Below are 121,896 nucleotides of genomic sequence, written 5' to 3'. Positions count from 1 at the left end.
GACTTTTGCAAGAGAATAGAGGGAATCGGCTATTCGGCTATTCGGAATTTAGCAGGAGGCCGGTTAGAAGCACCGTAGTTGTAATTTTGATGTTTGTAGATTTCTGGTGCAAAAAAAGAAAGAAAAAAGGTGACACTGGAAAGGAGAAAGAGAATGCGTGCCTTTTTCAAAATGCTTAAAATAGTTAGAAGTTACATCAGGGTACCAATGACACCGTAAAACAGTAAACGCTGGGCAAATTGAGGAAAGGTTTTAGGTAGCATTTTAAACCTCTCGGAATCGGAGAGGGAATCTCTTCAGCTCCAAAAACAGAGAACTTTAGAGAAAATTCCTGCTCTTTTAGCAAGCTCCCAGTTTGCACCTCACACCTTGGGAGAGAAAAAAAAAATGCAGGGAAAAAAGAACCCCACAGAGATGATAGGGGGAAGACTTTAATCCAATTGAGAGGAAAAAAAAAAGGAAAAAAAAGCATCCTTTGCAGGTCACCTTTAACTGAGTTCTCTGGTATATCAGGTACCATCGGATTAATACATTAGGGTGGGTTATGAAGCCTGCATTTTATTTATTGCCCAAGTTTGCAGCTTACAGAAAATGTTTCATAGCACAGGCACAGTGGCAAAAACAGTATAACAGCCGATGGTCAACTCCATTTGGTGAGTATACAGTAGCAGCAATTAAAAGAAAAAAGTACTCAAAACAGCTCAATACAGATCCAGCTTACCCAGATGGGTCTTTTTTTTCGTAAGAAAAGAATTTTAAACTAATAAATAGCTCTCCTACCCATTCTCCCAAATAACCATTTTCCAAGTAATGATATGGCATGGCAGTTGTGCGTAAGCAGAGACAACAGAACTTCATCTGTCTAGAAGAAAAAGGTGCTTTAGATCTACTCACCACCCTTTTTTTCAATTCCATCATTCCTGAATACTCAAGCAACTGCAGATATGTCCAAAATCAGATCAGTGAAACAAACACGTAACGCAGATCACCCCTCCCACAGACTCTTAACCTTCTGAGCATGACAAAATGTAACACAACTCAATGTCAATGTGGAGACAAGAACCCAGCATCTTTGTTTCAACTTTTTCCTTTGTTATATATTACAGTGCTCTATAAAATTTTTCCTTTTTCCTTTTAAAGCATTTAGACAATACAAGACTAAAAGATGTCTGGAAATACGTCTTATACAAAAATGAATTTTTATCTTAAAATAACATTCAAAAAGGCACTTCATTCTGTAAGAAAAAATTCAGAGTCAGGTCAACTGCTCTAAGCAGGGGGGTGGGTAAAATTGTCTGCATAGTGGGAGGGGAAGAAAGGGAGAGAAATTAACTGCTGAAATACAAGCTTCTTTTTTGGCATGTTTTAAGAAAAGCTGATCCAGTAAAAGGTGTCCATTTATGAAATTCATTAAAAGAGTTCCATTTAAAATAGCTTCTTTTTTTTTTTCCTTAAAAAAAGTAGTCTGAACACGTGACCTTAGGAGTCAGGCTTCTGAAGGCTTAATAGCATCCTCATGATTGTCCTTCGTGTACAATGTAACAGGAAGATCAGGAGTAGCACTTCTGATAGGAGGGACCTCCCCAAAGCTTACGCTGGAAAGAGCTGAAAAAGTTGGAGCCAGCCTCTAGCAACTGCAACCTAGTAGCAGAAGTCAGTCTGAGTTAAGGGCTACCTGTTGCAGAGTTTATGAAGCATACTGTAAACTTCTTCCTCTTTGCTTAGTCCTTCAAAGAAAGGAATAAGGTCTAGCAGCTCCGTGTCTGTCATGTCATCAAACCAGGACTGCACAGGCACCTGAAATGAAGCAAGCAACAAATATTAAGATGACTTTGTGGTGTCAAGGAAGCCCAGGAGAGCTTGGCCCGTGTGGACGTCCCGTAGCTCACTGCTAACAGGGTAAAGCAAGTTGTTAGGCGCGAGGATTGCAGGGGAACCCCAGGCTCAGGCTCACGTCCTCTCGCACGCAGTTACGCACAGCGCATTAAATCCAGATGCAGAAGCAGCAAGAGACAGAGCTGACCTTTTTCTACATAGAATATGCCAGGTAATCTACAGGAGATGACACCAGGCAGCTCAATTTGTTCCACCCCCTTGGTATTTGGAATACAGTGGAAGATACGTTTTATGAAGCTGTCCTGACATTCCGCTTGGAAAGAATTATTTACGGGCAAGTCACTTTTTCCTTTAAGTATTATCAGAGTGAGTCACTAAACATAGGCATGTGGCAGCAAATCCCTCTGACAAATGAGACTGAGGAGGAAATATTTAAACAGTTAGTACAGAGGATTAAAATCTAAGACCTTGAGAGCAGGTTCAGAGAAAAATGTGTATAAAAGCCCTCCTTAAACACGCAGGCTGGATTTGGGGAAGCAGTTCTGTATATCTTCCCTACATAAATAGGCTGAGGTCTTTGCAAAACTACTTGGGATCTAGTTATGGGTTCTGGTTTCTGCAGAGACTCGAATATCATTTAGCTAGCAGCATTTTTCCTGTACATGACTAAACTATTCAGATGAGGCCCTTGATTTCATCTCCCGACTTTCTACAGCTCATTATTTTCTTGGCACTGAATTCTGAGACAGTGAATTACGATCTGCATCGGGTCTTTAATTTTAACCATGAAGATAACAGCTCTTGGTTATTTTAAATAGCAACTTTAAACCACGTGTGGCACCAACCAGAAGCAGGTTCGTTTAGGGCAGAGTATTACAATCTGGATTTAAAAGATGATTGCTGTAAGACAAAAAAGCTCACTTAAAATGCAATTTATGTAAGAAGCTGAACCATGCAAACAGTGTCCCTAACAAAAACTTCATATGTTAATTTTAACAGTTCACACACACTCATATAAAAGAGTAGAAACACAAAAGAAAACATTACTGTGTTTTGGGAAGTCAATAGATCTAAGGAAGTTCCATCCAGCTTGTTATCCTGGCAGCTCCAAACAGATGGGAGCATCTGTTCTGATTAGCAGCAACTGATGGAACAAGTGCCAGGCCATTCCACTACAGGAACTGATACGAAACACATAATGGAGCAGTGGGCACTGCTCCTAATTATTTTCTCTTTAGGTGCTGTTGCTTGCATTTTATCCTTCTGAAACCCAGTGAACTTGACTAATACTTGTAATCATGAAGTAAGCTGTCAAAAATACTCAAAAGGAGAAGCAAAAAAAAAGTGCAGCAGGATCTTTTTTTTTTTTCCCCACTAAGCCATGAATAGAGTACAGATAGTAACCAGTAACACTAATTATCCTGACTAAAAAGAGGAAAAAGAAAACATTCACCCAATGAAGGAGATGTAGTACCAAAAGCAGTTCAAACAAGCTGTCCTTACTGTAAGCACCACTCTGAGGAACAAAAACTGTGCTGGAGGGCAACTTCGCTATTTAGAGCTCGGCTAGTTATGCAGGTTCTACACTGCTTGGTATTTTTCAAGAACTGATAGACTTTTCATGCCAAAAGCTAAAATTGGAAACAGATGAGCAGTCATGATTATGACACACTGCCAAGATGAGTTTGCTCTAGTCCCTTCACCGTTTGACAGGGAACACTGGAACTTACCTGCAGCCTCAATGCAGAAACTAATACAATTAACATTTTGAAAGTGTATTTTCTGAATCAGAAAGTCAGGCCAAAGACCAAAAAGAGAGAGTTTCACACGAGTATCTTAAATATTAAGAACACTTACTGCATTTTCGGGATGGAAGATATAAGATGCAGGAGAATTATCTACGATAATAACTTTACTCAGCTCACGTCCCAGTCGACTCAGATCCTTCACGTAATTTCCTCGGTGGAAAACACAGGATTCTCTGAAGAGTCTTGCCCTGAACACACCCCAGCGATCCAGTAAGTCTGCTACTGGGTCTGCATACTTAAAAACAGAAGCCAGAAACCTGAAGTTACAATCTGCAAATACGACCAGTTCACAGCACCAAAAGAAGAAGGGATACAAGGTAATTTTGTACGTTTTCTGATTGTTTTCTTCCTTCCTAACAGCAAAGTACTAACAAAGCAGAACTGTTTGGCACAATGATAACACAGAAGTGGAACAGTTCTCTAAAGAATGCAATGTGCACCCTAACGTCTTCTGTGCATTATTAATTTGCTTTTATTTATAGGGTCATCCTATAATTGTCCTTTCATACCTAAAAACTGATGGATCCAGAGACTTCCCCTAATGTTACCATAAAACCCATAAAGCCAGTTCACAGCTGATTCATTTCCATGTGCATCTGAAGACAAAATGCAACAAAGGCATCTGACCTTGACGAAGCTTTCTCAAATGATGCCCACAGAATGACTGGGACGGTAAGAATCTTATCAAACTGCATAACGGGGTCATAAAAGATCAAATAAAGATGGTATTAGAAAGAACCGCCATGTACAAATGATATTTTAAATGAGGCATGACTTTGGATCCAAAATGAGATAAAAACTGTTCAAGCAAAAGCAACTAAATGAGAAACTGGAACATGAGTGACTATATGCTTCAAAACTGTAGTTAGCATTTATTTTTGCAGGAAAGGAGCTTTGCCAATCTTTTAAACTGAAAAAAAAATTAGTGAGGTCAATCATCTGCTGCCTATGAAAGCTGCTACATAGATAACTGCAGTAAGAAGTTGTTCCATTTTTTAGGATTTTCACTGTGTGATTGAACAGACAGATTGAATAAATAGGCTGCAGGGAAGAATCCTCTAATAGTGAGGCAATCTTGTAGATCAAACAGGGCCCTGTCCCCTCCCACAGATCTCTACAGGCTTAAGGACTTGCAAAGACTGATATATTATAAACTTACACTGCTAGAATGGTATTTTAGAATGATCCATATAGTTTTAGAACAAGACACCACAAATACATTACACCAAAAGCATTTAAGATGTCTACTGCCATAACATCTACCACAAAACTACCTACAAGGTACTACAGCTAGCAAGGATCAGAGGGCACAAAATATTGGTGTTGACATTTCAGGCTTTACAGTGCCTAATTTTCTAACCCCAAATTATAATTGTACCTCGACAGCACAAAAGCATGTTGCGTATTTCCATACCCAAGTAATTTCTGAATCATTGGCTGATTATGCAGATAGTGTTAAGCACAGTGCATTTTATTCCATGCCCAGCTTTAATACATCGCTTTAATCGCACGCTATTTGTGCTAATTTCCCACGATAACCATGGCAACTTGTAAGCCCTTCATATTGGCATCATGAGCAACACATGGAGGCTACATTATGAGACGAGCCCATATGTGATATTGTTACCATGGTAGCACTTACCCACACACTAGCAGACAGAGCACACACTGCCAGACAAAGAAGCAGAAAAGAAGGGGAAAAATTAAGATAGAACCAACTATGGAAATAGTTATCCATAGAAAACCCACTCTAATGTCCCCTAACCAGCAACGTTAAGTGCTACTGAGAGGCAGAGACCAACAAACCTTGGCTAGACTGGCTGTGAAGAGTACACATTCAAAGAGTTCTCCCATCCTCTGCAGAAACTCATCCACGTGTGGTCGTTTCAATACATAAACCTGGAAGGACATGGAATATTTAGGCCACGTGATGCTTAGGATAAAGGGAGTGAAAGCAAACAGGCAAATAACCTCCCCTGCACTGCTGTGATGCTAACACTGGGAGAGACAAAGTCAGCGCACAAGCAGTTCATATACAAAAAGCTGAAAGAAAAAATAAGGCATACAAGATAAAAGGAGAGGTATAAAAAATGGGAGATTTGAATGCACGGGCTGCAGAGACCCGTGCTGATTATGCAATAGCAAACACTGTGCAGCTTCTGCAGTGATGCGTTCTGAAAAGCTCATTAAAGGCAAGAGGGACAGCGGGGCTGCTCCAGGAACCAGGATTCGGATCTCTGAGCTGAAATGATTTTGGTGATGCTGTTTCCTTCCATCCCGAGCCGCACACAAAAAGTACATCTGCAGAAACTGTTATGATAATAGGAATTGCACAACGGGGAACTGTTTTCTTCCTGTGGCTAATTCTTTCATTTTCTACATTCCAGGCGCCGAGCACCGTTTCGCACCACAGATAACTATCAGTCACCTTGAGCTATTCAGCCAAAATTTCCATAGCACCACTCAACGTGCACAAATGTGGCTTTTAAAATTTAGTGGCAAAGCCTACGTCTTCATCTACTGTAGTCTTACCATAGATATTCATGGCATGTCTCATCTTAAATAAATATTCTCAATTTTACTCCCTTTAACAAGGGAGTGATTCTGCCTGTTTGCACTGACAACCACAGGTAGCTTGGTTAATATCATTGATTAATATTAAACTGCCCCTCTGAAAATGCTTTGCATTCAGAGATAACTCCTGTCCAGAAAGTTTAACATTAGTTCAAAATAAGCTTAGACATTGCAGAGGGGAATCTGTTTGGAAAAAAAAAAAGTATTTATCTTGTTTGCAGTTAGATTAAAAGTTTGAGAAAACACTAGCAATATTTTCTCAGTTTAGCAAGTAATCTATAATAATGGAAATATCAACAGAAAAGCAATATATAATTAGAGTCAAGAAGCACAAACACGATTTAACTTCTGAAATTTCATTCTTCAAAACGTAGTAGATTAATTGTATGCCTTTTCCTAGATTCATAGTAATTAAAAGGCAAAGAGCAAAAGGCACCCAGAGAAAAAGCCTGGAGGAGAAATATAGGGCAATGATAGCTTGAAGTGTAACAATTAAAGCCTTTAGTAAAACTTCGCATAACAGGGAATAGAAATGGAAAACCAAAATGTAAAGTTTTATCAAAAAAAGCATATGAGAGCTGTACATTAATGACTACTGCAAAAATGTTAATTACTTTTTCACTTGATGCAGCCCACAGCTCAAAGCATGCGGATTTGTTTTATAAGCTTTTCTATTAAGTTTAGTTAAACTAAATCTGCCATCTAAAGACATGCAAGCAATACATTCAAGCAATGCATTCGAACTTCGATATGAAAAACAATTTATAACCTATTTAAAGAAAATATTTCTAAACAACCTCAGCAGGCACCTGACGAATACATTAAGTGTGACATTGTATGAATTAAAGACAGTTAACAGATGTACTTCAGCATTACTCTCTTCCCAGATAATTGCAATGAAGTTTCCTGTATTTCACTGGGCATAAACCAAGTAATTTCCTCTCCTCCAACAGTGCAATTAATTTTTCACTTAAAAGCAGCCGAACAGCCTTTTTTTTTTTTTTTGGGTAGTAGTGGTATTTCCTTTCCAAAAGGTTTCTTCATTTTTAAAGGGACAGTACACTCACAGTCTCCATTTGAGGACTGTATTTGGTTTGCTACTTAAGAGACAAGACGGTACGACGTGAACTACTAATTAATGCTAAAAATTCATTATGAAGCCTTTAGTTCTTCAACCTTAAGCTCTATTCCTACACTTATTTTCAAGAGCACGGAAAGCTAGAGAATGAATTTCCATCCCAAAGTATTAAAATCATTCTCGGGGAGAAAGTTCTAGAATCTGGCATTACTTTAACTTAATAAATAAATAAAGCCAGTGTTTTCAGTCCCCGCACCAGAGACCCTCCTTTTCCTCTTCATCCCTATCTCTGCATGTGTCAGTGAAGCATTTCCCCTTGGAATGGGAGTACGGGCTGCAGGCCAAGCATTTAGGTGCTTGCAACACAACCTGTCTCCTCCACAGTAAATCAACCCAGCAGCAAAGACACCAAGAGCTTGCTAGCCACAGATCTGTGGACAGAGGTGGATTTCAAAATGAAATATTTGGAATATGCTCTTTTAGTGGTTCGTAGGCCTTCTCTAGCACCTAGCCCATGACAGCTCCAAGGATGGGATTTTTGAAGTACATCCTTGCCCTTTTGCAGTTGTGGCCTCCTGCTCCACCAGCTTCCCTCTGCTTCCCCATTCCGCATCTCTTGCTGTTTTTCCTTACCTACTTACCTATCCTACCTACTGGGTCCTGGCCAACAGATTTTCTCCTTAAAGTGCCTCTCTAAGAATCTATTAGGATGATGTCTCACCAGATTTTCACTACTTATTCCAGGACAGTAATTGCTAGGACTCTGGATGGATTTTCCCCTCAGCGTTGCTTTCAGAAGCCACACTTGGACCCTGGAAGCAACTGCAAGTTCACGGGTACCCTGGACAACAACATCTCTTTGGTTTACTTCCCATAAAAAGCTCTTTCTTGAACTGATTGTGCAGCTTTTTTTCCTCTCCTCTTCCTCAGCTGGGTTTTCTTCCCCTCGCTTTGCTCGCTGCTGGCCTTGCCTCTCAGTGCTGCATGGTTATTTGTGGCTTGGCTTTTCCTCGGTGCATGACGTCTCCGGTGCAAGGCTCTAGACTAACTGGCTCCTGGCATTTTTTTTTTCCCTGAGATTTATACACCATCCTCAGGGCATTAAAAAAATGCTCCTATTTTTTTTTTTTTTCTTTTCTGTGCTATATGTGCTCACTAAACGATTCCTTATCGCAGTAAGGATTCAGAGAAATGCAGTCTTTTTTTTCTGTGAACCTTACTCTGACAGTTTTGCAACATGAAAAAGGCACTAGGCGTGTTTTCACAGGACTATATATTTATAACTGTTAATGGCAGAACACAAGTAATTATCTTTAATTGTTTTCAAGCATAGAGTATTTCCACGTATGCTTTACATACCTTAAAGCAGTTTCAGTAACCTGAAAAGACTTAGCATTTGCAAACCAAAAGAGATACCCAGGTTAATTTTAAGCCATTAAAAAGAGGACACAGAGAACAGCCTTTAAAAATCAGCTTTTAAAGAGTGCAGTGTTCAAGTAATGACAGAGATCTCTGCCCATGACAAACCTCTGCAATCTCCTATTCCCTGGGATAGCTGGATCTTCAGAAGAGCAGGTGGGAGATGAGTCTTGTCTTCTGGCTCCCAGTGTTGTGGTTGCCTCCCAGTGCAAGTAACCAAGAATAGGCCAGTTAGAATGGATACAGCCTATCCTGGATTACTTGAACCAGGTCACAGCCTTGTCACAGAATTAAGGAATTTTGTTCTTTAGGGGAAGAAAGCTTATTATTCAAACTGCTTGTTTTTTTTTTTTCTTTTTTTTCCACCAAAGAGAAACATTTGTACATTATATTCAAAGTATATATGCTAAATAGTTCTATGATCTGGGGAACAGCAACAAAAAAGAACAATTATTAATTGTTAGGAAAAAGAAAAAAACACTTAAAACCTAGTTTTACTCAAGTTATAAATGAATCACATTAAAGGATGGAATTCCAAATAATTCGAAACAAATTCTTCCTGGCTGCACTCTACTCCTGACAGCACGAGGCACAAACTCATTGCAGGCTAATTTAAATAATAGAAAGGACTGATGTATCCTAGCACTCTCCAGCCACCATGGATTAAAGCTATTTTAATGTATGGCTTCTAAAGCCGGGGTTGTGACCACTCTGCACTTGTTAAATGGAAATCACGTTCCAAAAGAGAAGACAAGACTCTGCAGAAATTGAGGTACAGAACAGACTTATCTGTCACCTGCAATAGGCTTCCTCTGAGGAGCACTCTCAGTTGCAATACATTTCACTGAACTTCCCACAATTTCTCATGTATAATTTGGTAGAAGAGGAGAATGACTTTGACTCCTTTAATCAAAGGACCAGAGGAAAATTAGAGAACTGGTCAGAAGATTCAGTTTGCATTAGAGGCACCTCTATTCCAACTGCTATAATTTCTGACACGAAGTTTGAAATTAATCCGTATCTTTAACTGTCTCGTAGATGAACACAGTCTCTGCAAGCATGAAAACATCTATATCAAGAGGAAAGAGAAGCATCTCTACATTCTGTTCTATTTCCTTGTAAAATGAAGTGACCTGGACAAATCCATTCTAACAGACAGGTACGTTAGACTGGAGATGGAAAGATGGGAAAGGGCCAAATGTTGTTGAAAAGCTGATTTTTTATCTAGGGAAGCTGGTTTATACAAGCACCCTTTAGGATGATTTGAACTTCTCTCTAGAAGAACAAGAGCCTCCCTCACTTTTGGATTATGAAACACATAAGCACGAATCAACTCCTCAAACTACAGACAGACTTCCTGAAGGGCTGCAGTGTTTGCCATGGACACAACCGTGTAGATAAGCCTGTCTCCCATCCCCTGCAATGTGCAGCAACACAGGTTCCTTTGTAAGTGAAGGCACTTCAATCCATCATGCCATAGTAACTGGTATTTCTGTTAGGTGACATTTTAAGAAAACGCAAGTCAAATTTCTTTCTGAATGTCCACTTTCAGAAGAGCATTCTCCAGGTGTGTTCTATGGAGTTGGGTCTAAGGCAGAGCATGGGCACAAAAACACTCTTTCAGAAAACTTCTTGTTTGACAAGACGCCATGTAACTGCTAAAACATGTAGGGGTCAATTCATGCCAGATTGAGCTAGAAACACCAATTTTCACTCTTCAGATTATCACACTCAAACAAAAAGATACAGGCAACAGCTGTAGATTTGGCTGCAGAGTTGGGTATAAGTACAGGATTCAAAGACTTTGTTCTGCATAACCTACAAACTTACTTCAAGGATCTCAAATTCCCTTACCATCACCTTCACTTTAACAGCTCAGATGGGACTGAGATATTTTACCTATTAAAGAGATTAAGAATTTAAAATACAAAGGGATTAAGCAAGTTCCTAAAAGTTGCACAGGAAATCTCCTGCAGAGCACATTCAGGGTCAGCTTCACTTGATCTCCTCTACCAAGGGCATCCTTCCTCCCCTTCACCTTTATGTATGCACAAAGCCACTCTCCTGGATCGGGGTTTTATAACTGCATATTTAAATTGAAACATGGGTATTTTTCACATGTGGTTGCCTAATTGCATTAAGTTTGTTGAAGAAATTGAAAATTTATACTGAAGCAGAGTAGAAAAGCATGGGAAAGTATTACCCCTATCTCCAGCTTTAAGTGCTTCATTGTAAACTCTTAGATCTTCCTATTTTTTTCCCCCAATATGTAAATATATAATATTGACAAACTAAGTGGTGACTATACTGGGTATTTCAAAACTATTACACAAATTATCTCCTTTCAGAAAGATTCAAAAAAGTTATGGAAGAGAAAGAGGCTGCCTCATAGCACAAAACAGTTAAAGCCCACATCGAATGAGGACAGACACTGTCACAACAGGTAATCCTCAAAATGTCACCTTTATGTTTTAAACATTCATTACTGGCAAACTTAACAGCTTAACAGCTCTATTTTTCTCTCCTAAGTAAAACAGGCACAGTATAGAAACTGCCAGCACAACTATCATTTTAAAACATGTTTCAGTCCACTGGTTGATATTTATTTTCACAAAGTAACAATTACATTGATGGCTTTTATAACATGACATCAAATAAAAACTATGAATTAACTTTATGGCTTCTGCACTTTGCCAAGATAAAAATACTAACATGCTTGTCCAAAAAATAATGTATTTACTTAAGGCATCATTTTAAAACCCAAGGTATTGCAGAACTTCTTTTAATCACATCCAGAGAAGATTTGCAGCTCAAGGAAAGCTTACAATAACCAACACAAGCTATTTCAAGCAATTTGCAAGCTTCACATATCAGAAAGCTCAACTTTACATCATAAATATAATGTAATAACCTGTCTTCAGCATGAATTTTGGAAGTTTTGAAAGAGTAAGGCATACACGATTAGTCTTTTTTAACTTTGTCTGAACCACTTAAAGATGTTCAAGTACATGAAAAGTCCTAAGCAGAAGAGCCTAAGTTGTCCTTACAGGACAAAAAGGAATGGAAATTTGAACACAGATAGGCACAAATGCTGAAGAAATGTCTTTATGCTTCTCCAAAGCTGGGCTCATATGAACTACCAACACATATCAAAGCTTATTTCCATCTGTGCAGGGAATACAAAATGCAGTTTTCAGGCAGTGTTTCTGGGACTAGTGATTTTGAGAAGCAACAAGTCTCTGTATTTCCTGCTTGAAAATAGTTTGCAATAGACAAGGAGACAGGTACTGAAGACCCAAGAGAAGTGGAGCAGTTAAAATGGAGACCAGGAAACGGTTAGAAACGACAGACCTGATCAAGCATGAGGGCCTTTCTAGGAGATGCATTCCCCAGCACAGCTTTTATGTCTTGCAAAGAGACAAGTTATCGAGTAAAATACAGCAAATGGAGGGAAAGGTAACAACGCCCTGGGATCCTGAGGACAGCTCAAGCACCGAGGCAGCGCTGAGCCAAGGCAATGCTCACCTGATGTATGGTTCCATCGATCTCAACTGGAACAATGAAATCCGCGTTGCTAATCGGCTGGAAAAGCAACAAGAAAATAAATTGATGTTAAAATAAGGGCATTAGAGGTGAGATTTCAGAGGCACACAAAACAAAAAGAAAAGGAAAAAAGCAGCAGCAAGCACCCAGGAACGAGTTTGGAAGCATTTTTGGTTACACAGATACACTTTGTGCACTAGAGTCCTTTGTGCATAAAGGTTTATCTATTATTATTATTTTTAAGTCTCATGCAGCTGTATTCGCTGGATGGAGTGTTTCCCACCTTGCCTCGTATTTGTTGAGTTGATTTAATCTAGAGCACTTAAGTGCTTGAGTAACCCCTGCTACTGCTGAGCACAGTCTGAGCCTGCTTGTCGGTGTAGATGTCTAGTCAGGTAACTTAGCAGCTCCGGGTGGATGGCAACAAAGAAATTCTGCTCTTTGCTTCAGCTACCTATAGGCACAGATTCCACTTTATGTAATCAATTGCTAATTAACTAAAAATAAACAAGGTCATGAATGTCGCATCTATTTGAACCAAGAGCTGCAACAAGGGAGGATGAGTAATAGTGACATGATTCCCAGAAACCTCAAAAACTCGTTATGCCAATCAAACCAACCATGCAAAATTGAATTTTAATCCAAAAGAGAAGAAGAAGAAAACACTACCCAAGATCTCAAATCCCTTTTTGCCTAAGCAGTTTGAGACAGCCTACTGCTCATAGGCTTATCATGAAGAATTGTCCGTCTAGGAAAATAATTACTTGGGAAATAATAAGCTAAAACACGTGCTCTAGGTGTCCCTGATGGAGCAGGGGGTTGGACTAGATGATCTCTACAGGTCCCTTCCAACCTTAACTATTCTGTGATTCTACGAAAAGTAGAAAAATGTCCTTGCAAAAAGAAGACTTGAAGAGAACGCAGCTCAATCTTGGCTGCACAGTAGTGGTAGCTGGTGAACTCCGAGATAAGGATGTTTAGTAGTTTATGTGGGTATCAAATCTGGGCAGAAGCCTTTGGCGTGGTCACACTTTGGCTCTGTGATGAGAAGATCCCATAAACACGTCTGGGTGAAGTCCGTAACCCATGATCCACAGCTTGGAAAGAGAGAGGTCACAGAGCTGCCAGATCCCGTTTTACAGCACTGATGAACAGCCAAGGTGCTTCACAGGCAGCAGCGCGCACCGAAGGCTGGAAATACTTTGGTCGATGACTGGGGTGACACTAACAACGTTACAATGGGGAACATCTTTACTCATCTCTAAGATTTATGCAGGCTGCATGTGATTTTCTGGTTCAGCCAAAAGACTGACTTTAAGCACCAATGAGAGTGAGACCCTGAAGAGTCTGAGCCTGGAAAGAGAAATCAAACTGCTTCCAAGATAAATCCCTCCTTCTGCCTCTGCAAAGACAGAGGGGACTGCTCAAATCCGCATGGAGACACCCTGCAGCATCTCTAGGTGCCAGAGAACAGCTCCATTCTGCAGTTTCACCTTAAAAGAAACCCACATGAACTTGCAATAAGATGTAGCCACCTAAGTTTTTAAGAGGGTGCCAGCTCTGCACACACTTCGGAGAGACGTGCACTCACTTGCAATATTTATATATGCACGACTTCCTTAAGCAAGATAAATGTTCTGTACTGCCACGGAAAGCAGAGCAGTTCCCTGCAAAGGGATTTGGAGCCCACTGATGAAAACTCAGCTATGACTGAGCTTTGCTACCAATGCTGGAAGAGCAAAGAGAGGCCAGAGAACACATTCTGTTTAGACAACCACATTTTTGTTAGCAAAGACAACCTACCCTCACACTGCGCAACACTAGCCAAGCTGCTCAACTGTATCTTTGCTTCCCTCACTTGTATTTTGGATACTACACAGCTATCTCGCTGGGACAAGAGATAAGGAAGAAAGAATGGACTGGGCTTCTGCGTTTCATCATGATGGGAAGACAGCAGAAAAGCCCATGGCTCGTGGGGCTGCACGTGTGTAGCTGGACAAAGCTCAGCCGAGAGCCACAGACAAACCATGAAATAACTTATTTCTACTGAAAAGATTTTCTTCACTTTTTTTTTTTTATTTAATAAAAAAGCCTCAAGGTTTTAAATGTCGTTTAAAAGTGTTTCAGGGACAGTTCTGAGTGTGACTACATTCCAGACTTGCATGTGGTTTAATTTACTTGCTAGAGAACAATGTTTATATCTCCTTGATTTAAGAATTTCTGCGTTTTGCTTCTATTATTGTTTTTATGATGGGAGCCATATCTATAATGTCTATCTATTCCTTTATACTCTTGCCAAAGCACCCCATACTTTATTCCCTTAGTACGCGTTTAACATAAAAGACTAATACCTCTTAAAACTTCACAGATATGCAGGAGCACAAAAAGATGAGAATTACCCTCCTTCAGATGTTGCTGCTTTCATAAAGAAGCACTTTAAAAACCTGCAACTCTGGTTGTGTTAAAAAAAAAATACACATGCATTTGAAATATGAAGCTTATTTCATAACCAAATTATGCATTCCCCAAACATATATGTGTTTTAAAACATTTTGCACTGAAAAAAACACACAAATTTAGGGCTTTAAAGTTGAACCTACTTAAGAAAAGGTTTTACATGAGGGGGGGAAAAAATAAATAAAAACAGTAATGAAACTGCAAAAGGAGCATAATTATTCAGGCAGAGTAGTGTAAATATGGGTATTAAAACTCCTGGTCTTCTGGAAATCATCAGGAGATTTTTAATGACCACGATGGCCTTATTTCAGCTGACGTATCCCCTTCTCTATGTCACAAAATCCAAACAGTACCACTAAGTACACTGAACAGAGGGCCAAATACTAAATAACTAAAGCCATTACTCCAAACCCTGTTTTTCAGTTATGTACTACCATCCCCGAGCTTCAAATTATTTGCCTGTGATGGCACTGCCTTAATTTATACTGCGCTATTACTCCATGAGTCATTATATCTTTGGCCTAGCACATTATATTTCTAGGAAGAGAAAGTTAGAAAGGAAAAAAAGGATAAGAAAATAGTGTTCAGCATAAAAAGGACAAGAAAATACTGTCCAGCATTGAAGACCAAGTAGAATCATCTTTGACTTTTCTTAGTTATCACTTAATAACCATAAATATCATTTACATCCTCACTAAATATCAGTTGAATAAATGGGATAATTAAAAATAAGCTGATCGAGCAAGTACTCTTGGCAATAAATGTAAACCTCCATCTTACAAGAAAGGATGTACACTATATCAGTTATTAAACATGTATTTCCTTAAAATGTTTAAAAACAGGCACACTTCATGGAAGGCATTTTATTTTCTTTCAGGAACCATAAAAGACACAGCAAGGTTATCCACAGCATTTTCAATACACTCATTTTTACATTCCAGAGAGTCTAATACTTTATGCACATTTAGAGCAGCACGTTCAGCTTTCCCTTCCTCTTTTTTTTTTTTTTTTTTTTTTGGCTCCTTTATTAGGAAGTCATACTACCTCCCTTCCCAATGCAGCTGTGTTTCTAATTTCCCTGACAATTTCTGAAGGGCACTTCGTCCTGGCTGCAGAAGACAACGATCTGGAGCTGAGGTTAAGAGATTCCTGCACATCACCACAAACCAGCACCTACCACCAGGCACAATGAAAAGAGAGAAGAATCTTAGTTTCTGCTCAACTTGGAGGCACAGGAATATTCGTTCTAGTATCTCCATATACGGTCATCTTTAAGTCAACAAAGACAGACTGTTGCCAAATTCTAACCACAGAATGAATTATGGTTTACATATTTAAATGCTGGCAACTAAGTACTTGCCAGATTAGACTGCTGGATTTGTGCTTACAGTGAAAAATAGAGAGCAGCCAAAATTAGAGGACAATAAAATTAATGGTGACTCTGCCCTGCTATCAGCAAGGGAACATACTATTGATTCTTAGAAGTTCTTCACAGCCCGTGTATAAAACTAGAAGATGCTTTATAATGTCTGACGTTTGCTGATCAGGGAGACTAGCAGTACTCTGAAGCAATTCACGTTATTTGTATTACTGAGTTCCTGCAAAAACAATAGACAAATACTGCTACACCCACCACATGCAGATTATGGAGAGGTTATAAAGCTGCTTCTGCAACACGACTGACTCATCAGCAACAGCTAAAACACTCTATGATTTCCTGTTGTGAAAGTTCAGTACTTAAAAACAGAGTTAGGAACCACATTTGGGATGTCAGATTGACATTTGCTTCCTTATGATACTGAGAACACTCTTCTCTGGCATGGAGCACAGCAATCACTGGGGCTCGAGACCTACTGGTTTAAGGAGCATCTACCTAGAGTAAAACTGTGCTGAATTTCAACCCTCCTAGACTAACTGCAGCCCCATGCAATGGGGAATCAAAACAAGCCACCAGGCAACCCATGAGACTCGATAACGTGCAAGTGCCAAGAGGTTTAAGAGTTTGTGCAGTGCTCACTAAAAGAACCCGAGTTGCAAGAGACCACCTATAAATTTACATACCTTAAATGAACTGTGCACTAAAGTTTCATCTAGATCAATGACCACACACTTCTTCCCATAGTCTGATGCTGTCAGTTCCGGGAGGAGGTATTTAGCTGGTGGCTAAAGAAAGAAATAAAAAGACAAGAAAAAAAAAAATGTAAAATCTATTCAAATGTCTCTTTCCCACTAACATTGCTATTCTGGTAATACTCACTGGGGATTGAAATACATGAATCAAATTCGGATGTTTTTCTGGGCTCATTGCAAGTACACATATGGAAATCAACAGCTCATGCAATCAGTACCCATACAGGCTGTTTTTTAAAAGTGAAAGATTTATGTGGAATACTACCCAAAGCATTGGAAATGAAGAGGACAAACCAGCACTGTTAGCAAAACAACAACACTGAAAAATGGAACACCTTTTCCTCACGACATCTTTGCTAAACACCTCATTTTTTTTGTTGCCATTGGCATCCTAACTCAAGGTGAATACTAGTACTAGAAGCAAGCACACATTTTTGCCCGTTTTAACACAGCAGGACATTTCTGCAAATTGTTATTTCTTCTGCTTGCTATGATACATGCTAAGATGGAGAAAACAACTCAGAGAGGACAACTAATTAAATAGCTAATTTTATCTCGCAGAACATGTCTCCCTGTAACCTTTGCCACTCGCTGGGGTACTGACTAAGAGCTTTGCAAAAACGCTACCATTTATACAACGTGAAGGAGGAGCTCCACAAAATACATTTCTGAATGTAATGAAGACTTTGGCACTGTATAGTTTCTGAAAGAACAAAAATCAGTGATAACTATCATTTGGAGCTGAAGCACTGCTACACTGTCAACGGCTTGAAGAGATTTTTTGGTGAATGAAAAGGATCTTTTTCATAGAAAAGCATGAGTAAGGAGAAGCTCAGAACTGACAGGAAATTAAACATACAAAGAAGGTAAAAACAGAACACAGAAGTCAGCTCCATTCTTTTGCTCTTGTTTTACCTGTTCTATTGAGATGACGTTGATAAGGCTGCATCTATCCTGCTCCTTGTTCTTTCCTGATACAAAAGCCTTTTATAGAAGTATATTCAGAGATCTGTGAGGTCACCACTTCTGCAGAGTGGTGTGAGGAACAGATGAGTAGATACCCACCAAGCACAATCCAGCAACAAGAACAGATTTTTTTAAATTTATTTATTAATCACTGAACTTATTTCAGGTGAGTATTGGTCAATTATGTCTTGTAAGTCGTTATTTAAATGGAATAGCTTGTCCTAAAATGAGTAAGATTTTGGATTTAAAGAAAAGAACAATCACAGGCCAAAGTACAAGTTCTTGGGAGATTTTTTTAGAGTATTCACTGAAATTGGTTGAGTTTCTTTACAATTAACAAGCTTCTGGAGCTTACAAAATGGAAGCTGCTCTGCTTCCGAGCCACTTCATACCTTCTCTCTCTGCACACATCTATCAAGGAAAAACTACTGCTGCTCAATGTCTGTAGAGCATGCATCCCTCACAACAACCTGACTGGACCAGAAACCTCAGCAATAACCATACTGAAGCATTTAATAAATACAAAAACACCAGAGAAGTTACTCTGCTACAGCCTCTGTAGGTGATGGAGGGTCCCATGTGTATGTGACTCTCACAAGCAGTGAGTGCTACCTACGCCTGTTTGCTAGAGAGCCAATTTGCAAGGTAGGATAGGAACAAATTTAAAGAGTTTAGGTGTTTCACCCTCACTTTAAAATCTAAAATGCATTTAGGTACATCACCTAATCACTCCATAATAGAGAAGGATGCAGACTTATAAGCTACACAGGCAACAGGTTTATTAGCATCCTGCACTTAAAGGATAATATTCTGCAGCATCTGTGCTTTGACAGAGATTTTTTTTCCACCAACACACTCTCCTCTGCTGCACAAATTCTTTTTCAATATATATTCAGCAAATTTAACATGGATACAATTTTTTCCTTTACGAATATGCACATGAAAAATATGACTACTGCCATGTCACAGTTTTGTTTGACTTTTATCTGCAAATTAGTAAGGCTGTCCTTAGGAAAAGAAAAAGGAGAATGACCATAGGGAGGACTGTGCAGACGTGCGAATCCGGATGCAAGGAACCAGGATTCCTCTGCCTTCACGGTGACAGTTTATTCCCTTTTTTTTTTTTTTTTTTTTTTTTTTTTTTGTATCTACCTGTAGCTCTGCTGTCTCAAAAACAGCACAAGTCTACCTGTAACATCAGACTTTCTACAAGCTGGACCTTACTGAATCCTGATCCCACATTCCAAGCGCGATGCTGAGATACCTGCTCGACTGTTTGCACACTTGAGGATCAGAGGTTAAGTTTTACCACCCCAAAAACTTCCCCCGTTTTTGCCTTCCCCTTGAAAACACTTTTGCTCCCTGACAATATACCAGGGACAAGAAAGCTGAAGTTTCTGCATTCTGCAGCTGAAGCTCCTACAGGCTGTGGGAATGTTAAATATCTGAGGTTGGAATTTAGTGCAAGGATGAAACTAGGGGGACTTGAAGGATTTGTATATGTGATATCAGCTCATGTGTTTTGTCATTTGAGCTTTCTGATTCTAGAGCAATTTCCACCTATTCGGACTAGCAAAGACTTTATGTAAAAAAAAAAAAAACCAATGTTACTGAATATTGCTTTTGAATTCCCTCACTAAGCTGAGAAAAGTGGAAGGCCTGCTAGTCACAACTCCTGTAGATGTTTCCCATCATGGCTAATTGTGAATAGTCATGGCCTTTAATGACATTTTAAACATACTAGCTTGAAGGATAACATTAAGCTTTTTTAAAAGTATTCAGCTGTAGCTAACAGCAACTCACATTTGCTACGTAATACTCTCCAAAATACTGCAAGATTTTCCATAAAACTTGGTTGAAAAATACCAAGCGGTATCTTAGAACTGCAAGACCCAGTTTGGTCTTCAGTTCCACTAAGATATAAATTGTATACAAGTTCAAGCTTTTAAGCTAGGCACTGTTTGGGGTTTCGGCATTCCAGGCAGGTCTATTAAGCTGATCGGCTTGCCAGCACTTCCAGGGAAAGGGCTGCTTCGCTCCAGGGGAAATGGGATATTCCCTGACAACACACAAAGGACAAAACAGCACGAAGAGCAGCCTTGCACGTGAAGCCTGAACAGCAGGACACAGCCCTTTGGGAAGGTGACTGTATGAAGGCATCGTTCTCACCTCCAGGGCTGCATTTCCCACCAAAGGGAGCAGCAGAACCAAGCCCTTTGCCTGCTGAAAATGCTCCCCAGGGCAGCAGTTATTGGGGTGAAATCCTCCCTTCAGCTCCCGCTTTCTGCTGTGCACGGCACAGCTCGTGGGTGCTCCCAGCAGCCCTGCACAGGAGTGCTCTTAGGGATGATAAACTATTACAACTGAAAACATACACATAGCTGCTGCTACGAAGCAGGCAGCGCACAGGCTTCCTTCTGAAGAAACAGGTAAAACCAAGAAATTGATAGAAGTAGGTAGAGATGCTGTATTTTAACTTCCACAGGGATCCTGCAGGCTCTTTTCAGGGCCACTCCTGCAATACTGAGATTTTCAATGGCCCCCTCAAAGATACTGCAACTTGATCAAACAATCAGGTGCATGATCACTGCTAGGTGTTTTCATGCACCTTTTAATTCAAAGAATAAAAAGAGAGACTAAAAGTGTTAAAATATGGCTCTGCTGTGATTCTCTATTGTATCTTTTTCTAGGCAGAAGTCATACCGTGTCCACTATCCAAAGAGCTTAACTTGAAGCTGCAATGCTCCCTGAAGAGAAGATCTCCCTATCAAAAATCACATTAAATACACTCTGAAGTTTTAAAATGAAGTGTTATCAATAGAGACAATCTCTCATTTAGCAGAAAAATGTACTTTTCTGCTATTGCACATATATACAGGGAAGAACAGAAGTTTCCCACCAGGTCATCTGAGCAGACAGGCCCATTTCACACGTGCAGCGAACCCCATGTTCTGACTGGAGACTTCAACTTGAGAAGTTTATGGAAGACAGAATGGTTAACCCGTGAAGTGGCCACATTTGCCATGAATCATATAAAGAAATAAATGCCTGATTAGTGCAACCCATCTTGCTCTGTCCATTGAGGAGATTTTCTCCTGATACATAAGGTACATGCAATTCAGAGAGTGGTTTAGAGTGTCTGAGTGAGCCTCTACATTTCAATGCTCAGGACAAAAAGCATCACTTAAATTTTGGCATTTTCCAAATGCAATGGTGGGTTTGCATCTTTGTTCCTAGCACTTGCCATGTAGGCAGCGCATTTCTCTTTTATTTGGAGGTTTATGAATAAAGCATAAGAATTTATACTAATTCTTTCTTGCCTGTTCGACACAGAGAAGCAATTTGATTTTCTGATAGTAAATGTCACAGAATTGCCTGTTAGCAGTAATTCCCTGACAACACTTGCATGGCCTGCTGAGAAGGCAGCAGATGACACCTGCGAAGAGGAATGAGGATATTTAACATCACCTACTCACTGAGAACCATATGTCAAGAATGCCAAGATAAAATAAATTTACTACTTTAGCAAAATGCTGGGAATAGAGTTAAGTAAAGTTATAACATATCTCCAAAAATTCTTGAAACTAGTAAAAACAATCTTGAAACATCACTATTCCTACCACTGCCCAAAGCTCACAGAGCACTGCTTTAAAAGTTGTCCTAGAAAAGCATCTAATTTCAGGCTTCAAGATGTTTGTATTTGAGAAAGTGGGACTGACCTGTAGCTGAGCTACATTTCAAAATGTTTTGTTTCAACGTTTCTTTCCTTAATATCTATATTTATTCTTGAAGTTTTATTCTAGCTGACAGAACAGCCAGAACACGTGTTTCAAATGACTGCCAATGTAGCAGCTATAAAGACAAACTCGAACTTGGCAGTAAGTAAAAGCAAAAGCAATTCAACAATTGATATTTTCACAGATTTGAAGTTTAGTATTCACAGAAATGCATATATACGAATTATATGCATGTGAATACAAATACATTTTAATACACGCTTATTTTTAGACCCAAGATTTGAGAGCAGTTGAGACTCCAAACCCTCACTACTGCAACATAATTCCAACGAGTGGGCACTGATTCAATACAACCATATTAGAATTAATACCATGGAATAATAAAAAAATAGAGAGCAGTTCTGAAAACTCGGTGAAGGAGGGAAGCTATCTGCATACTTGTAGTGATGTCCTGAAACCATCATGCTGCAGCACTAACAGGATTCTTACAGGAGGCCTTGTAATGTTAGGCTATAAAAAAGGGAAGGAAAAAAGGTGTCTCAGGGAGCATCCAGGTATTTGGAGCTACCAAGTATCTCCAGAAAGAGGACTACATCAGTAACCCACCCACAAGCTCTGCTGCTTCCCAGAGAAGTCTGCAATGAAGTATTATAAATGGTCAAGGAGCTTGGAAAGGAAAAGCATTTGCTGTTTTTAAGAAGTCTAAGCCTTTGTCCTTAATAAGAGAAAGTAGAAGGTGATCTGCTTTTTGATAAAATATGGTTAGTGGTAACTAAGCAAACAACTTCGGCCAAACAACTTCCCTTTTATTGAGTTTTGAAAAATAATTCAGATGCCAAACTGCATGGCAAGTTTAATGCAGGTAAGATGAGCAGAAACACTGAGGGCCATAAAACAACAGCTGATAATGACAGCACCTCCTTGAACAAGGGCAGTAATGCAGCCAGAGTCACTGTATTCCTTCACTTGCCTAAAATGCGTTGCCTCAAGATAAATTTAGTTCCTAACCCTTTTTGAATTGAAATACGTGGAAAGAGAAGGAGAAAAGCTTTTTCATTACTCTATCCTGGTAGAACTGATGAATCACTTTTTGTCTCTATTTAAATAAGTTGAACTTTCAGACTTCAGACATTTTGAAAATGATTAAAATTCAGAAACTTGAACTGTGACAAAAGATGAGAATTGTATAAAACCCAATTTCTTCTTTTATTTTCTGTATATCACCTGCAGTTCAATTCATTGCCAAGTATAGCATCTTGCATTAGAATATAAAATCCTGTAACATGCAACATAAAACAGACCTGTTAGACTGCAACATAGGATGAATCAAAGCAAAAGCTATGAAAATTATTAAAAGAAAAAGGGATAAAAATACATACACTTGGTATAGGCATGACCTGCATCTGGTCACCCTGGGGAAAAAGAAAAAAAAATACTGTAAGGGTAATGGCTTTCAAAGGGTAAAACAAAGGCTTGAAGTAGTAAATGTAGCACTCAAACATTTTAAACCAAAAATTCAAAGTATTCAAGAAACCAGGATAAAAAAATAAAATGAAACAAAGAAACAAAAAAAAACAGTATTTGGCATTTTTAGTTGCTAAAATGATTGGTTAGTATATTGGTATTTGTGACTTTTAGAGACAGAACTGGTAAAACTCATGCTATGATTAATAAGAGATGATAATAAAAAAGCATCTGCATTAACTGCAACTTACTTCTGCTTTGAGTTAGAAGATCTCCTAATGGATAAATATGTGTATACATATATAAATGAATATATATATATATTTAATTTTTCAACCGCAGCAATAAGAAGCTCAACCAGCCCCTGGTGGCAGGGCAAAAGCCCAGTTCTCCAAGCGAACTTCCCTTGAGACAACTGCTCAGCAAGGACCACAACAGCAGAGACACCCCAAGATGCTGAACTGACCCAAGGAGTCCTACCTGCCTTGGCCAGCAAGCTGCAAGGGTATCCGTGCCCTTCCAGCAGTCTCACCTTCACTGGAAACACCAAAAACAGGGCAGGAGGACAGGACCTTGCCCAACATGAGCTTCCATCCGGCTAGGCCATGGATTTGCGGCTGTGGAAATTCCTTAGCATCCATCTCCCCCAAAACAAGTGTTTGTGCGTCGGTGGATATGAGAGGAAGGCTGCCCTTCCTAGCACAGACGTTGCTTAGGCAGAAAGTATTTTATTATTTCTAATTACTTTGAAAACACAGGTTCTGGTTACCAGCAAACTGATTTATCCGTGGATGGAACTGTTTTGAAGATGAGCTCTTCCAGCTGATAAGGTCTCGTGCTCACTTGTTTTGGAATCTAACAGTGTTGACATATAATGGCCAACAAAAATATCGCATATTTTAAAGCACTTAGATATTTTTTATTGCTGCAACAGCAAAAGCTTTTACTGAAACTGGACCCAAATGGAAAGAAGTTGATGAAGAATCGAAAGAACAGAAAATACCATAAACTACCATTTACTTTAGTATAAAAGTACCTGTAAAAGGAGAAGTGGAATTTTCTCAAGAACATGGCAAAAGAGAAAAAAAAAAGAAAGAAAAAAAAAAACAACAGAAAGACTATCAGCATGTTGACATCCACTTAGTGGAACGTTATCTTAAGTTTCTGCATGCCATTTGACAAAGGAGCAAATTTGACTAGGTGCCAGTTGTTGTCCTTGTTATCAAGGATATGGTTACGTAGGCAGAAGAACAGATTGGGAACCTGTCTTGCCTCCTCCCCCGTTAGACTTTTTCTTTTTTTTTTTTTCTTTTTTTTTTTTTTTTTTTTTTGCATTCATTGCTAGAGAGAATAAAATACAGGAGCTTCTTTTCTGTCAGCTGATGCAAACAGCATATTCACACTTACAGTGCAAGATATCTTAACCGTGGAACAAAATCATACCACATTTCTCCATAAACTCCAACAAGCCATGTTTGCAGGGTTGCAACGGCTGCTTTCTTTTATGCCATTTTTTTTTTTGCAACAAGAGCTGCACCCAGCAGTATTACTGACTTCTATGAGACTGCAGAATTTTAAAACTGATAAAGCAGCAGTATCATTGTCAACTCTACTTTTCTTGCAGAATTTTCTAAATCAAAAATTTCTTGAGGAAAACAGGTGTATTTTCTTGGTGGAACCCTAAAGGACATATGCAAAAAATCAAATGGTAATGACCATTGGAGGAAAAAAAAAAAAAAGATAAATCCACAGGTATTCTGGAAAAATGTAGGTGCCCATGAGCAGAAAAATGTCCTTTAAAAAAAAAGAAAAAAAACCCACTCTGCTGTGGGAACCAGTTTTAAAAAGTGCCCTGCCTTATTTCCTGATGCCTTGGAACAGGAAGGGAAGTAGGTCGTAATGTTGCACTTGGAAATAAATGGCACATGACAGCATTTGTTGAAGTCTTTCCATGAGCTCCAGCGGCTGCCGATAGGACAAAGTAGCTCTGAGAACGCCACAATTTCCCCATTGTGCAACCGAGATACCCAGGAGCTGGTTTTTCTGGCCATCGCAATCAGTTTTTCGCGGTACATGAAATAATGATCTTTTCCTTAGCTGCTCAATTTTGGGGGAGCTACAGGAAACGTTTTCAGCACTGCATGCAGACATTAACCCTGTCCATGGCAGCCCACAGGACCAGCAAGCGCCAAGTGCCAGACCCTGTTTGAGGGGCTCAGGTGCCACTTACTCAGAATTGTCCCCTACCAGGTGGGCCTAGGCCAACAATTTAGCATCGTTTAACAAAATAATCTATTTAGAGAAGATGATCAAAAGAACAGCCTTACCATATACAATTCTTTAATATAAGTTTATATTAAACTATATATATAGCATATACACGAAGGGAGGAGATTTTATATATATATGAGTGTATATATATGTGTGTGTGTGCATGTGTGTGTGTGTGTCTATATGTGCATATATATAAAAGAACCTATTTCCTCCACCATGCGATTACTCCATTGATTGGATTATCAAGGTTTGTCTCTTCATGTGGAAAACTTTGTGGGGAAAGAGGCAAAAAAGAGGTTAGAATGAGAAGGCCAAGACTGTGGAAGGAGAAAATGTATCTCCATAGAGGATTTTTGTTTTGTAAACAGACCTGCCACACCAATGAGGGTTAAGCAGGAGGAGAAAGTGCCCTTGGTTATATTCACCTCACATAGCAAACTGGGTGCCACATCTGTTCCAAAAACATGGCAATAGTTTCCCCAGGAAAGAGTCTGTGCTCGGGTTGCATCTTCGGGTCTCCTGGAGGAGGGAGATGCTAACGGAGAGCCCTAGTGTCCTCCCTAGAGCCCTGCTCATCTCCTGAGAAATTGTATTCACATGGGATAAAGATCATTTCCATGGTAATTTTAGGTCCTTACAAAGAGAGCTCCCTGGAGCAAACAGCGTTAGAGGCAAAAGGTTAGAAAACGCTGGGCCAACAAAACAGTTTTCACTCTGGAGCTGGCAGCACCCTGCAGCAGCAAACAAACAAAAAAAAAACCCCAAAAACACCCAACCAAAAAGCACCCACACAACGTGAGGGAGGGGATCTAACTTTTGGAGTTGATGGGATGGGCGAGGTGGAAATCCAAGGATTCTGCCCTTCCAGCTTCATTCCGCTCACAGGGAAAGCAGCGGGGGCATCGGGGAGCCCCAGAATCACCTCTTCTCTCTTCTTCCCTGTGGAGGATGGATCAAGACCTTCTCTCCCAGTCCAACAAACACAAAACCCTTTTCCTACTTCATGGCCATCTGCTTGGTTTGTATCCAAGCACAAATCAAAAGCAGAAGTTATTCTGGTGGGACCAGGTTGTAAAAGAAACTGGAAATGAGCTGATAGACTTGTCAGCTCCCTCACTGACCACGACTAAAAGTGATGTGGAAAGGCTGGATACAATAGGGCTCCTCTTCCCACTTTTTCTCTCTCCACCAAGTCTGCAAATGAATTAAGGAACTGCAAAGGCTTCAGAACCCAGGTGACAAACTCCCCCAGCAGCAAACGGAGACACATACCCAGGAATCACCCACACGGAGCCCAACTGCTACATTAAAAACAGGAACCGAGGTTTGGATTTATTCATAGAAAAAGGAAAACACTCCCCCTGCCTCTCCCAACACTCCTTCCCCAAAAAGCTGGCTGGAAGGTCTTGGTGAGCTGCCTGCTGCTGAGAAAGCAGGAAAGAAACAGCAGGAATTCCAGAGGGCTGAACGCCGTGTTCTCCCCTTGGCACGGCTGCCTCTGCATCCGAGCTGCCGACGGGCCGATAGCGCCACTGCAATAGCTGCCACATCCCAGAATGTATCTTTGTGCCGGATTAAAAAAAAGGAGCATTTTGAGAAAAACAAGTGTACAATAATGTCACTAAATGCAAGTTACTACTCAAAAAATGTCATATTGGAGCTTTGGGGGTAGAACAGAGCATTCATTATCTGTATAAGGAGTGGACAGGCAGCTCCTCAACAAGGACACGTTCTAAAAATGAACTATGGGCTTGAAAGAATTTTATTTTTCTCCTTTTTTTGGAATAAAAATCACTGCTGTTTTGTTTTCTAACTTTCTGCTTCTTCAAAGTCACCCCCAGTTGGTGTTTGTTTCAACCTTATGAAAAAGGACATGACACTTAAGCATCATCTGGCAAAGAAAAAAAAATTCTAATAGTGGAAAAAAAAAATCACATGAAATTACCTTGGGGGGGGGGGGGAATATGGCTGTGTTTTAAACTGGTTTATAAATAAAATTCTCTGCTTTCCCTCTGTAGCAGGTTAATATTGAAAGAACTAGGACAAGAAGCAAGCAAGCTCGTTGCATCGATTTTAAGAAAATGCCAGGACCAACACAGAGCAAACACTGAGTTTCAATGAAACCTGCAGAAGCTTCCCCAGTTTCTCCTCTTTCTGTAAAAAGGTCTTTATCCCCCATGCCAGGAGGCCACTGAACAGCAAAGGGGGAGGGAAGTTCACCCAATCCGTTTTACACTCGCGTGTCCAACAGCGACTGCATTTTAACTTATTTTAACACTATTGTGCAATTTTCTTCTTCCATTTTTGAAAGAAAGGGGCACACCACACGGACAGACTCTGGCCAACGTCAGAGATCATCCGTGATGTGATGAATACTAAGAGGCCAAAGCAGGGGTGAGAGCAGCCAGGAGCAGAGCGACCGGGTGAACGGGGCTCAAGGAATTAAAACCAGTGCACGGGCACCCTAGTGCAACGAGCACTGACAGCCAACAACAACACAAGCCTTCAAGCAGCAAGCTGCAAGGTTGTCTCTTCTTTTCTACAGTCACCTCACCTTTCACCCGTTGAGAACTTGAACTCAATAAATAAAAACAAAAGCAGGATATAAAAAAAACATACAAAGCTTACTAGCCTTCAGTGTTGCATTTCAAATACAATGTTATAAACTTACTTGCACTCATTTAAGAATTACCCAAAAGCTTAGCCATATTTGACTTCTTTTACAAAAAGCTGTACATATTTGAGTGCATTTAATTCTAATTGTATTCAGAGGAAATGTTCTCTGCAATAATTCTTTTAAGGATACTCAATAGGCTTTCCTACTCAAATTGTACTTTGGTAATTCTATGAATTCTGTGATTTTTGTCTTAGGCTTTTGCACAAGTATTGCCCAACTTCAAAACTGCTCACTAAGGTAGCTCTGCATGAGGATGAAAACGTGGGTAAACATTGCAGGTCATCATTCCTGCACGGTATAAAATATATTCAGAAAGTCATTGGCTGTTTTACAAAATACACATGCATACTTCCTACTCTAGACCATTTTAATTCATTTTCTCTATAAAAAAATAACAACAATTCTCCTTTCCCTAGGTCTTCCGTTCAAATAAACTCTCATTTTCCCTTTATTTGTAATTTTGCTGTTAATAAGACCTCTCTTTTCCATTCCTTACCAGAATGGAAGGCAAATAGTTCTAGTTCCCTGTTCATTTTCTTTTTCATAGGACTGTGTGCTTGCACACTACCATCTCCCCTGCTTTCCCTTCAGTAAATCAAGGCTAGATTTTTCCTTATTTCAGGGTGTCTTGACTAGCAGAAGCAGCCTCAGAATTCAAGTACAATCCTCCTCTTGACACCTGTTTTTTTCAGGGCACTTTATTTCTGTATGAGCAATGGACCAACATCAGCACGAACTGTTGCAGCTCGGCCTTTGCTTGCCCACGTAGTGCTGGCGTCTGGCACTAACTTAACTGTCCCAAACAGTTCCTGGGTTCCTGAGTTTTACAGAATTTGAACGCAAACAGCAGAATTTGCAACAAAATAAAATATAGCAGACAAGATAAGAAACAGCTGCACCAAATACAGAAAAATTATAGTGTGAAGAGCAGAAGGGTGAAGACAGGGAGGGTCCTTTATCTCTACCATTATTCCCCACCATGGCTACATCTATACTTGCAATTCCTTGATGATACATCACGCCAGTGAGCAGAACTCGAAGAAAGTAACGCTCTGCTTTCGTACACAATGCTTCAAAGTACTGAGAGTTCATTTAAATTAGACTTTTAACAACAACTTCAAGCCGAAAATTAAGTAAACTATTAATAAGCTGACAAAATAATGAAAAGTTGGTATGTCCAGACTTAAGCTGAACTAAATAAGGGAATACTGGGTCTCCCCCATTTTGAAAGTTTTATGTCAGTGAAAACTCTTAAAAGCTCAAGGTATTCAAAAGTTCAAGAAAAGATATTCAAAGCAGCTCTGCTATGCTCCAGTGAGAGCCACTTTAAGCTTCCTGTATTTGGGAAAGAGAGTCAAAGCAGGGAAGTAAGTCAGAAACTAAAATATATAAAAAATCTCTATTTTGAGATGCCTTATTTAAATATTTAAATTTAAATATTATCTGCATATGAAACGTACAGTGCCAGTATCTTTCATAGAAAAGTTTTGTTTTAAACCACAGTTGAATAGATATCAGCAACTCACAACCAAAATAATCAGTTCTTTAGTAACACCTAAAAACACGTAGTTTCCCCCAAGAGGGAAATCTGTTGAGAAAAAAATATTAGAAGCACAGGGTTATATTATAGAAGGTCTATATGAGAGCAAAACCAGACAAAAGCCTGACCTTCTGAAGTCCTCCATTTTCCTCCACCAGCGGAGGAAGAGCACTGGTGCTGTTGGTAGATGGTGGATCGACATTGTAGTCACGAAAGCAGCAGAATAAGGTGCTAAAGATACTTCGACTCCTCTGCTTCTTCAAGCTGATATTACATTGGGACACTAGGGAAAAAAAAGAAACGAATAAATAAGTAAACAGCAGAGAAGTCAACTCAAGTATTACAGACTCAGATACATAACAACTTATTTTAACACGCACGGTTTGGTTCCAAATACCTTCTTGGATCTCCATATAATCTCACAGTAATTTTCCATCGTCCTGAGGTCTCCTCTTCTACTTCAGCACATTCTTTGCTCAGACTTTTATGAGGACACTAGTAAAACCAGCCTGTATCTCTGGATTATCAAACCTCTTGCCATAACCTTCTAAGAAATTATTTTGAGACTTCTCCTAAAAACATCCAAAGTAGATACTATAAACTGCATGGACAAACTTGCTGCTAAAACGTATCTTGGACTGAAGGTGTAAACAGGACAGAAAACAGAAGAAACTGCACAGATGCCTGCTGGTGCCTGGGCATATTTTCTCAGCATGTGGCACATTTAAATGTCAGCTACAGTGATGAAAAGATCCGAGATGTTCCTGCTTTTCTCGGTTGCTCCCTGTTTGACAGAGTTGCCGGAGGACAGAGAAAACACTGTGCAGGCAGCGCTGGGAGCTGCAAAGTTTGTTTGTGGACCAAGTTTGAATTGGATGCTGTGAAGGGAAGGGAAGGCTACTGCTCAGGTCTAACTTGCTTTTTGGTTTAGCAGTTTAAAACAGGTCAAAATTACAAAGTTTAACATTTTTGAGGATAAAAATGAACGCAGACAGAAGCTGTAGTTTGCAGAACAGAAGTATGCAAAGGACAAGTGACTGCCCCTAAGTTTCAACCTCCCCATGGACCTTAAACACCTATCAAAAAGGAGTTAGAAAAAGGTGAGAGTGAACAAGGTTTTCGAATGTTTTAAATAAGCACCCTCGTGGCCAAGAAGGCCAACAGGATCCTGGGGTGCATTAAGAAGAGCGTCTCCAGCAGATCGAGGGAGGGGATCCTGCCCCTCTACTCGCCCTGGTGAGGCCACATCTGGAGTATTGTGTCCAGTTCTGGGCTCCACAGTACAAGAGGGATGTGGAGCTGCTGGAGAGAGTCCAGCGCAGGGCTACAAGGATGGTCAGGGGCCTGGAACATCTGCCCTATGAGGAGAGGCTGAGGGAGCTGGGCCTGTTCAGCCTGGAGAAGAGAAGGCTGAGAGTGTCTAGAAGTACCTCAAGGGAGGCAGTGAGGAGGATGGTGCTGGTCTCTTTTCACTGGCGGCCACCAACAGAACTAGAGGAAATGGCCACAAACTGAAGCACCAAAAGTTCCATAGGAACTGAAGGAAAAATTTCTTAACAGTGAGGGTGACAGAGCCCTGGAACAGGCTGCCCAGAGAGGTTGTGGAGTCTCCTTCTCTGGAGATCTTCCAAACCCGCTTGGACACAGTCCTGTGCCATGTGCTCTAGGTGACCCTGCGTGTGCAGGGGGTTGGACTAGATGATCTCTAGAGGTCCCTTCCGACCTTGGGCATTCTATGATTCTATGAACACTCTCCAGCTGATCCCAAGTGTTTCCAGGGGCTCCCGTGAGGCAGCAGTGCTGCTTGCTGCTCTTCCATCGGCCGACCCGTCCCGCGCTCCCGCCAGCTCCAAGCAGGGAGCCGCTCCGTCCTGGCCTCCCACGGAGCCGTGTTTCTTTCACGTTTATCTGCATGGCTGCAAGGCACCGCGCTGCACGTTATCACCACCAGCACCCTCAGAGATAAGCACGGCCCTACCGCAACTACTGCTGCTCGCGGCTGGGATTTTAGTTCCATACTTTAAGTCCCCTTACACTTGTAAGACTTCTGAAGTCGGTATGTGAATAACAACACATCCAGGGTAGAAATATCATATTCAAAAATTCAAGACAACAAAACATCACGTTCTGTTTGTGCCAAGCTTGCAGAAATGCATGTTTAGAGCTTCCCAAAGAACATCTGCAGAGCTGCACAGGACTTCTACAAACCAGCCCTCAAGAAAGTTTGCAGCACAAGCATGAAGAACAGCAACTAAACCTTGCTAATCATTTTTATTTTGTTTACACCTCCCTCCTTTATACCAATAGATTTAACTTTGTGGGTCATGCACTGATCTTATAGGAAGAACTTGGATTTTCCACACTCGTGAGCTCTTTCCAGCCACTCACTTTCATTTAATTTTATTATCAGCTTCTCTAGGTAGTTCAACCTCTACTTAAAAATGTGACAGCAAATAATCTGAATGCTTAAAATAGAAATGCTCTTATATGAAATATTATTCTGAAAGCAGTTTTTATGCATAAGGTAGCCCTCCTGAAGCCAAAACCACAGGTTGTGATGAAGTCTTGCATACAGTCTAGGGCTGGGACTGAAGCAGGTCTTTGGTGGCAGATCCACTTGTAGGCAGTGCAGTAACATGTGAGTGTTCAGCAAGAGAAACCAATTACCAAACATCTGCTCTACCAAACGCCTCCACTGAAGCACATCTTGTTAGTCCCCAGGGCTCCCTGTTAGAGACCAGCCAAGGGATGGCCTGGATGCAAATTGTGCAAAACTAAGAAGCTACAGGACAGAGCCCGGGTTTGCGAGAGCAATTCTGCCCAAAAAAACAGGGCAGCCGAACGAGAAGGCTGAAGCCCTGACTGCAAGTGGCCAAGCTCATCTGGGGCTCCTCATCCTTTACGGCCAACTCAATGACCTTGAGGGTCTTTTCCTTTCTATGCAATTCCATGATCTCGGGGATGCTCTCGGGCCGTTAGCACCTTGCAGCTTTCAGGGCTTCCAGCTGGAGCTTTTCAATGCAATCCGAATTGCAGTCCTACCCTGAGGGTGTCACCAGCAGCCTCACTTCAACAGATCAGCAGAAACCTGCATAACCCCTTCATAACCCTTATTTCTCTCTTTTCTATGTAGAGCACGGGAATAATGTAATAATCAGAGAGAATATTATATATATTCTGAATATTAAAAAATCTGAAGACAAAACCTACTGCTTTGTCTGAACAATTTAAGCATATTTTCTTGATTTCCTTGTACATTTTAGCATTTTCTACCTTTAAAGCAAACAAGCAAAAAAAAAAAAAACCCACACCCACAAAATTTCAACATCTATAAAGACAAGATTTACGGAATTACAGATCGAAGCCTAAAGGCATGTATTCTAACAAGTCACTCCACACCAAGTTTGCTTATTCAAAATACATGTTTGAAACTAAATATCGCCATTGTCATGCATTAAAAAGCCGTATGAGCTGACAAAATGAGAACAGCTTGAAATTAACAACCATTAAAGAAAATTTGCCTCATTTTTCTAGACTTCCCAAAGACTTCCCATAATCATTATTTTTTTTTTCCCCACTGAGACAAACTCTAAATATGAGCTAACATTTCACAAAGGATATTCATTGTAGGAAGTAACAAATCAACCCACTATCACAAAACCCACAAAAGTTAACAGCACCCAAGAAGCTTAGGCAATTTTAAAAAGTGAAATATTTTACTAAGAATTTTTGTTAATGTTTCTTTGAATTATGTTTTTCATTTTGAAAATGTTGCAATTCATAGTACAAGGGTGCTTCAAATAGGTGTTTACGCTAATTTATATATGTATATATTTTTAAAGATATCTATTTTTATAACATGCTGTAGAGGCTCTTCTGTGACTTAATAAAATTTTAATTCTCTTGCCATATGGAACAGAGATGCTCAAATGGCTTTGTGTGACATGCAGCTTAGCATATACAGCTATTACATGTGCAAAAAGAGATAAACTTCAGCAGCCAAAAGCTGGCATTCTTTAAGAGTCTGCAGGTAACACCAATCATAGAGAGATTTTTTTTTAATTGCAAGTTTGTTGTAACCAGCATATGAAGTTATATATATATATATGTATGTATGTATATACACACCCCCTCCCCATGTTTCTCCATTTTTTAGGAGTTATAACCATGACTTCTGGAAGTGATTTCCTATGGCACCCATTGAAATATTATACTCATTACCACTATTGCCACTAATTGCCAAAGATGATTTGAAGCGACCTTTCACAACCCTAAATATTGTGTTGTCACACCCAAAAAAATCCCCAATGAAGTGACTTCAAAACAGGACAGTGTGTTATCAGTTAAAGCAGAGGCAAGAGTAACCAGAAGATACCTCTGTAAGACTGGAAGAATAAAGCAAAGCAAGACTAGGGCAATGCTTGCCCCAAAACCACAGGTCCTGGTGCTAAATATCTGCAGTTTAAGGATCTCCTTAGCTAAAGGCAGCAACATTGCCAACAGCAGTCCACAGATTTCTTTTCATGAATTTGCCCCATCACTTCTTGACCATTCATCAGCTCCTGGCACATGGCAAGGAACTCCACAGCTCAGCCAACAACCTGGTTATTTCCTACTCATCTATACAATTAATCTCATCTGCCAGTTCCCCTAAACTGGGATAGTCAATCGGGTTCACAAATTCATCCAACAACTCTTCACAGCATCTAGCTTTAATTCTGTATGTACAACGTTTATATATTTGCAGACATGCATACACACCCATACACTTCCCTCAAACTTTGCTAAGTCATTTCCTTATTCCCTTCGTTTAAGCACAACAGACTGCACAGGTCATTGGTGATAATCCATTAAAAAAAAAAACAGGACATATTACATGTTTAAAATATATATGTATATCCATACACGTGTGTAAATATATGTGCATGTGTGAATCTCGCCCCACTGATCTCACTGATCTGCCTGTTTCTGGCAACCACAGGTGGTTCTCAGGAGCTTAGCAAGGGCTTGTGGCAAGTTCTGATGCATCCACAGCACTGCTGAACACGGGAAGTGGGTACAAGTTAAAATAAAGGCAAGTTTTAGAATAAGCTATAATAAGTTTTTGTGATTATTCAAGTTTAATTAGAACCATCCACACTGCGTGGTTACACAAAGGGAAAGAGGAAAAAAAAAAAGTAAAAGAAACAGGGGCAAACATCAAAATACAGATTACTATACCAGCCTGCCTAGAAAAGCTAGCGACAGAAACTCCCTGAATTTCCCACAACTCAAACTATCTTTTAAATGCAGAAAACTTACACCTTTCTTCTCTGAAGAACATAGCTGCAGCAGTGACATAAACAATAAATAAAAAACAATTAAAGTCTTTTCCATCATTCACTGTATTCTGCAAAGTTTAGTCCTGGGTTGCTCTAATCAAATTTTACTGTCAGTGTGAAACACAGCCAATTCATGCTTTGCCAGCTGAAATCAGAATACAATAACACATAAAAATAGATGGTTGCGCAGCAGGGACACAAGAAACCCCTCAGTGTTAAAGCCCACCCTGCTGCAGCATACGAGGGATTTAATTACTGCTGCATTTTTCCTAATGAAATGAAAGCAATAGCCAGTCCTCTGGATTAATACAGGCTTCCAGTGCGTTGAGATGAACTTGTTAAATGCAATAAAATGAACCTCTGTGCATGAGCTCTCCATTTACAGGCTTGTTTAAGTTTGTGCATTTTGTATGGGAAGCTCAAATAATGAAAATGTAGAGTCAAGCCCTCAAAACTGAGAAGCTACAATCTCTAATAATGTCTAAATTAATCTAAGGAGGCTTTACCTGAGTAAATATGGGAGTAAAAGACAATAAAATAAAATTTTAAATACTACAGGACTTAAGACAGAAGCAGTTACCTTGGCAGAAGAGCATCTCCTTCACACCCTTGTGCCAATTCTCCTTTTTTGAGTTATTGACCAGGTACAGAAATTATTTTATAATACTTCATGTCAAACCTGCACAAGACGCCCAGGTTCCTTTGGTTTCAAAGGCCACTTATAGCTTATAGTTGAAAGATTTAATTTTCCATGTAAGCCTTGCAGAAAATTTAGCAGTAACAGCAAATAGTTTCACACACCCGAAACAACTGCCCACAACTGTTCAACCTTCAAACGGGTAAAACCCAAAGAAATTGCCCTGTTAACCTCCAGCATGACATGCTCCAGAATGATTTTCACTTCAGACAAAGCCAGCAACATTTTTCCCCCCTCAAATATAATTAAACTTAAGGTTTTTCAGTTGAAGATATTTCTTTGAAGGGAGGTATCAGACTAGTAGAAGAAAAAGGCAGTTTAAATACCTAAAACAGGTGAGGAGATGGTGGAAGAACAATCAATTCACCTCTTTTTGTTAAGACAATCTCTTATCTATTCAGCAGTAATCTATTTAAGCTAGGTCAGTGACATTTTTGAGTGACTAAGCGTGATGACAAACTACAAAAAGGCTCAAAAAGGGTAAATTCCAATAGGAAACGAAAGAGGTTGTTGGCTCCTCTAATCATCCAGTGCTTGGAGTTAACTTGTTAACAGCAGGTTCACAGCACTACACCAGGACCAGCTCCAGCTCCAAGGAGCAGGAACCACCTGGGTCTCTAGAGGATGGAAACCCGGAGGTACCGACACGGATCCTCCTTGCCAGAGCTGTGTCCTGACGTACAGCACCAAGGGCCCACAACCGGATTCCCTGAATTCAGAGGTGAACCTTGTTAAGGCTCGGAGTGTCTTTTTCAACTTTGCTATCACAAAACAAAATGCTTCACTTTTGAGCACGATTCATGCAGTGCAAGGGCGATGCTTGAAAACAGGTAAGGGCAACAGAGAAGGAGGGTGGAGAAGGCAAAAATAACAGGCAGCAAAAAAATTCCACCATTTTCAGCTGGACGGAAAACAGAGCTATTCACAAATGACACAGGAAACGCTATGGGGCAGGTTATACCATAAAATAAACAACTTTTTGCGCTGCTGTTACCGAGTCATCTCTCAGCAGGGATAGCGCTTCAGTAACAGCTCAATAGTTTGTCCCAGCTGAAACCTATGAATAGTGCAAAATGCAGCGGATCTGACACATTTAAAACGAGAGCACGCCAACGATCCGCTCTTGAAGATGCCTTTTCCATAAAAACTGGGGTATTTCAGAAGACGCCTCGTGGTTTTCAGAGCCGGGACTGCAGCCGCCCGTGCTGGAGCTGGTCCCGGGCAGAGGTTTGGAATGGCAGCGGAGCAGGAAATACTGCGCGGGCTCCGCGTGCACGACATTCCTGCGCCGCCCCGCGCCAACAAACAGAGCTTTCTTCTAGGAAAAGGGGGGGAGAGCAGGGGGAAAGGCAACCGGCACAAAGTTCAGCAGCAGATGTGGCCCGTGGAGGCCGGCGGCTCTTGACGGCGGTAACGGTTTGGTGCTTTTGCAGCCAGGAGAGTTAAAAGTGCAAAATCTCCAAGTATCCTCCCCTTTGCAGTGCTAAAAACTGGGCAGCCACACAGGTCAGAGGATCACTTCTTTTAAGGAGGCTTTGTCATATACTCGGAGCAAAGAAAACTCCACAGTTCCAAAAGACCCACTTGCCAAAGGGGATTTTTTGCTTTTACCCCGAATATAACGCGTGCAGTACTAAAGCAGCACTGCTCAGTGCTTAATTGGGTTTTTAAGCATCAAGTAATGAACGGAATAACTAACTGGAACATATGCTCATGTAGCCAGACTCATTCCGACTGCTCCCAAGTTGGCCTCTTCACTTCTGGAAGATATTTTATAATCATTTTGTTAAGTACTCCAGAGGGAAGGCAAAGGAGAAACAAACACATGGAAATATGAGCAGCACACGGGGTCAAACTGCCACCACCTCCGAGTTTGTTACTTGTCACTGCTGATACCCCCTGGCACCAGACTAGGATTACAGTCAAAACGGCAGCGAAACGAATGTAAACAAGCATGTGTTTAGAGGCCAGAAATATGTGCAGCATCCAACGGGCTCTGCTTGGGATTAGACTTGAATGCAACGTTGTGGGGAAGGCAGTAAACAAGTCGCTGAGCGCTGCAGTAACTTAAGTACAGGAAAAACAGACACAGACAAGCAGCAGGCAGGCAACTGAAGGATCATATTGTCAGGCCTGTCCCCATTCCCTCCTCCCACCCCCAGAAAAAAACACTTAATAAAAAACAAAGCCTGAAAACAGCACTAAGTGAAACAAAAGTATTTTTATTACAAAAATTGTGCAGATGTTACAAACAGATACTTGCATATGTAATAATTTTCATCTCTCCCCTCTGTAAGATAAGGCCCCCCCAGTCTCTACCCTTGTCCCTAAGTCCCTGCAGGGCTGCACAAGCCCCTTCCCATGTCCCACAGCCCTTGCATAGGGCTTAATATCCAGCTAGCCACCGGTAGCACCTTTTATTCAACCACTGGATTTTTCAAGCCAAAACATGATCCTATCCTAAACCAGACCGCAGCAAACATATTGCTGAGCACTGGGCTCAGGACCCGCTTACGTCCTTGTCAAATTTGTTCAGCCTAGTAAATGCATTTGATTTTATTTTCTCTTTTCTTCAGGCACCAAATGCGAAGCCTGAGGTTTGGCTCCAAGTTAAATAAAGGTTTTTCCATTCCACACGGCAAACAAGCCGACTCCATCACAGGCTACAGACGTTGGTGCCTTCCTGCCTCTTCTCCCTCAAAAGCAATGCCCTCCACCCAAACCCTCACCAAAACCTTGCTGAGGAGAAGCAGCTTCACTCGCTTTCCCGAAATAGGGTAGTAACACATGTTCCCATAGAGACACTTCCCTCCCAACTGTACCTTTTAGAGCAAATATCTGAAGAACTAAAAGTATCAGGCTATTTTGATAGCCTTCCCATCCCTTCCCCAGGAAGGCCTCTTTTTCAAGGGATTTATCTAACAAAATTGCAGTTAGAGGATTCTCTCTTGCACAGAAACGCTCTGTTTCTCCATTTAGCCTTAAAATTCCTGTTGTTCCCTGGGGGTATTTCGGAACAAGCTACATCTCCTTCCTTCCAGTGAAACCGCTCGTTGGAGTTTGCTCTTCTAAAGAAAGATGCATTTCTGACAGAAAAACCTCAAACTAGGGCATCCTTCTTAGCATGGGATGCCTCGTTCAAAAAAATCACTATTTGTTTCTCTTAATCTACCTGTCTTTTAGGAATATTGCATGTAGTTTTCGGAAAAAGTCCCTTTGCAAGAAAGTGCTCATTCCCAAAGATGCTGCTGGCAATGTGCGTCAAAGAATGAAGGCCATCGTAACCATGTAATTTCTGGAAGATGCTCCATCATAATAGAGGAAGAAATACATGTGACTTCATTAAAGTTCACATAGAAAGAATGAACTGCAATCATTTCAAAGCAGGAACTTTCTGTAAATCGTTGTAGCACTTGGGCCTTTCCTATTAATACAATCTAAAAGTATTAATTGCTCTCAACAACCGAAAACATCCTCAGAAGTTACAGCCAGCACGCAGCTAGGGAGCACGTTATCAGGGAGCAACAATCTGGGAGCAAAATTAAACCATTAGGTTTGGAATATAAACTTCTATTATTATATATTTACTTGCAATCTTGAAAAGGGATTGTTGAGAGGCATCTCCGCTGGCTTCTGCTTCAGGGGAGTGTTTTACCAAGCCTTAGAGTACAAATTATTTTTCAAAATACCTTCATTATTTATCGATATACAATAAGAGCACATTTTATACATAAGAAAAAAAAAAACACTTCAAAGTTTGGGGGTTTTTTTTGCCTTTCCTTCAAGCTGTTACATTTGCAGACTCCAGTTCAGCAAGAAGTCACTTTTATACATGCACATCTTACTAAAAACTTGTATTCAGGAACAATACTAAATCTAAAGGAATTATAACTTCAACCACTGCAGATTTTCATTTCAGTGCAGATGCCACCTGCAGAAGAACAGCGTTATCTGGTACCTGCAGGACAAATTTTTGAAGTTGCAGCCTGTCTCTAATAAAGCATCTACTGTTGTGCTCTTAAATAGAGAGTTAAGCCACAAAGCCACGTTAGAGCATGGTCCTCGCCTCCAAAAGCTGCTGAATCCATAGCACTGCACAAGCACCAGGCCTCTGTCCTTGGCTTTCAAGCCCCACGTCCTTGGGGTGCATTTTAAAAGGCCAGCAGGACACAGGCCGTCATTTGAGAGAGATGTGGTCAGCTAAAACATCTGAATGCCCATCCGAATCCCTATCAGCTACAGAAAAAAAACAGCCGTAGATAAACAGCCAAAACCGAGACATATCTGACACTGTTAAAGGAGTTTGATGTAGAGATCTTCATTTGCTCACTAGCTGCTTGGATATGTTGCATCAAGGGGCTAAACTTAACAAAATAACCAAACCACCTCTAAGATGATATTCTGATGACCCACCTCACTCGGTGAGTCCACAGTCGGTACAAAAACCTCATGTGCAGTGTTTCCCACCAGGAACTAAAGAGCCTTATCAACAACCTACACGGAAATTCAATCGACAACAGCAGTTATTTAAACAGATTGAAACACGGAGGCTGCTTAATAGTAATGGTATTTTCTGCTGATCACAAGAAGTAATTTCCAAATTAAACTTTTTTAGCTCCTCTGTTTACTTTGTATTGAATACTGTCATAGCCATTTCATCATCCCTGGACCTTTAAAAACAACACCTTTCCACTTGGAAATGTGATATTCACAGAGCTAAAACGAGATCAGGACTGAAACAATAGATACGGGAAGCTACATGCTTTGTATGATAAAGTTACAATTTTGACCAAAAAAGTAACAAAAATTGCTTAATGTCCAGCAATCCCTCTCTAGAACAAAGCTGTGTTTCATTACTAGAAAATCTGACTTAAAAAAATGAAAATAGTTGGTTTTTTTCCCCCATAAGGCTTAAAAGGACATATTAAAAAAAGCAAAACAAAAATAAAAAACAAACCCCGCACATTTTTACACCTAAAACAAGTATTTAGATGCCTCTATCAAGCTGACAGTTCAGCTGCAGGTTAGAACAACTACAGACATGTTTTAATTGCTTCTCCAAACACCCAGAACATCAAGTACTTTTGACCTATTCAAAATATCCTCATCTTTGTGCTAAAAGGAATGCATGCAATTTAATACCAATGTTTTAACTTCTAATTCCAAGAAACAGGAGGCCATCCACTTGCTGTTTTACATATGTAAGTGAGGAGAAAATATGAAAAGTTAGTAGCTGTATAATAACCAAAATGTTAACTGGTGTCATCAGTACTACAACGTTGGAGTTGTTAATAACCCTTCTCCTTAATTCTACCAGGAGGAAGGGGGGAAAAGTGCAAGTTTTTGTTATTTAATGGAGCAAAAATTACTAAATCTGTGACTCTCAGGGGAGAGAGAAGCTGTTGAGCTCACTCAGCAGCTCAAAACCAGATGACTGAAGCAGGACACGTCCCATACTGGCTTACAGGGAAAATCCCAGGTGTGAGGAGCCACGAGAGGCAAATCATTAAGTGTGATAGCAGCCAAGCACTCAGGTGGCCATCGGTGGGATCTGCCCCTTCTCCTACTCCATCCTGAAATAAAACAAGTCCTGACCCTACAGACCACCACCAGCAGTGACGTTTGGGCTCGTTGCTCTTCATTTATCTCCCGCTTTCCGCCCTTTGAGGACAGCCTCAGCGTTTGCCCCTCTGCAGCTGGGCTCCGCAGCGCGGCCTGCCAGGCAGGTGTTCACACACCAGCCCCTGTGAGACAACCCCAGCCCGAGGGGACACCGGGAGGGCAACAGCAGCTTCCAACCGACAAGAGCGCGGTTGTTGTGGCGGGGACAGCAAAACCCTGGGAAAGCGGCACCCGGACCGGTCGCACGTGCCACAGCCGGGCACACTGCTCACCCTGACAACTTCAGGCCCCTTCTGGCCACCTCAAGGGATTTTCACTAGTAAATAGAGTGTTCTCTACTAGAAAGATGGCACGTGCAATTGAAAAAGCTTTTTTCCAGCTACCGGCTGAACGCTATCACACAGGCAGATCATCTCCCTCCCCACAGCGCTCTCCTTGCCCCATCCCACGCTCAATGAGCTTTCCCAACACGCAGTTCGACACGGATCAATAGCAGATATCCGCAGCGAGGCCTTGGGGACTTCCTTCCTCCTTCCCAGCAAAGCGCTCGCTGCAGCGACCCGTGTGTGCACAAGGGGTGGCGCGGGACAGGAATTCCAGCCCTGCTGAGCAAACAGGGCAGGGCCCAGCGGGCGCCCGATACGCGCCCTCAGAAACCTCCTCCTGCCAAGGTCCACGTAGCTAAACTCCTCACGGTGGTTTCTGGTGGCCCTCGAGTCTCCACACGGAAAGGAGCTTCTAATTCTGAGGAGATCTGATCAATGTGTTCGTACCGGAGGGGTGATTGTAGAGAGGATGGGGCCAGGCTCTTCTCCGTAATGGCCGGTGACAGGACAAGGAGTAACAGGTGCAAGTTGAAACACAGGCAGTTCCATCTCCATGTGAGGAAGAACTTCTTTCCTGTGAGGGTGCCAGAGCCCTGGCGCAGGCTGCCCAGAGAGGCTGTGGAGTCTCCTGCTCTGGAGATCTTCAAACCCGCCTGGATGCCACTGTGTGCCCCGTGCTCTGGGTGTCCCTGCTGGAGCAGGGGGTCGGACTAGGTGATCTCTAGAGATGCCTTCCAGCCTCAACCATTCTGGGATTCACCCGATCTGCGTGTATGTTAGAACCCCGCTGTGAAATGCCAGTTTTTCCCCCATTGAGAGCCCTCAGGAACCACTTAGCTCAACCCTTCTCTTCTACCCATGCACCTATTTCCTGATCATCCCAAACTATGGACCTGGGGAGCCAAACCGCAACCAGGAAAGAAAAAGTAAGCACGGAAAGCAAAACAGCAATGACAGATAGAAAGATCTAGGAGACGGTCCGAGGTTTTTCAGGAACCTGAATGGGGAATCCCTGCCAGCTCAGCGCAGACATCGAATGTAGCCACAAGGAGCTCTTGGCTTCACCTCACTTTAGAAACCCTGGGGAACCCCAGGAGCAACCCAGGACAAGCTTCAAGCAAAAACCCACAGTGTGCGAGACCTGACGACGGGATGTTTCAGGGTAGACCTGCCTGCTCAGACTGACGCACAGAAATAAAAAATGCACGAGCTCAAAGAGCACAGGATATTCACAAGGGAGACAGTTTGCATGAACAGGGCAAAGCTTCTGGATGGTCTTTTAGGGCAGCATTTTCTTCACTTTCCTGCCTTTCTGTTGCCAAGAGGTGAAAGTGGAAAGATTTCTCATATACAGGATGCCTTGGACACTCTCAGTTATAAAACACTCAAATTAGCACATTAGAAACCCATGTCAAGGGGCTTTCTCAGTTGAGCAAAATCAACTGTTGAAAGGACTTTTAGTAAGCTATTAATAGGACAGCACAAGTATTGAAAAGCCGTTTTGTCCTTTATAATGAAGGATAAGCAGAATTTCCAAATACCTTTGACAAGGTTCATGTGAAAACATGATTTAGCATCAACCAGTAACCACAAAAATTGGAGGAAAATTCAAGATGGCCGGAAGTGAATAAAGAGAAAAGAGCTGGAAATAGGACGTTTCTATTGCAACTGTCAGTTTTGGATACTTCTACTCCAATGAAAAATCTAGATAATACCAAGATGCTTTGTGTCTTGGTTTCTTATCTGTAAAACAACATTTAAACCCAGCATAAGCAATGGCTATGAAATACATCTTGCTTCACTTTTAATTTGGGTAGGTTATACACAGCCTTAGACTTGACTCAGCTTAAGGCTGGATACGTATTAAACTGAGAGGTGCTCATAGGATTTGACAGTGAAGTCCACAGGAATATCAGTGTTTTAACACCCTAACTTTATTCTCCCACCAAGGCTTCCACAAAATATGATTGTGCTATTCAGCATTTGGATAGTACTAATTGCAGACATTTTTCCTATTAATAAATTTTAATTATTGTATCAGGTTTGAGTAAAGCAACAGAAAAATGTATCTTGAGATCCTCCTGTCTGAACTTGCAGCCTGTTTTTTTTTGGGTTTTTTTCCTCCCCTTGAGTCACTTCAGAGAACTAAACCCCGCATGATCTAGGACGAGAAAGTACATTAAATAAGATCACCAACTATGATGTCACTTGGCTTAGACCCCCTGTTTACAGCAATAGTACAGCAGAAAATATAATTACTAACACAAGTTTCATAAACACGGGTTAAATATATTTCATATTAAGAGAATTTATTGTACTACATAAGGCTAAATAGCTTTAAATCTTTGCCCAAGTTTTCATTTAATAAACAAACTAAATACAAATTTAGGTATATGCTGCCTGTACATACCCACATTTGCGGAAGCTGCCACAAGTGTGGTACAAAGCACAAAAATATGTACCCCAACCCTGATCCCAGACCAGAGAGAGGATCCTTGTTTGACAAGTGAAAAGCAATTTCAGTAAACAGTAACTTACTCATTTTAAAAAGCATATTCTAACTTGACCTACCCTGACTTTTTTGGCAAGAATTAAGTTCTAATAGTTTTGTATGAATTATTCAATCAACACATATCATATCAGAATTTCAACAAAATCCCATTTCTTCTACTCTGAGAAAATTCCGATAGTACCTGCAAGCACCAGTCAAGTATCCACATGAGAAAGTTATAAATGATTATTTCAATATTTTTTTCTATACAGATAATATATTCAAGTTCATTTCTACTGAGGAAGGTGAAAAAAAAAAAAGTCTTTCAGCTTTACTTTCCTCATTACTACTATTTTTTAATGTACTATTCAGGAAGGAATTTTATTTTTAAGCCTCCAGGAACAGTATTACATTTGCCCCATTACTTTGAAAAGATTTATGCAGACCTTTAAATAAGGGTAAACTACAAACCAGCATTTTCAAAAATTATGCCATAACAAAATATTTTTACCAATACTAAAACAAACAAAAATGTACAAGTATTAGAATACTGTGCAAGCTTTACAAGTGTCATTCGAAAGGACAACTACGTGCACTTACCACGTCCACGCTAAGGGAGTTTTATAGTTCTGCTCCATAGCTCAAATGTTGTGATTCCAAGCGAAACCCTTTCTCAGCCGCTCACGAGAACTGGTTTGTTTACATGGAGACAGGAGAATCCTGATTTCTAAGTAGGCATCTACAGCCCACGTTGCTAACACCTGCGAATAAGCGATTATCACAAAGCCATTTACAGCAAGGAGAACTATTAAACGGAGCAGCTGGAACAAACCGGCCGTTGGGAGGACCAAGGGTTCCAGGAAGACGAGAGTCCTTCTAAGAACGGCAGCTGCGGCGGTCTCGCGCCGTGGCCACGCTGCAGCCTCCTGCCTTCTGCTGCTCCTCACGGAGGAGTAAAAATAAACAAACTGGGGAACGCGAATCCAGGAGCCCCAGGAAACAGCAAGAATCCAAACACGCCGCTGCCATAAAAGTGTTTTTAAGCGGCTGTATCTGGCAACACTGCGTCAGCCTCCAGCATTGTCGAGTTCAATCCCCAGGAGCCTTCAAGGAGTTTTTCCAAGAAGTCACCGGAAAGTTAGGAGCACTGAAAGAACTGGACAAGGTGTCCTCGAAAAGGCAGCACACGTACGACAAGCTGAATACCACGCAAAGTTAACACACGAGGAAGTCTGGTACATTTGTCTATATTCCTACTCCTGCTGTTCAAGCTACAATGATTAGTAAAAGAGATGATACAAAAAAACAGAATATTTTTTGTTAAGGTGCTAAGACGTTACAGATCTGCCTGCAATGGTTACAGGCAGAGGACTAAGCTACCCTTCACCCCAGCCACCCATTAAAGAGATTTTCCAGATGTCTTTTCATGTCTCTTCTTAAAATTATCACCTTCCAGAGAGATGTGTTATTATTACTCTATTATAGCAAAAGAGTAGGGAAGAAAAAAGAAAAAAAAAAAAAAAAAGCTTTATCATTTACCTAATTTACTAAAATGCATTTAAAACCAAGTAAAATGCTGGCATAGAAAATTATCCTTCTAGACTACCATTTCTGATGGCTCTTCCATTCCATAAGATAAATAAAAAGTACAGGACATCTGAAGATGGAGATTAGAGGGCCTGGCAGGTAATAACGCAATTTGTAAACATGTTTTGATCACCAGTTTCCCACGCCGAGACCACGGAAGCTGCTGTCAATCCAATCAAACCCAAATCGTCCATTCCTCACAGAAGCAGAGCTGTCACCAAGAAGCAGGGAATTTCTGGAAATTCCCTCCTACATTGCTTGGTGTTGGCTGTGCTCTTTCTACCAACCTGTGGATCTTAAACTAAAAAGCTCTCAATTCGTGTCCCTTTTTTTCCAGGAACTCCCACTTTTTCAACAATACTTTTCCAACCATATTACCATCCTTTTCCAAATTCGCTTCGGGTTTAAATAGCAACCTTCACGTGTTACCTCAACCACCACAGAAATAAAAACCTACTGCTTTTCGAACCACAAAGTGCTGCCAGTCTTATTAGCCGGCCTCATCCACCTCCTGTTTTCAGGACAGTTTAAAGGGCAACTTTGCCCAGACAGTGACTGCTCCAAATGTCACTCCTGTCCCACAGCAGGAACCCGCACGGCAGTAGCCGGCCAACGCAGCACTCGGTCCGTGTTTGTCCATTACCCTTTTCCTTTCGGTGGGCGTTTAGTGCTCACAAACGCTCTTCTTCCCTCATACAGGAAGTCGGGGCCTCTAACTTAATCCTGCACATTCAGTTCTGTTCCAGCCGCCGCTGCAAACGCCTTCTCTCAGCAAAAAAGCGCCCAAAGCTCTTGCGATCAAAGCTTAAAAAGCTCCTGATTTGGGAAACGAATTTCAGAGCAACGGCGTGAGCTCGTGCACATCCGATGGTGTTACCGAATCCCAGTCGTATGGCCAGGTGAATTCAACACAGATTAACACAGGGATCGGGGTTGTGCAAGTTCTGCTGAGCTTCTCCACAGAAAAATTATTTCTCCTTTGCTTTCTGCTTTTCCATTTTATTTCCAGAAAGAAGCAAAGAAAGCTTAAAAGTCCCTAGCGTTTAGCAAAAGCTGCACATTTACTCATCATGGTGGAAAGCTGATAATCCAAATGCCAGATACAAAGTGCAATACCACAAAACCAGGTAAGTCAGCAGTCCTAGCACATGTGCTTCAGCATACACACGTTGAACCTACAGGCGTGTTTCAACACTTCGACCACTGGAGCTTCTTCCCCGAACTTTTTTTGAAGGCTGGGAAGGGGTCATAGTAGCAAACCTGGGCTACTCCAGCATCTTCTGGGGGAAAAACAGACCCTTCAGGTTTCTCCACCTTGTGCGGTCACAGTTTGTAATGAAACGTATCTTCAAGACTGAGGGAGCTGGGCCTGTTCAGCCTGGAGAAGACAAGGCTGAGAGGAGACCTGAGCAGTGTCTGTAAGTACCTCAAGGGAGGCAGTGCAGAGGACGGCGCTGGTCTCTTTTCACTGGTGGCCACCAACAGAACTAGAGGCAATGGCCACAAACTGAAGCATCAAAAGTTCCACAGAAACTTAAGGAAAAATTTCTTGACAGTGAGGGTGACAGAGCACTGGAACAGGCTGCCCAGAGAGGTTGTGGAGTCTCCTTCTCTGGAGATCTTCAAACCCGCTTGGACGCAGCCCTGTGCCACGTGCTCTAGGTGACCCTGCGTGTGCAGGGGGTTGGACTAGATGACCTCGAGAGGTCCCTTCCAACCTTGGGCGTTCTATGATTCTATGATTCCCACTCTCTTGGTAACTTCCTCAGTGAACTCTGAGGTTCTCCCTGAACCTCACAGCCTAAACTGAGGAAGGAGGAGAATCTTCATCCTGAGTTCAATTATTTGGGCACTTCCTCAATTACTAGATCTAATTCAAGGTAAAACTGTAAGTAAAGACAGCAATAATTTGCTTAATTGTACACATGGCCTTTTTAAGAAGGACAAGACTACCTGGTTCCAAGACTCACCCTTGGTTCACCCACCCCACTCATTCCTTCAGTGGCTGACTAAGGTCGGTGACCTAAGCAGGGACCTTCACCACAATCTTCACTTGTTACTCAAACTGTTCTATTGCACTTAGCATGTAGACAAACCAGCACAAAATCCCTGCTTACTTAAGCACCTACTGCTGTGTCGAGAGCCTCATTAAAGAGGACTTAGGTATCTTTTAATGCCTGTGTAACTCCAGCTGCCTCCCTAGAACTACCATAGGGTAGGAAAGGGCACCGCAAACCTAGAAGACCTGAGAGCACCAGAAGACCTGAACACCCTTCCCAGGGTATTCTGCCCTCAAGAGGGCTACGAGAAGAGGTGGTTGCTGCAACGGGAGGGAAAGGTTGATGCTGCTCTAAGCGACAGCTGAGTTCATCTATCACTGAAGATCACACAACGGCTGCCAATTCAAGCAGCTTCTAGTGCTCTGGATGAGCTGACACTCTTAAAAGCTCATGGGTTCATTTGTGTTTGACTGTAAGGATCCCTCCTTACAGTCATCCCTCCTTTATATGTAATTCTTAATAATGGAGTGAGAGGAGAGAAAGAAGTGACTGGATAGAGATTAGGCACATACAGAATTAACTAGAAACACCTATCCCTTAATGAAAAAAGTGGACATAAAGGAGATGCATGTTAAAGCCTATTACTTCTTGTGCCATCCAACAGATACATGAGACACAGATTTTTCTTTAAAGTAGTCTTTCCTTTATTTCAGGACTGCCATGGCTCTCTCAGACTTCTCTACACCAAAACAAAACAAAAAACCCTCTATCCACTCCAGCCTGTCACTCCAGGTCCTATTTTCTAGCCCAATTTCCTTCTCCTCGCCCCTTGGGATGCTCTCAAACCCAAATCAAAGCCTTGCAGAGCACTTCAGATGATGTCTTACCAAAGAACGACACAGCACAACTGCTTCAACCCTTCCTGCAAACCAAAGGTCATAATGCATAATGCATAAACAGAAATATATCTTCTTTCACTGTCACATAACAAATATAAGCACAAAAAATTATATACTATAGACTAGCAACCCAACTCGTTGTTCCTTATTCCCAGCTTTTGTAATGAATTATTCCACAGAATCTTGAAACAGTCTGATCAGGTTGCATGAAAAAGGCAGGTTGGATGTTCTTTACCTTTAGCTCATCCTCCATTGCATCGTCCACGTCATTAGTGAGAGACCAGCAGGAGACCCAGGACAAACCTCTGCAGCTTCTCCAGACACATCCTTTGAACGCGCCCCAGTTGCTCATTTATTGTGCCAAGGCTTTTGCCCCCATTTTATAGCAGTTTTTAAGCAGACTTTAAGCTTACAGTCTTAAGAGCTTCACTGCAAGTATAATATATCTATTACTTCTTTCCTTTCCTTATACCAAGCCACAGAAGTAAGTTCAGTTGATTTAAGGTGATTTATTCCTGGAAAGAAGATCTGTCGGATATTATAGGTTTCCTGCCCATTGTTTGCTGTTTTTAGTTCTTTTGGTTTTAGAGCTGTATTTACTCTATGCATGTCCTCCAAGACAACAGCTCGTGACTCTGAAGCTGCAGAGTTTCACAGCAGCCACTAGGCACTGGATTATTGAATTTGCCATCTGCTCCCAATTAAATTTTAAGTCAGACTGATGCATACTGCTCTTCCCACTTCAATATTCTCCGTATTTTCGCATCAGAAGTTACTAACTTCATCCTTGCATACAGCAGCAGACTATATCTTTCATTTTCCTTTTAATACTGAAGTATGACTTGCCGATTCTTCGTCTTCCCCACAGCTACCCATATCCTCTGCTAGGTGCACATGCTGGCAAGCACAAAACGCAGAGGGATTGAAGGGATAAAACAAAAACAGGAAAAAAAAAGAAGAAATATCATATCACCACTCATTTCTGTGGCTTGAATCACTTTGAAACTCCGATACAATATAGAAACCCATTGCTAACTGCAAGATTGTAAGAGCTACTTGAGTGAAAGGAAGTAAAGCTGCAAAGATGTCAAAGAAAAACTATCTACAAGTAAATAAAACAACATTACCAGCAGAATTCATTTGTATAACAAAGCACTAGAGACTGGTATTTTTTGTGAAATCTGGCTACCATCACAGATTTCTATTACTATTATTTTACTATAAAGGTTAATATGAATAAATATATACTCTTGGTCTCGGCCATTCCTTCTGGATAACTCCATAAAGGAAGCTGAAGATTTGTCTCACACGCCACAGATGCCCGTCACCCATCGTGAGGCTGTCACTATTTTTCAGGTCCCTTTTCCTTCTCTCACAGCTTTTTATCATCAGACTGCTGCAATATGTACATAGCAGGGATAAATTTTCACAACTTGTTTTATAAAAATAATGATTGTATCAAGCCTTCATATGTCCAAATGCGGTATGCGATTGTAAAAGACGTACCTTCATCTTTGGGAGAGGTTTCTTCTTTTATTGAGCCTATTTCAGGCTTGATTTTCAAATTGGAAAGATGACTAGCTAGGTAGTAACATATCCCTGACCTGTAATTCTGCAGAAAACCTTCTACAAGCACCTCTCAACAGGGCTTGCTTCCAATTGCGATCGAATGAGCCTCTGACTACCCCCTTCTCTGCCTGAGCTGCACAGCTCCCTTTGGGAAGCCTGTCACCGAGATCAATGGTTTCACTCCGTGACTAACCACACTGGAATAAAAGCCTTAAAAAAAGAGAATTAAATTAATTCTGAACTAAATGCGCAGCAGAGAGGGAGAAAGGAACCCAAAACGCTCAGCCCAATGTTCCACTGTTCCCTAATTCCCTTTAAAGACAATCTGGAGCATAAGTTAAAAACACAGACTCACAAAATAGAGTCATGGAATATTTCAACAGTCAGTGAAATCCCCATGCATTTCATTGACGTTTTCCTTATATGCAGAACTTTGACCACCAACACTTTAATCAGTGTTACATATCCCTAAAGGGACAGAAAAAAATCATGATTTTTTCATGATTTTCATGTTTTCTCCTTTGTTTTTAAATGCACACCACTTCTGATCAGCATTCTAAATGTCCATAATAATAGAAAGCTTAAAAATTAATATATATATACACACATACATATAAATAAAATGGTATCAATAAAAGCAGACTTCAAGGAGTCCAAATAATATCTATAAGCAAAAAGAGAATGGATGTTCAGGCCAGTGCCACTTCAGGATGCTTAGAGGGCAAATTTGCACCAAGACCTTCCCATCACATTTCAAGCAGTAACCATGGCCTTGCCATGGCCATGACCTGAACGATGCTACCAAAGAAGCTCCCCAGACTTATAAAAGTCTCTTAAAGCAAGAAGTGTTTCTACTGTGATGCTAAATTCAGACTACGGTTTGTTACATGCTTAAATCTGTTTAGATATATAAGTATATACACACACCCCAAGCAAATCAACAGAGTAACATTTGCAGTGATGAATGAAACGACTCCAGGCACATTTGCAGGTTTCACTCACCAGTGGTGGGTTCATGCACTAAGTTCACATACAACCACCTCCCTACCCCAGGATTTCTTTAATATGCATTCCAGTAAAAGCTATGGTGACAATTAACTATGTTTGGCGTTTTCCTCTCTACAGGTAGCTCAGGCAGTAAGAAAAAAAAAGAAAAAAAAAAAGGATGAATCATAAATAAAAATACTATGATTTATGAAGATGACAGCTAAGAGATCAGAACTTCTAGGAAGTGACTAGGAAGGGAAGGAAGATCCCTGTTTAAGGGACAGAGAGGTAACATTGTTTATAAAAACTACATGTATACTAAAAACGCAGTTTTTATGGACAACATTGGAAATAAATCATTATTCATCATAATAATCATATTTCCAGCACATGCTTTTCTAGGAATCGAGGGGTCAATCCGTAGGCATTGCCAGAGGAGGATGTCTAGCTATGAGGACCACATCCCAACCTCCCACGCCAAAAGAGACCAAGCTTTGCAGCAGCTCCTCTCGTCATGCAGAACCAGCTCCTAAGTCTGGCTTTCCTGATGCTTTTACACCACGCACTCCTCTGCCAAGCACGGCTGGAAGGTGGTCCAGCATCTTGGAGCTTTCTCATACGTTACCAGTTGGGAAAGTCATTGAGAAGAATTATAGTGTCGATGAAAGGACGGAAGAGAAACCACCACGGTCCAGCCCATGTCGAATCACATTTTAAAGGCACAACCATATGAAGAAAAAAAGAAACACCACCCTAATTCTGTCCAATGTTACACCATAACTTATGTCCAGGAACAAAGCCAAACCCCACCAGGAAGCAATCAGATAAGAAGGGCCCGCGGCAGTTGTCACATTGTATCTGAAAGGCGTTTTTGCTGAATCTCATTCCATTTAAGCCGAGCACTTAGCTCTATGTATCACACACGCATTGATCAGCTGCTGTTCTGGTTCGGCAGCGGTTTTCAGCAGAGCCCCACGACCAACCTCGACAACGGACGGGGCAGCAGAGCCAACGCGCAAACGGGTTTGCTGAAACACTTCAGAAATTCGCTGTCGGAGATGACGTGCTTGCCTCTAAAAGCAAAGACACCCTTTTAAGGGTTAATCTACCAGTTTTGTGTTTTCAAAAAAACACTAGTTACATGGATCTGTGGCAAAGAGCACAATATATTACTTAAGTATACCAAATATTGCTTAGAAATCAGGAAAGTCCTGCCCACAAATTGTGCAAAAATTGGCTGCAGGGATAATCACGCTTGCTAAAATTCAGTGTTTTGCAACTTTTAGTCAAGATAGAAGAATAATGCAGCTCCATGAATGTGAATATTATTGTATATACTTCAATTTGGGCCCTTCTATCCCATTACAGAGAGCGTTAATTAACTGGCTAATCCACTTGCAAATTTGCACTCTTTTTATATTTTAACTAGTGTTGAATAAAGCAATCAAAGAAATATGCCCTGCACCCTCTCCTGCTATTTCACTGCAGGAGAATAGAGACTGAAGCTTACCACAGAGTTTAATAATATGTAAATCCTAAAGCAGAACTTTGGAATGAAACATTAATATTTCCCCACAAGAATATCCAAAAATGTGTCTTTGATTGTAATATAGATGAACATGGATGAATTCCTGGATAATCTAGGAAGTCCAACCACAAATTGTCAAATTGTTTATAAGACAGAATTTAAACAACCCATGATCATTCTAAAATAAAAGTTTCTTAAGGATTTCCTGGTATAGCAGTAATAAAACTAAGGACATTGCAACAGGTAGAGTTGCATTAAGGGAAAGATAAATGCATTGTTGAAATTTTACTGGCAGATACATATAGAATTTTATATTTTTTTCTTCAGAGTTTTTTTTTAAATGACAGAATTCTGCACAGTAACCTACCCCCTGCTTTTTGAAGTTTCTATCCTTAAAATTCAGGTTCATGGTATTCTGATGAAATGCTAATATAAAAATTAAACAATATGTATGATACACATTCTTCCTGAGGCTATATGAACCTTTAGCTGTCTGCAGCATTAAACTGTTTCATCTCCACAGATTCTAATAAAGATAAGAAAAACTATGGCAAAAAACAGTACCCAAAATGCACTTGCTTTACATGTCTTGGGAATGTTAAAGATAAGAATATCATATCCACTACAGTTATACAAAACAACAAAAAAAAACCAAAAACCCAACACTTACCATCAGAAAAATCTCTACTTAATCTTATAACAAATGTTTTATGTAATCTCTAAAGGGCATTTTGCAAATAAGGGGTAAGTTCTCTCTTGTTGCTATCTTAAACCTGTGTGTTTCACACCTCTATGCAGCTACAACGACTGTGTTTAAAACAGCTGAATACCACTAATGGGTTAAAAAATATCAGTTCAAAAAGCACACACTGCTTTTCTAACATCAATCTACCTGCCTTGCATAAACCATCACCCTTTTCCTTTAAATTCTTTTACATTGATTAAAATCAAAGCTTAGGGATTTTTTTGATCTTGGAAAATGACACTGTCAAATCAAAAAAATATTTTTAAAAAGCGCTCATGTGACACCTGAAAAAGATTATTTGAGTTTTTCTTTTTTCTCAATGAGCCTGTATTATTTTCCTCAACAGTGAGGAACCCCCATTCTCTTAAATTACTTCACAGAGCATTAATGGCAGAGGCACTGCTATACTATAGCTTGCCAGTAAAAATAAAATACCAACTTGTTAATCATTTATCACAAAACAGAAAAAAAATAAAATAAAAAAAAAAGTAGAGAGGGGCAAGAGCTTTAGCATCTCACTAATTGCCACCAATGCCCGGTAAATATTTACTAAATTGCTGACTTCGGTCCTTAATTTTAAGAGTGGCTAACTCCAGCAGGGAGCTAAGCTGTATCCTTAGTGCCACAGCATCATTAAAGTTAGGCCACTGAACGTAAAGCTGGGCTTATGGACTGATTTAATCCTGCATCCACTTGCTTTATGTACTGTTTGCTAAAGTAGAATGTCAGAAGTTTAAGTTGGCTATAAATTCTGAAAGAGCATTCAGCAGGTACCTGCAGTAAAACGATTCCTCCTGAATGTGAGTTTAAGCTCACACCAGCACCAAGTCCTGCACAAGTGCCAAGTCAGGCATACCTGCAGGATGAGACAAAATTCCAAAATGTTACAGCTTCCAGTTCATAAAAAGAAGACGACTTATACTAGGAAGATAAGATATGATTCCAGAAGGCGGCCTGCCAACCGCTGTGCTCGTCACAGTGCCTCCTAAAAGGATGGAGTCCACACAATCCAAAACATCAACCCTTGAAGTGTCTCCTCTAAAAATTTAACACGATGTGAGTCTCAAATCTTCTCTATTTCTGCAGATCTCTGGTGCAGAGAAGCACTTACAGAACCTACTTCAGGCACCTACTGCTTAGTTTGTGAAAGCAGCTCTGGCATGAGCAACAATGAGAAGCAAAACGTCATGGGAAACAAGATTCTATATATCCATGTAATATCATGCAGATAAACCAAAATCTTAGTCTAAAGAGCTATGAATATTTAATTTTGCTACAGGCACAAGAAATTTATGCTTCCATAACATAAATGTTAATGTAGAAGTATCTTACTGATTTTGATTTTTACCTATCATTCTAACGAAACACTAAAAATATATTTCCCATTGCTAGCTGTTATAGACATTAATCTATTACACTTACTTAAGTAAGCAGTGTAGTACAGGTGGACTTGCCCCATCATTATTCACAGTGACAAATTTGCTATTTCACAAAGATGCACCTGTGACCCCGTCCTGAAGAATCTGCAATCTAAATTACATATTTAGGACAAGGTGCTATAATCAGAGCAAATAAATGCTGAAAAAAATAAAGTAAAACAGACAAGTAGCTGTTCAGACTCTGTAGGAAACCATCAAAGGTCTATCCCTTTCACCTTGGAAATACTATTTTCATCACAAAATCTACGGCAGGATCTGAACTTAGCAGTACTCCGGACTATCACAGAGTGTAAATCCATGAGACTCCCCTTCAGACACGCCGGTGAACACGTTTCCTCCCTTGCTTCCACAGCCGATTCACATTTCCTTCCATACAGTGAGTTTCAGCAGTTGTCTTAGATGAGGCTCTTTCCTCTTCCATAAATGAGCACCAATCTCCCTCCAACCCCGCTGATTTCAGAAGAGCAGGAAACTAAAAGTTGGTTAAAGCAGCTGTTCATAAATACCAGGCCAAAACAGAAATCCTCCATGCAGAGGACCGCACTCCCACAAGCACAATGATTTAATGCAGAAACAGATAATTAAAATAGGTTTTTAAGCATTCGGGGTTGGTGCTACTCACTCTGGCAGCCAGCGGACAAAAGATTTCAGGGGGGAAGTTAGAAGAGGTGATATTTTATCAAAATCACTTGCAGTTTTTTGCAACGGCAGACTTGTGCTGGTATCATGCAGCCTTTGCATAGTGCTCTATATTGTTCTGCTCGCTACGTAACGGACACAAGGAGAAGTTTCTCTACAGTGGCTGAACAATAACCCCCTGCTGACGCTGGCATCGGGTTTGCTTCAATGAAGTAAAGGGATATATGAAAGTGCGACACGAAACTTCCACAAATAGCAATTTAAATAAATGTACCGGCCAAAGCGTATCAGCAAACTCCATAGTTCTTTCTGTGATCAGGGGAATTCTGTAAATCCCTTCTGTTTTTCCTAAAGCACCGACTAGCTCCGGTGAAGGAGCTCAGCTCCGGGAGCTTTAGCACAGATGGACTTGGAGCATTTTGAGGTACCACGTTACCTAATCCTGTTCAGAATGCAGAGTTTAAAAAATCTGGAAGCCCATTTTAACTACCACCCCCAACGCTGCTAAACTTAGCAAAGCAGAACAGCACCAATAAGAACTGAGCAGTTTTTGCCACGTTTTCCTCTTCCCCGCTCCCCTGAAGAGGCAGCTGAAGATAAACCTGGAACTCTGCAATTCTGTATCCACTTGCTGCATTTCAGTGTAGCCAAAAATCACTGAATCACGTGTAGAGCTGATGATAAAATTATCGAATTAGGGTTCTGAACCCCGTTTCGACCATCTGCGTTTGGCTGTGGGGAGAAGTCAGAGGCAAACTTCACATATTCCCCTCATCACTCCCGGAGGCTCCAGGATATGATTTATTGCATCCTAAAACGGGCACCTGCAGCAGGTGACATCAGTCACGTCCCACAAGTGCCTCCTGCATCAACTTATCTGTGGGCACCCACACGACACGAACCGCATGTTCGTCGCATCCAAGCGACAAGGAGTATTTCATGAAAAATATTTTAAGATTCTTAACTCTTAATGTTGCTTAGTGATTTTCATAGAATGCTTAAGGTTGGAAGGGACCTCTAGAGATCATCTAGTCCAACCCCCTGCACACGCAGGGTCACCTAGAGCACGTGGCACAGGACTGCGTCCAAGTGGGTTTGGAAGATCTCCAGAGAAGGAGACTCCACAACCTCTCTGGGCAGCCTGTTCCAAATGTGACCATTTTCTGGTCACTTCCCTCAGTTCTTTCTTACTTTCTTCAAATTGGCATTTTCCGAGTTAAAAAAAAAAAAAAAAAAAAAAAAATCACACACACAAACAACATATTGAACAGAATGGAAGATGCCTTGACTCCAGACAGGAGACAGCAAAGGGCAGCGAGTACCCAGGTCCCGAGAAGGTTCCTGGAATATTCTCCTGGAATGGGAGACCATCCATTCAGCGCAGGGAAACCCACGTCCGGTCCTCGCAGCAATCAAGAAGAGTGGTATATTTGGCCACCCAACCCAAAGACAGGTCATGGTTTACAAACACATTGATATTATTTCCTGTAACTGTTCCAAGGACTGCCCGTAACCTCTGGGAAGCCATACGAATAGAAGCGGTCCTTTCCAGAGGGAAGGGTGCCAGTATTAACGTAAATTTTCATACTGCACATTGCCAAAGCAGCATGTTCAGCTTCAGCATAGGTGTTCTCATGCTGCCAATACAGCTGATATGTATTTTCAAATGATTTTTTTTTCCTAAAAGCATTAAAATGGGATTTCTCTAGTAAATATTTGTGGTCCCCTTTTACTAGAAGGCATTGCCAACCGTTTTACACAGAAGTGAATCCACGTAGACTTTGGAAAGATAACACAAACTTACAGATATTTCACCACTTAGTAAGCTAGATTAAAAAAAAAAAAAAAAGAAGAAGAAGAAGGAAAAAAAACAGGGTTTCCAAAAATTTCTTGCAAAGAGTAATTTTTACCAGATATAGTGTTAAATGCTTATTATGCTGCAGCAGGAAGCAACCCTACCTACAGAAATGTTGGGTTGCCTTCTACGATGACACAGAAGAGAAAACCAAAACTGCTTTCGAAGACATCTGCTTTCTAAACCTGATATTCCTTTCTACAACTGCAGCACTTTATCAGCTATTTAATGGCAAATAAGATACAGATTCCCAGGGAATCACAATTACTGTACACATATGGTCCTAATTAAAGAAAGTCTGTTGACTCCTGTAAAATACCCCGTAACAGCAGGCTGGCTGGCTATCACCTAAATCAGCTATTAAAAAGGTGAAAACTGTGAAGCTGTTATCCACTCAAAATGTTCAACTTATCAAAAGCAGAAAACTCTTTACTGCCCTTATTAGCAGAATATGAGATAAAGGCCTTAACTACTTGAAGGCTAGATATACAAACACTGCCTGCAGAGAACATCATTCCCATTAAAAAAATGCATTTTTTCTAAAACAGCATTTACTGGGTTGACAATTACTTGAAAGTATTTTTAGGAAACAAAACTATTTTTTTTAATATAAAACAAGCTCCCATTTCCACTCCAATCGACATTTTAAAATGTGCTATTAGGTGTTAGAGTGCGTTAGTAATATTTCGTTTCAACCTTGCACTACTAGGGGAAAAAAAAATAACAAAAACACCAAACAAAAGCAGCCTCCTGGTTAAACCATAAGTGTGTTACTGCTTGCTGGCTAATTAATTCATTTTTACCGCCGGGCTTATAAAAGCCATGCAGAGATGTGAACTCCAGCACTGCTCCTCCCCCAGGAGCAGCAGAGCCTGAACTGCAGGGATAATCCCCTCACGGGGCTGCGTTTCAGACCGCCCCGCTGCATCCTGCTATGAGTCAGCCCCGCTGCATTCTTTTCCATGCACATTGAAGAGCATTTTCAAGACAAAAGCAGTTTGACTTCTATGTGGAATACAAACTTTCCCCAAATAAAGGCCTATCTTGTACCCTAACCTCTCCCGTTCTCGAGGTGTTGAGGGTGTTTTGCACAGACTCGGTGCCAAGTCGCCTGTGCTGAAGTTGCTTTGCTGTGCACCCTTCTGGCCACTGTTACTGTATTTCCTATATCCCAGCCCTTCTCCCTTAGTTTCTCTTTCACACCTTATAACCCTGCTGATATTACGATTTTTTTTAAAAAAAAATCTTCAAGAGCAGAAGGAAAACATGTTTTGGGTCACAAAGTCCCCAAGAAACATTTTCAAATATACAATTTAGGAGAACAACAAGTGTTAATTGAACAGAATTTAGTTAGGGGAAGGAAAAAAAAAAAAAAAAAAAAAAAAAAAGCTTTTGGGTAGCAGGGTTGGAATTGGAACCATTTTGCGTAAGAATTCAAAGCCCCCGTGGAAATGTATTTGAACAAAACCACAAAAATGCAACGTCAAACACTAAGTTTTGCACTTCTGGGCTTGCTCTAGCACAGTGCACGCTGCAAAATGAAGTGGCAGAGTTTCATTCTTGCTATTTAGGACATTTCCTGAAAGGACGCTTTGAACAGACATTATAAAGCAAACGCATCCTTTTGATATCATCTTTGCTTGAAATGTGGCATTACAGCTACTCAGCACCACTTCATATCTTAACAGAAATTGTCCTTTATGAATCTAGGGGCATTTGGTCCTCGGAAATCCCTAAATTCCGCTTCCTGCATCTAAGGGCTCCCCGCCCACCCCCCTCCCCCCAAAACAGATCTTTTTTTTTTTTTCCCTTTTGATAATATTACTGTTTTATAATATGAAATTCAAACAATATTTAGTTATCACAGCTAAAATAAACAGCTGTTTGGTTTAAAGGAATGAAAAATAGTCCATCTCTACCAAAGCAACTGAGGTAGTGGCATTTGCAAAAAATAACATGCTCTCTGAGCACGCCTGCCTTGATCAGACTGATGTTAAAAGGGTAATTTATAATGAAATGCATCAGTAAATTGTGCAACATGTAAATACAGGAATGAGACCTGAACGGATTCCAGTTTTAAAACTGCCAAGCTTAACTTCCCATTTTGTTCAGTTTTTTATTCTTGTCATGGCATGTTTACAAGAGAAAAAGTGGCAGTAACTGGAAAGTAACATGGTGGGCACCAACACGTCTGCTAATTTTCCCCTGTCATAATACCAAAAGTGAATGCTATTCATATTAAAACTAATTAATGTTGGACAGGCAGCATAATTAACTTGTTAGCATCCTTTTCAATACAGAGAGCAAGAATCTGTTCAAGTGTTTCAAATTTCTTGTTGGGCATAAAAAGGCCCAGTAAAGACATCAGTCTGCATGAAATTGTCCTTTTTTTTAAATACCATAATTTGAGGGGAAAAAAAAATATAAATATTAAACCCACTCTAAAATTTGGAAAAACATTTCCTGCTTTAAGTTTCACTTTCATTCTTCATGGAAATTTGTCCACAGACATCTCGAATCTCAAAACAAGAGGGAATCTTCCAGAAAGGCAAAGAATTCTGAAATGTGAGCAAAAAGTTCCACAACTACGTACTCATGATAAACCCGATTAAACAAATCCACTTAAAATCTCATTCCTTTGTGGATAAGCACTTTACAGATCTCTACACAGATGAAAATTGTTTTCCAGTTATGCTGTAAACCCCCTGCTTCTGGGGCTTTTCAATTTATGTCAGGGTGTAACTAGCAAATGAATCGCACTAGAGATTTTACTTGGTACTTTTTTGCCTTTTTTTAATTCTCCAACTAACATAACTTCCCTTCCACCCCCAAACTTCAAGTCATTTTCAGCTAACCAATTCTCAATTAGAACAGTTTCATATCTTGCGAGTCATAAGACTTGGCAGTTAGCCAACAGCCAACTTAGCAGAGAAAATCATCTTCTATCACGTATGTTTATATGTGCTTTTATCCACCATGATCCCAACTGTTGTCCAGAGTTTACAACAGATGTAGTTACCACCTGAGCATGAGAAGTATCTGGAATTACATTAAAGGGATTCTCCTGCCTTCTCTCCTTACTGAGATTTGGCACCCAATTCATACACTGAAACACAATCATTACCTTCGTAATTGTATTTTTGTTAGTATAAATGCAAAATGAAGTCAGTTAATCCTCCTTAGGAATTCCCAGGTAAACTATTTTGGCAACAATATCTTCTCAAGGATTATATAGGTTAGCTGTAGAGTGCTTAAGCAAACACTTCCTTCTAGCCAAATTGGATGTTCTGCCTTTAATTCTGAAGGCTGTATTACATTATAGGAAAAGCCCTGGCGTGTTTATTCTGTTACATTTCACATATCTCCTCCTTTTCAATATAGCACAATATCCACTCAAGTGGTGATCTTGCATCAGAAGGCAGCCTTGATCATTATTTTATTAATTTTGCAAGGAACATAAAAATGAAGAATCTCTCTCCTTATGAGATACCTCCCACATCATTTTGGCCACTGCTAGTGGTCATCTGTCCACACAGTGTGACTCAGTGTTCCTGAGCACCAGATCAGGCACCTCCCCAAGCATCTCCCACTCCTCCTCACCAATGGCCACCAGCAGCCAACACTGAGCATCATCAGAGGACAAAGCAGCAGATGTTGGAGTCCAGGGACTCGAGATCAGAGGAGAAAAGCCAACACAACAACATACATCAAGGGACAAAATAATAAATATATATACAGAAGACTAAGGGTTCACTCCAAAAGTCTCTGTAAAAAACTGTGTCTCTGAAAAACATTCCATTAATCAAACTGCTAATGTGTGCACCTTTTATCAATTTTCACTTTGTTGTTCTTTACTAGAAATCTCATAAGCCTCTACAAAATTGGTAACCCTTTTATGACAGCTTTTGGAGATTCTTTGTAATTTAATTCTTTCTTCTCCAGGCAGCAGGTATTAAACCTTTCAAAGTGCTTGGCTGAAGCAAGTAGAAATGATTAAATATCTTCTAGGAACTCGTCAGTATTGACCACTCCTACACAGAGCACTTTTGTCTTAACTGTCACTAGGATAAAATGCCAGTGTACCAGCTTCACAATTTAGCAAGTTTAGACTGAAAAAGGATTTCAAATCCATACCCACCATTTTAACCCAACCAGAGCACTCTGTCAGCTCGAAAGATCCCAAATGACCAAATATATGTTCATGTAGGTATATCCAGAGCAAACAGATAAATCTTCAGACGTATATATGCAGTCAGAGGTTTGTAGACAGAAATAAAGCAGCATGCAAATTCTTAAATACCTTCTTGGAACAACTACACATAAAGTTCATACATATACAAGAATTCTTCAAATATTCCTTCAGAGAAACACACACGTGTTCACTCTAATATCTGTTGTGGAAGTAGCTTCCTTGCAAACAGCTGGGAAGATTTAAGCTGAAGTCCATCTACCCTGAGCCGTTCTGTAGGGCCAGGGCTTCACCCCCAAACTGTGGCCATGACTCCCTTCTCCTCCCTCCTGCTCTCAGCAGAGGAGTGTTGCACAAGAGGGAGATGACGAATTTGCAAAGCCCCATCCTGAAATAAACAGGCGAGTTGAAAATTTTACTGCTGATTACAGTAGACAAGGAAACAAGGGTCATTTTTCTACTAATCCTGCTGGGAATCCTGAATTACAACTCAGGAAACAAGAGACCTTGGCCAGTGGGGGAGAGCACAGGGGTGAATATAAATCAATATCCCACTTTCTGCCAGGAAATTAAGGAGATCCTGCAGCAGGAGCAGCAAAACCTGACCAACATGAGCGAGGACACTGTTTTAGCAGAGCAAGCAACACCAAACTGGAGCTGCAGGTTGACACCTGTCAGGTGCTTGTTTCTTACAGAAGCCGGCACGAACTTTTACAAACATTTTTCAAGGTAACATTCACAGGTTCTGATAGAGCAGCCAGCCTTCATTTGCAGTTCCCTGACCGTACAGAACACGGCCCATGTTATCTTACTTGCCCATGAGCGTCCTGGCTTTAATTACACTAATCAGGAGAGTAGTAGTACGTTTCTTTTATTATTATTATGTCTCTGGAAAAAATAGGGAAAGAAAAAAAAATCATTTTAAATAAGCAAGTTCTTTAGAATCCAAGTCTGCTGTATTTTTACTGAGATTTAACTCACAATAAAATTTCTAATAGAAGCATTCTAGTTCTCAGGAGACCCAATCACTTAAAATAATAGATTTTTCTCTTTTATAAAGCATATTTTATTATGTTACAAAAAGAATAAACTGTGGCACTTTTATGCAAGTGGTAGTTGTGATAAAACACTACAAAGCCAACAAGATTTCAGTAGGCCCAACAGCGCAAAGAGAACATTTTCTACCCATTTGGCTAAAGTTGTTATTTTTTACCGCTAATACTCACATCACAAAGTAATAATTGGTACTGAAAAGCACAACCTGTGCAAGACTCTGGTTTATAGATTGTCTTGCAACAAACATTTCAGAAATATAAAAAGGACTAACTGCATCACAGTTGACCGATTAGAACAGAATTTTACTCTAATCTACTTAGCTGCTACTTATGCTTTCCCTATTTGTCACATCTGTGTCAACTATATGCCCTAGCCTCCCCAAGTTTAATAAAAATAAAAAAAAAATCAAAAAACAACAAATAAAAGTTCCAATCACTCTCCATCAGAAGCAGAATTTGCCGAAGATAAATATCTCTAACACAGAACTCCTAAAGATATCTCTGCAGCACAAGTGACATCTTTCCTCTGTGCCTGTCCCCAGTCCCTTACAAAAAGCTTTCAAGTTCAGCAAGACTTTAAAGATCCTGCACTACCGCATCATCCTGCTGGGCCTCTTGGCCACAGAAACCAGCACTAAAAAATAAAAATGAAATAATAATAATAAAAAGGCTTGTTTCAACATCATTCAATGAAAAAGCCACATGAAGAGGTCACAGGTGACACTGGGTGTTTCGCCGAGATTGTGCAGCCGTGTCTCCTCCAGTGAGGAGCCTCTGGCAGGAATCAATCCCCACCAATGGTTCAGATTCAGACTTTAAACACCTAAATTGGGCCACCTGCTAGTTCTATCAGCGGTTCTTCATAAATCCCTTCCATGACATTCCTAGCTTCTCTCAGCAATACCCAAGTTTCAGGGATATGGAGTTAAAGGGTTCTTGCCACATCCTCTACTATTGACTCATGCAGTGGCTAAAAATTTAGAGCGCCAGACCCTTGGAAACATGATACATCCATCTCTTACCTTTGCTTTTCTTGTATATAAAAAAAATAAAAATAAAAAAATCTTATGGACAGAAATGCTTCAAATACTATTCAAGGTATTCTATGCAAATTACTCCAAATAAATTCTCTGGGAGGTAGGGATAAGTAATGGACAAATTCAGCCTCGGATTCAATACTTACAACCCAGGATTGCCTGAAACTGACCCTTCAATGGCACCTGCAACACTGCACTGCAGAGAAAGCACCAGCCACGGAGGTCACGGCCAGCAACTCTCACCAGCAGAAATTAAACTTTTATTTTCTTACAGAGGGAATATTCAAGACCTGATATACATAAAATGTGTGGGCTTGTATTAATTTGCAGCCATTTTGATATTTGAAAATGACTGCTACAAGACTGTAAAGCTCATAAATTAAGTGTTCCATTATGGAGAAAGCTTCCCATAGCTAAAACTGTTGACTATAAAGTGTCAGGTAGACAATTTCTTTCAAAAAACACAGACCAATAAGTGAGTTTCATTTCTATTAACTTTCATTTTTCACTTTTATTTTTAAGAAGCAAACATGCACACAAGTTCCCTGTGAGCTCCTTCGCAAAGTTCAAATTAAATTCTGAAGGACTCCTAGCAGCAACCACACTACATTGTGCTAATAATATCAGAAAAGGGTGTTGCCAATTGCATTGCTGAATACTCAGTTGACAACATATGGGCAACTTATTTTTTTTAAGGCATGTTAAATCACTGCATTAGAACAAATAAGAAGCCAACATGACGTGCAGCTAGGAAGAAACAGTATTAGATATTCATGCAGTTACCATTCTCTTTACTGCCAGTACACTGCAGCCTGCTAACGGCTACCTTAAATCAAACCCTAGGTTACTACAGTCACCCTGGAACACGACACCGGAGCAACCATACAGTAGGTTTTATGTAACAACTATGTCATTAGTTAACGATTTAAAACTTTACCCTCTGCAAGGAATCCACATTCCAACGTCGTGCTGGAGTGGTTTCTACATTTGTTTTCTTAATGTTACTTTTTAAAGTATAAATATTGCACTTAATATTATAAAAAAAGTACTGAGATGTCTCAAGAACGTTAATACATCTTCACTTCATGAATTAATAACAAAGAAATGACTATCCTAAATATTTTTGTGTATTTTCAAAGTGTGCTTTATTGAAAATAACATTCAAGACTCTTATTTTGGTTGCAATCTAGAGAGAGACTTTTAACTGAACATCTTAAGTACTTCTAATTTCCAAAGATTATAAATACTGTTCTTATTTTTGTGTTTCTCAATTTTGTTTCCAGAAGGGGAAGACAAAAATTCTTGCCTCTTGTGGAAAAAAATCCTTAAGGAAGTACACTACTAAAAATACTGGTAATAGCTTAGGCTCCACTTTTAACCTTTTTCCAATGCTTTACCACACAAGAGAATACTTTTTTTTTTTTTCTCCCTCCAGAGACAAACATGCACTTATGAAGATGAGTGCTCAGCTAACAGTCAAATTTTACAGTTAAAAAAAGACGTATCTGAAGAGAGAAAACTAAGCACCACAATCTTGAATAATTGTTAACTCTAAAAGGACTGGAATATTATTACACCACATAATACGGTTTTGAACCTGAAAACACCCTAGAATTTGTATCAGTTAGGAGGATCAAAATAAAGCACTGAAGTCAAAAAGGAAAATATACCTCTTTGGACTGATCATCACCGCACATCAGCTACTACACTGTCTGCATTATACTCAGTGCAAAGAGTTACTGTTACTCTGTTTTCCAAGAAACCTCACTGGCACATTAGAGGTCATTGTTCAAGTGGTTAATAATAAGTAATTTCATTAGGAAACAAACAATTTATTTTATCTGCAAAAAATGATTATGTTGAGATTCAGATTTTTAACTTCTGTCACTGGTATGAGAAAATCCTTTTTGCAAACTTGTGTCTCCATTTTAATTTTCCACATCTTATTAATGCCTCGAATTTTCAAAAGTGCCAAACGACATTTCTCTGAAGAGCTGCTAATTTCCTCACTTAGAAATTTTACTTCTCTGTTAGTTTTTATTAGCTTAGTGCTTGAAGTATTTTTTTAATAGCTAAATATTGTTTCCAACTGCTAGAGTACAAATAAGTTTCTATTTTTCAGCACTAACTTAACAACATAGTTAGGGACCAAAATCAGTAAGGAGCAGAAGCAGCATATACATTTCAGAGCAAAAATAGGAATAATAATAAAATGCTATTGTAACAACTTTCCATGCGCAACCTTCATATTGACAGACAACTAAATACAGTGCACCACCATGTGGCAACATATTAGGGAATGGTTCATACAGCAAGATCTTCTTTTTCCCCCAACCTCCTAATTTTTTAACTATTTCTTAAAAATACAATCATTACAATTCTATCCTAGAATTAATATCTAGTCCTTTTAGTTGTCACAACTTTTTTATCTCAATAATTCATTTTTAATATATCTGGATTAGCAAGAAAATATTCAGGCCATATTTTTATTTATAAAGCACAATATTTACCTGAAAACATAACTGCCCCATTACTATGATAAAACATATCTTGCCAGACATCTTTTTATAATAATTGGGTAAAAGTATAGATTACATATTAAGTTCCTTAAATATGTAAATGCCTCAAAAAAAAAAAAAAAAAAAGAACACTCAGCTCACAGTTAAGAGCTTCAAAACAACAAGCAAGAAGCATTTTGCAGTTGCTCAGCTACTGTAAAGCTGCTTTTCTTTAAGTTAAAAAGAAGAAAAAGTCAAACTTACACAAGAAACACCCCCAGAAGTCCCCTCATATAGATATATAATAATAATAATAAATAATATTAATAAATAAAAACCACACACACACCACCAAGTCCTGACACTACCTGGTGATATTTGGTATTTTGATCGAAACAGGTTTTGCAGCGAAACCTTAAACTCGGAGGGAAAGCAGGTTTTCATTAAACTGAATGGCTTTTGCTCACATATTACAGTGCTGCTGCAATTTATTACGTTACACAATTATTTGAGAGCATAAGCCCAAATAATACTTGTATTATTAGTTAAATCACAAGGTGGTTTGTCCTAACATTTGTTAGCCATTCTGCACAAGAACATCCAGATTCATCAAAACTAGTGGCAAATACTCACTTTAAGCATCCCAAACCTCCATGAAGAACCACCTTACAATCCCTGCTCACACTGTATTCACCATCTCAGCTCCGGGCTCATTTATAGCACACCACAGCCAAAAGATTTGCTAAAACTGCTAGGAAATCAAGGGAAAAGGTGGGTGACGTGATTTGCAGGCACAGAAGGTAGGTATAAAATGAATTTTCTCTAGCTCAGTATCTTGAGCAAAGGGGAAACCTGTAGCAGAAGGGGCAGGAGCAGCCAGCGGCCTCATTCCAGAGCCCAGGAAGTTCGAGGTTTACAATTCTCCTTCCCTGAAAGCTGCTCTGGAACGATTTGAGAGAGTCCAAACACACGACGTGTATTATCACGTTATGAAATAAGAAAGTTGATCTTGCACTTTTGTTTGGGGAGGAGAAAAAAAAAAAAAAAAAAAAAAGCCTTGCATAAAATAACCTACCTTCTATATTAAACCAGGCTGAGTTTTTCCTCTTTTTAATCCCTAGCTCCCGTTCTTCCACCCTTCTTCACTCTACTCTTGCTTACAGGCAGCTTAAGGCAGGAGCCCTAGTACATAATTAAGACCACTGTGATTTTCTCCCTAACACAGACAAAACACAATGTATATTATGCAAGTTACTGCATAGTTATGCAAGTTATAGGCATATTTTTTGTGCACGCAGCGTAGCTCACTGAGGTTACAGAGACACTTGTTTGATGTAGCTGCTTACTGTTATTCTGACCTGTCAGATTTTCCTCCATTTGTGTCAACTGGCTTTTTTACACCAAAATTTCAACCAATTGCCAACAGTACCAGCAAAGCACCTTGCAGTGTAGGCCCTGAAGATCCTCGCAATGTCTGAGCACTGTACCATGTAAATTTGCTCCAAATGGGTCTTAGAAGACATCACACACCCAGCGTTGGTACTTTTATTTACTGTAGCCTACCCCATGCTTGATGTTGTCAAAACAGAGGAAAACATCAGAAATCTCTCAAGATGAACAAGGCGTCACGACGGACACCTCACTCCGTATATAGCGCGATATAACAGATTTGTGTGAGAACTCCTATACCAAATGAGAAAAATAATCTTTCATTGCAATTACTCCCTGCCTCTTACTGGCACAATATTTTTTAATCCATCCCTATAGCTCTTCGTTCAACATTCACAAAATCAGTCATTTTACATGCAGGCTTTCATTAGAAAGCGAGTTTTAATCAAACAGGGAGCAACTTCTCCCTGTGCTCGGCCTCCCCTCTCTATTTCCAAGTCAGGCAAAAATGGAAGTTGTTTTCTGTTAAAAGCACCAAATTTGGTAGTGGGGGAGGGGGAAGGAAGACACACCAATCTATCATTTTTAGAAGATCATTCAGATCATTTAGTGTTGCAACTTCTGGACATCACCAGCACACAGGCCCTTTCTCACACACAAGCGATTTTTGCCCCTTCGCTCTTTTTAAAACCAGCACTAACAACGCAGGCAACTGAGTGCGCGGATAAGTCCGAAAATCCATGGCCAGTCACAACTGATTCCCAAGAAGCCCAGCCCTGTCGCCTCCAGGCTCCCCTCCGCTCATCCAGCATCGCTCGTGACCATCCATGGGGCCAGGGCCATCCATGGGGACACAGCCACCCCCGAGAGCCCCAGGCCCCTCTCACCTTGCAGGCGGGAAGGGGCTCCGGGGCAGCTCTCGGTGGCCGGAGGCTCCCAAAGCGGCAGCTCCTTCGGCCGCCCGCGACTCCTCGGATTTGGGAGCTGGCAACGCGCAGCCCGAGCGCGTCGCTGCGCGCAAGCAGCAACTATTTATCTGCAGAGGAGTTTCCACTTCCTACTTTTAGAAGTGGCCCACATTTCCTTCAGAGGCGCGATCCTCCAGCAAGGAAAAAAACCCAACTGCACAGCCCCGCGCTTAAATATGAAGCAGGGAAAAAGAGCAAAGAAGGGAGATGAAGAAAGCAGAATTTTGCTGGATTTCCTTTTTTTTTTTTTTTTCTCTTTCCCCAAAAAGGAAGGAAAACAGGATTCCTTCAAGCTGAGGTTTCAAAGCCACCCCAGGAACCCATCACGGCTCTGTCCCCTGGGGCACCGCACAGCGACAACCTTAGGGAAGTGACATCCCCGCTCCTTCAGACACATCATATTTTATTTAAGCACGGGGTAAACTTAATATTTAGACACTGTAACAAGTTCCTGGGTGCACCCAGCGAGCAGCTGGGGCGATCTCCAAGGAAATGGCAGGAACAAGGGCTGCTCTATCCCCAGCAGCCTGCCAAAGGGGGGTGGTTAGAGCCAAAGGGAGGCGAGCGGTTCCAGAGCGCGCTCCCGAGCCCCGATTTCTCGGGAATGAGGGGCAAAACCCCGCATCTCACCTTTATCCTGAGCGCAGGACAGGATCTCCTCCTCTTTGGGGTTAGTCACCTGGGTGATAATGGACGGGTTGTCCATGGAAACCGAGGGCGATTTTCACCGGGCTGCTTCCCTCGCAGAGGCTCGTGTGCGCGGCGCGGTCGGGCGGTTTGTTTTCAAAAAGAATCAACACGATTCGCATTTAAAAAGAAAAAAAAAAAAAGGAAAAAAAAAAAAGAAAAAATAAAGTCCTCTAGGAAAGAAGCCACCGGCGTGCGGGGGGGTGGGGGGAGCGGGACCCCTCCACTGGCGCCGCCGCTCGTTGCCGCCTCCAGGCGCCGATTCCCGGCGGAGGAAAAGGTGGAGGGGGGGAAAACCGGGGGGGCGAAATGACGGCGACCCCCCCCGCCCCCCAAAACAAGGCGCCCCCCGCCGGGGCCCGAAAAAAACCCGCGCGGCGGGAGCGGAGCCCCCGCCCGCCTCACGCCGCCCCCCGCATCCACCTGGGGCCTCTTCTTCTTCTTGTTCTTCCTCCTCCTCCTCCCGCCGAGCGCGTCCCGGCCCCGCCGCCTACATAACCCCCCCCGGCAGCGCCGCGCACCGACCCGCCCGCGCCGCCGCCGCCGCTTATCTCATCTCCCCCCCACCCTCCTCCGCGCCCTCCGGCGGGCAGCTCCGCGCGGCGACACCGACGAGGAGAGGGAAGCGGCGGAAGGGAGGGGAAAAGGGGCCGCGCGGCCCGCGCTGCGCCACAACCCGCCGCCCCGCGCCCCGCTCCGCCCCGCGGGACGCTCCAACATGGAGGCGGGGGGGGGAGGGGGGGGGCGGGCAGCGCCCGCCAGGGCCGCGCCGTAAACAACGGGGCGGGGCCTCCGCTGGGGCGGGGCCTATATGGGCGGGGCCCGAAGGGGGCGTGTCCGTTGCCTCTTATTTAGGCCGCGCGATGGGCGGGGCTAATGGCTATGGGCGGGGATATCATGTGAGGGGGCGTGGCCAACGGTCGCCTCCCAACGGCCGCGGAGGCGCTGAGGGAGCGGGTGGCGGCGGGGCGGCCCCGCGGCCCCGCGCCGCGTCCCGCCGGTTTCTCCCTCCTCCGTGGCTTCCCCGTTCCAGGAGCTGCTCTCGCGGCGGTGCTTTACGGTGGAAAATAAAAGAGAACTGGCCCTGCGTCGAATTTTCAATCCGTGGCAGTGCCGCTGCTAGTTGCTGCGAAAGAGTGCTTGAAATCTCCTTCGTTTTTAAGCCGTTTTTCTGGGAGTACATTCCTGCAGTTTGCCTCTGTTCAAGCACTTCATTCTGTGTGCGAGTTGCTGTGTTCATCTCAGCAACGAAAAAAAAAAAAAAACCTTCAAAATCGAGATGTGTTTTCTCTCACAAAACTAACACTCCCTAAGCAGCAGTATATGCGGAGATACCAGTATTGCAGGTTTCCAGGACTTGTATTTTAGGTTCGCCCGTCTCTTAATGACAAAGCCGGGCGCAGGGAGGGAGTGTGTTGCCACCGCTTGCGCTGTGTTCAGCAGTGCGAGTCTGGACCTGCTGTTGAAGCTTTGGCTTCTCCAAACAGGAGTCTCGGGATCGCAGACAGCTCCTTGCACGTTGGATGGGGCCTAGATGAGCAGGAGTCGGCACACGCGGGCTGTGGGAATCGGTCCCGCTGGCCTGGAAAGGTTGCGAGCTCCTGCTCCAAGCCATTGGGAAACTTTATCTTCTTGCTTGTGTTGCTGTGTTGTAACTCAGCGAGTGCTTGATCTTTTACCCACCCAGCCACTGGCGGCATTTTTAATTATCCGAGAGTTAATTTGCATGGAAGCTTTTGCTGAAACAATAAATTCACAGCCTTTTTTCTTTCTTTCTTTTTTTTTTTTTTTGGTTGGAGTTTCTGTATCAACATTCATATTGGGATAAAAACAAAGTAGCTTCTTCTATAGCATTAAAAGTGTAGATTCAGAGTGAGTTTGAAAATCATCCAGCACTAAAACCACCTTTGCTGTCTGTGCAGGGAAAGAGCAATTATAATCTATGCTAGGAGACCATGAACTCTAATGCTTCTTTTTCTGGTGCAGGGATAAGGAGATAAAAACATCTTGTCTGACAATAATAAAAAAAAATGTGGGGCTCAATAAATGCCCTATTCACCTGGAGCTAATGTGTTACGAATGTCTGCACTTGCGCTGGCAGCACTGCAGGAAACAGGTCTCTAACCTGCACAGTTCAGCCTCCCTCACTCCCATTTCTGTACTGGTTACAAGACTGATGTGACAGAATTAAGAAAAGTCTGTGTTGTTTCCTTTCTGCTGATGCTTTAAAGATAGTTGGCCTCATATACCGTATCTTCCATCTATGATTCCTTGTATTACATGTAATAAAACCTAAATAATCCAGAGAATAAGGAAACAGTTTCATCTTCGCTCAGAATTGCTGTTCAAGCTAGTAGGAGATCCAGACTTTCATCACGACTTCTGACATTTGTCCTTGCCGTAGAACGTGTCCCCCTTTCAATGCCATATGATGTTTTATAATAGAGGAATAAAAAAAAAATGTTTTAGCAGGACTGTTCTACATTAAAAAGAAGCATTTATTTTTATTGATATCAGCTCAGTGAAGGCTTGACCCTGGGCCCACAATGGAAGTTTTACCCTTGACTTTAATGGAAGAACAATCAAGGTCTTGTGATATTACATCCTCCAGAAAGGAAAATCATGAAGAAAGATAAATGCTTCATAGTTAGTGTAAGCCACTATATTCTGGAAATAAATGGTTTATTAGATTGATTAAATGCCTCAACTTCACTTCAGCTATTAATCAGTTTTGGCAGCTGTTTATTGCTTTGTATACTTCACAGCAATCCCCTAATTATATCATTGCAGCCCATTCATTGTTTCCTAAATAGTGCCATTACGATGGTAAATTGCAATAGTAAAGCAGTGTCAATAGAGAATTATGGAGTTCCCATTTTATGATGTGTTCATGAAGTTAGCACAATCTACTTGAAACATAACTGTGATTTCAGCACGGTGACCTATTTGATACGGCATAAGGATTTTGATGACAAAACAGTGTAGCACAAGTGTGTTAGGGCTCTGCTTTCACCAGAGCAGAATATAACAGACTCCCTTTTGAAACTTATGTGTGTTTAAGAATCAGAACTTGTTAAACTGGTACTTATTCTATCCATTCCAGTTTTGCCAAGTGTGATGAGTTCCAGAGATTTTGTTTCTTTGAATACATTTTGTTTATTTTTTTATATAGAGACAAAAATACATACAAAAACACCCGAAACATTGTCATTTAGGGTATACTGTTGTTCTGACACAGAAAGATTTAAAAAGTACCCAAATCAATCATAAGAAAGTGACTGCTTTTATTATCATCCTATCTGGCAGCAATCCATAAAGCAATTCATTGTTGCATAACAATTTCTATTCTAAATACCTTTTTTTTTTTTTTTCAGTCAACTAGAACTATACCTACCTCAGAATTATTGTTGCCCATCTCAGGCTGACTTGTTTTGTGACTTGTTTTGGAGGAATCAGTAGTACCATGAATCCCAGAAAGATCAAAATCATGAAACTCCCAATCTGTGACATAAATTGTTTCCCTCCCTGTTCCTTAATAATGGGGTTTGGGGGAAAAAAAATGACGTTGCAAATTTTGCATTCTCATTTTGTTTCTTCTCCTTGCGTACTTTACATATGAGTGCAGAAAAGGTATGTCCTTAGCTTGGGTTAAATTAACACTAGACACAAAGTGAATGGACTTTCTTTTACAAACATTAATAGCTTTTGTTCAACCCAGATTCCCTCTATGCTCTTATTCCAGATACCTTGATTAAGGGACCAGACTAAGATGAGGCCTGATCATGCCTCCCCCATGAGAAGCAATACCTGAAAAGCACTTAACCTAATGCAAGGCAAGTATATAATTAAAAGGCTGGCCTACAGTGTTGGGCTGAATTCAGCTGATGACCTACACACAGAGGCCTCTGCGTGGCTCATCACCTGGTGACCGACAAGTGACATATCCAGTCTTCCCTAATTGTTAATAATTTGCCTTTGCAAGCGAGTCTGCTTTTTTAGGAAAAACTGCATCGTGTGCTGGCCTTTTCAACCCAAACCTCCCGTTCGCTGGGTGTGCCAGTCACATCTGCAGCTGCAGACGTTTGAGTTTAAACAGTCTCCTACTGCCCTAAGGTGACCATCAACATCTTAGAGCTGAGGGTGAGTTGCCACCAGAACTGAGAGGCAGAGAGGTTTTCTGGCAGAGTGGCCTGTAAGGGAGCTCCCACTCAGTCCAAAACAGCCAACTCGAGGTACTGACTTGAATTCTTTCACCTAAGTAATTTGCCCTAAAAGAGATTAGGGCTTAATCCTCTGAATCTTTCAAACTACAAAGGCAATAATCTCAACCAGAAGGCCAGAAACACCCGTTTAGGAAGCAACAGCAACTTTAAGTAGGGTAATTACTAGTCCCTCCATAGCTTTAGATGATATCCATGCTATATGAGTATCCATATCCATGCTGCTTTCTGCTGATGCAGCTGTTGGTCAGAGATGAGAGGTGGGAGCTCAGTGTTGTTGTGGGACCACAGTGGATACATCACAGCAGCAAGACCTCACTTCTGCACGTACATTTTGCTTCATGTGAACACAACAACAGAACAGGCTAAACACGACTTTGCCCTTAAAAGCTGCATCCCCATTATGAGCACCCTGTTCTTTAGCATCCTGCAGCAGTGCTCCTGCCGTTACGGCTGCCGAGCCCTGGTTTCCATTTCAGTTATACTGGTTGTCAGATTGTTTATCTGTGAATAGGTTTAGTAACAGCTAATCTCATGTTATGGTTCCTTGGCTGTTTGTAAGTCCTATTCATAGCAACTGTGAAAGGCCGAGGAGTAGATTTTATAGGGCACCGGGGTAACCAGTTACTGTACATTACCTTGAGGGAACATCAAACGAAGTAGCTTGTCCTTTCCAGAGCTGGTTGTGATCATTGTAATTCTGACATTCCCTAACTTTAAGGATTTGAAGGATTTGATTTACACTCTTGATACCCTTTCTGTAATGTGATTGATAAGCTATTGATTTACTTTGTGATTTAGACCTGAGACTGCTCTAAAAGATTTCTATGAAGAGGCTTCATAGCTCAGTTCTGCCAAGTGCATCAGCTCAGGTGGGTATTTCTTCCCAGTCCTTCAAAGCAATCTGCTGAACTGGCTGGATTTTCCATGGAGGGACAAAGTACGTCTCCATAATTTTGAAACATCTATACATGATGTTTCCATACTTCTAAGTTCATACTTTTAAATACTTCTAAACATTCATACTGGCAACTCTGAATTCTTAAGTCAATTGCTGAACTCAAAAGTTTATATTTTATCTCCCAAATATGGGCAATATTGATGTGTTGTAATTCAGAGAGACATTTTTGACCAGCACCACCATAAGCACATACAAAATGTGCCTCCTTGCAGGAGTGCAACAAATACCACTCTTACCAGTAGATGCATGGCGGGATTGCTAAAGTCATCACAGTAAAGACAGGGGAACATCTAGTTAGTGACAAAGTTATGTTTCCTTTTTAAGCACGGGAAGCATGGACAGATGTATGTCTACATGTTCAAGGGGAACTGGCTGGTGAGCTGTGCGAAAGAGCTTGCGGTATGATGAAATCATGGAGACGAAATGCATCACAGAAGTCTGAAACAGCCTTAAGTGAAGACTTAAGCAGGTCTTCATGGCACACTGAAGTAGGAATTTATTTTAGGAGTCGCAGTATTGAAACCATCGGTGTAGTTCTGAAATAAAACAATAGCATTAATAAAGGTGATAGAATTTGGCCTTATTGAGTAAGAGGAAAGGAGGGATGAGGAACGCAAGAGGTCCTGTAAGTGCTAATGTCCAATCACCTGAATAAACTGATAGTCATGGTAAGTAGCTGTGTAAAGAAAAAAAATGCTTCTCAGAAGAAAAACCTGCTGACTGTTGGAAAAATAAAGTCAAAACAATTAAGAATTCCAATGAGAAATTCCAGTCAGTGCATAATTTTATGCCATTCATTTCAAATTGCATAAATACTAACAGAGCTGTTGGCCTCGTGCCTGGAAAAGCACCTGAGAACACATTATTGCCTCATCATCGAGAGTCTATTGGGCCTTCATGTTTAATTGTGGGCTGAGTTAGGAGAGTGAAGTGGCTCGATTGGTTCAGACCATTGCTAGACCCAACTCGCAATGAATGACTACCACAAAAATTGCTAGCATGAAAACCACAAATTCTCTTTGAAGTCTGTGTAGCTCTGCTTACTTGCCATTCTGTGACCGTTTGTGTTGTCAAAATTTTGTTCGCATGGCTACTCATGGAACATCAAAGTGTCAAGAAAATGTAAGAACACTTACGATCTTTGGGGACAGTCCGTATGGCTTCCAGAAGAGAAGAGGGAGTCAAAGAAGGTAGTCCTGAGTGAGGAAAAAGAGGAGAGAGCATCTGCAGAGAAAACAAAAGGAAACCTTGGGCAAATATGAATTCTGAACACACATCAAGAGATAGGAGGGTAGATGGAGGAATTAGTAAGGTTAAGGAAAGGAAAATGTATAAAAGAAACAGTAGGAAATAGAAATTCCTTCAAGAAAAGCTTGTAACAACTGTAATGTCAACATTTCAGTCCTAGGCCTCTAGAGAATTTCCTAGCAGTGCATTTAAAATGTGAGACACCTTGTAGCTGGGGAGCTGCATAGAAATGTAGTGGCATTTACTGGGGAAGGAACTTGAAGTTTTGGAAAAGCATAGAAAATTTCAAGAGGTTTTTCAGCTTGGCTTGGAAATAGCGTTATTCTCTTACCTGGTCGTCCTTATTGCCATGTGCATAATGACGAGGAGTCCAGTGGACACCAGGACTTCTCCATAACTTTCCTTTCATGAGTATGCAAAGATAAGTAGGGGCTTGATTGATTCCTGGCAGCTCAAACCAGGAGGTACTGAACATCCTCAAATAGCTTGAAGGAATAATATCCTATTCTTTTGCCCTATAGAAGTCATATTCCAATAAGAAGGCCCCAAAACAGATTGCATGATAAATATCAGTAGGTAACAGAAAGGTCTATGCATCAGGAAGACACATTTAAGTATGACAATTAGGAAAGGGATGAATTTGAGGTTAATAAAAATATCTGTGAGATCAAGGTGCTTAAAAATCCCTGTTAAAATTAGAGTCCCACTGTGCTAGACTCTGTATTCATAAGTGGTAAGAACTGATCTGCAGATGAAAGATTTAATAAGTAGAAAAGCTGGATTAAGCATTGGAGAAAGAAAAAATAACTCCATGTGGAAACCTAAACACAAAGAGACTAATTTAACCATGATTACATAGGCAATTCCTGGCAGGGCTGGTATTATCCAATCTGCTACCTCTCCAATTTGAGGTGAAATTGACCTCTGAGATCTTGAAAGTCAGCCCAGTAAAGTCACAAGAAGAGATATTATGTGAAAACTTGTGTTCTGCTCCTGGAAGATGGACAAAATCTACGGTTTCTGGTCCTATTAGCCACCCGTCAGAAACAGAAGCACTAAATTGCCCACAAGGATGCAAGAACTCAGCCATGTGAGCAGACACCAAGGACTCGCAGAGCGTGTACTCCTGCCTCATGCAAGCGCACTGCAAAGTTCTGTTAAAAAGGGGCCATGTAAAAATGTAACTGATTCTGTCACTGCGTCACTGGGAAGTCTCTGCTTGTTCATTTTGAAGCCACCATCCCAGCAGGGCACTGTTAGACTGGGAATTTTGCATTCTTTGCATAAGCCATTCCCAATTTAGTGACTGCCATTGCTGTCATTTACAGCTAACGGAGACATGGCTCTAAATGGAAGCAAGAAGATCATAGAATCATAGAATCACAGAATGCTTAAGGTTGGAAGGGACCTCTAGAGATCATCTAGTCCAACCCCCCTGCACACGCAGGGTCACCTAGAGCACGTGGCACAGGACTGCGTCCAAGCGGGTTTGGAAGATCTCCAGAGAAGGAGACTCCACAACCTCTCTGGGCAGTCCCAGGGCTCAGTCACCCTCACCGCTAAGAAATTGTGGAATTATTTGCTGAAGACATGTAGGCAGGCCCACCAGAGTGACAGAGTTCACACAGCTGCAGGCTGTTGAGCACTCTGGGGACCGATATGGCCCTTTAATTGAATTAATTGTTTATTCAGCTCTGTTGAAAGAATGACTTATGAAGTATAGGTATCTTAAGCCAGTCAAATTCTTCTTGCCTGTCTGGGTAAAGTGTTCAGCAGATGATTGTCTTTCAGATGTTCAGCTGCAACATGAGCATCTTGATGTTCTCTGACAACGTCCCACCATAGCACAAGCTCTACTTGAAAGCTATTCTGCATTTCCCTTTCCCCAGGTCAGTAAATGAAGCATTTTCCTTACATACTTGCATCAAGTTCAGCTGGAGTGATAGATTACCAGGTACAAGCCAAATTGGTGTCCAGAGACTGTTTTTAAATGGAAAAATGCTCTCACAGTACTTGCTTGGTCCAAGCATCATTTGCAATGCCTTGACCCTGGCTGGTCATCCCGCAGCTCTGGGTAGCAGAACTGTACTCTGCTCCCATGTGCACACAGAGAAGACTTTGAACTGCCTGGCATTTTGTGTGAAATTTCCCCTTGGCTGGCAGCCCCGTCCAAAATCCATGCACCATTTAGGTTCTTTATGCATTAGCTTTTAAAAGAATAGTTAAATAATTAAGACAGTATGTTGGCCAATATATTGATAATGACTTACTTGGCTTGCATTGCCTGCTGTTTAGGTGACATGTGGGTTGCTATCTGGAAGCGTTTATGCATCTACAACTGCATGTGGAAGTGTCAGTCCATGGGGTGATACTGCCTCTTGGGAGAGGTGGGTTTCGCCTTCCCCAGGAGCCTCTCAGTTGTTGCTAGAAGGATAAGATTGGGGCTGATGAGGTTGGGTTATATTTGGAGACTGCCTGGTCCGGAGAGAAAACCAGCGAGCAGCTCTAGGAGAGACACCTGCTTCACCCATACGGCTTTGATTTCAAGGAAGAAAACTCTACCCCACAGAGAAAGGGCTGAAATCCTGCTGCTCTTGGGAATGTTATTTCAATGTACTTGTTCAGTGAGTTGGCTTGGTAGTTTACAATTCAGAAACCCTGGAGCATTTGTGAATTGTGAGGGAAGTACACTATTCATTATCTGCTGTCAGGCATTCATCATGCCAGTGTAAGCTCCAATCCTCTCATCAAGATGCAGAACATTACTTATGACCAGTCACAGGCCATGAATAATGGCTTAACGAAATGAACAGTTCTCCAACAATTCAGACTCTGGTTTGCTAATCAAAACTATTCAGAGCCAGGTTCTGGCACCCCCTCACAGGCGCACTGAATAACACCTTTCCCTAGTGCAGCCCCTCGCTTTAATTGCATTTATGGTTTAACAAACACTATTTTTTCATGCGGCTGACCTCACCTAACTAGCTGAGAGGAAAAGCTGGAGTTTCTCTCTCCCAGAATAAGTAGTTCTTGTCTTGTTCTGCATTAGCACTTGCTGTACAAAATCACTTTGGCAGTGATGACAAAGCTGCGTGTCTTTTCTTTAGCTCCATCACATGGGATATCCACACTGGTCAGTAGCTAGCTGCTGCTTAAGGCTAAGCAATGATTTAAACATTTATTTCATTATTTATGTGGGAAAGCTATCTCAAGTGACATTCTTTATGAGACCTTATGCATAGCAATAAAATAGCATGACCGTATTCATCCGTGTGTAGGATTATGCACTGCTCTACTCAACCTACCAACTGAGGCTTCACACTGACAGCAGTTCTCCCGTATATTGCCAAACAGACTCTTGGAAAATTGAATATATTGGTGTATTTGCAACCCAGTCCCCTAGTATTCCTCTACAAAATGCTCAGAGCAGCTGGTAGCTCTTGCTATCTTCCCCAGTCGTAGGAGGCTTCTTACATTTTTGCTATCCTGAACTGTGCCAAAGAAGCTGGTGCTGAATTTCCAGAAGCAGAAATTTATTAAGTTGATATTTCATTTCCAGGCAGACTTTCTGGGAAGTCTAGATAAAGTCCTGGAAATACTTTACTGAGACTTTTGTATTCATTGCTATGTCTGTAATATGCCTTGTCATTACACATATTGGATAAGACATCCAAAATTGCTCCCCCACCACTATTTCAGGACATGGGATTATTTAGCCAATGTGCTAGGATATCTCCAAAATCTCCAGTATGTTCTTACTCAATAATATTCCTTGACTGCAACTCTCAACAGTCTCAACAGAGACCCGCAGACCTGTAGGTACCCAAAATCCATTACGATCAGACCCCTTTATGCCCTTGAACAGAATTCTGCATTTTATTCAATGTATTCTGTTTTATTTATTTTTTTCTTTTTTTTAAAATCATTTTTCTGTACATAACCTTCTTTAACCAATTTATTCCTTGAGATTTTATTTTGGGAAGCGGTAAGAGCAGTTTCTTCCATGGAATGTATTTCCACATATGATTAAATGTCAGCCCATTTTTGTGGGTAAATCAGTGCTCAAAATGAGAAAAGAAAATGTAGATTCATGTCACAGGATCTCTCTATCTGCAACGGCTGGTGCAGGGGAGGCGCAGCTTGCTTTGGATTTTTTTTTTCCAGCATATTATGGTCTGAACACTAGTTACAATGAGTGGGAAGGGAGGAGCAGGGAAAAGATACAGAGAAAAGAAAAGGCCCTCATTTAGAGGGAAGCCAGAAGTGCTCACCTCTCTCTCATCTGCTTGCATTTGCTGCTACCAGCTTTCTCTGCCCTTAAGCCTATGAATGTGGGCATTTCAGGGAGAATAACCTGACATGTGGTATTGACTCCTGGAAGTTTTCAGCAAATTTTCATTTTGGTCATTTCTTTTCTTCAGGCATTACATGTTCTTTATTAAAGAAAAGAAAGGAAAAAATGTAACCAGAATGATATTTCAGCTTCTCCAGCAAAATTCCTATTCTGATTTATTGAAAACTTGTCCAACCAGTTATTTATATTTTATCTGAGATTCAAAAAAAAAAAAAAACAGCTGAAGCAGATATTTCCATGGAAACATCCATCTTTGATGAGATGTCGTTCCTCAGATGTTTCAGCTGAAGAATTTTGTCAGTTCTGGCAGGGAAAAGAGTGGAGGCAGAACAAACAAAGCCCAAACTCACGGTAAAACATGCAGTGCTTCAAGTTAATGGGCTAGAATGTCAGCTGGTAAACTGCTATAAAGCCAGTGAAGTCAACCAGTCAACCCGAGTCAATGGAGCTACGCTAATTTACACAGAGGATCTGGCCTTACATTTTAAAAGAACCAGCCTGGCAAGCTGTTTCCCTGCTTACCCATCCTCCTCCCTTTTAATAAGCTCTCCGTCGTACTTGGCCCATCCTTTAACTATTCATCTTCTCTCCTCATGATCCTTCTTCCTTCTCTGGAGATACTGAGATAGGATTTTCTACTTGCAGCCCTCACAGAAGCACCATAGACAGGTTAGACCCTGCAGAGGTGGCCACACTGGCTACTAACCCATTTCTTGTGCTTGTTTCTTGTTGTATCCATCCTCTATTTTCTCTTTATCTAGTCAGCACCAAACAACTTCAGTGGTACTCATTACATTATAGCATATCAAGTTCACAGAGCCACTCAGTTACTTTAATAGGAGTTTTTTTTGTCTAGCCACAATTCTGGATAGAATATCTGTGACATATTTCTAGGACACAATCCAACCTGTGGAACTAGAGTCTTCTCAACAGTAGAAGTTAGCATTTCTTTTTCTGCCAGGGGCCAAATGGCTCTTTCAAACACAGTTGGCAAGATGCATATTAATGTATTTACATGTTGTTGTTGTTGTTACATGTAACTACAATACATAATGTTTCTGTGTAACTGCTCACTCCTATGTATCCTGTAACTATGTAAAGTAAATGCTTGGGTGATATCCAGCCCCAAAGTTTCTTACCACTTTTCACTGAAGACAAAGTCCAAAGTACTGACTATGTCAGACCCAAAAGGCTGCTTTTCCTGAACTAGTTCTATTATCTTGATAACCATGGCCTCGCCTCTGAATGGGGAAGGAAGACTTGACATGGAAAATCTCCTCTGCATATCTAAAAAAAAATTTTTTTTGGAAGATCCTCCTGTAGAAAATGAAGGATGACCAGTTGTCATATATAGAAGAAAACAGTTTTGAGTCTCCAGAGAATGTGAGGCCACACTTTCAGTGATGTATTTCAAGTGCTCGGGTTCAGTGTACCTGATCTTGTTCATGTGGAGTGAAGACACCATGCAATATCTGGGACATCTTCCCTGTTGATTTCTCAGAAGCACATTATATGGAGCAACTTTTTGCTTACCTTTTTCCACAGTATCTGAGAAGCTGCTTGTTTGCCCTACGTACTGAGCTGATAACTGCAGCTTCCAGAATAATAAAAGTTGTGAATAGTTCCCTTACTGAAAACCTGCAGACTGTATATTGATTAAGTCAAGCCTTTGAAACAACAGAAACATAATTGATGTCTTTTGAATTTCAGCTCAGGATCCTGATTGGCATGCTTGCTTAATGCATTCTCCTTATTTGTTAAATTTAATTGATGATCATTGCATTTATTTCTAAATAACACTGCTTTAATTTAAAAAAATCTCTTCTCTACAGAAATTAAAATTCATTATGTACATGGCACAAAATGGTTTGTGGTGAATATAGAGAATAATTAGTAGCTGTGGGAGGAGAACTTAAGAGAAGATGATTATGAATATGTAATAGGGGAAACAGACTACAAGGAAATTAAACCATGGAATTTATGAGTGAATAATTGACCTCTGAGTAAATGCAAGCATTCTTTCAACAGCCACTTGAAGTATTGTTAACCACTCAGTATTTCAGACAGTTATCCAACCTTTTAACTAACTAATTCTTTGCTATTGGCAATTAATTACTTTCTGGAGTTGCTTTACTGTTTTACAGGATAATTACTTATTGTATGCATAATGGCATAGATACATAGGGTGCAAATCTTTGGAGAAAATGGGAGAAAGTTCATAATCTGTTATATATGTTTAAGCCTAAAGTTATGCCCTCAAACAAAGAGAAATTGTTGGGACTAACTAATTTGTTTCCATATTTACCCTACTATTAAATGAGATCACAATTTTATTGCTAGAATCAAATGAATATGGGTCTTTTTCCACCACGAGGACATCAGTCTAAAGTTAAGATTTTCAAAATTGATGGTGCAGTTTGTTTTTTAAAGTTTTCAAAGTTTACATTTGCCCTTAGATTTGATGACTAAATAGGAATTCTTCCAGTGTCTTTGAAGACAGTAGGCAAGAGGTGCCAGCTCATTCCCAAGTCCCGTTATCTTTCAAATGAGAGACTGATACGAGCGCATGAGTGAGTCAGAGCTGGTGATGGTCCTGAGAAATGTCAAGCATTCATGAGCATTTGTAAATGCTAGACCTTTGATCTGAATTATATGATTGAGTAAGTGAAGTCAAAGATTTTGTGGAGAAGACTATGTTCAAATTCTGAGGACTCAGAAGTCATAATGACAAAAAAGAAGATGGTGAAGTTTGTTCACTTGGAAGCTTTTTTATTATAATGGTCCATGGGGGATGAGGCATGATGGATATATATTGAGGATAATATTTTATTTCTAGAGAGAATTTTTATTCCTGTTGATTATGGACCAGACATGTTGGTAAATTGTTACCAATTTTACATCAGTGAAGCCGGTAAGAAAGATATGGTGTCGGTGGAGTTTGGCATGAGAAGAAGCTTTACTTTCCACCTCCTCCCGTTAATACTGTTTGATACAGCAAACATTTCACAGCATGGAAAATCGGGCAAGTAGTTATCCAGAATATGTAATGATCAACTACAATATGTGACTGATTGAATCAGGTGAGTAGAATGAAAGACGAGGTTCAGTTACTGGCCTTGTCCTATGTGTTTGGCAAAGAGAGATAAGAAGACAAAGCTCAGTTTCATCAGAAGTTAACAAACGACTAAGCAGATGAGAATTTTAAACCAACTCTTTATTTTCCTGAGATTCAGGAATTAATAGAGTATGCTTGGAGGCGGTAAAAAAACAAACGTAATACCTTAATTTTCCTGCTCTTCACCTCTATTGGGATGTACAGTGATGCTGTTTGCATCAGTGTGGGCCAGATAGAGCCTTTGGATTTGAATAGAGTTAGGCACTTATTTCTTTAGCTGCCTTGGAAAGCCCCAATCTGTCTAGCTGTGGTTTTCATGAGTCCATGTTCATAGTCCCAAACTCTACCTTTGGCTGTCCTGCAGGTTCGGGGAGCTAAGGTTGTGAGTGATAGGTATGAAATCATAAGCTTACCCCAAAAAAGCCACGTGGATGTGCTCTACTTCAATACAGCTTTTATAAACGCTGAACAATTTTTCTTTCTTTCCAGGGAAAGGAAAACAGCTTGTAGGATGACATCAAGCAGCACCTCCTTCCCCACACCCCCCTCCCTGCAAAAAAAAACCAAACAAAAAAAAAGAAAAAAAAAAGATACAGGCCTTTTCTTTGGAGTGGTAGAATTTTTTACAGGACACTTCTACACTAGCGAAATAAGCAGTGCTGGACCCTTCCCTTGGAACTTGCTTTCCATTTTGGTCACTCATAAGAATGATCCCTGGCACATTTTTGGCCTAGGGCACCTAGGAGTGTCCTACTCTCCAGCCACATTTTGGAAGCTCACGTAGATGACGAACTACTCCCATATGGCATTCGGATGAGATTGTCTTCTTCTGGAGCATGAAGGACTTTGAAAGCACGGACATGGCCAGACTATTCTATTTGGCCTGAGGATCATGAAATGTACCCTGGCATACTAAAGATGTTACCAAAACTTGTTAAGTTATTTTCAGGCATTCAAGGATATACCCTTCCTCAATGGCCTCTTCACCTAAGAATGACTGAGATAAGTTGTAACAAAAAGAGCGAATATATAAGATCATTTATACAAATCATCCTCATTAAGTATGGCAAAATTGTCTAGAAGAACAGAGAACAAGAACTACTTGTATTGCAAGTTAATATTCTTGAGGTATTCTGCTTTTCTGGAGAAGGCTTTGGTGCTTGTTGGAGGCAGAGGACATGATGGAGGAATCAAAAACAGAGGGTACATTTTGAGCTTCTGTGGATGTGGCCCTTTTCAAATAGCGGGGACATAAAGACAAAGTTCAAAAAGTGGCCCCCCAGTTCGAAGAGTGAGCTAAGAGCAAGGTCCAAGGGGAGGGAGCTACTCGAAGGCATTATCTTCATACACCACACAGTTTCTTACAAGCAAACACATGCATATTTATCTAAATAGGTGTGCTTGGATGCTTTCTAGGGATGAGAACAGGGACATGAAGAACTTGAAATCTGATGCTTGATGAGTTTGATTTCAAAGTTCCTGAGAAGCCAGTTCTAGGGAGGTGGTTTTAGCTGTATGGACAAGGAAGGAATTAGAAACTGTGTGGTTTCAGAAACCAAAAGATGTAAGGAGATTATCCATAGGAAGAGATTTGGAGAAGCAAAGGTTAGCATTGTTTAATCAGAATTAATGTATTTTAAGTGTTTAGATACCATCTTATATGCTCTGCATTTTAAAGCAATGTTAAAGATAGTAGGCCCGATTCATTTATACTGGCATAAAGTGAGGAATAAGCTTCTCCACTCATTTTAGCGTCTAGTGCGTGTGAGATCAAAATCAGAGCCAGAGGCATTTGGAGTTTCAAAGAAATGTTTTTTGTTTTTGATGTCTATTTTTGCTGCCTCTATTTAGAGCAGACATAGGACGGGCTGGAAGTGAATATAGTGTCTCTGAAGAGGTGAATTTTTCCCAGCCAATCTGGATGGCAGAAGTGTGGGTACCTTATGGGCTTGAAATAGACCATCCTCATTAACCACATGTTGGGCCAAACTCCATTAATTTCTACAGCCCTCAGGGCTGAATTTAGCCCATTATAACACAGTGATAATATTGCAGGATGCTATTTTGTGCCCTGTGCTGTCAGCTGGATACTAAAGCTCCAATATAAATTAGGTAAAACCAAGATATTTTAGGCTTTTTTGGCATTAAGTAGTTTCTCAGTATTTGTCCATTCCTTTCTCAAGAGTTCCCAATAGCACTAATTAGTGGAGATTAATGATGGTTGCAATTAATGGAGCGCTATCACAGAGAGAGTGTTGGATGCCTTGTGGTGTCTTAAAAGTCACGTCCTTTCCAAATATGTTTTAAGAACTCTGTATTATATGGCAATATATTGGCCAGTCTTTAGTGGGACTTACCTTTGGTAGTGACTCCAAGAGTTCCAGAAATATGAAGTGAAAGAAATTCTAGGAAAGTTTTCTTTCTGAAGCCTCTAGCGTGGCCAAATTAGGGCTATTGAGTTGCAAGTGGCTCATGTGCATCTTGACTCCTAGTGTAGGTTATGTGGATGACCGTGGGGCTTTGCTGGTGTGGGAGCTGCTGCGCGATCCGAGTGAAGAAGGAGAAGGTAGATGCCGTGTTAACACGGGATAGCTCTGCCATGATGTTTTCTGAGGTTGTTCTCCAGGGTTGTTATTCCCCTGGCAACAGCAACAACCATTTGACGCATCATGCTGCCTGACGCATGCCGAGCTGCAGTGTGCTGGCATCAGCTGGCTTTACACCTGCTGAATAATTGTGTTCTCAGCTAGCTTCAGGATCAGGCCTATGAACTTCAGCCATCCTGAGAACAGCTTAACCAGAGGAAAAATCCAGTTAGAGAGAGGCCTAACAGGGAGCGAGTGCTGAGTCATTACGCTGCACTCCTTGGATAGTCTCCTACCAACGCAGAGGATCAAAGGTGAGGTGACCTTGTGCATCCGAGGTGAGCTAACGTCCTTTGCACAGGCTGGACATGTGCATTAACTCTGGAATGCAGACGGCCAAAACACGGCTGAGAGACCCCACACGATTATTATCTTTTATAGGCACCGGTCTAAGATCATCTACCTCTAGGAGCAAAATGTTCCACGTGCATCCAAAGCCCAGAGAAGTCAGTGGAAAGATTCCCATAATTTTTTGGATCAGATGCTCAGAGAGCATATTCTCAGATCTATTTTTCTGACTACTATTGTGATTAATCTGAGTGATGTTTTATTTTTGGTCTGCTCTGTTTCGAAGCTGACTAGGTCATTCTGGAAAGCCTAGAAACCTCTCTTTAATTTGCTAAATAGGAAATTTACATCCAGCCTGTAATTTCACAATTCTCATTATAATCTCCAAAGCAACATAAAAATAGGTCATGCTTTAAAGATTAATGTTTCTCATCCCATCTCCATCCCACTCTCATTATTTCAGTGGTCTGAATATCAAGATTATTATTTCCAGATAGGTATGAACTAGTAGTTCTCCACTTGCTGATTTCTATACAACTTCTGGACTAGGTAATTAAACTAGGCATACTCCTGATTGTTTTTAGAGGGTCTGTCTGGCCAGGCCTGTTTTACTGGATCGTCCTATGGATCCAAACCAGCAAAGAGCCCAGTGCTGTTTACCAGTTCTATTCCACTGCTCTGAAAGGTGCATTACAAAGAACACAAACGTGCTGGTCATGGTGAAAGCAGGACTCTGCTGATTCTTATTTAGATCCTTTGCTCTGGGCTAGGATCACAGGTGCCACTGCAAGGTACAAAGAAATCGGATTAATCTCTCCTAACTTCAGAAATCTGCAATGAGAACATTTGCTCCTAAGTAATCATCCCTATATAATCCAACAATTTATTGGATTATATAGGAAATACAATTTATTCCATCCTAAAGTAGATATCCGCAACAATAGAGAATATTGGCCAATAAATTATATATTGGCCTATTGACCATGACGGAATCCAGCCGATTAACTCATAGTTAAACATCTACATCTGAGGTGTCTAAATCTGCTCAGGAGTCTCAGATTTCCAGTCTTCCTTCCACTGGTTCTCAGTCAAACTGCTGTTCAGTCTGTCTTCACTTTAATCAGTCACCTCTGGAGATGGAATTTTTCTCTTTCCAAGATGCAATACAGTCCCCCAAACATGTGCAAACACAGAAGTCATGCTTTTATGATCTTGCCTTGGAATATCTCTCTCTTTCAGACCATCTTCGGGAAACGGAATCTTAACAGGATGGTGAAGAAGGTGTTTAATGGAGGGAATGCTTGTGCCTCTCTCTGTTACTATCTGGGGAACCACCACTGACCAGAACATCCAGGGGAAAGAAAATAAGAGAAAAGAAGAGAAAAGAAAAAAGACAAGAAAAGGAGAAGGCTGCAAACTCAGAGTAATTTCACCTGGACGCAGCCCATCCTGATGTCCTGTGTGGAGCAGTCTACTTGTATAACATGAGTATTGCTTCTGGATCATGCCTCATTACAGGGAGGTTCCTTTGGATGAAAGAAGCTATAAAAGCATAAATTATCTTGGTTATAAATGGCAGGGATAAGGATATGTGTGATTTAGAGCAGTGTCTACTCTGCTGCTCTGGCCTAATATCAGATAAATAGCTGAAGTGGTTGGCTAAAGGGTCTTATCTGCTCTTCACTCACATTCAAAAAAAATGGGGGAAGGATATATATATATATATTTTCTATCAGCCCCAGGAAGATCTGCATGTTCCAGTGTGTCTTTCTCACAGAGATAAAGACACGGACACTGCTGACATGTTACATTCCTCTTATCTGGGGAGATTGTGTAATCCGGCTGGTGTAAATTGCCTGTTTCCGAGCATGATGCAAGCAGGCACTGCCATCACAGAGGGAGGACGGACTGCAAAGTGCTTTCTCCCAAAGTGAGAGGCATGACTTGTCAGCATAAAAATCATCAAAGTGATTACATGGAACGTGGCAAAAGGCTGAAAGTTAATGCAGGGAGCTTCCAAGAAAGCACTGTATAATCTACACAGCAATTCCTTCCACACCACGTGTCACATGTAAGGTAACAAGAGACGGAGTCAGGATGCTGGATAACCTCATGGAAAGCTGGGCATGACTGTCACACTGCAGGCTGCTGTTATACGATCTGTCTTTGCAAATACAGCCCCATCAGCAGCACCTGTAGATTGTGTTTTCCAAAGTTTGTCATCCTGAGGACTCTGGGAATGACATTTATCTTAAGCAATTTTACAGGAGCGAATCCAGCATCAAGTGTCATTTTTAGATGCCCTGAGTTATTGAAGACATCTGTATGGAGCTGGCACATAGGAGACAGGATCCATGGGAGACACATGCTTGAGTTACAACTGGAAGCTGGCTGAGATCACAGAGCTATCTTAAAAGGTATGAGATGACTAAATACAGACCCCTGTGGTCCTCCTTACTCATCGGTAGCATCAGGGTCTCCATGTGAGCAGGCCAGCACAGGTTGTTTTTATAGTGGTATAGAGACATAAGTATTTTCAAGATGAAGATTAGCCAGACAGCTTTAGAAATGGACTCTGGAGAAGGTGAATTATTCCCTAGACTCCACTAACTCTCGTAACCAGATTTCTGTGATTACAAAGGGAATGCAGAGCTGCTAACTCAAATGTGGGCGTTAGCATCCAGTCAGATGAATCGTATTCTGGATCTGGTCTGTATCTCATCGACATTAGTTTTATACTAAGAAAACAGCAATCGGCAGATCAGATTTTACTTCTAATTACAGTAGTGCTGATGAGATGAGATTCAGAACCACCATTTGGCTGTTTTGTCCCCAGAAATAAGCTCTGATAGATATTCTTTACAGTAATGTTTTCATTGCTTCTTTTCTAAAAGCAGGAGTTTCATTTAATAGGTATTTGTTTGAATTCAAGCCAATTGCAAACTGCTTCTATGTTAATGAGAGTGTCCCAAGACATTTTCAATTACAAGGAGGTAAGAGATGTTTTGGTTTGATGGCAATTCTGAAAGATAATTGCATACATCTTTATTGTTCCTGATCTAATGAAAAAATTCACTCAATTCCTGAGAAAATCTTTCAGTTCATTTGCAAGCATTTTTCTTATATATATCTTCTTGTATATATATATATATATATACATATATATATGTAAAATCAGTGAAAGCAAATCTCTCAACAGAATTCCTATATTTCATAGCAAAATCTTTCTCTGGTAAAAATCTTTCTCTAACAACTTTTTTTTTTTCCTAAATGAATTCATTTGGCAAAACTGACAGAAATTCACAGTGTTTCTGCTTTCTTCACCAGAAAGAAAGTTTAGCCAAAAAATACAACCACACTGTTTCAGTGGCTTCAAAAAGCCACAAGGCTTTTGGTCCTTGCTGGCAGGCTGAGAGGGGATTGGAACAGCCCTTGCAGGCTGGTGGCAGAAGGTTCCCAAAAGCCTTTCGGAAACCTTCCCTCTTACAATACTTCCACAAGATAAATGTCCCGTGTACCACTTGCAGCCCATTCATATGTCACAGTAAATCACAGAATTGCAGAATGGTTGTGGTTGGAAGGGATCTCTGGAGATCATCTACTCCAATCCCCCTGGTCAAGCAGGGACACGTAGAGCACGTGGCACAGGGTGGCATCCAAAGGGTTTTTGAAGATCTCCAGAGAAGGAGCCTCCACAGCCTCTCTGGGCAGCCTGCTCCAGTGCTAAATACCAGGTACAATAAGATGTAATCAGTGTAACTGAGTATAAACAGAGGATGGATTTCCTGGCACTATTTCTAGAGCTTTTGGGGGCTGGAACCAGTGGGGAAAAAAAAGCAACTTCTATAAAAGGGAGGTTGCCTGTGATGAAAAGCCTGATTTTCCCCATTTCTATCCCTTTTTCTCTACCAATCCTAGTTTTTCATTGAGGAGAACCCGACTGTGTCAAATCAGTTCAACCACAATTTCATTCTGTTGAACTGACCTGATTTGGGATGCAAACCAGCCTCTGAAATGTTGAGAAGTCCCATGGGAGCAGAAATTCTGAATTTCACCCAGTTCTAGTTACTCCTCACATGGAAATGGCCTAAAGCAAGCGATCCATCACACACCTAGCACAGATAGGAGAACCGCCTGGTAATGGTTTAATGGTTTAATATGGACAGGGTTCCCTGGTGAAAGTTCCTCTTCCTCTCTTCTGCCTGGGGAAACCTGTGCAGTGATCGATGCTGTAGGCAGGGCACTGACGAGCATCTCTTCTAGGCTAAAATAAACTTAGACATTTGTAAACTCAAAGATCCTGAGTCATTTACACCCCTGAATAAGCTAATGTGAGCCCCACAGACCTCAACGGAGTGTCCCAGCTAAAGGATCACTATGTTCTGCATGTGAATACGTACAGTTTTCCAGCAAAGCTAATATCCTAAAGGATTTTGTGATAGATTCCATGAAGCAACTGACGGCCTAGATAGGACTTCATAGCTCCAGCGAGATTTTGAATAGCTCTAGGTGCTCAATAGCTGCCTGCTGATGGTGCATACCCATTGGTGAGACATCAGTGAGGTGCAACAAACATACCAAAACTCAGAGTTTGTGGGAATGCAACACAGATGCATCCAATTGGCTCCAGATGGAGACAGATGGTTCCTTCTTGTGACCCAGTCTTGGTCACAGCTGAGCAACACAGGTACAAAAAAGACATCCACTCCCAAAGATGATGAAAGCCCAGGGCATGGCAATGTTGGGCAGGAATGCAAGGGGAGAGATGGATCCCTGAAGAGCAGAGCACTACTGGTGTTGTTGCCTGTGGTTCAGCTAGGGAGAGGGGCTAACTGTATATATAGGGCATAGGATACACATCTGAGCTGTTCTGCCTCCGTTCAGGAGCAGACAAAATCAGATGTGTTCTCTAATGACTGCGGTCTTGCACTCCTCAAGCATTCATGAGTTTCCATGTTGAAGTTCAGCCCTTCTGTGCCTACTGTACAGTAACAGTCCTTTACATCTCATTTGAGGATAGCAAAGTGCCCTGCAAACAATTAAGTCTCACAATCCCCTAGTGAGCTGGAGAAGAATTATCTCCTCATTTTTACCTGTCTGGAAGATGACATAGAAATTAATTGACTTCTTCAAGGTCACTCAACGTATCAGTGGCAGATTTGAAAAAGGGACCCATGAGTCCTGACTCCTGGTCTTTTCTAACCACTAGATACCTAACATCAATTGTTGGAGAACCTGCTCTTAGACATTACAATTTTGATTAAAGTTTTTTTTAAAAAATGGAGATTTAAAGAAAAAAAAAAGATAACTACAATTTTACCAGATGATGCATGACCAGGCACAGCACTTCTGGGAATACAAGCACTGTTTAAGAAGAACTGATCTGCAGTATGCTCTGAATACACATGAGGTCCTAGGCTTGATGCCAAGTGACACCATTTGCAGGTTGGGCTCTGGCACCAGGGGCAGCTCAAGCAGCAGGGAGAGCTTTGCACATCTGCGGGTGATCAGAAGATGAAGCCCTCAACTGAAGGAGCCATATGCTGTGGGCGTACACCTTACATCAGGCTCCTATAGCATTATATATTTAAAAACATATAATTTAGCTGCTAAATACAAGCAGTCCTTGCTTTAAGAGTAACATGTGGAGGTGCATGCAGTCTCCTGTTCTGTGCATGCAGGCAGAAGTTGGTTGGCTCCTTCCCCAAGATCATGCAGCATGGGGCAGAAAGCTTCTTCCACTGAGCTCGTCTACCTGCTCGTTTGGGCTTTGCTCCTGCAAAACTCAACGACCTGCTCTTGATACCATCTCATTTCTTCTACTCCCACCAGTGCAGAAGGAGACATCACCAGCGTGCCCACTGCTCTCTCCTCCGTGCAGCCCAGCTGCAAAACTGCTCCTTTCTCAAGGCTGGTGAGAGCAGCACAATCTGGCCCTTCCTTCACTCTTATCTGCAGTGACTTCTCTCGAGGATCCCCGCTTCCAAGTGCTATGTCTCCTACAGCAAAACTTGGCCCAGCCACATGGCTTTCCTGAGCTTGACTCACTGTTACCCTCTAGTGCTGGACCAAGTGGGCTACAGGCCTGGTATCCAGGCCTATGTCAGGAACAGAACAGCAAGCAGGACTAGAGAAGTGATCGTTCTCCCATACTTGCTGCTGGTGAGGTCGCACCTCAAATACTGTGTTCAGTTTGGGGCCCTTCACTACAAGAAAGACATTGAGGTGCTGGAGTGTGTTCAGAGAAGGACAACGAAGCTGGTGAAGGATCTGGAGAGCAGACCTTACGAGGAGCAGCTGAGGTAGCTGGGGTAATTTAGTCCGGAGAAGAGGAGACTCAGGGGAGACCTTATCGCTCTCTACAACTACCTGAAAGGAGGCTGTAGCAAGGCGGAGTTCGATGTCTTCTCCAGAATCATTACAGCTAAGAGGAAATGGCCGCAAATTGTTCCAGGGCAAGTTCAGGTTAGGCATTAGGAAGAATTTCTACCTGGAAAGAGTAGTCAAGCATTGGAACAGGCTGCCCAGGGAAGTGGTGGAATCTCCATCCCTGGCAGTGTTCAAGAACTGGGTAGGTGAGGCACTTAGGGACATGGTTTAGCAGGCTTGGTGTGGAAGGGTCTGTGGTCGGACTCGATGATCTTGAAAGTCTTTTCCAATCGTAATGATTCTATGATTCTGCTATCTACAGCCATGCACAGAGGAAGCAGCCAAGGGCTATGGAGATCATTTACTTTTTTTTCCTAGATGAACTAGTCTGTACCAGGCACCTGAATCAGATACCTTTTATGCTAGCCTGGCCACAACCCTGAATGCCAATAATTAAATGCTGGAAGAACTGGTAAAGCTAGTTTATTTTTCAAGTATTTATTGTTCCTTTTTTGTTTTCTTTCTTCTTTTTTTTTTTTTTTCATTGAGTACCACAACTTCTCATTTCACAGACGCCAACATACATTAAAATTTGCTCATCTGGAAAGAGTCTAATAGTTGCTTTGGCTATGGATACTGAGCTGTGTAATTGAGAGCTTGCTTTGGCCACCTTACAAATTGCATCCTGTTTTTCCGATAAGCTTAACTTGTTTGTGTATGAAATGCAGTTTGTGGTTTTCAGTTCTGATGCATCTTGTTTGACTGTGTTTTAACTTTATTCAATGTTCCCATTGATGGGATAAATATCACTACTTGTATAAATCATTTACACTTTGAGATTCTGAAATAAAGCAGTGTAAAAATATCTTGCCTACACTAATGAACTGAGCAAATAAAACATCCTGCAAGATAGGTAAGGGACATTAGAAATTTTATGGCCATAAGCACCATTTTATCTTTGAATCCTTGCACACACACAGACCATAAAAACTCATTCACTTATTTCTGCACTGTTTTCAGTAAAGCAGTGTTGACTAATGCATCTATTCCTAGAAAATATACAGGGCACTTTTCAGCTGCAGAAGTGGAGGCGTCCAGTGTATTCTGAAATTCCTCGGGAATACGACACATCCATACAGGGCCAGGGCTGGTAGTGACATAGAGGGGACTGCTTCCTTCTTGGAGCAGCTACTGGAAGGCAGGAAAGACACCTGTGGTGCCTATCAACACCCAAGGCATGTCGAGTTCTGAGACATATATGCATGGTCAACAGAGATGAGCCCAACACACTGATACAAAAGGTAGCATTCAGATCACTGACAGAGACAATTAAATTAATGTGAGTGTAGAATGCTGTCAACATGAACACTGAGTGTCTGAGTTCCCATTTCAGTCAGTGCAGGTCTAGTCCATCCAGACAATGGAGCCCAAAGAGTGGTTCAGTGTATTTGGTCAGATGATCATCTCTATAAACTGTTTCTTGCAACTCAGTTGTTTAAACATAGGTACCTTGTGCAGTGTGAGATGCTTTGGAGTATCCCAGACAGTTGATACACAAGATACCTCCACAACCTGCAGTGTCATACATGACCGTTATGACACCAAATTCCACAAAAGTGGAGCTCTCCATAAATATTTCATCATACTTGCCAGGCATGTGTGCAGATTCCTGATACGCTCCAAACATCAGTAGATACCTCTGTCTAGAGGTGAAGTTCTTCTTTGTTAATTACATATACACAGTCGCGATGGTTATATGGCTCCCTTGATCATGTGTGAAGGGAAATGGGCACTTAGAGGACATGGTTCATCTACCCTACTTTAAATGTCTACTTTAGGAATGCAAGAACCATCCCTTTGTTCCACAGGCTACATAAACTAGGTCTCTGCAGGGTTTAAAAGATGCACAGCAAGATAATATTGTTTTTTCACTGAAGATGTTGTCATTTATTCAGGAGAATCACATCTTCAAGAAATAGACTCTCTACTAAATCTCTTGAAAGATTTTCCTTGTAGCTGGTAACCTTCTCATTCGCCAAGCTTAATCTTCTGGTCTCAGTTTTTGTCCTGCTTCTCTTCAGTATTCTGAAGAGCACTTTAGCACCCTAGTGAATCACTTACATGTTCTGGTCAACTCATTGGTAAAATAAACATCTGGAGCTGTTCAAGGTCTTGTAAGATTGCATAATGCTCTTAGGAAGTGAGATAACATATGGTTGAAAACACTCTGAATGACGACAAAAGGATAAAAACTATTAAGTCTTTCTGCGTAATGAGATGGCTGACTAATAAATATTATTGTGATGCAGCCATCTATCGCAAACCAAAGGAAAGGTATGCATAAAATGTATATGGATAGGAGAGTTTAACTGTGTGTAGAAGTGTATATGTCTATGGAAGAGACTCAAGAAGACCAAAAAAAATAGAGAATACCCAGATAAAACAGTCACAGAAACACTGTCAGCATTTGCAGAGAAAATCGAGAGAAGGACAGTGATAATACACTGAACTTTCATGTCTTGAGCAGTCTGCAAAGTGGCTTGGACTTATTAAGTCAGAAACTGCTTACTGTTCTTTCTCAATTTTTCTGGATAAAAATTAATTAAAAAAAAAAGGACGATGTCAGTTAATGGGATTAGATTGCAGATATTTTGATCCAACAATAAGTTCTTCCTCTGGAAGGAGCCTTGAATTTTGACAACTGCTTGACTAAGACCCAGAACAGAGGCCTTTGTTGTTCTGAATTGTTGTTATTTATATTCTGAATTCTTTCTTCAGAAAAAGATTTTGTCCCAGATTTTGCCACCAGTATGCAGGTAATGCAGGAAAGGAGGCAGATGCCAGAACCAAACAAGAACAGGAGATTTAAGGTCTGGCTCCTGTGCACACTAGAAGGGTACATGGAGTCACACTGCCTGAGTTTCTCCATCTTTTAAATGGGGCTAAGATACATCTGCTGAGTTTATTTTGAGGTATATAACTCTAACTGGCCTAACTCAGAACCTCTGAGGGTACACTAAACAGTCAGGCAGCCTGATGTGGAGTTTGTAAAGTTGCCAAAAGTTCGCAATTACTCACACTAAGTTGTAACATGTGAATCCCAACCCTGGGGCAAAATTCACTGCCAGCTCTGGGAGCAGGAGATGGATTCCCTTACTAGCAACATTGCTCTGGTGTTACCCTAGGGAATAAAAAAAAAAAAGAAAAGAAGACCACATACCAACCTCTTTCTGGAATAGTTTAGTTGAATTTTAAACAGCCTCCCTCAAACCTCCCCCCATGACAGCAAGTGTGGCTTTTAAAGCGTATAATTTGTGCCTGCAGGCTTGTGTCACCAGGGTCGCACACAGACGTGTACTCCCTGCTGCTTCCTTCTCATCTTGGAACGCGCACGGCCCCGGCATCGCCTGGAATCCCAATGAGGTGCCCGCAGCGCCAGGACCTGCCAGGACACACGTGCTCGTGGTTTGGGAAGGTGACGAATGTCCCCCCGGAGTGGCCACCCCAGGGACACTGCCAGCACAGAGATTTCAATCCCAACTGCCAGCAGGGCCTTGCTTCATTTTGGGCAGAAATTCTTTATTTTGACCTTTGGGCTCTCATTCTTCTCAGTGGCTGCAAAGCCTGGAGGGAGAACAGGACACCCATTTGGGCAGCCGGGTGTCCCCAGCTCCGTGTCAGCTCACACGGAGGGAAGGGCTGGGTTTGCTGCATTCCTTGCTGGCTCCAGGGTCTCTGCTTCCAAGCGCTCAGCGGAGCGGGCCGACACGCTGCTCCGCTCCCCTCGGCATCGCTGCGTTCGCAGCACAGATGGTGCTCGCAGCTCCCTGCTAGGTGCCAGCACCTCGTTCCCCCGCCTGGCACCGCGGCAATCGCTTTTTCCTCTGACAGGGAAGCTGGCATTGCTGGCTGCTCTGCCTCCTCCACAGCCAGCCCGGCCTGGAAGGAAGCCACGAGACCCTTGGGAAGCTGTTATCACTTCCCTGCTCTGATCTATTCCTGGAGCCCCTTTGCCACTCTCGGAGGCCGTGGCGGACACCCCGGCGGGGTGGACGTCTGCTGTGCTCAGCACGCTGCACTTCAGCCCCGCACTGACCCTGAGTCATCCTAACGTCAGGCACGTGCGGTTCTCAGTGGAATTATTTAGTTAAATCCTGGAAAAGATAGTCACAGTAGATTGCAAATATATCATCTTTTCTTTTTTTTTTTTTTTTTTCCCCTTATTTTTTCACAATAACAAGAGAAACCTTGGCAGGGTTAAACAAGTTCACAGCACCATCCAGCCAAAGGAGCGCTAAACACAGGCTTTGTCATTTTGGGAGCTGAAACTCGAGCCTCTCCAAAGCGCCAGCCCAGCAGACGCCTTTTGAAGCTTGTTTGTAAATTAAGCAGGTGTTTGGCTCTCCTGGAGGTCAGAGAGATCTGTGTGCAAAAGTACTCTGATGAATGAGAGCCATGAACCACCCATGGCCCTCAGCCCCGGATAATCCTACAAGGCGGTTCAGTTACTAACTCTGTTTCACAGACAACTCTGGATGAAGGGCGCCAGGGTCTCGTAGTGTGGTAGTCTCCAGACTCTCCTGCCAAGGTTAAGGCCCATGTCAAGAAGGGATGATGAAATTTTACACCTTTTGCAAAGCTCTTCAAGATCTGCTTACAAAAAGTGACTTACAGAAACAAAAGATTGCTGTTATTATTTATTCCAGTGTCATGATGGTAGCAATGCCTAGGAAAGATGGATGCCCATAGAGAGCTTTCAATCCTGCCAGCTACACAATGATCAAATGGGAGTATCCTTACATCTCCACATCTACAGCGGGCATCTAAGATAAAGGTTGACCTTAGGAAGATAAGGATGACCGTAGGAGGAGAAGGTTGGCCTTAAGAGGGTAACTCCATCAAGGTTATGCAGCAAAGTGTGGAAGACCTGGGCCTGACTCCACTGTGACATCTCTTGAGGCTGCTTTCTGTAAAAAAACACGGTGGAAGTGCAAAGGGGTTCTTACAAAGAAAGAGACCCAGTCACTGCTGGTGTCTGTGCAGAGCTGTGGTCTTGCTGGTAAACCTCCTCCTGTATTAATAGTATCAGTGTTTTGATGCTTCTTCAGCCCTCTCAGAACCACAGCTATGTATTGAATCCTTGCTGAGAACCAGAACCTGTGTTAATACCTATGCTAGAGAGAAACTTTTGAGGGGAGGATCAGAAAACTGGGTTACTATCTACTCTTGACCTTGAGATGAAATTAGCACTTTGAACTTTTATTGTAAAAGGAAGACAACATTTCCATTTGAAAGCTTGATATTGGTCAAAGGACATTAAAGTCATTTGCCCAGCTAGACAGTGTGTGAACAGAACAAGCACAGACTGAGTCCTGTCTCTCTGTCAGATCTAACTGCTGTCCTTAATTAAACATGCTTTAATCTGTAGTGATTAAGTAAATTAGAGTTCATTGTGAACAGAGAAGGTGCTCAGCATCTTGGTGAGTCACATCCTCAGTGGCTCCATCGTCAGTGCCTGACAGTAGAGCCTGAAGACTGATGGGTGGAGAAGAGCGGATGCTCTCATGTGAGTCCTCCGAGACAGGACTGAGACAAGCTGACAGAGCAGTCTGGAAAAGCTCGTTTTATCAAGATTTTGGTCAGAGATCAAGAGAAGACCTCAGTTTTCAGACACACGAGCCTCATGCTTTCTATGAATAGCAATGAAAATATGTTTCATATCCCAGGGCTAAGCTCAGCTCTGTGGTCCCATCACTGAGCTCTGGTGCATTGAAGCTTGCAAATTCCCTGGCGAGTCTGCTCCTGCCCTCACTGAAGACCTTTGACACTAGCTCCACTGAGAACAGAACTGGATTTATAATGGGAGGCCAATTCCCTCCCCCTCTTTTTTCAGGGAGAAGGGGGAAGTCTTTCTTTCTACAGCATTTTTTATTTTCAAGTGATTTTCATTTTATTATTGTCTTGCTGAAGGCCTCTTTTAAAAACAGACAGACCTGTGCACTAAGCAGTGATCCTTTTTGCAGTGTTTTGTTATGTTCTTTTCGTACTCCCTCTTTGTGGCATATAAATGCTTCTCGACATGTGTTACTGATAAATAAATGATTCCTTTGTCCCCTCCTCCTGTAATCCAAACCAAGGGAATTAGATAACACTTTAACAAGTCGTTATTAAAGTGCTGGTAAATATAAACCCTTGATGGAGAGCTATGGCATAGGAACAGATTGCCCAATTTTGTTAGAGTGATGGAGACATGCGTGTCGTTAATAAAACATCTTGTTATATGGGTTTTAATTATTTTTCTCATTCCAGTTAAGATCATTACCCCTGCTTACACAAAAAAGCAGATAACTTGATGAAGGTTCCTGTAATAAGCATTGTTGGAGCCATCATCTGCCAGAATATCTTGGTAATTAATGGTTTGTTTAAATTCCAGTGCATAATTGTCTTTGCATTCTCAGCTCTGACTGTTGCTTAGATCCTAATGGAACATTTGTAGAAAACGGGAGGGCAGTGGGAATTTAATTCATCACAAATGCTCATCAGCCAGGTGTGCTTCACTAGCGAGGTGTCTCCCTATGGGCAGACCCAGAGTTTATGGTACCACTTTGAGAAAGACTGACTCATACAGGAAGATGATGACTCTTTCCTGGGCACCTGGGCTGGTGTTTGCCAGAAATTTGCAGTCCCTAATGTTGGGACATGGCTTTATGAGTAGGATTATGTGTGCTGTGGGCCTGATCAGCCAAGACCAACAAGAACCTTTTCTCCTGGGTGCTCTGAACTCTGAGCACCATCTTGTATAATGGTGCACGCGTGAGGGACACCAGCTGTCTGTAAGGGTAGCACCAGGATACTACTAAATACTGATGCCATTAAATCTCCTGGGGACCTCTTTCTTGGTCCCTAGGGTTAATGGGACCATACCAGGCACGTACCTTTCTGGCTTTCAGATCAGCTTTTTCTCCTATATGAAGCTGCATGAAGAGTCTTTTCTCCCTGTCCTTACTCCAGTCTTGTAGCTTACTCATGCTGCAGTCTCACCATATTTTATTGTGAGACCTGAAATAACTGGTCCTTTTGTTTTCCACACCCAATCTTAGCACTATTTCAGAACCTTAGTGAAATACAGACATCAAGAAAAAGGGCTTCCAAGCCTTGTGAGTACAGAGGATAACTTGAAAACACAATCCAATTGCACATCTGAAAGACCCTGGAACTAGAAAGGAAGAGAAGCGTCCTGTTTTTAAAAAATAATAATTATGACATGGCATCTCAGTAGATGCAAATCCTGAGGACCTGAGAGGACTAACGGGGTCTGCTTACACTGCTTTGAAGCCAATGGACCATGTCACTGGCTTCACTGGGACTGTGACTTTCCACACAGTAAAGCATTTAATGAAATTGCAATCTGATGAATTCTAAAGTGCAAGGCTAATTTCAGTCAGTGGCATCCCTCTAAGACTGGTAGATATGTGCACATATGTGCTGAAGAGGTTAACACTGTCAGAACCTGTCAATGGAACAAGGAAGAAAAACATCGCTGAAAGCATCTCCCCCATCCCTTGAAAATAAACAGTGGGAAATTCCTCCTTCGGGATGTCTGTCTGTGGAGGCGATGATTAGGAGGCAATGATTAGAGCTGGGATTTCAAACAGTAAATAAAGGTTTTTATACCTCAATGGCTTTATGACTCACAATAGCTTTCATGGTTCTGCACTCTAATCAGTCCTCATGCTTCAGGACAGAAATCAATTGCTCCTGGCATTGGGAAGGAATCTGTTCTCCATGGACCACAGATGACCGATTGCAAGGTGCATTGCGTAAAACTTCCCTCTGACGCATCCTCTGTTCATGTTTGCTGGTACCTAACAGTCTTCAGCCAAAATTTTTAGTACTTGCTACTTATAAGATGACAAGTGAGGTACTCATAGACATATTACTGAATATTTTTGAGCTTTGAGATTTTACATTACTGGGCCAATGAAGGAGCACAAAATGGTTACACGCAGTGAAAGGGACAGGGGAGAACAGTTCCCAAGGCTTGGCTGGCTGATGATGACTGTGAGTAAAGGACTCACCTGTCAGGGTAGAAGTTGGCAAAATATCCAACTCATTCGATGTACCTCAGCCAAGAAGTTGTGGCAATTCCCAGAGAAGGAGGAGTTCCCAGAATGTGTCAGATGGTGGGAATCGAAAGCATGGAACTGCTGTCTTCTCAAGTCCTAGCCTTGGACCTTTGACAAATCATCAAGCAAGACTCCCTTAGCAAGTTTCCATGGTTGGGAGTCAGCTTGTTGATAGGAATCTAAATTTACCTGCCTTTCTGTAGATGCCTTCATGTGAGCCAGATGTCTAAGCTCCCATCATAGTCTGTGGTGGGGGACTCTGTTGCCTAAATACAGCCACCTCCAGGTTCCTGTAACTGAATTTAGATCTTGAACCTTTGACTTGCACTGGAAGGTCTGGAAAGAGGGGAAGAGACATTTGGTGTAAAGCAAACCTGAGCAATGGGGCTGGAACCATGCTGGGCTTTGCTGCAAGTGTGAGGAACACGAGCATCGCTCGCTCTTTCAAGCACCCACGACTTTTCTCTTGTGTTAACTGTCATCCTCCTCCTGTTTCTGCAAATGCTGTAATTCAAAAATAGAAAAAAGAGAAGAATGAAACAAAACAACTGCTTAAAACACCCCGTAAAAAAAAGGGGAACCTAAGATATAATTATGCCTCTTGGATGATATTTTCCCCTGATAATACCGGAAAAATACTAAACATGTTCATGTGATGCTCTGGTGTACGAGTACCTGTAGGAAGTCTCTCTCCCCCTTTCTTTCTTTATGGACTGCCAGCATCTAAGGTGGCCTAGAGACACCCCACATGAATGTGCTGCAGGAAATTCCTGCCGCTCCTCCCCATCCAGCCCCGGGGCGTAGAGAATCCGGGGCTTAATTTATGCACCGTTTTCTGACTCGGGTCCAAATAAAGCAGTTTGGATCTGCACCTCCCGTGTGCCCCGAGGTGGTCTGCAGGACCTGAAATCCAAACCCTGCAGCAGATCACCATGTTGAGCACTAATTTAACATGAAACCTAGGTGCTTAAACATTTCTACAGTCTTTAAGCACAGAGTGGTATTTTTTTTCCTTTACCCACCCCCTCTCCTCTGTTATCCAAACACTGTTCCTCCCCCGAAAAAAATGGAGAAATGAACAGCGCTGCTTGCTTCTTTCTGGCACATGTCATGTTTTTATGATGAGGTTTTCCACCATTTATTTTTTTTGCACGAAGGCTCACTGCTGTGCCTGGTTCATAACAGGCTCTTGAAAACCCAAGCTGGATATAACACTTGTAGGAAAGCCTGAAACGAGATCCGTGTCCCAAAGGTCAGCGTTTCCAGGGAAGCCTCTGCACATCCCAGCGTTGGAAATCTGAATGCAGCTCAGATGGCGCCCTGGGGAGTGAGACCTCAGCAAAGCTGGGTAAGTTCCTGCATGCAGGACAGGTGACCCCACACGCATGTACCATGGGTATTCTGCTAAAAATCGAAACCCTCATCTATGAACACACTTTTTAGATGGCATTTTCTTTTGGATAACAAATAATGAAAAAAAGAATAGGGATTAAGAAGGAGCAAACATTTCACAGAATTGAATCCAGCTTGGTGAAAAGTTAGAGCTAAAAAAATCCCATATAGAGGATTAAAAAATTGAATGTTTTAGACTTCTGAAAATTGCTTTGTTGACCTGTTGGTTGGGAAGGGCATTTAAAATCAACCGAAGACCCAAAGATTCCTCTTTCCAGCTGCAAAGGTATCGTGCTAAATTCAACCACATGTGAAAACTCAAGCTGCCTTGTCTTCATCAGGATTTTAAATTGAATTAGGTATCTGATATAGAAATGCTTTTCTTTTTTCTTTTTTTTTTAAATGTGTTTGCTAGCGACGACCGATAAGACTGAAGTCAGCAGAGCAGCAGGGGTTTGGATCCAAGCTCCCACCTGGACCTCTGCCTGGAATGGAGATGAACGGGTGCAGCAGAAATTTCCTCAGCCAGACCCATATTTTCCGCATAAATGATACCTGTGACAAATACCTGGTGTCATTGATATTCCATTAGTTCTTTTCATTGAAAGATCAGACAGCTTTAGAAAGCCAATAAATCCCCCCAGATTGTCTCAGAAAGGGAGGGAAAAAGATTCCTTGGCAGGCCACACACCATTAAGCCCAAGAACTAGGCAGTGTTTTACGGTTAGTGGAGCTGAGGTCACTGCTTTGGGATGGATGCAATTAAGATTCACAGAAGCTACCGAAAAACCACTGATTTTTCAGATGTTCGAGGCACCTTGTGCAGACAGCTGCAGCCTCCCAGCTCAAACAGCGACTTTCGACCCTGGTGCGAGTCCAGGTTCTGTTGGTCTGATGAGAGTATCCAGGGATTTACAGGCACGAACTATCATGGATCCCACTGAAAAACAAAAACAAACAAACAAAAAGATATGAAGATCCAGGCAAATGCTTTGTGATCCATAGCATCTGACTGTGTTGTAACCTAGAGGCTGTATGTGTTAACCTATTTTTTAAAGGGAGCTTGGAGGGCTGTTAATCTACTGCAACTGCAAACGCCCCCAGTTCACGCTGGCCACATTTCTGCCACTCAAGCAAATGTTTTGAGCCATGTGGCTCTGTTTTTTTTTTTATTTTATTTTCTTACAAGCAGACAATCAGTAGTTGTGGTATGAAATTGTAACAGCTTCCTCATTTCCCATCGTGCTCAGGAAATCTGGATACTGTCAGTTTTTGGGTGCTGTTTCCTGACGTTTGGGTGTCCTCACATCTCTCTCGCTGTTGAAATGATTTCCCCAGAGCTTGCTCCAGCTGTAATCCTTCAGCAAGCTCTTTGTTCCTGCTAGTTCTGTTTATGGATGAAAAATTACGTTATTCATGGACAGATATACCTTTCAGCCAGTTGCACATGGATTTTGGATTGCAAAAAAAGCAACTTTTTTTTTTTATGGTTTGGTGCAGGTAAAACAGATCCTTTAAGCTGAGTGCAAGAGCACGTGAATATACAGTTTTTTTTTTTTTTTTTCTGAAGGTCTCAAGCACAAACGCATGCTCTGATGAATGACTCATTCCCTTTGTTAAAGTAGCATTGTTGAAGCTGTTGTGTTTTCAGGCTCTGAGCAAGGCAAGGTTTGGAGGAGGGGTTATTGCCTTTTATTAGACTGGATGATACAATGGGAAAAAATCAGACAAGATTTTAGGCACATGACCCAGTTCTTCAGGTTTGGAGCAGAATTTGCGGCCTACAAGTTGTCTGCAAGTTAGCTCTCGTTACACTGTTTAACTTAGTTCAGCCAAAGCCAGCTCAGTCATCCTCATGTTTTGTTTCAGACCTGGAAAAAGAGCCTTAAAGCTCCCCTCATTAGGTCAGCATCATCCTAAATTCAAGCTCCTGTTAAAACCCTTTTTTATTTGATCTACTAAATGATATCAGCTCCTTTTAATATATTTGCCCACACATCTGTATTGCTTCTAGTTTTTCCTTTATACCTGATAAACAGAAGCAATTAAAACCTGGAGATAATTAACAGCCTTTCTGCTGCCTTCCCCTTGCAAGTTGGATAAAATCTCAACTTTCGGGTAATTCCAGTCCCATATTGCAATCAAATGGGAAGAAAAGGATGGAGGGAGGAGGCTTCTGACGTAATTTAAAACTTCTGTCCACCATTAACTGAAAACAAACAAACCTCAAATCAACATAAATACTGAATAAAACTGATCGGGGTGGCTCCGCTTGGGAACGAGGCAAGAAAATTCCCCCTCCCAAACGCTGTCCCCAAAATAGCGGCAGCCAAGTCAAGTGCTGCCCACTTTTAATCCCATTTCAGCCTCGCTGGATATGGGAGTTTTCTCCTCCTCTCTCCCACTAGGCCTGACTCGGAAAATGTTTGAAAATCCCAGGATTCTGCTGTCTCCTGGCTCCCCGCCTCTGGAATGGGAGGCTGGAGGCCAAGCCAACAAAGGTCTCCTTATGCTCAGGACGGCGGCACGAAGGCTCCTCCTCTCCTCCCGCTGCCTCCGCAGGGATCCGGCCCTCTCACCCTTCCGAAAAGCTCCAAGCACATCCCTGCTTCCTGGATGCTGCTCCCCCTCCCACCATGGGCCGAGGCTCATAGAAAGGCTGTGGAAATTAATTAATTGAATTACAGTGTGCATCTGAACCCTTTGCTTTGTGTAAGATGCTGCACATGTGCAGAGGAAGAATTTATAAACCTTGGATGAAAGGCACAACAGATATCTCGTTATCCCTCTATCTCTGATGATGTGCTCACTTCTAATAATTAGTTTATGAGTTTGTTGGAATCAGGGTTTTCTTCTCTTCGTATATTTGTGTAGGCAACACCATGGCCCCTGCCCCAAGCCTGGGCAGCATGAGCATTGTTTTAACTGAAACGCTGCTATCACCCTGTCCATTTTACAGTGATGAAACTGAGGGGAGAGGATGGCAGGGATTTGTTTCCAAAGTCTGTTAGAAAGACAAGGATTGAACTTGGAGAGCTCCAGCTTGAATCATCAAGGGAATTATTATGGTTAGGGAATAAGGAATTATTGTTATTATTAACAGGTTTATTAAACACAGTCAAGGAATGATGCAGCTGGAGCTGATAAAACAGTACACAGCCGTGAACTGTGTTTCACAGGGATATCAAATAGAGAGGCACCTCAGCTCAACAGGAGGAGGTATGATCAAAAAGAGAAAGACAACATAGCTCATTTACAAGGCATAGCAAATGTGGGGTTGTTTTCATTTACCCCTTGCTCATTGAGCTTTTAGGGATCACATCTGCAACAAAGGCCAACATCTTCATATTTGTTTTTTGAGAAAATGGCTTTGATGCATATAGAAACAATCATAGATAACATAAAGACACTGGGGAAAAAAATTGCATATGACACCTATGGAGCCTTTTGGGCAGGTTCAGACTGTCATCTAGTTGGGATGAGGAGATGCATTTCCAAGCGGCTTCGTGGGGAGATTTCTGGAAGTGTTTTCCGGCCTGTGACCTTGTCAGGTGATTTATGAATCCTATGATGGCCAACAAACCCTCATGCCCATATGTCGTGCTCACCTTCCTTATATAAATTAAAGCCCTAGGTGAGGGCAGTTGGCCAAACCAATATACACAAATTTCTTCCTTCTCCTCATCCACCCTCTGCTCTGCTCCATGCATGGGCCCAACATGGGGCCTTGAAGAGAAAGGTCAGGACCATTTGGTGTCCTCTTTCCTTGGCTAGTGGAAAGGTGCCTCTGGCTGCGCAGCCTTCTAAAAATAACCCGTGCTTGCAGTGCGGCTTAGCTCAGCCCTGTGCAGGGATAAAAGGATGGGAAAGGACTCCAGAGAAGGAGGTGTCCAAAAGAGGGTCGCATACAGCGCGCTGCTCATTAGCAAAACTGCGCATATGCTTCCTTCTCCATGCGCGGCTTCCTCGTGCTGGGAGGGGAGAAAAGAGACCTCGGCAAATCTATGTCAAAAGCATGAGCTTGAGATGCCTGCAAGACGCCTTGCCGCGAAGGCCATGGGTCTACCGGGGGCTGCTGACCACCTGGAGGAGCCGGCGGCCGGGCAGGAGGGTGCTGAGCATGGACGAGCTGCAACCTCCAGGCGGAGAAGCCGTCGGGGAGCTGGCGCACGGCTCGGGAGCGGGCAGCATGTGGCTCGGGAGCGGGCAGCGAGCCACCCCGGCAGACGGTCGCCGGCGGCGCGGGAGGCCGAGCGCGGCACCGGGCCGCGAGTGCCCTGGGGAGCCCCGCAGAACCGCCCGGATGAGCTTCTGAGGGGGGAACTGTGCCGCAGGATTCGGGCAAGGGGTAAAGACCTGCCAGGTAATCCTCCCGCTGGGGCCAGGCCCTGGGAAAGGGAGATTTTAGGAATATGTTTAACTCCTTCAGGAACTGAGGGCTCCAGCAGCAGAAAGCAGGTTGCAAATACCTCAGCTTTGCTGTTTGGGCCTGCTCTGCTGGTTTTTATGAGGATCTTGCATCATCAGAATAGGCCAGGGTAAACCAGCCCATTTAAATGCTCACCCTGGTTTCATTTATTTATTGGCTGATTTTTGATTTACCTAGCAGATATATGACAGCACTTTTTGATTTTGAATACTGAATCCAGCTTGACATTCTTCCTCTAAACATTATATAAAAGGAATTTCTTATGTAATTTTTCCCAGAGAATTATGTATCACCCAATTAATTCCTCATCTAAGCACATTTGCTAAATGTGACAAAGTTAGCAAGAGAAAGCAGATACACATGCCAGGAAAATCTGGAGCTATCCTGGATTTCAAAATCAAGGGAATGTTCCTATCATTGGAAGGTTTTGGCCTAAATATGATACACTGGTATTCAAGGAAGGAGGATTCAAGCTGAAGAGACATGCAGAAGAGGTCTGTGAGGAGGATTAGAGTAATAGAGAGTCACTCACATGAGCACGAACAAGGTGCTCATGTTGTTTTAGGTGGAGCTCAGTTGTTACATGAGCAGGATTATCTTTCACGGCTGCCTAAAACAGCTTATCATGGGATCTGATAAATGTCTGGCCATATATTCTACTTTGTAAAGAGGAATTAATCTCACTGATAACCTGTAGCTCTGTGATTGGGTCTCTCCTTAAAGAAAGCAAAATCTCATAGCATTTTTGACTGAAGCCTGGGGAGAAAACACTGAGAATAGTCAATAACCCAAGACAAGCAGAGCAGATGATGGGGATGATAAATAAGGTGAAGGTCAAGCTGATTTTGTTTAACAGATTATTTGCAAGAAGGAGAGGGGTGTTTGTGTGCATTTATATAAAACACCTGGTGTATTGCCCAAGCAACTAGTGCATGAGAAATTTTCTGGATGTGCGTCCACCAAAGCTTGGAGGAACTTCTTGATGGGCGAGGAAACTAAAAGCCGTTGCTCAATTCAGTTAGTTACTCCAATGAAAAGCTCTGGGCAATGCTATAGATCAAAGCTATGTGGAAGCACAGCATCAGAGCTTCCTCCAGCGCAGATGACCAAGCTCTGCACAGGAGAGATCCTCCTTGCACAGAGAGCTGGAGGCTGGATTAAAAACCCTCCATGCAAATGGCTCTGAGACCTTTTGCTGGTGAATGCAATGCAAAGAACAGGGGAACTCAGCCTGAGAGCGAGTCTCCATACCAGGGCCTCCTTCTAGTCTCCTCCCAGCTGAGCCATGAGCTGCCTTGGATGAGGGATAAACTTCCTGCCTCCCTCTCCTTCCTGTTGCCACCTCAGTGTCTTTTAAGCAAGGAAATAGCACAATTCTCCAGTGCTTGAACATGACTCCTGCTGCTGAGGGGTCCCTATCGTGGAGCCCCTGATAAGCAACCGCTTTACTAGCAGCATGTCCAGATCCGGAGAGTTTGGGGGCTGCTGGCAGCAAGACCTAGCGGACTCACAGAGTCTGGTGGGTAGGGGATCTCCCCTGGCCAACACTGTAGAGCTTGGCTGCTGAATCCTGTCTAATAAGCCAGGAATGAGTAGGAGGACTCTAATAACCTGAGGAAAGAGGCCCATTATTGCTTTTTTTTTTTTTTTCTGATGTCCTCTCCATTCAGAATATAGATCTTTCCCACTGTACCTACCAAGACACAAAGTCCTTGGGGTCATGGGAGATGAACTTTATAAACCCTGGCTTAAGGATCTAAAAGTTCAAGTCTAAAATCCCTATATAGTCCAGGGAGATGAACAAACTACTCATTAGCCTGACTCAGAGGAAAATAAATAAAATAAAATAAAATAAAATAAAATAAAATAAAATAAAATAAAATAAAATAAAATAAAATAAAATAAAATAAAGGGTTGGTGGTAACCTGGCAAGGCTGTTGTTTCCCCAGAAAAAAAAAAAAAAAAGATTCCTCTGTCACCTTCTTGTCTTCCTGTTTTCCAGCGCGGTTCTCTAGCTCTGCACCACTTTCATGAGAAGACTGCCCTTTGCTTTCCCCTCGCCATAAAATGGAGATAATTATACTTACAAAACACTGCAAAGTCCTCCATCAGGCATGTGACACATGCTGAAAACTCCTATTAACCACTAGCTTTGGCTTTATTTAGGTGATGTCCCAACCCATGTCCGTCTCCCAAAACAGTGGGACTTGAGCAAAGGTTGTTCTTCAGTCTGGAAAGCAGTAGCCACAGCAGGCAGGAAATAATTCATGCCACAGGTCAAATTAACTGCTTAAGATTCATCCCTCCCATAAAAAAATACCTTTATTCACAAACAAAGAAGGATCCCAAAGGCTTATCTTGTCCCTTTCCTCCCATCAGCCTTGATGTGCTGCTAAAAACCCATTCCCTTTACATTTGTTGGAGGGGGAAAGCCAAGGGAAGCAACACAAATCTGCATTTGGAAGTTCATTTTGCAGGGAGCTGCAGGGATTTTTGCACGTGTATAAAAGTTTATTAATAATAGACAGAGCTGCCTGGAGCATTCATGCGTTCTGGGGCCGGGTTAAATCTTCCAACTTAGGGAAATTTAGCAGATGAGCAAAGAGAAACTGTTGGAGTGGATAGAACTGCTGTTGCATGGCTACATCCAGCACTGTGGATAGGAGGATGCGAGAAGAGGAGATGCAGAATCATGTGCCCCTCAGCTCAGGAGAGCCAGGTCAGAAACCAGAGTCAACAAAGGCTCTTAGCACTGTCATGAAATTAGGGAGATGTTTCACATGATTTTACCAATCATTCAGAGTGTCAGTTTTCAATACTTTAACACTAGAAATTAAAGCCTTCTGCTGTTACATTTCCAAGGCTTGCCATTTCAGGCACAAGGAGAACTTCAGTAGATTTCACCCTTCTTGAAGTGGCAACACATCAGTAATGTGACTGTGTGGAGCATCTTCCTTGTCTGAAAACCCTGCTGCAAACAGGAGTCTGATCCTAGCAGCCTTTCCAGAGCAACTTTCTCTTCTTCCAGAGCTCAGATGTCTTCCCTGGTGAGCACAAGCTTTCCTCACTGGCTGCTGAAGGCCACCTGAGGTCCCTACCAGATTCTATAGCTGCAAAGCAATGCTGCTTTTTGGTATGTGATGTGATAGCCATGGGTCTGAGTACCATATAGTTCCATGGCATCACTCCTGCCTTCCAGAAATGGAGTGTTCGGAGCAGCAAGGCATCTTGCTCAAATCTTACCAGGAATCGGGGTGTTTTACACAGAGTCTCATACGCATCTCCTATGGTTAGGCCCATGAGTAGGGACTAATGCCAGTGCCTGGTTAATGCCCCAGTGGTATGAGATGAGCCCTACTGCTCCATTTGCCGTGGGTCTGGACCTGGAGCGAAGACACGAACAAAACCTGCGAGCCTAAAGGGGCAAGGAGCCTGGGAGGAGTCAGGGAAAGATCCCACCTTGCTTTCACAGCATGTGTTAGATAGATGCACCTCGCTGCTTTTTGGCCTGTCAGTGCATTCTTTACATGACAGCAGTTTTTTTAATGCTACTTCCAAAGGCATCATATAAACTTGCCTTTTATCAGAGTCTGACCTACGATTTATTACTATATTTCTGCCATTGGTCCCCACTATCCCTGTGGAGGAGATTGTCTTATTCAGTTCATTTTTCTCTGACTGTGCAATAGCAACTTCTATCTGTGCATTAATGGCAATTGGCACCTCCCTGTGCTGCGCGGCGGGCAGAGGATGTCACTGTGGTGATGGAATTAGTCACCCTGGAAGCACTGCAGGGTTTGTTTAATCCAAGGAGAAGAGATTTGTTGGGGTGGAGTAGGGAGAGTAGGAAACTGTAGCTCGCAAAGCCAAATCTCTCAGGAGAGGTGACAGGAGCCCTGGCACTGCTGTGTCCAACGGAGCTGGTGTCCAGGGCCTCTGTGCACTCCCGGTGCCACTGGATTTTAGTGGGTGCTACCTAGCTGGCGTTGGGGGGTTTTTCACCATGCAAGAGCCCAGCAAAAGACTCAGCCCAATGAAACACTAGCTATGTGGTTGAGGATGGAGCCCTCATGTTGGACCATCTCCTGGCCAAAAGGAGGTCTGTGTTGGCCACATGTGCTCCGAGGACATCTCTGCATGTGAGTCTGGGACTCATGCTGGAGCTGCCGGCTCCTCAGCTCCTCGGTGTTGTGGGCACCTCCGTCCTAGGGCTGTGTCCAGGCACAAATGCTTCCCCCATGGTCCCCTCCACCGGCTGCGCTCTCAGTAAAACCATGCCAAGGAGCTGCTGGGTTCCTGCCAGCCAGCCACGCTCCTCCTCCCAAGCTAAGGTGTTGTGACCAGCAAACAAGCTCCAAGGCTGCTTGTCCCCAGCCGGTGCCTCTATCAGTGCTGCTCGTATCCCTTGTGCCATTGAAGCACTTCAAATGCTGCCAGATAAGATGGGCCTTGCAGGATTAGGCAAAAAAAAAATGGTTTAGGCTAAATTAATGCATAGTCAGGTCCCAAGAGGTGCTGCAAGCTGCTAAACCCTCGGGCAACGCTGCAATATGCTAATGCCACAGAGAAAACAGGCACAAACATGACCCAAGGAGGAGGGATGCTCATTCCTTCTGATACAGACCGCACATACCATAACACTTCTGCTCGTGTGTATCTGCCCATATAACACGAGAGAGAAATCTCGTGTGTAATGACTTATCTCACAACTTATCTCTTGTGTGTAAGGTCCTGAAACCACAAAAATGAAATAGAGCACTCTTCCTGGCTCCCTGGCTTGGGAAGGAGATCTCCCGTCAGCTGTTGTCATCTCTTTCTCATTCAGGGAGAACAAAACACCATGGAGATACTTTGTCCGCTTTGGACACTGCTGATTAACACGAGAAACTTTACCGAAGGCTACGAGGCACTGGAGTGGAGCGTAATCAACTACATGAAATTTGCTCAGAGTCTTGGTCTGGAAAGATCTAAAGCCATAAGGAAACCTTGGGGCAGCCTGTATTGAAGAGCTGCTGTGTGAAAGCGGCAGCCCCCGAGGAGCGCCTGGTGCTGCCTTCCAAACCGGCTGATGGTTTCTGGCCTGGCACGAGGCTATGGGATGTTGTAGGATGTAGGCAGCCGAAGGCCTGATCCTTGCTCCCCGCCCTGGGGTGCCAGTGGCGCAGCCATCTCCTCCTCATTGCAGCTTGTTTCATATTTATGCACCCAAATGCCAGGGAACAGCCTGATCCTTCATTTGCTCCCGTGGCCAGAACTCAGCTGAGATATTTTGCTGCTCAATCTCCTTGTAGCAGGTTTTGTGGAGGTGCTGCCACATCGGTCTGTGCCCACCTCACCATGAGGGACAACATGAGAGGTGGCCAAAATGGACAGGTTTGCCCTTTCCTTCTGCTGTCATATGGCTCTGCAAAGGCCAAATAACCATCCAGCTGTAACACCCGGTACACCACACATACCCTTCATGTTCTCCCCAGTGCCACAAGCCTGCCTGGCTTCCCACGTGGTGATGGGCACAAACTCACCAGTTGCTGCTTGGGTTTCTTCTCACCGCGAACCCTGACAGCTCCCTTGGGCTCCATAGACCTCCTGCCATCACCTCTGTTGACTTCTTCTTGATCCAGAAAGGATCCCAGAAAGAAGGATCCCTGGGTGGGCACGGTGCTGAAGCTCTTTGCTCTGGCTCCCTTTGCAGATCTACCTTCTAGGTGTTCAAAACAGGCCACACAAATGACCCTTCAAAAAGTGCTTGGTTTGGCCAATTGAGAGCTCAGTGTGAAAAGCTCAGGTGCCTGTAGTTAGATCTAGGTGTCCTGACATCCACTTAGATATTGTCAGGAATGTCTTACCCCGGTTCTAATTTCCATTTCGTAGCTCCTTGTGAAGGGTTTACATTAAAGATGCCTTATTTTTTTTTCTAGCCTTTACTAAGATACCCAGAGCACCTATTTTCAGGCTTCAGAAGTCTGAGTCAAAAGGATTTATCCTCTGCCACCTCAAGATGCTAAAACTGAGGCAGTAGGAGAACCCTCCTCACCTTCAGTTTGATTTAGGGAGCTGAATTGCAAAAATCTTCTCTCTCCAGAAAACTGCCTGTGCAGGCTGATGGCTGAGCTCTTGTGGCTAAGCCCTTTGGACCCAGTACCATATCTGAAGTTTTCATTCTTCTGGCTCCCCTCTCCTGATATCTTACCATAATCCTTGTGCAAAACAAGGGCTGAAAATAGCCTCAATACCCACAAAAGCTTGAGCCTTCAAAAGCAAATAGGCTGATGTATCATGCCATGCCCTGCAACCTGCAAGTTTTTCCTGGGACCTTGCTCAGACCCTCGCAGAGCTGCCAGGTTTCTGGCACCAGCTGTCCTGAGCGTCTGCAGAAAGGATGCAATGTTTTCTAAAACACTCCGGGACTTGGAAAGGGACGTCACATCACGCCTAGCAAAGAGAAACTGCTCCAAACATAATGCGGCTTCTGTTCAAGACTCCCTTTGCTATTTTTGTAGGCACGGATCACGTAAACTGAGCTTTTTTAATATTATTATTTTGCTTTATTTGTTTTTTTAAACAAAACAAAAATTAAACAGCCCTGGAGCCACACTGGCGAAAGGGTGATGGGGACAGGGAAAAGCAACATAGCAACCAAAAATCCATCCCCTGCTGTTAGTATTAGAGGAGTTATTTATTCCTGTTACTGCCAGGCATGTTTTGCTCCTTGCAGCCCAACAGTCCTTGCGTTCATTCTGTATGAAAAGAGTCGAAATGACTCAAAATTGGGATGTGACCGGTTGAGCGGTACCAGAGCCCTGTGATGGGCAGCAGCTTCACAGCGAGGACTTGCAGCTGGTTGTACCTCAGATGAGAGCGATTCAGTCTAGCTGCTTGTCACCTCTGCCACTGTCATGGCACAGGAGGAAATTCCCACAGTGCTCCTGCAGACTGATGCTGAGCCTCCTGGGTCATGCTCTTATCCCATGGGGAATCACTCTTGTCCACGCTGGGATAAAAGAGGGAAAGGTTGAGTTGAGAAAAGGATTTGTGACTGTAGGGGAAATTGCAGGGGTGGCTTTGAAAAAAGCTCTGAAATCACCTGCACTGAGATATGCCCAGAGGGAGAGGCACTAATGCTCATCTCCTCTGAAAACAGAGTAGGGGATTCTTCCATTAGTTTTGAGGGAGGATCTAGTTTTCTTTTTCTTTTTCTTTTTCTTTTTCTTTTTCTTTTTCTTTTTCTTTTTCTTTTTCTTTTTCTTTTTCTTTTTCTTTTTCTTTTTCTTTTTCTTTTTCTTTTCCATCTCAACAAAAAGAAATCCTAGAGCAGGATAGCTTTTTTTAGCTTTTTTTTTTTTTTTTTCCCCTTCATTCCTCGTGCTTTGCTTGCAGCAAACACAAGCTGCTCCCTGCTGCTCTCTTGCCTCTGTGAGGTCTAGTGTTTCTCATCCTCCAGTCTTGTGCTGGAGGTTTTCGCTCTGTTCTGTAGCAAAGTGCAGGGACAACAGGCTGGGGCTTTCAGCAGGGCAGAGAAAATGCAGAAACACCGTGTATGTGTTTCAGGGTGGGATCTCAGGATTTGCAATCACTCTGCTTAACTGGTGGCATTTTATTGAGGCTGCTATAAGAGCTGTCATCCCTCTATTCTTTTTCTCTTTGGGACAGAGAAACAGGCACCTCTCTCTCGAGACTAAGACCTCAGTTGGACTGAGTGGTTCTCACCCCAGGTGTGAGTAATATCATGCTTTTGGTTTTATTTCTTTGCTAATGAATGGGTGATTTCCTGAGACAAAGAGCAGAAGTGGCTTGGGTGACTTGGCTTCTGGGCCCCACTACTCTGTCCAAGGCCTGTCTCAGCATTTCAGCTCTCCTGAAGGCTGGCTGGAATGATGCTCTGGCTCCTTTGGTGCCCTCTGAACATCCAAGCCATATCGCATCTCATGGGGTGATATTATCTGCGAGGCTGATGTGCTACTGTGTTGTCCTAGTCCATAGGGACCTTTGCTGCCATTTTGGTTGGATTTACTGTGTGATAGTGACTTAAGGATAGATCCTGCATGGCCTTCTGCTCTAGGGTCTGGATTTAGTGATGGTCATGTTAATGGAACCTACAGACCTCAGAAGCACATGGGACATGGTATAATGTGGCTGTTCAGAAAGAGAAACTCTGGAGCAGTTGTGGCAGGTCCCTTGACTTCCTGCTGCATGCAGAACCTCTACAGCACGCTGGAGAATAAATAACTGTGATCATCTACTTCCCCCAACAGTACAGGGGGAAATGGCACTGCAGTTGCACTGTCAGCTGAATTCCTCAGCTACCAGCCTCATTTCTCCTGACATATTGCTCTGAGCACAATGCAAGATCAAACTTATGCTGTTTCCCCAAGAAATAAAGGTCACCTGACACCATTACAACAGCTTATCTGAGACTGGTGTCATGGACAGAATGGTCCAAAGAACAGAGTAGGTGTTTTAGCTTTCCAAAGAGAGAACTTATCATGTGGATTAATGACAGTTCATGAAAAGAGCCAGGTTCCCATCCTTGCAGATTTTAAAATACTATATTTATGTTCCTTAACATGCAGCTTCGGATACATCTTCCTCAATATGTGTCATCAGCATTTTCAGATTTAACTTCACTGCCCATTTATGGGGACACCTGATCCATTGTTTTAATCAAGGTGAAGCATCTTGCTAAAAGATCTGACCCATCAGATAGAAACTATTGTGTTGTGGTTACTCAAAAGTTAGACTGAACCTGTTCAAAGCCACTTCTAGCCTTGACAAGGTCTCTGCTCTGCCCATCAGCACTGGGAAGTGTGGAGTTGGAAATGGTCTCCAGCTTATTGATGCGTAGGCAGACACTTGCTGTGGCACAATGCATTGGAGTAACACAACAGCTCCTAAGCTGAAGATCCTACAGTGCCTTTAAGTGACAATATGGAGGAGAGTTAAAGGCCTTTTTATACTCCTTTTTATGGGTTTTAGTCTATACTGCAAGAACACATCAGTTATGTCTGAACTGTTAACCTATACAAACAAGAGCAGGGCCTGGGCATGGGCTCCTCTGATCATTCATGGCATGATTCATAGTGTGAGTTTTGTCCCACCCCAATTAGCAGCCCAAAAATCAAGCCCAGTGGAGTTCCTCACTGCTTCATTAGCCTCCTGAGTGCCTTGTCTAATCTCTCCAGAAATGTTTGGAAAAATTCTCCTTTTGACTAAGGCCCATCAATGAAATGCCTGGTGTAGACTAGCAGCTGACGCTTGCTTTGCACTGGAAACTGTATCTCGGTCATCTATGCACTAAACCAGGAGTAAGGGATTGGAGGTAGGACTGTATAAAGGGGTCAACATCAGGTCTGGAGCAACTTCAGCTGACAGCAGCGTTGTCCTGAACTGAAGAATGATATTCAGTTAAGAGGAGGCTGATCAATTTACTCAATGAAATGAGCATGTCTTTCCGTATTAATAGCTTTAGACTTCCGTTCAGCTCTTTCTCTGCCTTTTGAGGCTCACTCCTCAGCATTTTCCGGGGTGCTGGAGATGCTTTCTCCTGTGCTACCTCCATGCCTTGTGCCTTTTAGCAGACTCTTGCTGTGCCGAGCTCACATTGCTGAACTCCTCTAACGCACCCCATGAATGAGGGTTTTTTTTTTTTGGCAGTCGTATAAACCCAAACAAGAACTGGAAGAAGTTGATTAGGTCCAGATTGGGCTTATACAACAAGCCGCAAGCAAGGAGCACAGCACGACTGTGTCTGTCCCAGAGATCGTGGGGTGGGCTGGCAAGGGAGCTTGGATTCTGTGTGGGATTTTTCCTGTGGGATTTGTACCCTGCTGTGTGTCTGTAGCAGTAGCAAGGGGACTGATCCCTCTGTGCTGGCCAGGGAGGAGTTAATGCTCTATCCTGATATCCCTTCCCAAGGAGAAGGATCCATGTTTCGTGCGTGCTGAGACCTTCCAGCTCATGTACTGCTGAGTGAGCAGGGTCACCCTCCGGCCTCGAAAATCTCCTCTAGGAGACAAATTTTGAAGAAGGGGAAGATCTGCTTGTTTGTTTGTTGCTTCCGTCTGTGTTTGAAGGGAGAGGATTTATGGAAACCTACTCAACTCCCTGTCTTCCCTCAGCTGATATATTTCTCCCCGCCTGCACATCAGTGGCATGGGGAAGAGTTCAGAGAAGTGCTTGGGCCTGTTGTTAAACCCAGGATGTGGGGGATGCACGTGGAAATCTAGAAAGCAGCGGTCAGAGATGGCAATGCCATCAGAGAATGCAACGGTGTCGGAAAACACCATCAGCAACACCATCAGCTCTCCTAGCGCTCCTTCCACTGAGATGTATCCACACATTTAAGGGTACCCCCGCCTTGTAGAGAGGGAAGGGGACACCTTGGAGGGGACTGGGAGCCAGGTCCTCCGTGGGGAGCAGCCACGGGGATGCAGCACGCGAGGCATTCGCGTGGGACCGTCAGCGCCGTGCGGCTCCGCTCGCTGACTCCACGCAGCTGCTCCCCTCTCATCTCCTTACATTCAGGCACCGCTTCCTGGGTTGTGAAAGGGCTGCTCATTATTTTTAATGAGCCTGTGCGTTGCTGGAGGTTTGTTTTGCATGGATTGCGTGGGCAGTGCCGTAGCACTCTCCTGTAAGGCAGGTTGGCCGGGCTCACACGCTTCGGTGGGAGCCGACTGGGGCTCAGGCAGTAAATGGGTTTTTACTTACGCATTCCAGTGTGGTCATCACTTGGCCATGCTGGGAAGGTCATAGCAGGCTGAGCTCCTTCTCCTTCTGCTCCTGCTCCCTTGTGTCCCTTCCATCTCATACAGCAGGAAGGCTGGGATATTTGGGAGACCCTTCTCTTACCCTGCAGCCTTCCCATATGTTGTCTATGGGTCAGCACTAATTCTTCCTCAGCCCTCCCAGGAATTCCCCTGGGTCTGGAGAAGCAAAGGCTTGAGCCCAAGTCTCTGGTGGCACCAGGAAGACAACGAACCGGGGGGTTGAGCACACGCTCTGCATCTACCCCTGAGCCAACAGCCTCCGCCGCCTCCAGAGCCGATGGAGCCCAGGACATGATTCAACTCATCCCAAAGCAGATGGCTAAAATAAGGCAGATGATTCACATCCCCAAACTGCCTATGTCTCCATCAGCTCTAACAGGAGGCTGGCATGGCAAGCTGTGTTCACTGTCTTTCTCTTCCCTGGATGCTAGATCAGGCCCGTTACATCCTGGAAAACGGAGTAGCATTTTGATCTTGCAGGAATTAAAACTAATGCAATAGAGGATAATCTCACAGTGATAGCATTGCAAGGTGCAGCAGTTTGGCCCATGTCTGGATACCATCAGCTGAACATGCTCCATGCAACTACTTCATTCAGAGTCCATGTACTCTGAATGGCATTACCCTACTGAAACCTGCTACCCACCTTTATTTTTTCCATGTTACTCTTGCTGCATGTTTTTTGACTGAGAAATTATTTAAACAGATGGCTGAGCTTGATATTAATACACTAGTTCAACATTTGCATGGAGCATCTGTTAGGAAAAAAAAAAGTTTTGCAGGTTTAAGGGAAAAAACATTTTGCATCTTAGACTTGAATTCCAAGAATCTGAAAAGATGACAACCACTTCCAAGAATGCATAAAATCTTCATTTATATACCACTAGGATGCCATTCCACTGAAATGTCACTCACTGGCAGATGATTTGGAGGGGGAGAAGGAAATGAATGTGTATATTGCAGAACTGATCAAGCCTGGATTAAAGAAAAAAAAAAAAGCCCCCCCACCCCCCAAAAATGTAATCTCCAGCCCAGTCCTTTCACCATTGTTTGGTTCAATCTGGTAATTTAAAGCCAGATCGTCTCATCTTCCTCCCTAAATAGTTTGTTTTCTAGTATTAGGTCCTGCTATTGCTGATCAGCCTTGCTTGCATTTCCAAGGGTGGTCATTGCTTGGCTGAGCTGTGAAGGTCATGGAAGGCTGAGCCCCTTCTCCCTCTGCTCCTGCTCCCTTTTGCCTTCCTTGGAAAAGAGGTCAGGGCATGGCTGAGATGGACCAGCAGTGCATCCCTACCATCCTTGGTCTGACTCTTCAGGTGACCAGGATCTCACAGTGTGTAATGTCCTCCAAGGAAATGCAGATGAAGCTGCTGAGAAATTGTGCATTTTTCTCTTAGAAAAATCCTCAATTTGCACAGGTGCAAGTGACTTCTCTAACTTGAACAAATGCAAATTGTATCAGCACACTGTGAGGCCGAGAGCCCAAGCTACCAAACCAGTTCTTGGCTCCCATGGGAATGGCCTGGCTGTTCACAGGAGTGTCTCACTGTTAGCCGGACCGGGCAGCTGCTGAGTTTGCTCTCTGCTGGGATCTCAGTAACTGGGATGAAGTGCTGGTCTGTCCAGGTTTTCTCCAGCAAACTGACTCTTTCCAAGAGATCTGACAATCCTGTGGAGTTGCATGTTGCTAGTGACTGCCTGTGTCGCAGACAAGAGCATGCGTAAGACCTGGCAATATTCCTGAATTCCGCCTATCTCCTCCTTCTCCAGTGCAAGAATCTCCTGTGAAAATCCAAGTTTGACTAGCCCTCAGAGAGGTCACAAAACCCAGGCAGAAAAATAAAATCTCATGAAGACCTGGGTGTCAAAACACTGCACATTAGCAAGGGACCATTCTCTTCTTTCTCTCCTGGTCCTCTCCTGGCCACATACTTGATAACCCTGCAGGGCCAATGCTCTTTCGCAAAAAAAAAAAATAGTGCGAGGATACTTTATTTTCCCTTTTTCTAACTGTATTAAGCAATGCTGAGCAGTAAACAGCTTTCTAATGTTTTCAGCTGGCCACCACAGCATGAGGCCTGGTCTTATGAACATTAATAATAATGTTTGCCAGCCACTGAAAGCTGCAGGTCAGGGTAAACTCACAATCCATACGTGCATTTGTGTAACTGTCCCTGTTATGGGATTACCCGCTAGTTTAATAACATAGAGTTTTAAGGATGTGGCTATTCATGCCTCTAGTTTTTATTCCATCTGCTCCAAGATATCCATTCAAGTAGCAGGAGGATGCACTCAGAAAAGCAAATCCCATTCCTTGACTCATGCGACAGAGACTCTGATTTCAACAGATCTCGCTGTAATAAAGTCCCTCAAACCATAGTAGTGTCAATTCAGGGTAGTGCTGTTGATCTGGAGTCATGGTGGTTCAGGGCTTAGTCTTACGTAGGCAAGATTACATCTTTTCAGCAGTACCTAGGGCTTTTTTTTTTCCCCTTTGTTTTTATGCACAAGCATGCCCAAAGGCACTGATCTAGGGTATTATTGGCAGAGGCAGTATTATAAATCATAGTGCATATATGCTTTAATTATTTTGTCAAAATGATTTATAAGCCCTAACTTACTGGAAAGTACCAGGTCTGACCTGTGGACCAGTCTTTTCTGGTCCTTTACAGGTCTTTTTGGGTCCACAGTGCTTGTGTCAGCTCTGCACCTGCTCATCACCTTTCACTCCCTTGTTTGTGCTCAGAAGATGGTACTTTATGGAGTCAACCAGCCCCTCATCTTGACAGCTACTATATTTACATTCTCAGCACTGCACATGTATTTTTAATGAGAACCAGTACGATGCATGCGTCCACGCAGCCCCTGCCTCCCCTCTGTGAGCAGCCACCTGCCCCACAACCCCACACCACAGAGACTCAATTCATCTCTGATAACAAAGTTTCCTGTAAGAGTGTCACCTCAGCCAAGCAATAAGAATTTACAGCCATAGGAGGGATGATGTCAAAAATATCCGGTGTAAATAACATCATCTTGGTGCACAGGTAACGCAACTGTGATTTAGGTCCCTTCCAGTGATGGGGAAGGCAAGGGGTGCTTCTTTTTGAACATTTCCCCAGTGTTTTCACTTTTTAATGACCTGCTTAACCCATTCCTGATGTAATTTATGGCGCTGAAAAATAAGGGGATGGAGGGGGAGGTTTGCAGCCTCCATGCTTTGGCTCCGTCTGCTTTAGCCCTCGGTTCATTCCTCACGGTTTTGCATGATAGCACAAGGGCTTAGTGCCATGAATGGTATGCAGATAAAAACAAGGCAGAAGGGCTTTCAGTCAAAGGCCGGAGAAGGGGAGGGAGGATGGAGGCGAAGGGGCTGGGGGAAGCAAGGGGACCGACTGTGAGCAGCCTCTCGAGCTGGAGATGGGAGGTACAAACACCAAACAAGCATAGGAAGGGTGATCGTCAACGGCTGTGCGATGGAAAACAAGGGGTATGAAAATCCCATCTTTTCCCAAAGCCATGTTGGGGTTGGAGGTGATGGTCATGTAGGGATATCACATCTTCTATCCTTGCGGCAGCAGTGGAGGCTGCTAAGATTGAGCCCAACCACATGTGTAAGTGCCAAGACCCCATGTCCTTCCTTGGCAGCCCACCATGGTAGGCATGCCCTACACCAAGGGCATGTTCCAAACCTCAGTGAGCAAAGGAACCTTGCATGAAGGCAGTGCCTGTGAAAAGACAAGGAAGACCTAGTCCATCCTCCTTGATTGAAGCAAGTTTTATGCTGTAGACTGAAAATGAACCCTCTTTTTTCTTGCCCTTTGAAAGAAAGAGGGTGGGAAGGAGAGAGGAGAAAAAAATCCTGTCCTCTTTGCTCCTCTTCTCTGAACTGGCTTTGCTGCAGTATTAAGTACTATATTTAGATGAGAGGTAACAAGAGGGAGGGTTGACATAGTGGAGAGCTTCTTTCCTCCTGGCTGCAGCTTTCAGTCGGGAGCCGAGAAATGGAAGCTTTGGGACGGATTATCTCACTGCAGACAGATTCAGAGGAGGTTCCTGTTTGTGTTCAGAGGAGCGTGCTGGCTGCAGCCGCAGCCTTACACGACGGCTGCTTTCCAACCCAATGGGATCCAGCTTTTGTCTAATAGTAGGGCCAGAACCAGGCCATGGCCTTTGACTCTGATCTGGAGGATGACGTTAGTGAGTCCCGTGCTGTGTTTCTCACTCAGGCTCCAGCACAGACATTATTTAACACTGCTGAAAACCACTGAAAACTCGTGGCTTGTGGATTTCCTTCTTGCCCATGATAAAACTTTGGGGAAGGTTGAACCAGGCCTTGGAGAGGCATCCCCTTGCATTGCAGCAGTACTCCCCATTATGTTCCTGACCTCCACATGCCTACCCCGAAAAGAAAGCCATGCAGCTATGCCTCCCTCCTGAATGTTATGAGACCCATCCTGCAGAACCCCACTCCCTTGGTCTGAGCATTTCCATAATTAAAGCAATAAGCACTGGATGTCATTTAAATCAAACCTGAGCTCTTGAAAAGCCACCCGTGGTGTTAAAAGCAAGACAATAAAGTGTGTTAATAGAAGCGTTAACATTTCAGCAACATACGGGCAATGTTAAATATGACATTCCCTCTCAGTCAGGTCATTCCAGACTTTGAGTATCCACTAGGGAACATACAGCAGTGAAGGTTTTTCAGGGAAGGTTTGGGCCAGAGAGGCAGCAGCAGCAGTCATGGGAGAAGCAGCATCAGACTGGGCAGGTAGAAAGCATGGGAGATCCATTCTGCTTCACTAGTTACAGACTCCTTCAGTGCACGTTGGTATCCCCCACAGTGACCCAGAGCCTCTGATTATGTGATATTCTAATGCCTTCATCTGGGAGTTAAGCACTCCTTCTCCAACTGATAAGGCAGCTTGAAATCATCCCACAACAAGAGGATGACC

The 121,896-nt window shown here is 42.2% G+C and overlaps 1 protein-coding gene across 3 annotated transcripts; it reads right to left on the bottom strand.

Annotated features, from left to right (window-relative positions):
- Positions 1-538: 538 nt before the first annotated feature.
- CTDSPL (CTD small phosphatase like) lies at positions 539-69,236 on the bottom strand. Of its 3 annotated transcripts, XM_088534803.1 has the most exons (9): positions 68,975-69,236; positions 29,632-29,786; positions 22,928-22,960; positions 16,777-16,878; positions 12,241-12,297; positions 5,451-5,543; positions 3,694-3,879; positions 1,676-1,797; positions 539-1,605 (listed from the first exon to the last, which is right to left on the bottom strand). In XM_088534803.1, the coding sequence occupies exons 1-9, from the start codon at positions 69,048-69,050 to the stop codon at positions 1,551-1,553; spliced, it is 879 nt and encodes a 292-aa protein (XP_088390929.1). In that variant the 5' UTR covers positions 69,051-69,236; the 3' UTR covers positions 539-1,550. The 3 variants fall into 3 exon arrangements, with proteins under 3 accessions (XP_088390929.1, XP_010217118.1, XP_010217119.1); XM_010218816.2 differs by having other exon boundaries at positions 539-1,797; XM_010218817.2 differs by lacking the exon at positions 22,928-22,960 and having other exon boundaries at positions 539-1,797.
- Positions 69,237-121,896: the final 52,660 nt, after the last annotated feature.

The sequence above is a fragment of the Tinamus guttatus genome, unplaced genomic scaffold (assembly GCF_059628265.1).
Source record: "Tinamus guttatus ecotype Peru unplaced genomic scaffold, ASM5962826v1 Tinamus_guttatus_pri_ptg000599l, whole genome shotgun sequence".
Taxonomy (NCBI): Eukaryota; Metazoa; Chordata; class Aves; order Tinamiformes; family Tinamidae; genus Tinamus; species Tinamus guttatus.
The sequence above is the reverse complement of the archived record's forward strand: the minus strand, read 5'-3'. Positions and strand labels throughout refer to the sequence as shown.

Bases quoted from the DNA above. Each gene is read 5' to 3' on its own strand.
- CTDSPL (XM_088534803.1), bottom strand. From the start codon at position 69,050: ATGGACAACCCGTCCATTATCACCCAGGTGACTAACCCCAAAGAGGAG. The intron at 22,961-29,631 runs GTCAGGCTTTTG...CTTTTTCCCCAG, and splicing joins AAAATGGAGGACTTCAGAAG to GGTGACCAGATGCAGGTCAT. The intron at 1,798-3,693 runs GTAAGTGTTCTT...GCTTCATTTCAG, and splicing joins TCTTCCATCCCGAAAATGCA to GTGCCTGTGCAGTCCTGGTT.